Source organism: Aulostomus chinensis, chromosome 12, assembly GCF_037954235.1.
Source record: "Aulostomus chinensis isolate RoL2024-O1b breed Wild chromosome 12, RoL_Achi_v1.0, whole genome shotgun sequence".
Classification (NCBI taxonomy): domain Eukaryota; kingdom Metazoa; phylum Chordata; class Actinopteri; order Syngnathiformes; family Aulostomidae; genus Aulostomus; species Aulostomus chinensis.
In genome coordinates this window covers 11,389,150-11,511,045 of record NC_141331.1, presented here as the reverse complement: position 1 = coordinate 11,511,045, position 121,896 = coordinate 11,389,150, and the positions used below count along the sequence as shown (strand labels likewise).

The 121,896-nt window shown below is 41.2% G+C and overlaps 10 protein-coding genes across 15 annotated transcripts in view; 5 read left to right on the top strand and 5 right to left on the bottom strand.

Annotated features, from left to right (window-relative positions):
* Nucleotides 1–397: 397 nt before the first annotated feature.
* Nucleotides 398–10,733, top strand: LOC147252037 (uncharacterized). Of its 3 annotated transcripts, none has more exons than XM_086220133.1 (8): nt 398–496; nt 3,299–3,403; nt 3,936–4,058; nt 4,287–6,681; nt 6,907–6,948; nt 7,316–7,426; nt 7,584–7,694; nt 8,363–10,733. In XM_086220133.1, exons 2-8 carry the CDS (start codon nt 3,350–3,352, stop codon nt 8,575–8,577), a joined length of 3,051 nt encoding a protein of 1,016 aa, XP_086076259.1. In that variant the 5' UTR covers nt 398–496; nt 3,299–3,349; the 3' UTR covers nt 8,578–10,733. The 3 variants fall into 3 exon arrangements, with proteins under 3 accessions (XP_086076259.1, XP_086076256.1, XP_086076257.1); XM_086220130.1 differs by lacking the exon at nt 398–496 and adding an exon at nt 2,795–2,883; XM_086220131.1 differs by lacking the exon at nt 398–496 and adding an exon at nt 2,895–2,956.
* A 2,932-nt stretch (nt 10,734–13,665) lies between these two features.
* On the top strand, nt 13,666–31,599 carry rftn2 (raftlin family member 2). The gene is made up of 9 exons (XM_086220128.1): nt 13,666–14,131; nt 23,572–23,752; nt 25,157–25,265; nt 26,228–26,402; nt 26,515–26,733; nt 27,321–27,427; nt 28,677–28,780; nt 28,876–28,957; nt 29,215–31,599. The coding sequence occupies exons 1-9, from the start codon at nt 13,993–13,995 to the stop codon at nt 29,416–29,418; spliced, it is 1,320 nt and encodes a 439-aa protein (XP_086076254.1). The 5' UTR covers nt 13,666–13,992; the 3' UTR covers nt 29,419–31,599.
* Nucleotides 31,600–31,692: 93 nt separating this feature from the next.
* mob4 (MOB family member 4, phocein) lies at nt 31,693–35,853 on the bottom strand. The gene is made up of 8 exons (XM_086220129.1): nt 35,720–35,853; nt 35,006–35,068; nt 34,263–34,363; nt 34,090–34,132; nt 33,402–33,488; nt 33,197–33,276; nt 32,982–33,093; nt 31,693–32,800 (listed from the first exon to the last, which is right to left on the bottom strand). The coding sequence occupies exons 1-8, from the start codon at nt 35,777–35,779 to the stop codon at nt 32,666–32,668; spliced, it is 681 nt and encodes a 226-aa protein (XP_086076255.1). The 5' UTR covers nt 35,780–35,853; the 3' UTR covers nt 31,693–32,665.
* A 1,005-nt stretch (nt 35,854–36,858) lies between these two features.
* On the bottom strand, nt 36,859–40,041 carry hspe1 (heat shock 10 protein 1). Its single transcript, XM_086220127.1, has 4 exons — nt 39,884–40,041; nt 37,350–37,505; nt 37,159–37,248; nt 36,859–37,076 (listed from the first exon to the last, which is right to left on the bottom strand). The coding sequence occupies exons 1-4, from the start codon at nt 39,884–39,886 to the stop codon at nt 37,026–37,028; spliced, it is 300 nt and encodes a 99-aa protein (XP_086076253.1). The 5' UTR covers nt 39,887–40,041; the 3' UTR covers nt 36,859–37,025.
* Nucleotides 40,042–40,403: 362 nt separating this feature from the next.
* On the top strand, nt 40,404–46,581 carry hspd1 (heat shock 60 protein 1). The gene is made up of 11 exons (XM_086220125.1): nt 40,404–40,568; nt 41,705–41,880; nt 42,419–42,754; nt 42,833–42,928; nt 43,018–43,111; nt 43,329–43,497; nt 43,610–43,709; nt 44,105–44,350; nt 44,435–44,609; nt 44,751–44,929; nt 45,338–46,581. The coding sequence occupies exons 2-11, from the start codon at nt 41,707–41,709 to the stop codon at nt 45,497–45,499; spliced, it is 1,731 nt and encodes a 576-aa protein (XP_086076251.1). The 5' UTR covers nt 40,404–40,568; nt 41,705–41,706; the 3' UTR covers nt 45,500–46,581.
* Nucleotide 46,582: 1 nt separating this feature from the next.
* Nucleotides 46,583–55,480, bottom strand: coq10b (coenzyme Q10B). Its single transcript, XM_086220126.1, has 5 exons — nt 55,330–55,480; nt 51,740–51,895; nt 50,879–51,071; nt 49,358–49,459; nt 46,583–49,084 (listed from the first exon to the last, which is right to left on the bottom strand). The coding sequence occupies exons 1-5, from the start codon at nt 55,425–55,427 to the stop codon at nt 48,917–48,919; spliced, it is 717 nt and encodes a 238-aa protein (XP_086076252.1). The 5' UTR covers nt 55,428–55,480; the 3' UTR covers nt 46,583–48,916.
* A 1,857-nt stretch (nt 55,481–57,337) lies between these two features.
* Nucleotides 57,338–62,685, bottom strand: cd302 (CD302 molecule). Of its 2 annotated transcripts, XM_086220124.1 has the most exons (7): nt 62,610–62,685; nt 62,127–62,245; nt 61,105–61,230; nt 60,908–61,018; nt 60,129–60,311; nt 59,226–59,246; nt 57,338–59,122 (listed from the first exon to the last, which is right to left on the bottom strand). In XM_086220124.1, the coding sequence occupies exons 2-7, from the start codon at nt 62,221–62,223 to the stop codon at nt 58,920–58,922; spliced, it is 741 nt and encodes a 246-aa protein (XP_086076250.1). In that variant the 5' UTR covers nt 62,224–62,245; nt 62,610–62,685; the 3' UTR covers nt 57,338–58,919. The 2 variants fall into 2 exon arrangements, with proteins under 2 accessions (XP_086076250.1, XP_086076249.1); XM_086220123.1 differs by lacking the exon at nt 62,610–62,685 and having other exon boundaries at nt 62,127–62,341.
* A 4,533-nt stretch (nt 62,686–67,218) lies between these two features.
* On the bottom strand, nt 67,219–88,264 carry rbms1b (RNA binding motif, single stranded interacting protein 1b). Its single transcript, XM_086220122.1, has 13 exons — nt 87,983–88,264; nt 83,021–83,202; nt 80,327–80,385; nt 78,679–78,770; nt 74,550–74,707; nt 72,523–72,602; nt 71,928–72,043; nt 71,052–71,101; nt 70,864–70,951; nt 70,642–70,692; nt 68,398–68,508; nt 68,216–68,296; nt 67,219–68,081 (listed from the first exon to the last, which is right to left on the bottom strand). Exons 1-13 carry the CDS (start codon nt 88,031–88,033, stop codon nt 68,010–68,012), a joined length of 1,191 nt encoding a protein of 396 aa, XP_086076248.1. The 5' UTR covers nt 88,034–88,264; the 3' UTR covers nt 67,219–68,009.
* An 8,996-nt stretch (nt 88,265–97,260) lies between these two features.
* Nucleotides 97,261–105,179, top strand: tank (TRAF family member-associated NFKB activator). Of its 3 annotated transcripts, none has more exons than XM_086220120.1 (8): nt 97,261–97,419; nt 99,426–99,567; nt 99,902–100,010; nt 100,142–100,212; nt 102,886–102,944; nt 103,042–103,160; nt 103,600–103,997; nt 104,600–105,179. In XM_086220120.1, exons 2-8 carry the CDS (start codon nt 99,469–99,471, stop codon nt 104,750–104,752), a joined length of 1,008 nt encoding a protein of 335 aa, XP_086076246.1. In that variant the 5' UTR covers nt 97,261–97,419; nt 99,426–99,468; the 3' UTR covers nt 104,753–105,179. The 3 variants fall into 3 exon arrangements, with proteins under 3 accessions (XP_086076246.1, XP_086076245.1, XP_086076247.1); XM_086220119.1 differs by having other exon boundaries at nt 103,504–103,997; XM_086220121.1 differs by lacking the exons at nt 97,261–97,419; nt 102,886–102,944 and having other exon boundaries at nt 99,530–99,567; nt 103,504–103,997.
* Nucleotides 105,180–119,164: 13,985 nt separating this feature from the next.
* The window catches only part of tbr1b (T-box brain transcription factor 1b), a 5,625-nt gene continuing 2,893 nt past the window's right edge, over nt 119,165–121,896 (top strand). The window contains 4 exon segments of the mRNA XM_086220118.1: nt 119,165–120,877; nt 120,879–121,187; nt 121,454–121,608; nt 121,776–121,896. The exon segment at nt 121,776–121,896 is cut by the window's right edge and continues 1 nt beyond it. Coding sequence (XP_086076244.1) covers nt 120,519–120,877; nt 120,879–121,187; nt 121,454–121,608; nt 121,776–121,896 — 944 coding nt within the window. The 5' untranslated portion in view covers nt 119,165–120,518.

The following is a 121,896-nucleotide window of genomic DNA, read 5'->3' as shown; positions in this document are numbered from 1 at the left end:
TGTTAAATAGCCTGCATTGAGCTCACTGATTGAACAAAGTTGGTCGGTATGAGCTTTCGTGCAAAAATCTGGGAATATATTGCAATATCCAATCATAGTTCTGTGGCAAAAGTTGCTTTTTTCACCTCATCTACTTGGTTCGAAATAAAGATTTTAATGCCACAAAGTCAGGATGAAAGCCAGCAAGGATCCAAAAATCCAGATAAACTTTGAACCTCTTTTCATACAGAAGATTCACTTTGAAGGTAGTTGAGGTCGCGTTTAAGCTGACTGAATCCCCCAGAATTATTTTTTGAAGGTGTTCCAGACCGAGCAGACATGAAGGCGGGATGAATGTTGGACCTTGAGCCACACAGCTGTGGAATGTGGTCGGCGAGTGAGGCCTATTAGTGGGTTGAGCTCACCAGTCGCACCTCACTGTTGGGACTGAGAAAAGCAGAGTTCATTCACGTAAATGAAGGAATACGCTCGTCACACTGTGATAGAAAACTAGAAGGTGAGAACCAGCTTTTACCAGCTAACACACTGTCTTAATTGTATATCTCTGACAGAATACAATAGTTAATCCAGACATGCTGTTCACATTTTACTTTGTCATACTGCAAAATGACAAAAGACTTTGAGATGAGGTGACAGGTAAATTGAAGTAGAAAGAAAGGAAAAAAGAATGGCATCTTTATCTGAAAATCACCAAAAGAGTGACAGAGGACTGTTACTCTGTATCCAAATGTTGCTCTGCTGAAAGTCGTGGCTTCATGCTACGCTGCCACCATGGTGTGAGAAAGATGGAGCAAAGGAGTTTCTTGGATGTATGTGTGTGTGTGTGTGCGCGCGCGCGCGTGTGTGTGTGTGTGTGTGTGTGTGTGTGTGTGTGTGTGTGTGTGCAAATGTGTCAAATGTTCGGTGCGGTCAGTAGACGGGTGCATGCTGTTCGTCTGCTCGTCTCCTCTGGACCTTGAAAAACAAAACAAAGCTGAAACAGAAGAACAGGCTATTCTACAAACTTCATGTAAACATTGTGTTAAGATACATTTACTTTGCTTCAGTTTACTTTTGTGGGGCCGTATTAAACATATTAAGGACATCGTCTTTGCCGTTGTTTATTATACCATTACTCTCAGTGACAGCTATAAAAGCATACAGTTGTAAAATGGGCCGCTTTAATCCACAACTTGGGTGGCTAATCAACACTCCTCACATATTTACAGCCAAGTAAATGTTAAGCCAACAATCATTACTTTGTAGTTCTAAATCAGCGCACAGATGATTACCGACAGCTTGTGTCGCCTTCCTCTCCAGACTTCAGCAAATGTCTCTGCTAAGCATTTGCAGTTGTCTCTGGGCAGATCATCACACCCCTTCCACACACAACTTCAGAGTGTGTAAATATGCAAAAGTGTGTGTGTGTGTATGTGTGTGTGTGTGTGTGTGTGTGTGTGTGTGTGCGCGCGCGCGTGCCAGGGTTGTGCAAGAGTAGCTGTCAAGTTAACCCATTGGGAATACCAACATATATAGAAAACAGGTGTGTTGGAGTTTGATTCCTATTAGTGTTTTGTTTGTGCCCCCCTTAGTTGTGGGTCAAAGTTACAGCAGGAAGAACACAAACACACTTTAAATCTGAGGGAAGTCAGTTAGAGATCCGCCTTCCTCAGTTACTCAACAGCAGAGGGAGCCATCAGCAAACAAATCAACCCAGCCTGTCCTCTCATGCATGTGTTTTACCCTCCTACAGCTTCATTCCTGAGCTGATTTTTGGCACATCTGACGTGCTAATCTTTTTAACACTCAATTTTGTTTTTGCCTGATGAACTGTCCTCTTTGAAAACCTGAAAGATTTTCAGGTACAAGAAGTAAACATTCGATATAGGTAAAATTAATTGTATTGAACCTCTGGACCAGTCACCAGTCCATCACAGGGCCAACACATAGAGACAGACAACCATTCACACTCACAGTCACACCTACAGTCAATTTAGAGTATCAATCAGCCTCGTCCTCTCTTGATGTCTTTGGACTGTGGGAGGAAGCTGGAGTACCAGAGAGAACCCACACAGGAACAGGGAGAACATGCAGACTCACACAGAGAGATAACAAGGACAGGCCACAGCTTGTTACTTCAAACAACAAGGTAGTAGTAGTATTATCTGAATCTGTGTCCTGGAGGACCTATTTTTGGCAGTTGAGAGAAACATTTTTGAATGGGTAGAAATACAGAGATATAAATACACAATCGACACAGTAAATATGTGTGAGGATTTCCCCGTTTTCTTCCTTTCCATTACTGATGCCCCTCATCCAGCAGCTGCTTCCTTCCTCCCTTTGATTCCTTTCATCGGACAGCACACCAGCAGACAGGACGGAACACACACACACACACACACACACACACACACACACACACACACATACAAAATATTATTATTATTATTATATGATATTAATATATTGCAACACAATCATAATAAGCAACTTTTCAAGACAAAATTCAGCATTGGGATCAGATGTGCAGATGTGTTGGGAGTGTGTGTGTGTGTGTGTGTGTGTGTGTGTGTGTGTGTGTGTGTGTGTGTGTGTGTGTGTGTGTGTGTGTGTGTGTGTGTGTGTGTGTGCGTGTGTGTGTGTTTTGCTCGGTGGGGTCCAATGATATGTCCTCATCAACAATATATTTATTGCGGGTCAATAAAAAATATGGGGTCTGGAAGTTGAAGTCCCCGTCAAAGACACGCATCATCTTTGAGGAGGAAGAAGTGGCGGTGACGTAACTGTAACACTCGGGGGCAGCAAAGTACCAAGCTGTACCTGGTCTACCGGAAAAAGAAGAGGAAGAAGAAGAAGTAGTAGCGGAAGAAGAAGAGGAAAACGAACGAGTCCTTCCAGCCTCTGGTGAGTGCAGCGCGCGGAAAAAGGAAACTAAGTGCTCCAATCCGTGAACGAGTAGTGACGTTTGATGCGCGGGGTACTGCTACCTTTATTCAGCCTGCATGAAAGCTGGGGGTGAACCATCGTGGATAAACCGACACGAACGAACTGCTGTCGTTGTTACTTTATCCCGTCCTCTCTCTCTCTCTCTCTCTCTCTCTCTCTCTCTCTCTCTCTCTCTCTCTCTCCCTCTCCCCCAAAACAAATGCCCCACACCCGCTCCTTATTTCCTGGAAGTTCTGGAATCTAACGTTATGACATCAGGCCACAAAACGTTCCTTAAGCAGCGCATTAGTTTATTGTGCTCGTGTTTTGTTGTTGTTGTTTTTTTGTTTTTTTTAATGTGCGTGTTCAGTCTTGTGTTTGTTTTCTATGAAAGATGGAGGACGTTGGCTCAAAATATAGCGAGCAACAGTAAAACTCAGCGTCCATGATCTCCCGACCCGCACCCAGAAACCCCCGGAGTCGCGCTCCTGCACGAGAGGTAACGTCCACTTCCGATTCTGTCACCTAAACCACGTCATATGCAACAGAGGATCACGTCATCACACTCACCTTGCAACTAGAAGTCATAAGACTAGAATATTGCTGTATTCCATATCTAATATTCCCTTCTGTTGTCTGCTAACTCATGTTGGGACAGGGATGTGAGATACGGTAGAGATGCACTGATCCAGTTTACGCAGTCTTCAAACTGATGCAGGGAATCTTTCCATGAAGCTCACACACTCATGTGTTTCTAGTCTTGTGGGCAATGTAGGCAAATGATCCCAGACTCATTTCCCTGGTGTTGTATCCTTAGATTGCAAAGAGAATTAAATAATTATACTTGGACTAACTTTTGCTAAAATTAAAAAAAACTGGTCTAGTATGCACTCATATCATGATGTTGTCCTTCGGTTTGCTTTTGACACTTTAGAAACCAATAATTATTTGGTCGTTACCCCGTAACTTCTAATTGATTAGAAGGTGGACAAAATGGATTACGTACCTGTGCTGTAACTCCCTTTCTCCAGATGAGCAGAGAACGCCATTTAGCTAGCGCTGTCTACAGCTCCACTGATGACGACAACGAGAGCCCTTCTGCGTCAATGTCAAAAATGTCTTCAAAAACACCAAGGAGAGGCCGGCGCCGTCCTGTACGTGTATTTATTGTTGTTTTCAGTATTATGCCCTGGGTGCATCTTTTTACAATTTTCATTGATCGCATTTGGTCCGTTTGTTATTTTAGTTTGTAAATTTGCTTGGAGGTTCATCGTCCCAACATTAAAGAGACCATTAATAGTGCGGTAGTTTTGTAAAAAGAAAAAAAGATTTCGATTTAATAACATCAGGGTTCTTTTTGTATCTGTTTCGTTCTTCTAAAGGTTCAAATGAGCCTTGAAGGATCAGATGCCTCAAGTGTAGGTGGTGAAGAGGAGTACATTCAAAATTCTAAAGCGGTGGAAAGCACGGACAGCGACTGCAGCTTGGAAACATTCCTTCAAAATCAAGAGAACACATTTGCATCTACCAGTCGGAGCCAGTTTGAGCCTTCCAGTCAGAACAACTCCAGGAGTTCCGAACGGAGCAGATTCAAGTCTTCTAGTAAGAGCAGAAGCTTTGATTTAAACGGCCGTGACTCTACGAAAAGATTTACCGATGATGATGATGATGATGACGATGAAGAAGAAGAGGAAACGAATAGCAGAAGTGATGACGAAGAGGAATTGGAAGAGGAAATTGAGAGCAGAAGTGATGGTGAAGAGGAATTGAATAGTGAGGGTGATGATGGAGAGGAACTGAATAGTGAAGGTGATGATGAAGAGGAATTGAAAAATGAAGGGGATGATGACGAGGAATTGAATAGTGAAGGGGACGATGAAGAGGAATTGAATAGTGAAGGGGACGATGAAGAGGAATTGAATAGTGAAGGTGACGACCAAGAGGAATTGGATAGCAGAGGTGCCGATGAAGAGGAGTTGGAAGAGGAATTGAATAGCAAAGGTGATGATGACGAAGAGGAAATGGAGCAAACCACCAAGGATGCGAGAGGTCCAGTGCCTCCAGAAGGCAAGACTTCTGTCTATGTTAATCCAGTGGTGAAGAAGAAGGACGGATCAAGACAATATAACAAGAAACATCACTGCTTTTACTGTGGAAAAATGGTTCTGAAAATGTCGAGACACTTGTCGCATAAACACATCGATAAGGTGGATGTTGCAAAAGCCTTTAGTCTTCCAAAGAACTCAAAAGAGAGGCTGCTGCAGTTACAGTTGATCCGAAACAAGGGGAACTTTGAGCACAACACTGAAGTGTTGGGGGAAAAAAAAGGCTACCTCGTCCCAATGTGTCAACCGAAGCGAAAAACCAAAGGACGAGAATTTAAGCATTGTTTGTACTGCTACGGGTTGTACACGAGAAGATCAATGTGGCGACATTTTCAACGTTGCAAATTCAGGCCTCAGGATAAGACATCTCAGCCTGGTAAAACTAGAGTCCAAGCATTGTGTGCTTTTGCTGAACCTGCTCCTGCTGGATTTAGTGACGCATACTGGAAGTTCCTTTGTGCTATGAATCAAGACAAGATTGCAGATACTATCAAAGGAGACCACTGCATTCTCGAGTACGGTTACAGACTGTTCAAGAAGAAGAAGACGGTAGTCAGCCAACATCAGTATATTCGACAAAAGCTGAGAGATCTTGGCAGACTGGTGCTGCAAGCAAAAAAAGTTATACCGGTGAAGTCTGCTAGAGAACTCATCCAACCTGAAAACTATAATCATGTTGTCACTGCTGCACGACACCTTGCTGGATTCAGTGATGAAACAGGCAAGTTTCAACGTCTGTCTGTAGCTTACAAGGTTGGGTACAACTTGAATTCTCTAGCCGTGTTTCTTAAGTCCCAAGGATTGAAGAGGGGAGATAAAAAAACTGTCCAAGATGCTGAAGAATTCACACAGATTTACCAAGAATATTGGAAATTTGACACTGCAAGTCAAGCCCCAGCTGACCATGACCAGACCAAGTGGAGTCCTCCTAAACTCTTGCCATTCACGCGGATCATCCAAAAGCTTAATTCCCTTTTATCTGAAAAACAGCAGCGACACTTGGATGCACTGAGAGAAGAAGCTTTGCCATCAAAATGGAAAGACCTTGCCAGAGTGACCCTGGCACAAGTTGTCCTCTTGAACCAGCGCCGAAAAGGAGAGGTATCAAGAATGCCCTTGTCTGCATACTTGAAAAAGGACACATCAGAAATGCATGGAAACTTGGCCCTTACGCCACTGGAGCAGAAGCTTTGCAAACATTTTGTCCAGATAACTATTTTAGGGAAGGGGGGCAAGAGGGTCCCAGTTTTCCTGACCCCGGTCATGAGGGACTCGCTCGATACTCTGATTGAGAGGCGAGCAGAATGTGGGGTGTTGAAAGAAAATGTATTCTTGTTTGCATTGCCGTATTCGGTCCATCACATCAGAGGTAGTGACTGCATAAGGCAGTTTGTACATGAATGTGACATCAAAGATCCAAAAGCTCTGACCTCATCGAAGACCAGGAGACACATTGCTGTTCTCATGGCTGTTCTGAATCTCAGGACCGCAGGACAGATTATTCTGGCAGATATCCTTGAGAATAACATCAATGTCCATGGAAAACAGTACCGTATTCCAGATGACACCCTCCAGCTTGCTAAAATAAGCAAGGTTCTGCTGGCTCTGGAAGAAGGACGGCTAGGAGCTTACAAAGGGAAGAGTTTGGATGAAATTCACATTGATGTGTACGGTATGATTTATTTTTTGCATATTATTGTAAGAAAAATGATTCCTACTCGTGAATTATTTGACCTTAAGGAACAGACCAGTGAAGAGATAGTTTACTGTTTTAGTTCAGCTATTAATCCTATCAGTTCAGCTGTTTGCGTAGTACTTCTGTAACGCTGTTGATGGCCTAGTTGATCACAACAGTTTTGGTTCTCCTCTCATTCATACTCATCAATTTCCATTGTAGAGCCCGTTGTCACGGAGGGGAGTTCACTGAAGGACGCTGAAGGTATGTGTCGATGTCGATTTTGTGGAGCCTTTGACTGCCTTTGTTGTCTTACTAATTGACTAATACACATTTCAGCCATTCATGCATTGCAACAGCCTGGGAAGACCATTATGGCAGTGATTGTCATGCAGTAGTGTGGGCCTTAGAGTTTAATCTCAATTGTGATTGTGACTTAAAACAAGCATGATCTAGTCCGAGCGCGGCCATGACACCAACCACTACATTGTTGTAACAAAGGAAGCATTTTGAGATGACTCTCAACTGAGACTCCAATGACCTATACTCAAGCAGGCTTCATTATTCTTTATGACTGCAAATGGATTTTTTTTCACAAAGAAAATTATAATAAACCATCTTCTTCTACAAGATGCCAGTGTGTCAGAAGCACAGGTGTCAGAAGATGAGGCCAGTGTTGTGGCCCCGCAGGAATATACCCGGACACGCCTCAGGAACCGGGGGATGTCAGCAAACAAGAGTGGTGAGCTTTGAAGATTCAATCAGATAGATGGTTTCACACTCATTTTTAGGAAACACACTCCCACACAGTGTGTGGTTTTATTAAGTCCATGCTCTTTATCACTGATAGTTGATTGCTGTCACAAAGGCAAGGATAGTAAACTTTGCTCTGTGCCCAGTTGCCAGTATGCCAGAAGCACAGGGGTTGGATGATGAGGCCAGCGTCACGCCCCGAAAAGGAAATACTCCGAAACACCTCAAAACCCAGAGGATGTCCGCGAAAAAGAGCGGTGAGCTGTGAACACTGGTTATAAACCCTTTGTGAGCCTTTACTCCCACCACTTATCCAGGTCCCTCAGCGCTCCCACCAATTAGAGTAACTGCTCATGCACAACTGGGTTCGCTAGCCAGCAACAGGAGCAGGAGTGACGGACAGTGAAGAGCGCAGGCGTGACACGCACAAAAGCTGCTGACTCTATAAGTGGTTTGGGTTACACGAATGAGTTTAGTTTGTGGAGAGGTCAAAAGGGCATGCAGAAGGTCTTGCTGATAAGTTTTAGAGCGCCGTCTGCTGGATAACAAAGCAAACTATTTCAAATGGTCCGATGAGCAAACTGGTTATTAATTGGAATGTGAACGTTTCACTACACGTTTAAAAGAAAGAAGGAATGAAAGTGACAGCCATAGACAGGAATAATGAGAATGACAGTGATAATAATGGATAATGATAAAAATGAATTTCCAATTTGGATTGCAGCCGAGTGTCGTAAGCATCATAGCTGCATTTGGATGTAAAAGGAGTGTAAAACACACATTTAAAAGCCTGTAAAAATACAATAAAATCCTCACAACTGTGACTGTGGGAGCACTGTGAACCAAGTCAGTATTGTGGAGGGTCTACGTGATGAATTTCATCGTGATTCAGTTCTGATAAACATGTTCTTTTATGCCTATGTAGGTAAACAAACCGCCGTCAAAAGGAGCTGGACACCAGAGGAATGTGGTGCAGTAGAAAGGCATTTAAAGGAATTCATTGTGGGGTACCAAGTTCCAGGGAAATTGGACTGTGAGCGTTGCATAACTGCCGAACCTCAAGCCCTGGGAAGCCGAGACTGGAGAGCAGTTAAATACTTCGTCAAAAATCGAATTACTGCGCTGAGAAGGAAGATTTAGTGAAAGACTTTTACTGAACACGGGAGGAACCACTTAGCTTGAGGGAGGCCTCCCAAAAATGCTGACATATTTGAGATATCCCTGCTACTGGAGGTAGAACAATCTACAGCAATGTGTTCCCTATTCATTAAGAACTCACATTTGAAAAATAGATTCTTATATTTAACTGCAGAAATGAATGAATGTTGTGGAGGGCAGATCGTTAATTCTACCTCTGATTTTAAAATGATTGCTAAGGCAGGTGGGTCACAGCGCTGGCTGCCAGGCGGTGGGACAAGTTAGCCATTCCCCACTCGCAGCGAGTGCTAGCAGCCCCTCGCATGCCCAGAAACCTTTGAGCTAACCTTCAATCAGGCTTATTTTGTAACAAATGACTTCAAATTTGAGTTTTAAAGGGATAATTCCCCCCATAATGAAAGTACAGTCATTACCTACTTGTCCTCATGCTGACTGATGTCAGGTGAAGCTTTTTAGACCAGAATTTTTTTTGCCCCATGTTTTTAGCCTCACTAGAAACATGGCAGCATGGCTGGGAGCTCCAGGCTACAGTGAACATGGAGGCAAAGTGATGTTTTTGTAAAGGGACACTTGGATTACTTCCAGCAAGCAGCATGGAGGAATTTTATGGTTTTATCATGGAATTTTTTTTATTTTTTTTTTTGTACGTTTAAAAGTTGATCTCCATCGACTGTAATTGTTTTGGTGATTACTGCAACGCCTTTTCCCTGTGAAACTCCAGCTGGATTTTGTGGACTAAAAAAAAATTTGAATCTGACATTCCATCATCATGAGATGATGACTACGTTTTCAATTTTGGATGAACTGTCTCTTTAAACACGTGCGTTCCCCAAAAGAAATCTTAAACCGCACGCCAACAGTGTACTCTGTCTCTGGAGCTCATCGTCAGAGCTGCAACTCTACAAGAATTCAATGTGTTCACAAGTGTGTGCTGTTCTGCTGCTCCCGTGATGTAATGTCTTGTTTTTGCAGTATAAGATGAAAAAAAAAAACCTGTACAGTAGACCCATCTTTACTAATATGTTGTGTTTTAAAAAAAAAAAAAAGATACTGTTTGCAACTAACATTTTTTTATTTTGTCATGTCTACTTTAAATAGTTAGATAATCTTTGGAATGTGAGTTGCCTGGAGCATTTTTTTTTTTTTTTTTTTTTTTTTTACAGTTGCACACTAAAAAGCGTATTTGAAATGTTATTGTACTGCCATCGTCGGGACAAAATATACAATTATGGTGACTAAAACAAGTTGTCAAGAATTTATTTCATGAACTGTTCTGATGTTTTGTAAAAACATTCATGATTAGCAAGGAATATTAAAGATGGTTAATTAGAAAGGCCAATGTGGCCTCATTAGTTTAGGAACTTTTGAACTTCATTACCATGAAGTACCTGGAAAACAGGGCACTTTTTTGTATCACCGTATTTGAATTTTATGTTGTCAAATACTCCAAAGTTCAGGGATTTAGTGGAATAGAAGTGGAAACATACAAAAACAATTGAAGGGCCAGGAAAAACCCATGATGATTTTCTTTTTTTATTTCAAACTTCAATGTACAGTACTGGCCTCAGTGGGTGGACCGCATCCATCTCAGTTATGCTCTTTTAGAATGTGGTGATGGTAAAAGAGTGTGGCGAGGTGTTAAATTTCATCATAGAGGAGTAAACACTTGGACTCCATATGGTCAGATTCTTCCAAACTTGACATGGACTTTTTCCCTGGCAACTGAATGAAAACAGCTGACGTTTTCTCTGAACCGTTCACTCGCGGGGACGTCTGATCTCAGTAGAGCGTCAAGTCACTTCCCCTCTACATGGACATTGTAACCCAAAAAAGGCTCTTAGTTCTTATTTCCACCACTGCTGTCATATATTTGGTTTCAGCGGCTATTTTAAAGAAAACACCCACTTCAGTTGAGTCAGCAATGCTAACTGCTTATGAGCTGATTTACATTAATAAATTATGCATTCATGTCTTACAGATCCATCTTAAGTTCCAAGAAGTCCATTTAGCTGGAGTGTATAAGCCCCTCCAGCGGGCCTCGCTCCCAGAAATGCACTGTGTATACGAAGTATAGTTGCTCATCAGTGTCAGGATTTACTTTATTGTAAAGTGCTGCTTTGATATGTTACCATAATAAACCTGGAGTTAATGTCATGGTTTGAACTTCTCAGTGTGTTTAGATACAAAAAAAAAAATGAACAATGTCTTTTGTAACTTTGACATTAAATTTGATTTAAAAAACATTTAGTGCCGAGGTAACAATTAAAATGGTCATAAAGCAGCTTATAGTACCTAAATTTTGTAAATATGTCACTTTTTTTGGGGATAAATGCTGTGTGGTTTTCTACAATCCCGATAACCATAATAACGCTAATAGTGAAAAACAATACTGGTATCAGTCTCAGCAGATGTGTGTCGTGACGGAAGTGATGTGAATTTCGCAAACACTTTTCATTTTCTTTATTTCTGAGAACGTTTGGAACCCATAATTAGTATAATTATGCTTTATGTCATCATCTGCTGCTTATAAACAATCCGATGAGGAGAGGAGAGCAAAACTTGACTTATACAGATGGTGTGCCAACAAAAACACGCATCTCTGTGTATGAGCATAAAAAAGGTTGAAGGTGCTTTAATGGAGGAATAATTGTACGTAATGCTGCAGTTTGAGGTAAATGAAGTATGGAGCTCCTCTGTTTTAAATGGGATGAAAGCAAAATAAAGCAAGACACGTTGCGTGAGGCTGTGAGTTGAGGCCAATGACACTGCACGCCTCTTCGTGGATTCATTAAACAACATGAGAACATTAAGAGGTGGTTGTCAGAGCTCGAGTTACACGAGCATGAAAGCAAGAAGGTAAATCCTGACCCTCTGATTGAATTACTCACCGGTGATTATGTCAGTGGAGCACAGAAGGGGCAGATGGCGCACAGCATTACAGAGGAGGGGGCACAAGCTGGCTGCTTCTGGTTGATTAGGAGTGCAGAAGCCTCGCAAACTGGTGATTGTGTCTGCCAAGACTCATGGATTTATGCAGAAACCCCAATAACTACACTTAAGGACATTCACAGAATAAAGATATGAATGAATTCTTTCATTTCCCCACGTTTTAAACTGAAAATCAGTGATTTACTGTGACAGATCATCGCTCAAGTCAATTGAATGCAGTTTATGAGACCAATATTTGCCTCTGGAGGCTTTTTACAAACTGTACGGCCCATAACATCCTCTTTAGACCATTGATTCAGATAGAGAAGATGAGATTTAGAGGAGGAAACCTCAGGAAGAGCAAGAGAAAGAATCCCTCTTCCTGTACGGACAGACAGGAAAAAGATGTGTGTACAGAATCCACCAAGATTGCACAAATTGTGGGGGGGGGGGGGGGGGGGGGGGGGGGGGACGACAGGATGACAAAATTATAAATAGGTCAGTAGTAACACACATGAAGTACGTGATCATGAGCACATCCATCAAATTCCAGGTGAGCCAGCCATGCAGAGACACGAGGCATCGTCACCATGGAGACCCAGATGGAGGTGAGGGTGCCAAAGCACAATAAAATCAGAGGAGAAGAGGTAAAGAAACAATAAACCCAAGGGAGGGAGAGAGACACTTGGAAATGTCTCATCAGCCGGGGAAGCAGCTGTGAGGACAAGGAGGACACTTGTCATCTTCTTGTTCCCCAGACACAGCGGTTACCAGCAAACAGCTGTGCCTGATAAAATGCCTGATATAAAGTCATCATCATTACCAAATGATGGGGGCCGCATCTTATAAAAGCAAGAGCTCTGACATCCCCTCAACACACACACACACACACACACACACACACACACACACACACACACACACACACACACACACCACACACACACACACACACACACGACTGAAAAAGAAAAGAAATTCAAGCAACATCGACCCAGACAATTGTGATTTCAAAGTAAAAGCATGAATAGAGGAATCGTGAGTACAGGTGCAGATTATTTGCAGAACCAGATGAAAGCCATTCTTAAAATTGATTAGATTTGTATCATAGACTTATACTTTTTTATTTTGAGTATTTACTACACAGGTTTTTGAGGTATTCATTAAACAGACATGATGTCCTTGTATGAATCATTGTTAAATGGAACTTGTATCTGTATGTGAAAAAGAATGGTATTAATGGCTTGGTTTAGAGAATAGATGAATTAATCAGAACATAATTGATTAACCCTTGCACTCGTTCATCAAGGGAGATGACCTGGAATTGGCTGGTTCTGTCCCACAATGAGAGGATTTATTGCATTCAACTGTTAAATGTCAGTCAGATTTAATTTGCATGGCAGATTGCAGCTCTTACTCAAAATTGACCGTAGGCGTGGCTGTGAGTGTGAATGGTTGTTTGTCTCTATGTGTTGGCCCTACAATGGACTGGTGACCTGTCCAGGGGTGAACCCCGTCTCACCCGTGGCCGCTGGGATAGGCTCCAGCCCCCCCCCCCCCCCCCCGACCCTCAACAGGAATAAGCGGAAGACAATTGATGGATGGATGGATTACAACTCTGGTCCTTGTATTTTTTTCCCCCCAAAGGACACCTTTACATCCCGCATTGAGTTAACGGCTGCGTATGATCCTTATCATTTATTAATATCGAATATCTATCTCAAACAATCACATCCTATACTGGTAAAAAAAGATAATTGACAAACACGATTATTTCCTCATTTGGTAATTTAATTTCGTGGACATAAAAAGGTCAGAAAATGGGACACATTCTTGTCACTTCTAAACCCCAAGCTGACATATTTTAATATGTGGTGTCTGATCAACATCCCAGTCTGTTTATAATAAGAACGACAAGAAGAACGGTTGAAGCCTGATTGGCATTAAAAAAAACAAACAAACCTCAAAGTCAATCAGTGACAAATTAAGTCAGGCGTTGCCTCCCCCCCCCCCCCCCCCCCCCACACACACACACACACAGATTTCAGCCACAAATACGGTGTTGAGGGGCAAAGGCAGAGCAGCAGATTGTCTATCTTATTTTGAAAAGCTTGCAGGAAGTACATGGATCCGTGCGCGTTTAATAGTGTGGGAAAGTTTTCCTCCAGGGAACGCGCTCCTCCTCTCCACACTTCAGACCTGCAGCCCTCAGCGGGATACTTTCTCAGTAACAACCGCTTGATGTTTTAATCCTCTTCTGCACCTTTCTTCTGTAAAACCGTTCCGTTCCCGCTTGTTCCAAGTTTACAGGTCAACACCCGAGATCTCTCCGGTGGATTAACGGCGAGAGCGGAGGAGGGATGGAGCTGTCCCGTTAAACTTAAGAGCGCAAAAGAGCCTGAGTGTGTCGGCGGCTCCTCCGGTTCTTGTCACCGCGCTTAGCGAGCGGTTGTCCCCGCCTCTGAGGCCATGGGCTGCGGCTTGCGGAAACTGGAGGACCCGGAGGACAGCAGCCCCGGGAAGATCTACTCCACGTTGAAGAGGCCACAAGTGGAGACCAAAACCGAGACCGTGTACGAGTACGTGCTGCTGGACTTCAGCTTGGAAGGTAGGACGTGGAGCCTCCTGGCTGCAGCACTCGGAGCTCATTAACTCACTTGATGCTTTCATGACTTGAAGTGACTCGCAGGCCAGGTACATGTGTTTCTTTGTTGCTCAGTGGACTCAGAGATGCTTCCCATGGTGGATATATTTGCCGATAGTTTTACGACTGATTTGGCCGATGGCGGTATTTACAAATGCCAATAATATCTGTGTCAAAATACTAATTACAGATTCACATTTAATAGTACTGAGAACACGTGTTGACACTGAATTTGAAGAGGAAGAGACTTGAGCAACACTGAGCTGCTGTCAGACCGGTACCGGGATTTTTCAAAAGTCCCCCCCCCCCCCCAAAAAAACCCCCCAAAAAAACCCAAAAAAAGAACAATAACAACCACTAACATCTTCCAGTATCGTTATGTTCTGATATTATGGTGCATCCCTGTTAATAGTGAATTAGCGTGAAGGTTAATTGAGTATATTTTAGACTCCTGGCTCGATTAAAATGATCCTTTGGGAATGTGAGCATTTTCTGAGGGGGGGGGGGGAACTAACAAAAAACCCACAACAAAGACAACCATTTCAGTGTCAGCATCGGCCATCAGACAAATTATTATTTTTAACATTGGTATTGATATTGGCCCAGATTTGCGCAGACCCTGAATCCCTACTGTTTCTTGCACCAGTAATTAAAATAAACTAAGAATAATTGAAATCCCATTTCAGTCTGTTAATGAATTGTCAATAATTGTTGCTTTTCATTAAAATATCTTTAGGATTATCCTCAAACTAGCAAACATCCATGTTATGGTATTTGTAATTCAACACGTTTTCCATTGATGCTTAGAAAGTGGAAGAAATCTGGCAGTGTCCCTTGCGTGTGTCTTCAGATCTCTCTTGACTTGTGCTCATCTTGTGTGTGTGTGTGTGTGTGTGTGTGTGTGTGTGAGAGACCTTACAGCATCTTTTCCTAGCAACAGAGCTTTTCTCTCAGCCTATGGAGAAATAGGTCACTGAAGGTTTGTCCTGCCTCTGCAAGCACCCCTTCTTCCCTCAACACAGGCATCGTCACCCTCTCATCCACACACGCGCCCACACACACACACACACACACACACACTTCTCACTGTGTTGCAGGCATGCATCAGAACGCTGCAGTGATATGGGATCTAATTTGTTCCTGTGCAACGACGGTGGAAGGCCGACGGTTGTCGGGTTTCGAGGGTAATCCTCTCATCTGGTGCTGCGACTGGCTGTTTGGGCTGTGACCTATTTGGAAGGAAATGGTGATTAAGTTCTGAATGGGAGCTGAGCTTGTGAACAGCAGGTGGACATGATAATTACTCATAGAGGAAAGTTTCTGCTCTCCAAATTAGGGGGCTTAGGGAGGTAAAAATGCACATTATGGCTTCTAATGACTTTAGGAGCAATCCTGTTCTGACCCCTGGCCTGTTGAAGCCAAATACTGGGAAGTGGTTCAGACTAATGACTGTCAAACATCCTGAGAAACTTTGTGTGATATATAAAAAAGTTAAATAATTTGCTGTTGTTAGCCATCGGTATCCATTAGATTCCAGCTAAATGTACGTGGCTGGCTCTTTCTGCAGTGTGGATGGAGTCACAAATAAGTGTTGCAGTGCCATGGTGTGAACTGGGGATGGAAAGGTTACCAGTTTTAATGATAATCATGGAAAAATTCCTAGTTAGTTAGTTATAGGTTCAAATTTGAATCATCGTGAGTAACCATGTGTGAGTACCATTCTTTGAAATCACAGTGAGATACTGCCAGACTGCCCAGCATCAACCAAAGCTGGCGGCGACTGTCTCCCAGTCTGCCAGGAGACACGAGCACTGCCTGTACATGTCTGGAGACATGGATACACTCAGAATACAGCTTACAACAGGGTTTTAGAGACATTTTATGAAGGGAAGGAAAGGGAAATCCACCGCAGTAAATACCTTTTTACCAACTTTTGACATCTTTGGAACTGGAACTCATGTGGTGTGAATAATAGCTGGCACAGCTTAAGACAAACCACTCTGATTCCAGTCTCAAGTAGTCATGTGTGGATGCTCGCTGAGTGAGTCATTTCTGTTTTTATTTTTATAAAGCTGTAAATGATTCAGATCTGTGCCACTCAATCACGTCAATTAATCATTTTCACTAAGGAGCACCAGACCCTCACTGGACAGCTTACTGCAAGCCAGTTTAGCAACACTGAATTCTAGCGGTAAGGCGGGGGAGCAAACTGTCTGAATAGTCATCAAATACACTTCATTCCAAAATGTTAATCACCTGCATTAAAAGAACTAAGGGTGTGTTTAACGTTTGCTGTGAAAAAAAATGTTGAAAATGGGGGAAGTGGTTATTTTGAGCAGTGACAGAACGCCTCCTATTGCTAGCGTTTATTGCAGCTAAGCTAACTAGCACCAGTGTGTGTGCTTTATAATGCACAAAGAGGAGAACAGTGTATTTATCCGTTTGTCTGGCTCCAAGAATGATGGACAATAGGTGTATTTTCAAAAAGATGGGCTTGCCATTTAAGTTCTCACCAGCTAAATGAAATATGGATTGAATTCACACAAACAGCCAATCTGTGTAGCTAAATGTGTTTCCTTGGCTCTGAATCAGGTTTAACACAGACTGCATTTCAAACGTGTCTGGGTTGGGCTTCTCTCCAGTTTAAAACCACGACGGCGATAAATATATTTGATGTGTGCTCAGATTCTCTCCAGGTATACTCACCTTCCAGATGAAGCATTAAAAGTGGAAACCTCATCGTGACTGAACAGGAAAACTAGAAGCTGAAGATAGCACCAACCACTAGCAGCGCTCCTTTTAGGACGTGTTCAAACATCTACGTCAAGTGTGAAAAGATATTTTGGGGCATGACTGGACCAGTATGTCTTGACTAGTGCAGCAAGGTTGATACCTATTGATGTGGATGAGCGAGGAGTCAGTAGGCATCAGCTGTGAAGCGTTATCGATCTTAAATAGTTGCGGTCACATGTGACGCGCATTCCACTTGTGAGGAGTCACGTGTTCCTCTGTTCAGGCGAGTTCCTCCACCTGCATGCCTGTAAGGGATCAGATCAGAGCGAGTATCAGCTAATCGGTCCTGCTGATATGCTGGCTTGACTGTTATCTGCTCACTTGTATGAAATGGGGCCAAGCTTACTGGGAGCAGAACTTGTATTGGGCACAGCACTGGGAGATGTGTGTGTGGGGAGGTAATGGGTGGGTGGGTGGGTATTGCACATTCAAGTAGAAGGTAGATGTGACAGGCACGCTGCGTGTGTGTCCTAGAAACGCTCCATTGTTTCAAGGAAATGCCAGGCCAGATCAGGGTTGGCGATGATCCCCAGAGCAGCATCAGTAAGTGGGCTTTGCTATGGTGTTAAGGCTGTTTTAGACCGTGATAATCTGTGTTACCATGCAGTGGTGACATCATCCACACGACATTCACCCATAAACCTGAGAGGTCTAATGTGTCCTAACATGACAATATATCACAACGCCTTCGCTACTCATTCACACCCAACATCGATAAAAACAATAGAGGGGCAAATAGTGGAGTGATATTCCAGCCCAGGGTCCTATTCTGCCTCTCCCTCCCCCTTCGTGTCACCTCTTCACTGTAAACTATTGAATAAAAAGACCCAAAAGAATTATCTTTAAGAAAAAAAATCTGAATTTTCCAGAGTCGTGTAAAGGGATGGTTCAACAACCAGTCCAAGAGAACATGTGCTGGGCCCAGACTGTACCATTTGAGCCCGTTTCAGGTGTACGAAAGGGCACGAGGACCAATTGGCTGCTCCCTACTGGCTGTCCCTCAGTCCGAATGAATTTCAGACAAATCATACATTTTACAATCATACGATCGAGCCGCGGTCACACTCGAGCACAGTGGAAATAGAACCACGAGCCGTCTCCATGACTACAGAGCATTTTCTCATTGCAGTTAGTTGGCGTCATTGGAGGTAGGCCGGTCCAGCCGTGGCAAACAACACTCACAATTACCGTCTTTACTGAACAATAAATTGATTTGAACTCATTGATACGAATTATGACGTACCGGTCTGGTCCCGCCTCGAAATCTCTCACCTCTCTTAACATGCTTGAGCAGACGAGGTGAGTGCACCTTGAGAGAATTTTCTAGAACATCAGGTATGATCTCCATCATGGCAGCTGTGAGTTCAAACTGGAATGAAGCCCTGTAGGAGAGCTTTTAAGGAGTGTGAACACTGTCTTAAACTTGAATAACAGCCCAAGGAAACACATTTAGCCACGCAGATTTTTGTGAATTTGATCCGCACTAAAAAGATCTGTCTTTCTTGAAGCTAAAATTGAAATTTTAAAAAGTAGATCTTCCTGAGGTAAACAGATTGAAGCCTTGTAAACTAAAGGCAGAAATGCCTGGGAGAGCCAGACGACACATGACTACTGGAGACTGGAATGAATGTGGTTAGTCTTTAGCCGTACCAGCCATTATTCACACTTAGAGAGAGCTGTAGAGGCCCACATTCAAAGTAGGTGAGGAGGCGACAGAGAGCTGGCACATTACACCGGCGTTTTCATTAACTGGGTGGATTTTATTGACACATAACTGAGCAGCTTTCGGGCCGAACTGACAGTAGTTTGTTGATGCTTCTGCAGTTGTTCTTTTGTTGTGGGGATTTCTTGTATCCGTCAAGTATTTCTGACTCAGAAATACGACTGAGGTCGGTGGTTGGCGGCTTGTGTACTACGTGTTCTGTTTGGACCTTTTAGATCTACAAGTGAAACTCCTCTGAAGAAAATCCCATCGTGACAGACACAGTTAGGCACTCGACGCGGTGCTTTTAAAGCTACTAGCTGAATTTCGTTGGCCCAAATTATCTTAAAATTGGTAACAAAATTTTGTTGCAGGGATTGGTCTCACTTATTTGTGCTTAAAAACTGAAATATTCAAATGGGAAAATTTCTACAGCCCTTTTTTAAAGGGAGGATCATAGAGCATAAAACACAGAATTCCATGCTTGATTCATATGTAGAGCAGGTCTAAAAAAAAAGAGGGGGAAAATTGTATTTTTGTCTTATTTTCCATTTGTTGAAATCCATACATCTGTCTCAATCATCTCTGTCAATGCCAAATCATATACTAATCCCTGTATTAGTATTAATTCATAAGATACAATGCTTTTTTAGGGAAAGAAATTTGTTCCCCCCCCCCACAAAAGTTAGTTGCACACAATCCAATTATCATTTTGTGCATTAAATAAGTATGAATGGCTGGGGGGGATTTACAATACAGTAGACTGTATATCCATAATCTAGTCGTTTTGACGGAGAAATATGGCAGGTCAGGACCAGATTGCTAGACTGATGGATGCAAAGGGTTTTGAAAGTAAAGAGATAGCTTAGCCTGAACTGCCCTGTATTCAACAACGTCTGGATGAACTGATGAAGGGATGAATAGAATATTAGGGGAAGAGATTGTGGGACGAATAGCATCCTCATCAAAGTCCACCAAGAGACTTACGACTGATGTTTTCTGTCCCTCTTGTAAACAGATATCTATCTGCCTGCCAGTTCTCTTTATCATTTTTAGTGCATATTCCTGTAATCTCTGAATAATCTCTGAACCTAATGGGCTGTGCTGGATTATGTCAGATTAAAGGCAGTATTCTGATTATTAAATTTGGAGGAGATCTGAAGGGCGGTGCAGGGGACAGCAGACCTGGCTGCCCGCCTCAGTAATCAATCTCCCTTGAGCTGGTCCCTGTCCCTGACTCCAGAGTCTTGATTGACATACAGGGAGGAATATTGTGATGTCATGTAATGATCTGAAGCGGCCCCATTAGTGCCATCACTAATCAGATTAGGATTAGCGCTACCTCTGGATTCTCTTTGACCTTTTGTTTCTTTCCAGGTTTTTCTGTGAGTTTATTTTGTACCACTTTAAAGTTAATTCCAAGTTGAGTGATTGGACAACATTAGGGAAGACAGGCTGAAATAACATGCCGTACTAGGTTGCTCTGGATGAATCAAATCCTGGCATTTCCTCATGTGTCACTTTGACATTTTTGTATTGAAATGTGTCAGTTTAAATGCTTTTCCACTGAATTTGGTGCATACACGTATGCCTTCTGTCTCGCTATCATATATTATTGTTTTGCTGGAATAGTGCTTTTTTTCCAAGTTGGATTTTTTTTTTTTATAGGTGTGATTATTATCATTAACTGGGAATATGGTTACTCAGTTGTAAAGACATTCTTCATAACTCACAGTTACAACTTATTTTTCTCTTATTTAAACAATATTTGATCAATGTGAGGGGCAAAAAACACATTGAACATCAGCAGGTTAGGATCGATGTTGTGAGCCCGTTAGCTTGTTGCTGTTAGCATGTTAGCGTTTATCTCACGTCGGCGCTATGTGTCTTAAGTGTAGCCAAGCAGAGCTAATAACTGGTCTGCCTTTGTCACTTTTAGTGCTGCTCTTGTTTCCTTTACTCCTTGTTGCCGGGCAGCTTTCTCCTTTTCACACCTTCTCAAGCTCTCCCATTCACATACTGGCTCATAAAATCCATCTCGTAACCCCCCCCCCCCATCTTGCTCTAAACCCACCTCCTCCCTCTCTTACATCCCATTTTCTCAGCCCCCTCTCAGAGCCCTCACTTGTTGCTTCCCTAACCACCCCCCACCCTCTTGTTCCCACCTCTACTTCTTCCTCCCCCTTTTATACCCTCTTTGCCCCTCTTCCTCTCTTCCTCCTCCTCCCCATTTTCTCTCCCACACAGCCGTTAACAGAGGCCTCAGTGTGCTGGTTGACAGGACGAGTGGCAGCGGGGTGGGAGGGGAGTGCTGAAAATGGCAGAAGCCTGCAACAAAGGCATCAGTTAGAGGTGTGTGTGTGTGTGTGTGTGTGTGTGTGTGTGTGTGTGTGTGTGTGTGTGTGTGTGTATGATGTTGCATGGCCCTCTTGGGACGCATAAACTGCAGGGTTGTTTGTGTAGTGTGACCCTCTGGACGCTGCCACTGATCCATGTTTAACTGGACTGGCCCCGTTTTTTAATGGAAAGGGGGGTATAGACACTTCAGCACCAGTGGTGTGTGTTTTTGTAAGTCCACCAGCTGCAACATGAGTTGTTGTGTTAAATTTAAATTCACCTCAAATGTTTTGAGCGGTGTCCAGATCCACAGGAATGCTAGTCAACAGGAGTTTTGTTTGCACGGCCCCCGGCTTTACTGGTTTTGTTGGGGTTCTGGTGGTCACGAGTCTTATAATGGCGACTGTGGTGATCACAGCTGTGCACTGGTCTGCTTGATCGCTGGGGCGCTTGTTCACAACTGTTTGGGGGTGGGGGTGGGGGTGGGGGCGGTAAGAGAGTAATAGACACACATACTAACACACAAACATTCATTCTCTGTCTCCAGTTTTCCTTCTGTTTTCTGTTGCTACATCCTAAATGCACAATCTAATATGTGTCGTGTGTGTGTGTGTGTGTGTGTGTGTGCGCGCGTGCTTGTGCGTGCTTGTGCGCAAAGGGCACATAGCCAGGCTCCTCTATGAACAGCTACTTTGTGGACAGGAAGCACGGTGGCGGTCACAGGGATTTGCAGTCAGGGTTATTAGAGAAAAAAGAAACGACTCCCTCAGTGGTGTTAAGCAGCCCGTTGATATGGGAGGAAGTGCACAACATGTAAACAGAAACAGGAGATGCATGTGAAAAAAAAAAATTTCCCATCAGTTCAGATGAAAATCTGAGTGCTTGAAGTAATAGAAAACATTATGGATCAATTCAATTTGAAGTTGTGTTTTTGAGCAAAAAATACCATGATTTGAGGGCTCCATCTTCTTACATATGAAGATGTTTTTGCTGGCTTTATCCAGCTACTGGCACATGAATCAGCACAACATCCTGTTTTGACTGCCTTTTTTCTAACAGTGAAGAAGAACTGATTTCCTGTTACAATAGTTAGAGCTTAATGAGTTAACTGGGAAGGCGCAGGGTGAGTCCTCAGTTCCTGACACACTTTCAGAGGTCTTATTCAGGGATTTTTTTTTTAGGCATTTGGTTTAAGGCAGGTTTCAGACCAAACGTAGGCAGTAGTTGTGTAGAAGTGTGTATCATTCTGTTGAGAACTTTATTTCCCCAATCCAAAAGGTGGCAGTTGTATGCACCTAAAAGCAGTTGGCCAACTGCTGTTAAACAAAGTTCTTATCCTCAAATGGGGGCCCTTTCCTCCATTTCCTGTCCTTGAATTCAAAACAAATGAACACAAACCGATGGATGGGGATTGGTGTCACTGTGATGCAGCGTAAATATGTTTGCGTGTGAGATGGCGGCGATCAGTGTCTTCTGCGATCTCTGGTGTAAGGGAAACTGCAGCATACTACATGCTGCACCAATAAAATGATCATTCCTGTGGGCGTCTTCTGGCTCGATCTCAAACTCACGTGATTGGCCACCACAGTGTTTCTCTAAACGATGATGCTGGTTAAACTTTTCTATGGCGTCACCTGCAGCTAAAACGCACTTCAAGAGAATAAGAAAACCTTCATCTGTGCTGCAGTGTTGGATTTGGTGTGAATGAAGCCTGAAAGTTTGGTTGGTTAGGCACTTGACTCCTCACAACCTTAGCCGCTCCAACATGTATGTATGTGGGTGTGTGTCTCGAAGCAGTATTGGTCCAACCACATCACACACCACAGCTGGAGCAGCAGCACTAAAAATACACTTATACAACTTTACATAAGAGCTCGGTGATGTGGTGTTTCCCTCAGCATGCCTGTTTTTACAACCATCTCAACACACACGCACATACACACACACACACACACACACACCTTACATCAGCCGTGGAAACACAGTTGCACACAGGAAACTCTCGACCACGCACACACCGGGCAGCAGACATTTCCAGCTCCCAGATGAGGAGTCTGGTAGAGTTAAAGTGGCTTCGACGTTTGTCTTATTGCTGCCGACACGGTCTATGATCTATATCGACAACGCAGCACATGTGGAGGTTGTAAAAAACGGTTCCTTATGTGACACTTGAGTAAAAATAGCAGCCCCGCTGATGCTGAGATGACATTTTCCCAGATGAAATACATGACTGTATGTCCAATACATAAACAGTATGTTCCATCCCCATCGACATTCCTTTCTGGCAGCTCTGTCTATTTGTGTGTGTGTGTGTGTGTGTGTATGTGTGTTCCTTTCTCTGTTAGCAGAAGAAGGGGGATGTTAAAATCATTATGCAGGAGAGAAAAGAAGCTTTCACTGGCTGTGCTCATGATTGTACATCAATAAGCAACTTTTATTTGGACTGAAATAGTTTTCTCACCATTTTGGCCCTCCGGTCTTGATCCCACAAATAAAGAATGAACTTGTAGCGATTTGTTCTGAGTGGGATTCAGCAACTTTCCTACCCATGATCACCTCTCCGTCCTCACAGGTAGCCGTCCTACAGTGCAGTATGTGGCCTCGCTGTCCGAGCTGCCCCAGGCCCTGCAGCCCTACTACACCCAAGGCTACGTCCTGGCTGCCCTGCACCCCATCATCCTTTCTGTTGGAAGAACCCGCTCACTGCCCTTCAGTCTGCTCTACCGTGCCATCCTGACTCGTCCCAGACCAAGGTAAATAGATCCTAATCTTTTAAAATCAAAAATAGAGGATTTTTGGTTCAGTTCCTATATTTGGTATGTTTCATTTCATACCTTAAAAAACAACTGCAAACAAAGCCTTCTTTCCTTGATGTACAGTCAGCAACACAACCTTCTTCCCCCCCAACAGACCACTTCTGATGTGCTCACACTATGCCTGGTCCCCTGTCCAGCAGCCTGATCTTCTCCACAATAGCACAAATCTGCTAACATAGCAGGTGAAACTATGAAGTTCTCGGACAAACAAACAAATGAGCATTACACTATGCTACATGCTAACAGCTAACTGTAACAACATGACCTAATTGGTGATCCATATCATGGAAGTGTTTTTAGTTCAGATTTAAATGTTTAAGGCAGGATCCCACATCTCTGGGGTGGATTCTCTCATCAATATACTGGTCCTGCACACGCTCGGCGTACAATGTGCCATACAGACTGACCCAAGACGGGTCAACGCGCTTCTCTTAGCATCTCACTCCTCTGATTGGTCAAGCGGCCAGTTGTGCTTTTCAGCTTTGAAATAGAAACCCAATAACCTAGCTTGTAAACCTGAGAAGGGTGTGTGTGTGTGTGTGTGTGTGTGTGGTGGGGGGGGGGGTATCTTGACCTCTTATTTTCTCAACTTTAATTTGACACCTCAAAGCTAAAAAAAAAAAAGCACTTTCAAAATATGGGACTTTTAACCCACAAGCGGTCTTTGATTCCATGGGCTTGGGGGGAGGGGGTGCTCCCTCCCACTGTGACCACTCATTCACCACCACTGTCTAGTAAATAAATGAATGATAGATGAAGACAGCTGCATATTTAATGCAAGGCTGTGGCACGAGATGGGGGGGCCAGAAGAGGAGGGGAGGGGTTGTGTTTTGGTTTGACTCCTTTCTCATGTCTGTAACATTACAAGTTTTCTATTGGCTGGAAATCCACTCGACAGCAGCGACTCCACACCAACCAGTCGAAGCGAAGTATCTGTGAGGTTTGCATTATTGTTGTATAATAATTACAAGTGTTGAGTTATTTCGTAGTAAGTAATTCTACTTGTGTACTCCATATGAGTGTGGGTATTTTTTTCCCCAAAAATGTACACTCTTTCTACTCTCATACTTTCATGAATCATCCATTGAAACTGTAATTGTTGTTTACCCTTTGCGTAATTGTTTGTGGATGTTCACCAATGAATGATTTATGTGTTTATGTCTGAAGTTCTGTGACAATTACATGTGAACTCTGAACCCTCCAGCTGGACAGGTTCATGTGTGTGTGAGTGTGTGTGAGTGTGTGTGTGTGTGGTTGCGTGCAAGTGTCCAATCTTACTGAACCAAGGATCTAAAGTTTACTAGGTGTTCCATCTGTGTGTGTGTGTGTGTGTGTTTTCAGTAAGCAGACATCGTCCATGTGTCACAGTGTGCCAATGCTAAGGGTGGAGGAGTGGCCGTTACCAGGAGACTCGCTGACTGGTGACACAGTTCGAGCCCTCATCGACAGGGTTAGTTACACGTGGTAGCCGTGCAAATAAATTTCTCTGGTGCAGAATGTTGGCAAAGTATGCTGTGGATTAATTTAGAGCTTATAGAGCCTATAGAGCTCGGACGAGGTGTCCAGATGCAGGAAACTGATGGGAACAACATTTATTTTATAAGGCTGTCTGGAAAGTGTAAAGAACAAACTAGAAAACTTTAATTCAGTAATAAAAGCTTCATCCTCACCAACAGCATTTCCCAGAAATGTTCCAGCGTTTAGCCTGGAAGGGGTCAAATGTAATTGAGAGCCAGAATTGATTTTCTGGGAAACTGGCTTCCCACTTCAAGACCTTGTAAGATTCCAGGAAATGTGCTGGGAAGGGTGTGAAGGAAAGCAGTGAGACCCTATCGCTGCCCTCCACAGGACATTCTGCTTCATGAAAATCACTGGCGGTGGCTGGAAGGTATTTCCAGTAATTTACTGAAAACTACGTGTAAAAGAGACTATGTGCAGTATATAGCCTCTGTCCCACTGGCCAAACAATCTTACTAACTATTATCAGCAGTCATTCCTGCGTTGTTGACCCTGCTGTAGATCGAGTCTGGCTGTGATTGGCATTGATGGGAAGACAAAACCAAGGTAAACGGTCATTTGCAGCCAGCTTCCATCACTTCAGATCCCAGACACACATACAACAAGCGGTCGGATCAAGTGATGTTAAAAAGAAAGTCAACTCTTCCTCCACTGAGAACTAGAGAAAAATGTGTGTATTATTAGGAGAGTACTCAGTGTCTCTTAAGTTTAAGTAGTAGGCTTTGGGACAGAGCAGGACTGATTCAAGCAGCTTTGTAGAAAGTGGTTGATGGTAATTTGTTTACCCGTCTCAGTCAGAATGTGCAGTGAACTTATCAGGGACCCGTCAAACAACTAACGGGGGCCCTGTAGAGAGATAGTGGTTAACTCTGGTGGCTGTTTGGTTTCTGGAAGGTGAACAGCAGCGCCCGCGGGGGTGTTCGTTTCGTCGGCTCCGTCCTCCAGCAGGTGAGCGGAATCACCAACGGCAGGTTGCACAGTCCGAAAAGAGGATGTCGTTCCCCTCCCCGCACCCCTCCCGGTACCCCGCCAGGAGACAGAGAGCAGGAGGAGCACACCTACAGCCCCGGTGGGACATTCTCTCTTCTTTTCATGCTCCCAATTCAAAGTGAGAGGGATTTATATACAGTATGTACAGCGGGGGTTGGGATGTTCATCCTGTCACTCTTCACTCCTTCCAGACCTGAGGTTGCTGGTCTTCTTCCACGCCTGGGCCCCGGGCTGTGCTCCTCTAGACTCGCTGGCCTGTCAGTACCACCAGGGGGCACTCTCCATGCGTGTTTCCAGGAAGGGCCAGGTAGTCAGCGCCCTGGAGGCCGACTGGCTGGAGCTGACGGCCGCCTATTACCGCAAAGGCTGGTCGCTGGTGGACTCCTTCGTGTACTGGGACACACCGAAAGGTTAGAAAACCTAGTTTGGACTTTAAATTGGCTCAGAATTCCACCATTCTAAGTTTGCTAGATGAAGAACTCATTCTCAGACTCTCAATATTTCTCCTCCGCCTCGTTTTCTCAAACACATTTGACTTCATCCTTTATGGGCAAGTTTTATTCTCTGCCTTTCCTTTGAGGTATTCCTGTCTTTTCTCATAAAACCGTGATTCACACATTTCAAAAATAATCAGTCTCTTCCTGTTTTGGCTGTTGTCCCTCCCTTCTGTCGTCTACTGCCTCTATATTTGCAGCTGTCTTCCTGACCTTGGCGACCTCTCTTCCTGTCCCTCTCCAACATCATCTGTAGCCTTCTGAGGACTTGAATGAACACACACACACACACACACACACACACACACACACACACACACACTTAACAGCAGCAAGGACCCTCTGCTCTACATTCCCTGCTGGAGGCTAACCTATTTCTCATATCTAGGCCTGTTACCATCTCATTTGTTTGCCATCAGACATGAATTTCATGAATTCTTCTTCCCTTAAGTCGTCTTTACTACAATGATGACAACTAAATACCTTCTTCCTGTGTGTTTCAGGCGAGCCAGTGCCGCGGTCACTGGAGGGATTGTTTGTGTACGAAGAGAAGAGCACTTCTCCTCCTGCTAACGACACCATTGTCGTAGAGCAGTGGACTGTCATTGAGGTCAGCAAGAGAGCCAGTTCGGAGTGTGTGTATGTGTGTGTAACTTCATACTGAAGCAGGGTGATTGGAGCAAAAGGGAGAGGGGAGTAATTCGCTTGGATATTTCGGTTGTAGGCACCAAAAGTTGTTCTACGTGAATCTAGAAATATCACATTACGGTTGTGTGCCCCTGTATCTGAGATCCTCAGGTGAGGTGACACTCGTCTGGTCTCCATCTCATGTGAAAGTCACGTGAGTTCAGTGTTTCGCTACGTCAGAACCTTTTTGGCAAATGCGTTTCCATTTCACGCAGTCAAAAAAACAACTCAAGCGAACGTAAAAACGTATTTTGCAAGTAAGATTTGCAATACTTCAAAAAGTGCAAAAAAGCAGAGAGATGGAAGCCAGCTACTGACCTCTGACCACCAAAATCTGTCCAGTTCATCATGAAATCCTAGAGGACAAATTCCAAGTGATTCCCTCCCGAAACAAGAGTGAGACAGATGGATGGACAACCCCTGTGGACGTAGCGCCTCCAGCCCAGTGCTGTTTCTGACAACACAAATGTGTTTTTTATATTGGATAAGGAGCTTTAAGTGACTGCTCTTATACCTTTTCTACCGTAAAACAAGAATGAGTCCTTTTTCAATATTTTGAGTTCTTCGCAACTCCTTTTGTCTGATAACAATTGATACTTATTTCTTTACATTAAAGGTCAGTCCATTGAAATCACGAAAGATTCCTGCCTCGCCCTGACACTGCATCATTGTACAACCACATTCATGCAAATCATTGTTACTGTAAATAGAGTTTTCATATTTTGAAAAATTGCCGCAGAAAAGTTTGATGGAAACAGCAACATTTGGATTTTTTTCCTATACTAACGAGGTGATTTTGGGCTTTTGAAAAAAGTTCAAGCTCAGTGTGAGATGAAAAGATTTGTTGGAGTGAAAACTGGGAGCCAGCGTTTAACTGGAGATCATTGCTAATCAGCTGTTTCTGAGAGAGAGAGAGAGAGAGAGAGAGAGAAAGTTGTTTCAACTTCTGAGAGGCAAGTGGAAGAAAACGGTTCATGACAAAGAAGAAACATTTGATGTCTTCTTGTGGTTTGTAATTATGGGTGCAACGTCAGATATCAAGTTACTATCCCCTGCTTATAAATGACTGACTATAATCTACTGAAATGCCGCAGGAGGAAAAAAAAGCCGAACCTTTTTGCACTGTGTGTAGTTTCTAATGCCATTGATCACTCTTGTGTGCATAAATCCAGGGCTCAGATGTAAAGACGGACTACGGGCCCCTCCTCCACACTCTGGCTGAGTTTGGATGGCTGCTCACCTGTGTGTTGCCTACACCGATCATCCGACACGACAGGTGAAAACAACACTATGTCCAAACTAGACGTGGCTAATGCTCTTCACTGATTCACCGACAAACATTTTTGTGTGTGTGTGTGTGTGTGTGTGTAGTGAGGGGAACCTAGCCACCAAGCAGGTTGTGTTTCTTCAGAGGCCTGTCCGTCATCAGGCAGCAGTGCAAAACAGGAACCAGGTGAGGAGGAGACATCTGGGTGATGTAGTGGTGTGTTTCAGTCTGTGCTGCACCCTGGTGGTGACATTGTGCATTGTTCAAACACAAAAATCAAAATGCATTCGGGGAGCTCAGACTTCTGGAAAGTATTTTACAAATTCTTTCACGTTAAATTCAAAGCTGTTATGCCATTTAATATTTCTGGAGATTTTAGTGAGGATGCCAGAAGAAACTATGTTGGGTTGGAAAAACGCTGACTTGTCTCTCCCCGTCTACAGGCTCTGTCTGTGCACAGCGACGTGTCCAGTCGCTCTGTGACTCGATCTCTCAGTGGCCCCGTCCCTCCAGAGGAGCTCTCTCCTGCTGCCGGAGGTATCGGGGGCTTCCCGGTGTTTGGTGGGGGCTACCCCAGTGCCCTCTCCCACCTTGAGGAAGGAGGCTTTGAGCAGGAAGAGGGGAAGGCTGAGGTCACCTGTATGTGACCTGTGTTCAGGATTTCGGGATTTTGAATACTGGGTCAAGTGACCAGGGAAAAGATGGCGGTCTACCCTCCCCTGGTGGTTAGTTACTGCAGCACGACCAAGCTGTCAGCAGACTTTCATCCACCATCAAGTTCTCTCCATCTTTTGTGTTTAACAGACTTTGTAATGTAGAAGAACTCAGCACTTTGTCCCCGTTTTAATGAAGCCATAATGACAATGAGGTATAATGTACAAGTGGATCTGTGTTTTCACTTTTATATTGATGTGTTGGGGTCCAAGAGGGGCAGGCAGACATATTTAAATCCATCCTGTACAGGTGCTCAAGGGAAATTGGAACACATGCACAGACCTGCACAAAACAGTGGTGATATAAAGAGAACAAAGGAAAGGGGTCCAGTCTCTCCTTCAGGGGTCTTACAGTCACAGTATTTTTTTTTTTTTTTTTACACTAGGAAAGATCTGTACATTTGAATCCAGTGGTTGTCAACCTGGGGGATGACAAGTGATTTTAGTGAAAAACATTTTTAGACTGGGAATTGTTTTTTATATTCTATCACTTGAAACAATCATTTTTATCTACAGATTGTAGTGTGTGTGTGTGAGTGTGTGAGAGTGAGTGAGGATCAAACAATCCCTACACATGAAAAAATAAAAACTATGACAGTTTTCAAAAATTCTTTTTAAAGCAATACTTCACCCCAAAGTGTATTTTTAAGTTCAAATAGTTGCCTAGAATTTACAAAATCAGTCATCACCCCCTGCACCACATCTTCGACTCCAGGATGCAGAAAGAACCAGCCACTCGTATTTAGCTTGAAGCTAATGCCCAAAAATGTCAGTTTATAAACTCTTATGTTTTATAATCCTCATCTCCTTTTATCCAGCCGCATGCTCGGTAACCCTCAAACACCGATTTGAGCTCAAAACTAACCCCTTGAGCGGTTGGTTTAACTGAGTGCGCTAGCCGGTCATGCTCGGTGCTACCATCACAAGCATTTAACCAGAGTTTGTTTTTAGCTTCATCTGGAGGTCGTGGACTTGTTTGTATATGGTTAGACAGAGAGGGTACGAATTCTCGCGGTCAGTGAGCTTGAGCGTTAGTAAATGGACGGCGCTGGGCAGTTTTGAACCATTCGCTTCAAGCTAAATATGTGTTGCTGTTTCTTTCTGCATGGTGGAGTCAGAAAGTAGTAATGCAGCTTATTAAAAAAAACATCTTTGGGAGCTCACGATATATTTCTGAGTAGCTGAAGACCAAAATATTCTTTTCAAGTGGAGTATTGCTTTAGTGTAAGACCTGTATGACCTTAAGGCTATAATGTCATCATCTGACTTGCCAACAGGCCCAGTTACCTCAGCAATATAGTCTACAAACTTCGAGCTGTGCTGACTGTGACAGCGCACTTATTTGAATCTCTTAAGCCAAAATGAAATATATACTTCTGTCGTGGACAAAAAATGTGCATTGAGGGTCGCCACTCAAAAAAGCTTGAGAGCCACTGTTTTAATCGACCTCCACGTTACTTCTTGATTTTAATACTTATGAAGACTGACAGGATCCTGTGTACTTGGGTACTGGTAATAAGCAGGCTGGAGTCTGATGGCGTGTCAATGCCGCCGCCATCGGCCCCTCAGCAAAGTGCAGGGAGGAACGTTTAAGTGTTGTCAGCTGAGGAAGTTATTTGAGACATTTCACGGAACGATTTTATCAAAACATGGATGACACTCCCACCAAACCCCGCTGGTTTTGGTCAGATCAGTGCCATGTTGTAATCATTCTTGAGTGAGTGGCTCTTCATGTACAGGACTGTTTATATGGTACTGGTGGTCCAGCGGAGACCTGCTCTGTTAAGCACAGTTTTGAAAGTAATGCTTATTTTATTTGAGAACAAGAAACTACAGTATTTTATAATGCAAAGATGGGGACAGTTCTCTTGTTTTGAATTTTGTATTTGCAAATCTGATTCAGCCACTTCTGCATGTAAACACATTTGCTTTGGGGGAATCAAACGCACTGCACATTTCATTTTGGGGTATTCCAGTGATGTAGCCACCCGTTAATGATTTATTTAGCTCCATCAACAGGTTTTACTAAATATCAGTATTAACATTCCAGTGTTTTTGGAGAGTTGTACAATTTGCTTCCTTTTCCAATGATGTTTATGGAATTAAACACTTTATTTCCCATGTTGTGAGCCCCTTTTAATTGAATCTTCCCACATTACTCCAGCCCAAATTCACTCAGACAAAAGCACCAACACCCACACAACCGCCTGAATAATAGGTCTTTTTTTATTAACAGACATCATGAAAATGTCAACAGTAACAAAATTTTTAGTCCATTAAAAAAAAAAAGTGGGTTGGATTGAGAAGACTCCTCCCACAAAATAACTTAATGAGAGAGAGGGAGAGGTGAAAAGAAAGGAGGTTGTGCTCCGGTGAGTAAATGTAACCGATATTCCAAACAGCTGCTAATTAACCCAAGGTTTGTTCATTTTGAGGACAAAGTGGCATATCGGACACATTTTATATCAAAAGAGGGGCATGTCACAACGCAGGATCAGAGTTAGCCAACGAGCTTTCCTAAAAGAACATTTCAGACACCAGAGAGAAAGAATATCTAACTCTGAGCACACGCACAAAGCTAGGGGATTAGTTTGTCGGTTCACTACCACACAAGTCACACCTACGTTGTGTTTTAATAGCGTCATGAAGTCAGCAGGCTAATTTATTGATCCATTTCATGGGACACCCCCCAGACCGACAGGTAGGCAACACAAGCGAATAGAGAACGGAAGCAGACAAAGAAAGTAAAGCATCAGAACATGATCGTGAATAAAGAGGGGAGTGTGGGTTATTTACAGAGGGGGATGGCTGTCAGTGTGTGCCGTCGTCAACAATACAAGTCACTGTGATTACATAGGTTGGTTTTTTTTGTTTTTTTGTTTTTGCAAATCCAGCTGCTCAAGAGATAAAAGGTTCCCTAAAGGAATAGTGTGAGAGCGTGTGACAGACAGAATGGGAATAGACAGAAAATGTCATCTTGTCTGGTCAAACTACGCACCCTGTAATCTTTATTTCCTTGGAGACAGACACAGGTGACTGGGGAGGAGAGACATGGACACTGTACAGTAGTGTGTAGATGTTATGTATGTATGTCCTGTATGTGCAGGTGGGAGAGTGTGTCTCTGTAATGTGTGTTGTGTGTGTGTGTTCACATGTGTCTCCCTCATGGCGGTGTGGTATCTCAGGCCTCACTCTCCCCGGCCGACGAGGTGTTCTGCACTTCCTCCTCCAGGATGGGCACAATCAGGTTGTCCTTGGACATCAGATTGTACTTCATTACAAAGCGTGTGAAGCGGTGACACAGGAACGTTTCATTCTGTACAAACACACGTGTGAAACAATTTAAACTGACACCTCGTTTCTTCACCCTCATTTTGCTTTCAGCAGCTCACGCTTGTTGCGTAATTTAAAAGTCTAGGCTTCTTTACAACAAACAAATTTACACTCGATTAAGCCTGCATTTACTTGTAAAGCGGTTGAGGGCTTTTCATCCATACCTCATACTTATCAAATATCTGGCGATGATGGAAGTAGGCGTGAGAGAATATCCTATAGATGCGACGACAGACGGAGCCCAGTTTGGCCACTGACGACTCCTTGATGCTCACCCTGCAAGCAGAAAACACCCACTACTCATCACGTCTGCCGCGTACAAAGATCCCCACTACATCTTGAGCCACAGTTGCACTCATGGACATGCACAAGCACACACCTGCTGGGGAAGTATTTGTTGCTATTGAGAAGACAGGCAGCTCCGTCCAGCGTGTGCCTGGTATAATCGATGGCAGGGCACTGCACATGCAGCAGCAAAACCGAGAAAAAAACCCACATTAGTTTTAAAAGGTTTAATTATAGTGTAGCGGAGATTTAAATATGGTAGACAGGAGTGAGATGAGAGAGGATGATTCATGACTCACCTCTTTGGGTGTCTTGTGGGCAGCACATAAAAAGATCCACTGCTCTGTGGCTGTCATCTGGGTGCAGGTGTCTGGATGGCACTCGCTCTGGGAGAGGAGAGACAGCCGTCACTACTGGGGACCCCTGATACTTATCTGTCCTGCTAAGTTACCAGTAGATTGTGAAAAATAATACCCTTTGAACGTTAGGAAATGTAACTGTAGTCAGATGGCCCATGACCACTTTTCTGACCAGGAGCAGTGATTTCTAAGAAAGATGAGGTGGATTCACCTCCGGACAAATCAAGATCCTTATCCATTTGAAACAGAATACACAAAGAGGAACAGAGGAAGAGCGGTCGTCTAGCAACCGAAGGGTCGCTGGTTCGATCCTCACTTCCCCCCGCTGACCATGTCCAAGTATCCTTGAGCAAGATACTGAGCCCCTAATTTCTCCTGACGGCTCTGCAATGGGTGCGCCTCTCACCCAATGCCAGCTGGGAGAAGCTCCAGACCCCCCCAAGAAGTTGGTTAAATTGGATTTGAATTCTGTCATTACTCTCAGACTCCAACAGTATGTAAAGCAAAGCAACTAATAACCAGCAGGTGAAAAGACTCTTTAAGGAACAAAGAAAATCTGGTAATTCTGGTATCAAAGTACCAACACGTGGGAGAATGGGACATGTGTGGATGAGTAGAGCACATTTACCTGCAGTTTGACAGCTAGGCCGTTGAGCTCCAAGCAGAATTGCCTACAAGTGAGACCGGAGAGTCAGCAACAAAAACATAAGCTTAAGTCAGTGAATGATCTCAACAAATCCAACAAGGACTTGAACAATCGGGTAAAATTACATTGTAAGAAGCATTTATTAATTTTCATACCTGAGGTGCTCATATTTCCATACTCCTTCATCCTGACCCTCAGGTGGCTCCAGGATTTTGTCGATATTGGAGCAATCTGACCGAATATTCTGCTGTATGTACTGTAACAGAGCATACGTGACTCAATGCTAACTCTGACTCACAAACAAGATCCATCAGCCTCGTGAAACCATGTTAGCCCACTGAGCAGAGTGCAGCTACTCTTGTGTGGAGTTTCTACTGGAGCACTGAAATCAGGACTCCAGAGCAGCTCATGTTTCTTATCACAATACCATGTAGGTTCTCCTGAACGAGGGCGGCTTCTATTACAGACTGACATGCAATAGTGTGAGAGATGTAGTGTACAATCGTGTTGCATAGTTTAAATGTACTCAATGGTCCGTTGCAGTACGGTGGTACAATTTTCTAAATGTTAAAGGGTTGAATCTCCTAATACTTTTCATATTCAATCATGACATTGACAGTTCTTTCACAAAATATTAACATAAAAAAGATGTTGGATATCATGACTAAGTAGGTAAAGGCAGGGCAGTTAAAAAGAGTCAACCAGGTTCAGAAAATCCCATTGATTTGATGTAATGCAGCCTTCAAAGCAGAAAAGGTCAACACTTGTGCTAGGAAAGAGCTACATTCATACTTTATGACGATAACATATCTAATATCACCATATCGATGTTGTATCGACGTCTTGCCAAGCCACCCCCCCCCCCCCCACACACACACACACACACACACACACACACCTGTTGGACCGCCAGGGTGCTGTCCATCTCCTCAAATGATTCATCCGGCCAGTTGTAGAAATCCTACACATGGGAGTAGGACACATTTAGTCCACACTAGACGAACACTAACATAGCACAACAAATGCTTCACTGTACAGCTGTCATCTGACGCTTACTACCAAGACGAGGCAAAACCCGAAACGAAGTGTGACAAATAATCAAAACATTCCCGAACACCAACTATTAACGCAAACACTTGCTTACCTAAGTTGAATGTTATGATAGCTAGGATAACTTCAATCACAGCCGTTTACATTAAATTACCCACGACTACCAAACTAGCTAGCTAGCTAGCTATTAACGTCAGCTGGGCTTCGACTTCTTCCTGTCAGGCAAACAAATACAGGGCACTTCAATGTGCCGTTGTTATTGTTGTTTATAACTGTGTAACAACTCTACTGACCAGGCCGCCTACATAGTTCACAACTCCGGCTATACTGCCTGTCGCACCGAGATGTGAAGTTGACGTTACTCCCGAAACTAGACGGAGCAACAGCTAACGTCAGCTAGCTGGCTATATCCAGGTCGGGCCCCTGTCCTACATGTTGTCTGCGACCTTTTTTATCGGCATGAGATTGAGAAAAACAACGCGATTCGAACTAAACTGCGTCGCATAGTTGCCGGGGATCATTTCCAGTAATAATAATCTATGATAGACAGGTGAGAAGGTACCTTTGCCTTGGTTCCAGGCCGATTCCTCCTGAGAACTGCAGTACCCTCCGCCATGACCATCTCGACAGAATACCCGGATGTTCGTCAGCCGCTGGATTGTAGCGGCGGACTCGGATGTGACGAACCCACAACTCTCCTGATGCCACAGAAACGGGCCGAAATTACGAACAAAAATACGTATAAAACGTTCATTTTTAAAGTTACAGCTATCAAGGTTAAAAAGTATAAGATATTATCTTAAATTACTTTCTCTTTATATTTTCCTTCACACTGAATATTAATTTACTGAAATCACACTTCACTCAATTCAGTTGGTAAGATTAGTTTTTGACTTAATATCATCCAGGGGGAAATTTAACTTTGCCCCTGCAACTCACTTACATACCTTATGACAACAGGTAAAAAAGAAAAAACATAATAAATTGATACTTTATTTACTGTATATTGCTTGCAAAAACATCAAGAAGATACAATAGAGTACACAAAGTACGATACTAAGTATCAAGAATAAAAAGCACTTTTAAGCCAATGTGTTCAGTGCAAATTGTGAAATTTCTCTAGTGATCCACTACAAGGAGAAACTGTCAAATTAGGTTTTCCTTAAAACAAAGTATTATTAAAGTGAAAAATATATATCATTCTTCATACTGGTGGGGATACTGATTTTTTTTTGTGGAAACATTGTGTGTAATAAATAGAATAGATACAATTATTTCCAGACCTCCAATGTCCCAGCCAATTTATTAGTATACCATAGATATCAAGGCAGACTTCGTGCCTTAGATTGTCAAAATTTCATTGACTATGTCAATTTATTCTATAAGTAGCCTTTATTGCCACCAAGGGATCGAGCCCAGGGCGAAATGCCATCCAATAGGTTCCTATTGTGCACCTTTACTGCAAATAGACATCTTATTTCAAGTCCTAATTAAAGAAATTAACTGAGAACAAGAGGGTTAATCTTTGTCAAATCATTTAATCTTGTGAAATGGAGTACGTTGCTTTATCTTGTCTCAGGACAAACATACTACAGTGAAGGGAGATGTGGCTGAAATCATAATATTCTGTGAGTGCATCTTGATCTTAGGATACCTCTGACACAAAGTGAACAGCTGATTATTCTCAGAAAGTATCAGGAGTCAACCACCAATAGCTCACCTTTATTATTGTAACAAAATGTGATTAGAATTATGTACAGTTGCAATAACATAGAAAAAACAGACATGAATGAGGCAACTTAATTTCTTCTTTCGGGGGAATGGCAGGGGCTTTACATGATCTTGAACAGGACAAAACAAGACTGGACTCATTCCATGTATTTACCGAGGATGTCTCCGTCACGGAACAGGAAATAGTCCTAGAGGGCAGAAGAACAGATATTAAACCATGAGCAACATACTTGAGCAAACATACTTGATGGAGCCATTTAAGAAGTGCACCTTATCATCCAGAATGACTTTAGTTCCTCCGTATTCTGGTAGCAGCACCTTCTCTCCCACCTTCACGCTGACAGGCTGCAAGTCCCCTTTCTGAGAATAAAAATATCACATCAAGAGCAGCTCAAGTGCTCAAACCACAGTGACAAAACACTTCTTTGTTTTCAACAGCAGGCCTCGCGGTGGGTCACTACCTGGTTAACAGAGCCAGGTCCAACTGCCATGACTGTGGCCTGCAGCACCTTCCCCTGAGACTTCTCTGGCAGCATGATACCCCCCTTCGTTACCGTCTCCGCTGTCAAGCGCTCCACCAGCACCCGGTCGAACAACGGCAGGAACTTTCTGAAGGCCTGCAAGTGAGTATGAATTGGAAAATTAGCCAAAACAATCAGTAAAAGGTGTTACCCTTTAGCCACAACTGAATAAAGCGGTCGATTTAGCGGTAGTACCAAAATATACCCACTAGGGGGCAGTCTGGAGATCTTGTGTTACATGATCGGGACTCTAACCCCACTGACTTGTGCAACATGTGCACTTGCAAGTACACCAACTGATGCCTTCATAACTTGGTGCAGCTGATAGCGTTCTCTTTTCAATCTAATATTAAACTTAGAAAGCTTATTTGTCGTCAACATACAGAAATGACTTATCCACATGTGCTGGTTTGTAGAGGAATGGGAGAGGAGATTAAGCAAGGACCACAACCTGAAGAGGCTGCTCCCTGACTGTCAGCACTCAGACAACCTAATTAATAAAATTACTGTGATCAGAAACAGCTGCTCTTAATTCTGGTCAGCGTTCAGAAAATGGAGGAGGACAGCCGATTTAAAACAGCCGCTGATGGCAGCAGATGTACTGGTGACCTTGGGAGAAGGACGTGTGTGTGTGTGTGTGTGTGTGTGTGTGTGTGTGTGTGTGTGTGTGTGTGTGTGTGTGTGTGTGTGTTGGGGGCTCTCCAGTTTGTTGACTGGCCAGGAGTGAGAGTCCCTCTTTTTTTTTTAACTCCTGTTAAGTTATAGTTTCACTTATGAAGTTAGTCAGCAAAATTTCTCAAAAACTACAACAATTGAAATGTAGGAGGAAAATGCATTGTGGTCCAGGATGAACCTTCACCGTTTTAAGGCACATAGGAATAGGATTATTTATTTATTTTTATATATATATATATATATATATATATATATATATATATATATATATATATATATATATATATATATATATATATATATATATATATATATATATATATATATATATATATATATATATATATATATATATATATATATATATATATATATATATATATACCAGATCAGAAATTTTAATTCATCTCTAGTGAAATATCCCAGTAAAAAAAATATGCAGGAATATTTGTAATCATTTTGGAAATATTTCAATATTATAAATGTTTATGAACATTTTCTTGAGGATAATTAATAATAAAACTGTGCGTGTATTTGCTCTAAGATGAATAAGAGAGGAAACTAATGTGGAGCAGCCAGTTTGCCAATGTCCTCTGATAACAGTGGTAACACAAAAGGCCTGACCACAAGACAATAAATTCTGGGGATTTTTCAGCCTTGGTGGAGATTTGTGGTCTCTGACTGTTCTTGTTGTCCTTGTGACTGTTTGCCCAGAGGCAACAAAGTACAAGGACCCTTCAGCTCACAAATAAAATCCTCTGATAATTTGAAGGCAACTTGGAATTTTCTAGAATCAGTCATACCTGCAGAAAAAAAAGTTCAAACACCCTATGATGATAGCCTTGACTAGAGATAAACTATTCAGGTCTTTAAACATAACATTCAAGGACAGTTTCAGAGAAATGCAGTGTATTATTCAACATGTATTTCTTCCTAGTGAGGCAGAAATACATGTTGAATAATACACTACACTTCCTAACCATTTCACCCATGGTGGATTACTCTACGCATTTCGTAACATTTCTTAATTTTTTTTTCCTTATGCACTCTAATTTTTTAAACAAATTGTGTGAAAGGTCAATTTGAATCCAGACCAATAAGGTCTGCTACACCAAGTTTGTGTAATAAACCACCTTTGTTGGAGTCTGTAATGTTTTATTCGGGGTACTTCGGTACTTTCAAATTGTCCCCAAGGCAACGAGTCGACTTCAGAAAACTTTGCAAATCAAATGATACACACACATCTACTGGTTGTTACGTGAAGTACGATAAGAGCCTGTATTTTTACTGCTAAGTACATTTACTCACAGGTAAAAATGAGCATGATCAACCATGACTAAGGTCAAGAGGTCAGGCGACATGGAGACAGCTAGACGTGGAAATAATAAATACGTCATTAATCTTTTCATTATTAAGATCGTAAGTAAGGCAAGATATAAATGTGAGGGACAGTTTACAGACAAAGGTCCATGACCGAACTGACTTCATTCGTCCACATGCTACGACTGAGGTGATGAATGTCAGTATCAGTTAGCTTAGCTGTTAACTCTTTTATCTGCTCACCTGCTGTCTGCTAACCTAACCTGTTCGAAGTCGCTAAATAAATCCTGCGTCTCACCTTTCTTTTCGGCGACTTGACCTTGTGGCTGATTGTCACAGGAAGCTAACATTATATTAGCTGCTAATGATAACTTGGGCACAGATGCTAGCCGGCATGAAGCTTCGTATTTGAACGTTCCCCCGGCTATGCCGCATCTAGATTTTAGTCTAAACATCACAAATTCTGGAAGAATTCTCACCATTTTTATGTGTTAAGTCTGGGTGTCGGCGTGGAGCTGTAGTCCAGGTTCCTCGTGAGCGTGGATCTGACACACTGAAGGGGGTATCTCTCCACGTGAGGAAACGTCCAGAAGAGCCAAGCGCATGCGCAATGTGTGTCCTGAAGTTGCCGGGGTCACAGAAAATTCTAGTGCACCAAATACAAAGTGTTAAACCTTCATTTTTAATTTAATTAGGATTGTCATTAAGTTAATAACATGGATGTATGATTTAAAACCCACACTTTTAAGTTTTATCTCTATTCCTCATTGAGCAATATTGCACAATGTCAACTTTGACCTTTATTTTTTTCCTCCAATAGAGCACAAGAAATTTCTGGAACCCTGTACCCGGGAACGAGCACTGACATAATTACGAGCCCATATACATCTCAGAGTTGAAGATTATATATAAATTATTAGAATAAGATATTTTAGTTATAATCCCAAGTTACATTTGAGAAGTTTTTGCTGATAATGTATTATATAGGCAATTCATTTTCATGAGGTATGTAGTTATTCATAATCAGGGCGGGCCGGTAAATTACCCGGATGTGAAAGACCATGTGCAGTTTCATCTGAACGCTCCTCAACTCTACTCAGTCGTTATATCATCCCGTCTGGCAGACGTGCATCTCCCAGAATCTACAAGATCTTTATCTCACAAGTAAGTGCTTTGTTTTATAAAGTCCTTAGAGCGAGTATTACAGGCGTACATCCCTTGCTCTTTGGTTTTGTGTTCGCAAAGAGGTAAAATATATCACGACATTTTCAAGCTAGCTTTCACCGCCTCTCGCTAACAGGTTTTACTACTTACGAGCAAGGACATGGATACTTGTGTGTTTCGACAGACTTTAAATTGCTGCCTTCGAACCGAAATGCTTGGATGGACGCTGATTTTCCTTGGTCTGGACCGTGGCATGCCGTGTCTAATAAACGTGTTATTTAAGTGACCAAAAGAATGCAACTTGAATGGTGTTATCGAGAGTATGTTATCCATAATCGTCTGTTTAATTACAAATGCGTGGGGTCGTTTCTCGCTGCGAGGGAGGCTGTCTGTGGGGATGGTGGCTCATCACGACGCTCAAAGATGAGGCAGTTCCGCACACGCTTTTACAATTTGACCTTGTGACGCACGACCTGAAGAGGACACGTGGGTTTACTAAGAAGGACTGATTTGATCTTGTACTTCAATAAAATCTTGCTAGTATCATCACTGGAACAGTTTTGAGTCACAAATATTGATGTCTTTTTTAATACATGTGATGAGGGGGGGAATTGGTTATTGGAGTAAACCTCGTTATACATATCAGTTATGAGTGGCTGACTTTTTTTTCTTCTAAAACTAAAATGTGCTGACTCACTGAAGTCGTGTGTAAACCTTTGAATAGACATGAGAAGCTGTGTGTTTGTTGGCCTCTGAGGGGAGTTGTCTGAGGATTTATTGACTACAATTAATCCCATGATGAAAAACGACAGAGAAACTAACAATTTAAACTAACTGCTGACTTCTGCAACTGGTGTATATTGTCAGTTGTGGTTGTTCACATTCAATCATCTTTAATTCTCTTTTAATTCTAGAAAGAGTAAGTTCATTCATTTTCTGGTGGCATGTCATACCACCAATGACCACTAGGTGCAGAGCTGACCTTTGTAACACATCTGTCCTCCAGTGGTACTGGGGGATGGACACCTGGACAGTAATCATTTAGCTGCAGTTTGCTTCTGGTCTTGCTGGAGACATGAATGGTCTTAACATGCTGAGAGATTCCATTAACTCCCCGCTGTCTTTCCTCTCAACAGCCATGTTTCGTCTACCCACAGTCATGAGGCAGGTGAGGCCAGTCTGCAGGGCGCTGGCTCCTCACCTCACACGGGGTTACGCTAAAGATGTGAAGTTTGGCGCTGATGCTCGAGCGCTCATGCTACAGGGCGTGGACCTGCTGGCTGATACTGTGGCAGTCACCATGGGCCCGAAGGTATTCAGAGACTATGGCTGCACAAATTATTGAAATCCAGACATGGCTTTTGACAGTTTTCCAATCACAGGCTGGCACAATATTTGATGAAAACACCATTTTTTATTAAATGTAGTTACATCTGTTCAATACAGATTCCCACAAAAGATCATACATTACTATTTTAATTTCTTGTTCAGTGAAAGTGACAATGCAATGATGTAACAATTAACTACATGTGTATTGCATGTCAATCCCGCACCTTGACATGATTTGTGCATCTGCATATTAATATAAAGTTGGTCTATTTATCCACTTAACAGCTATTTATACACTTAACCAGTTTTTAAGCTGGTTGGATGCAAAACTGCTTATTGTTTCACTTGTACTGTTACAGCTTCAGCCATATATGAAGTTGTCTATACTGCCATCTTCTCGCGGTATCATGTCACCTATTAAATTTTCTTCAAAACACACAGTTCTTTGTTTGCATCGTGTTCAGTTTGCCGAATGTTCTTGATGATTAAATGGAGGTATAATAAATGTCCGTCCACTCCAGGGTCGCACTGTCATCATCGAGCAGAGCTGGGGCAGCCCTAAGGTCACCAAGGACGGTGTTACCGTGGCCAAGAGCATTGACCTGAAGGACAAGTACAAGAACATTGGCGCCAAGCTAGTGCAGGATGTGGCCAACAACACCAATGAGGAAGCTGGCGACGGCACCACCACCGCTACGGTGCTGGCTCGAGCCATCGCCAAGGAGGGCTTTGACACCATCAGCAAGGGCGCTAACCCTGTTGAGATCCGCCGTGGCGTCATGATGGCAGTAGAAACAGTGATTGGAGAGCTGAAGAAGCTCTCCAAGCCAGTCACAACACCTGAGGAGATCGCACAGGTCAGGATCAGATAAGAAGCTATGGTAACTGTGCAGTTGCATGTAAACATACTAAAGCAACACTTTTTTTTTTCTCAGGTGGCTACCATCTCTGCCAATGGAGACACAGAGATTGGTAGCATCATATCTAACGCCATGAAGAAAGTCGGTCGCAAAGGGGTCATCACTGTTAAGGTTTGTTGCAACACTGACATTTTAAAAACATACTTGGTAACACAAGGGAATAGTTGGGTGACTGACACGAGTGTGTGTGTTTTCCTCAGGATGGTAAAACTCTTCATGATGAGCTGGAGATCATTGAGGGAATGAAGTTTGACCGCGGTTACATCTCCCCGTATTTCATCAACACCGCCAAGGGTAAGGACACACCCAGTTTTGCTTTTAGTTACTATTTGCTTCACTCGGTGTTGGTCTGAGGTCATTGAATCTCCCTTGTCCATAAAAAACATCCATCCATTTTCTATACTACTTACCTGTTTAAGGGTTGCAGGGTGGAGGGGTTGGTCAGACAGCCACTTTGAGCCATGCCTCCCTGTTCCATAAAAAACCCTCTTATCACGTTCTATCCTCCCAGGGCAGAAATGTGAGTTCCAGGACGCTTACTTGCTACTCAGCGAGAAGAAGATCTCCAGTGTCCAGAGCATTGTGCCGGCCCTGGAGATCGCCAACCAGCACCGCAAACCGCTGGTCATTGTGGCTGAGGATGTAGATGGAGAGGCCCTCAGCACCTTGGTTCTCAACAGGTACGTTTCCTGACACACACAACCAAGTAAGAGTTCAAAATATATGACTAATAACTTGAAAAATGTTAACCAAATTAGAGTTTCAAGGTTTTGACTGACTATGAATGTGCAGGCTGAAGGTTGGGCTGCAGGTAGTGGCTGTCAAAGCTCCTGGCTTTGGTGACAACAGGAAGAATCAGCTGAAGGACATGGCCGTCGCCACCGGGGGCACTGTAAGTCCACTCTTGACTCTTCTAATAACTGTTGGACATAAAATAAAACGTAGCAACTGTCAGTATGGTTCGGATGTCATTGCATTGTTTGTCCAGTAGAGGGCGCCATGTTCTGCTGGTGCACTGGCCTCATTGTGGACAATAGTTCGAGTAAATGTTCTACATGTTTGGACTATATTTGAAGGATCATTGCAAAAATGTGTTATGCATACATTTCTCAGTTTTAGCAAAATATATATGATGGCTATGTAGGTAAATGAATACACATCTGGTAATTTGTCCAACCAGTAATATGATCTGAATTTTTTTTCATTCCCAAACAACGGCCTCAAATATCCTGTGTTGGTCAGGCCTTCAAAGAGATGCAGGCTAATGTCGTTCTGTGGTGTTCCCAGGTGTTTGGAGATGAGGCCCTGGGTTTGGCTCTGGAAGACATTCAGGCTCATGACTTTGGCAGGATGGGCGAGGTGCAGGTGACCAAAGATGACACTTTGCTGCTGAAGGGAGGAGGCAACCCAGCTGACATCGAGAGACGGGCAGCAGAGATTGCTGAGCAGCTGGAGAGTACGACCAGCGACTACGAGAAGGAGAAGTTGAACGAGCGACTGGCCAAGTTGTCTGATGGTGTAGCTGTGCTCAAGGTGAGTCTCCAGGCAGGAGCTGATAGAGCCAGACGTCTTAGAGGTTCCTCCCTGAAATGAGGAGTTACGCCTCTGATGTTTCAGATTGGAGGGACCAGCGATGTGGAGGTGAATGAGAAGAAGGACCGCGTGACTGATGCGCTGAATGCCACGCGGGCAGCAGTGGAGGAGGGCATTGTGCCGGGTGGAGGCTGCGCCCTGCTGCGCTGCATCCCCACCCTCGACAGTCTAAAAACCGCCAACTCTGACCAGAAGATCGGTCAGTAAAGCAAACAAACACATAGTTCTTCCCTTTTTTATATCATCTGATACTTTAGCATTTGGCTTGGTATCATTCTAGGATTTTGGAGAGTTTCAGCATCTGCTCTAAATGTTCTCTTCTCACTCTGTTGCTCTGCAGGTGTGGATATCATTAAACAGGCGCTCCGTATCCCCGCCATGACCATCGCTAAAAATGCAGGTGTGGAGGGTTCCCTAGTGGTGGAGAAGATCCTGCAGGCACCTGCTGAGGTTGGCTACGACGCCATGCAGGGAGAGTACGTCAACATGGTGGAGAAGGGCATCATTGACCCCACCAAGGTACGGTCCTCCTCAGTAGCCCGTCTGCCTCTGACTTGCTTCTGCTTGATGTTAAAACCTGAATAGACTTCAAATCCAAACAAATTTACCAAGTTATTTTTGCCAAACCCAGATTTTTCACTTTCTACAGACTTAACGATTTTCAATTGAGACAATTTGAGGAAGTATTACACAAATTTGTCAGCAGCCATGTTAATTTTTTTTTAAGGTGCATTTGTAGTTGATGTGAAGAAGCTAGTGCTTCATATTTTGATCAACCTGTGGGGGGCAGCATATGACCTTCACCAGACTCTGTAACTTCCTTAGCATAACCCAAACTGTTCCAACACTTGGCAGTGGTCACAAACTTGGGGGCTCTTAAGGGACAAACCAGATTAGATTATTCTAACCATGTGTCCCCCTCCCCAGGTGGTGAGGACGGCGCTACTGGATGCCGCTGGAGTAGCCTCCCTGCTCTCTACCGCTGAGGCTGTCGTAACAGAGATCCCCAAGGAGGAGAAGGAGATGCCGGGAGGCGGCATGGGTGGTATGGGTGGCATGGGAGGAATGGGAGGCGGCATGGGCTTCTAAGCCCCTCCTCCTCATTTGTTCAACAGACTAAATGGCAGAGAGGTGCTGGGGGACAAAAGAACCCTCTTGAGTATCTGCACCCGTCTCCACCTGAATCTGCCCGAACTGACTGACCAGCAGTGTTGGAGCTGTGATTGGTTACCTCCACTACTTCATCAGATTCTGTCTCCTGCCTCTGTTGTGGGGGAGGCAGCATCGCCGACTGTGCTTCTCAACCCAGGATGAGAGCCCATGAGCCCAGTTACACCACACCAGAACCTCCTCTGGACTCATCCACATTCATAGTCTGTTTATCATGTAAGAAAAGTGTTTATCTGGATGATGCCATTTTGACCTCTGTTAGGGGTCAAGTGATTGTAGAGGTCTATGAAGAAACTAACAAAGTAAACATTCAGATGCTCCATATTGTTGTAGAGAGCAGGGCTGAAATAAGAGGAGATACTTGCCAGAAACGTCACTGTCCTTTTTATATATGTTGTCTTTTTTCGTTAATTTGTTTTTATATCATGGGTTTTGTTCAGCTAATTAAAGAGTTCAAGCTTGTCAGTTGATATGATTAAACCAAATTCCTCTCTTGACCAAGTTTCCGATTCATCTGGTGGTTGTAAAAGAGGTTCTTGCGCGTGACTGATTGGATTTAGTGCCTAAATTTGAATATCACCAGAGGCCTGACAGAGATTTACCATTGGAATAGTTTAATGATGTATTTTGTCGGTGATGTCAGCAGCCTACTGACCCACCGTCAGCCTCTATACTGCTGGTCGTACATCAGAAGACTGACCTCCATACGTGAATGATTCTACGAAGTGGAGCTCAAAGTATAAATGTGAAAACATGATGTCCTTGTGCTGTTAAACATTGCCCAGATTTTCCTGCGAGGGCTTCCATGTCCTCCAATACACGTGTGTGTGTGTGTGTGTGTATAAACCAGAAATACAGATACTGCAAACAGAAGTTAGAAGTTTCTCTACTGATATACTCCTACGCATAATGAAAAAGGAGATCATTCGACTTGTTTTGTATAATGTAGACATTGATTAATGGTGTTTTTATTTAATAAATTCAATTGTTCTGATGAGTTATTTTCAGCATTGACAGTTTCAGTTGTGGTGAGGTCACTGATAGTGCAAAGGAACTGCATACTGCGAGTGTATGAGAGGATGTTGGACACAGCTTCATTTCTCCCACATGAAGCAGTATGGAAGTGTTGTGATAAAACATCTATTACTGCAGGTTGTGAACTTCTTTCGTGACTGCTCCGCCTGTCCTGGTTCTTAATTGTTTGTCTTGGCTTGACCCTTCACCTCTTTATGGGGCTTGAGTGTCTGCATAGTGGGTGACTGAGATCAAATAAACTGTCATTATCATGATGCTAATGAACTACTGTACCAGGGTCAACAGTCAAACGCCCAGTCTTCCTTCACTGAGGGAAGCCTGAGGAGCTGAACTGAAGGGTTGCACTTGGCCAGTGGTGACACTTGAGACCTCATGACTGCTGAAAGGCAGCCAATCGTCATACCCGTGGCACGTCTATTCTTACCTCTCACATGACCTCCCCATTTCTGTGGCTCACACGGCCATGAGCCCCTTTACAGCTCAAATGAATAAATACATCAAAACAGCATCTTTCTTTTTGTTGAAAAAATAGTTTATAAATCATGCATCTTTAAAATCATTCGACACACATCCTTTACACAAAAACTCTCCCAGTCCCAGAAACTACACGCAGACACCCAGTTCTTCAAAAGCACTGACTACATGTGTGGTAGTTGCACTTCTTAAACTATATAATAAATATGATAAAATGATGCTTAAACAGCGATAAATACGCTGCCAGTAGGCTGAGAGGCACTGTGCAAGTGACGTGGCTTTAATAGTTGGAATAGTGGCGGCGCGACACAGGTCAAGGTGGGTGACCTCTGCTATGCCAGCTGGCCCCGTTTATTGATGGTGGTTGTACTTGCATTCACAGCTGCATTGAACAATGCCAATATTCCTGATATTGCACACACAAGAAAACTGCAGTATAATGTCCCATAATAATATCCAGCACATAGAAGATGAAATCCTGAACCCTCATTGACAGATAGAGCAGAATAAAAGGTACAGCAAGGTGGGTCTACTCCTGATAATACACAGTACGTCTCTAGACAGTCATCTGTACACTTCTCTTTGTAACACACACACACACACACATCAAACCATCATTCATGCACAAGTAGGTTGGTAGGAAGACAGTGGAGGTGAATGTTGAGCCAAGTTTCTCACCGCATGATCATTTTTTGTTATTTTGTGCCCTTTATACTGATCACAGAAATGTTCTGGAACTATTTGGACCCTGGTCTTGGTGTGCAGGTCTTGATGGCTCATCCCCTCAATGTCCTGATAGACGTGTCACTGACGCACGTGTAACCTCGCAGTGGGAGCCTTCAACAAAAACCTGACAATTCTTGTTTTCATTTCAGTTGCATCATATTGCAACAAACAGGCTTCACAGCAGAACATCACGCTTCATTTCACTGTTAGGAAACCGAATGCCTGTGGTCTTTCTGGTGACCCCTCAGTGGGTAGTCGGGCTAGACAGCTTTGTTCAGCACCTTCTTATGGTTTCCCTCTTTGGAAAGGAGCCTTAAGACACGGACTTGACCTACTCCAGTCGTTACATTTCTCCCTCTTCACCCCTGAGTCCAACTCTTCTGGCCCCACTGCGGGCTAATTTGCTAGGTGGTGCACAGGTGCCAAGAATGCACAACAAAACTGGCTCAAAAACTTGTTCTCTAAACTGGCCTCAAACAGGTAATTAACTGGTTGACAAAACTCCTGTTAGCTTGAGTTCCAATACTACATCTGCATAGAAATGTCAGTTTTTTTAACACAGCAGACAATAAGATCTAGTTTTCAGTCTTTCTTGCCACGCTGCCTCATCACCTACAATACATTTTATGAGCACATCCCCTAAAAGACAATTACTTTACAAACAGGCATCAAACATTCTTTACGTCAATCAATGCACGATGAAGTAGCTTTACAGAGCTGAGATGAAAGCTGAAGTTTCTCTCTGAGGCTTTTAAAAATGTGACCATGGGGTGGGGGTGGGGGGGTGATTTAACCCTGATTAAATTAAGAACTGTTCCAGGGAGGACCATTGAAGAGCTCGCCTGAAGGTTCTGAGAACTCAGATTTAGTTTCACGTCCAGAAGAACACATTCATAACCCGTGAGCAGAGTTTCTCAATCCTGCAGGGATTCATGACGGTGTTCAGCACCAAGGTCGTGGTTGGCTGCTGGGTCTAAGCGAGAGGAATTGTGTTGGTCGCTGCAGTGAGAAAGGCACTGGATTTGTCACTTAGAACACAGGAAGTCTCTTCTGTCTTTCAACTCTTCTGCTCACTAATCTCACTCTCTGTACATGATGACGCTACGTATGGTGCACCTCGTGGAACATGAGCTCACGAGGAATGGCCGTCTCTGCACCGTATATCTTGGAGGCGCGACGTTCAAATGCTGAAACCATCTGCTTGACCACCTCGTCAAAGAAGACGTGAGCTAGCTGGGAGTGGAGGAAGGAACGGAATTCAAAGGAGATCTGAGGAGGAAACAGAGGGAGAAGAGGGGACGACGTCAGCAGCTGAAATTGATATAAGGAACCTGTCAGAGATGTGTGTTTGTTTCCGTGTGTGCGTGTGCGCTTGTCTTTGGAGTCACTCTTAGGACTTGGAACTTGCAAATGTCATGCAGAGACATGGCCAGAGAGCAAAGGTTAAATCCCACTCTCTCACTTTCTCTGCTTCACATGAGCCTGTATGAATGTTCAACTGTTATATTGGCTATGTAACGTCAGCCAGTATTTATGACTCACAGCGAAGTCCACGGTGCAGGTCCGAGGGTAGCCCGGGAGGCCTGGGCTGAAACGCCACACTGTCTCCAGGTGGTTGAACAGCTTTCCATCTGAGCAGGATGCCTGACAAGACAAATACACACATCTGTAGGCCCGTGAGGACTTTAAGGGGATAAACAAAACTGGAACCGCCTTCATGACAACACAAAGCTGCTGCTTATGACCCTGTATACAGCTCACCGGTGACCACCATCTTTTAGAGCTGCTATGGTTTCAGAAGTCAAGGCAAGAACAGTTTACATAATTACCTTAAGGAACTGCTCACCCCATAAGTCATTACAATCAATATTTCAATCAACATTTTCACCCCAATGTTGTTTAAAATGACTGCATTTAGTATCAACTGAACATTTTGGTTGTGGCTAGCTAACTTGTCACTGCTGTGTAATTAATTATATATAATATTTGATCACATTAGATCTGCAGCCAGGTATATTATAAGTACATATATTATATTTAGAATTGTATATAGTATAAATTCTACATAAACATGTTTTTTTCTTATGACGTTATGGTGAATATTATCACCTCCTTAAAATAATTGCCTACGTTATTATTTTGACAGGGCGGCACGGTGGTGCAGTGGTTAGCACTGTCACCTCACAGCCGGGTTCAAGTCCCGGCTTGAGCACGGGATCTTCCTGTGTGGAGTTTGCATGTTCTCCCTGTGTCTGCATGGGTTCTCATGGGCCCTTTACTGGATCAGTTTGACACCCCTGCTCTGAAATGACTGAGAGTGTGAATGGTTGTCTGTCTTTGTTTGCCCTGTGATGGACTTTTTTGCCTATAACAACCCCTTATAATGTTTTTTTGTGTTTTCTAAAAACTTGATAGAATGACTTTGGCGATTATTTTAAGAAGGCGATGATATTCAGCTTCTCTATGGAAAGAATGACTGGTAGTTTCATGTCTGGAAGCCCAGCGTAGAGATTTAGTGTCACATAAATATTCTAACATTATTAAAACAATAATCGAGACATCATGGAGCAATTACGGTCATATACAATGCTGTGCTATGGGAGGCCTGAGCTAATAAATCAAAATGCTGCCATGGTGAATGGATTGCTTGGCTCCAAGGACCTTTAACAACCTCAATGCTTTGTTGTGGACTCTCAGGCTCTCATCTATACAGTCCCTTCTGTCAAGATGATCTTCGTTCAGTTTAATTAATAAAACTTAAGATGATATCATATAAGGTCCAAATGCAATCACGATGTGCTGAAGTTGTTGTCTGTGACTTTTTTCCTTCCAACAGGACTGAAAAAAAATGTAACAAAAACAGCAACTTCCACTGATTCAGACCAAAGCAAACTGACCACAGTTAGCAATTACACAGTATGACATACTAATATTAACACATTTTACTATAGTTGTATTTATTTGTGTATACTTGGCTACGGAAATTTACACAAATGTTTTGGCATCTTCGTTATCGCTCAAACTCAGTCAACCAACATGAGCCTGGGGGGGCCAGTAGTGTACCTTGACCATGTGGGGGCGCACTGTGGTGACAAGAGATGTGTAGTTCTCCACAACAGGTGGAAATCCCACTGACAGTTTGGCTTTGCAGAATCCAGCTCGTTTGAACACCAAATCTGATTTCTTACACCAGGGAACAAAATGGCGGTAGTTTTCCACACCGGCAACCACTTCATATATCTCCTGCATGGAATACCTGAGGAGTCAGGGAACAACAATTAGCACTCTGTGTACAAACACGTCCATGCGGAGCTGCACGTCAGAGAACCAGATGAGGGTCACCTGTCATGACATAACCCTAAACACGGCTGCCACCGTAAATCATGAATGACCCAGTAAAGGCTGAAGTAGGTCAATGGGGCTGATAGAGGGAGAGAGGAGGGGCAGACAGAGCAGAGGTTGAGAAAAAATTAAACAGTGCAGAAAAGGGAGAGCAATAAAACAAACTAAATAATAGTAAAAGTAAATAAGCAGATGGAGTCTTTGAGTCACAATACAGTTATATAACTGCGTCGCTCCAGCTGAGGGACACAGTTGCTGCTACTTGATCTATTTATACAACCAGATTTAGAGATTGTGGCCTCTGTGGAAGGACACTTAGTGCGTCATACAGAGACGAATTTGACCGTCAGCAAGGGCGCTAGGATAAAGTTTAGTCACGAAATGCAATTATAAAGACATATTTCAGACTCCTGTTATCAATATATTCCACTTTTGTCTCTCAATATGTTTCATTATTACATTTTAAGAATTTTGAGCTAAATTTACAACTAAAAATGCGAGTATCTTGAATGAAATTCCACAGGAATGTAAGAGGAATGTAGCAAATGTCCTATGGGATCAATACTGAGACTAAATACACACCCAATGATGCGTCTCTCCGAATATTCTTTCCTTTTGGAGAATGAATCGGCGAGGTTGAAGAAGCTGCGAACCGGCAACACAATTCCACGCCCTGGCATGGCTGCACTCAACAGTGGGGGCAAACGTGTCATGAGGATCCCACATGATGCCAGGTATCTGATCACAAAACAAACATTAAGGACAGGGCAGGGTCAGAAACCATTGTCAGAATTTCAATCAAGTGAGTGAGCTCTGCTAAACCACAAAACCAGACAGGGCTGAAGCACATACTTCAGCTTTGTGGCTTTCATAAAACAACAGAGCAGTAATGGGAGAAAATATGATGTGGAATCACAAAGGCTGGTCTTGATCAACTCTTGAACCACGCCAATGGTGACTCACGATCTAATCCAGCACAAAGCCTGATGTGAAATCGAATCAGTCCTTTAATTCATGTGAATCAAGAGTGAAGTTGCAACTAAAGTCTTTGTTCCTTGGAGATGGAACATGTTACATGGAAAACTTCCTGCAACACCTGCTGTTTGCCATTCTCATCAAACTCGTTGCAAAAGGTGCAGGTGCCAGTAAATCAGAATGAAAAAAGGTCAAGGGCACCAACATGAGTGGGAGCACTGGAGACCTAAAACCACCCAGCCGTGTGCCTGCGTGCCTGCTCTATACTGGTACTCCATGTTTGGCCTGAAGTAAGTGTGTGTGTGTCTGTGTGTGTGTGTAGGATCAGGTTAATAATTAGGTTTTAACTGTATTCAAACTACCTTTTAACCAAAGTACTTTGGGGTTTCATTCTCCTTCACCCACTCACACACAAATGGCTACAAGTTCAGCTGTTAAGACTCTGACAGTGACATGCTTTGTCAAGCTGGAGGTTTAACCACGCTGCTGTGAGATATCATAATGGATGACAGCCATCATGCTCTCAAATAAAGATGCTGTCTCACAAGAGAAAACATTTGTGACCAACGCTTAAGTCAAGTATTTCCTACAATGTTTTGCTATCAAATTAATTCCTTACACAATAAATAAGCCAGTAATCAGAAAACAAAATTACAGTAGAATACAGTTTATAGTTTTTACATGAGATTACTTTGATCATGCAAAAAAGACTTAATCTAGTTCCAGCTTCTAAAATTTGAGGATTTTTTTGGTCTTCTTTGGTTTATATACTAAATTTAACATGTTTGGATTTGGAATTATGATACTCATTATCAGGGCAGCTGCAGCCTATAAAATCATTCCTAATGTATGTGTTAAAGATCCACTTCCTGTAAAGAATTTTTGCACATCATAATCCATAACATTAAACATTATCTATTATTTCCTCTTCTACAGAGAGAAAGCACTTTCACAATATCTCCATGTTTTCTGTGCAAAATTCATTTGTATTGCTCAGGATTTGATGCAGATGGTGGACAGGAATACCTTTTTATGGCCCTCAAAGTATACTGTACTCTGTTTATTTCATGTTGACAATTGTGAAGTTACCACAAAAATGCCACTATACATTTACAAATGCTCCATACTGGTATTATTGAACACAGTTTGTATGAGAACAGTGTGATATACTTGTCCATAGGAGAATCGGTCATGTGTGGCTTAGAAATAAATTACAACTCAGATGCTGCTACTGGTGGCAGAGGCAGCCTGTGGGGTTGACAGATCTGTCAGACCGCGGTTTGAGTTGTTTATGTTGTCTGGCAACGCCTGTTACTTTTCCACAATGTCCCTGGCACTGAATGGTTTGGAAGCACAACACAGCTCTCAAGGGATGTTTAGTCTAGTTGTTAAAACACCTCTTAATGGGAAGTGACAAGTATCAGTCACTGAAATCATCGGCTCAAAGCCACACGACCTATTCTGTGTTAAGTATGATGTACTGCTCAGAATTCCTCCTTCATTACACACAGCCCATTCCCTAGTACAGCTGAAATGTGGCCACATGATAACTCAAACTGACAGGTCAATGCAACCTCCAAAGGGTACAGTTGCACGACACAACCATCATATAGTAGACAAAAAGAGATTAAGTGCACAGTTAATACTGCAGACTCTCAAGTCTGGTGGGAAAAATATTGCACAATAAACCTTTTGTGAGCTTGTAACATCCATTATGGGGACTAGGCTTTTTTCACTTTTTAACAATATCCCAGGTCCCAAAACAATGTGCCAAAGGCTTTCTTTGCTTGCAGGGAACCCATCTTATGCAACACCCACTAGCTGGCAAGTTGGAAAAAAAAAAATCCTCAACAAGCCTGCAATGTAGGCTTTTGAACCACCGATAAAAAGGAATGAGCAGATATATTGCAGGTATATAGGTGCTAATAAACTGGGAAAAAAACTAAAAAGATAATTTGCCCTTCACACAAAATGCTTGAAAGACAACATTTTTAGGGGGGAAAAAGTTTCAGAATTCAAACAACCTAGTATTCTCCTGAATTTTTTTTAATGTGCCACCTTTGAGGGCCAGAGGTAGGATTCCTGCTCTAAGCTGTGCAACTTAAGAACTCTGATTCGTACACAAGTGACAAACTTTCTATAACATAGAGATAAGAGTGACATCCGTGCTTGATTTGAACACATGTTTTGTAAAAAGATATATTGAAAACATTTTTCCTCTCAGTGAGCTAACAAAAATAAAATACAGCTAAAATGTGCAGATGGAGTACTTATTGCTGCTGATAATTCTTTTAGCTAAATTTTTCAAGCAGGACTTTCCAAATTGTAAGATAAATAGATAGATAGATAAATAGAAAGATTGATAGATACCACAAGGGACATTATTATGTTCCTCAGCATATTCAAACAAAGTTGAGGGAGAAGGATAATGAAATAAATGAAAAAGCAGCATTGCAGATCAACTGACAAAAAAATGAAAACTGAAAAGAACACTTAATACAATATACATTAAACAGTAATGGTAAGAAATGTTGGCATTATAAAGCAATATAGATCAGTGTACCAATGAAATTTTTTTTTAAAGTCCAGTGGGATATAAAATTTACAATACACACGTGTTTAATAGTCATTTAGAGGCTGTAATTTGTGGTACCATTAAAGAGAAGTAAGGGTGAAAATAACTGTTGTATTATACTGTATTGGGTTTATCTAGGTCAGGGGTGCCCAGACTTTGTTCCTTGGTGGGCCAACATATATCGTGTTCAGTATATTTTTATTATTTCATATTTCTATTAATACTATTAAAATTTCACTATTTATTTTTGTACGTGGCAGGCCAAATGTGGCCCCTGGGCAGCACCTTGACCAGCACTCTAGGTGTATTTAATGATTTGGCAAACACTTCATACATTACTTCTCTCACCTCAGTAATTTAAGGTTGATTTATATTATTCAAAGCAATCCAAGTAAAAGTAGTTTCACGTAAGAGAAACGCAGTGACCTCATACGCTAAGAAACAGTTTAACCTCTTCCAAATAACTGAAGTTTCAGTTTCAGTGTCTTTTAACAAACAGGTTGAATTCGTAGATACATTTTGCTAGCAGTTAGCTTGAAACTTACTATCTTTACATTCAACAAAACAACTTGCTACATTGGTCTTGTCAGTAATATAAAGCTTTAGAAGTTCAAATGTTTACCTTACGTTGTTCTTCGAGTGAATTTCCCGGTTGGCTGTGGATGGTAACTGCTTCATGCACTCAGCCACTCTCCGTAGGCTGCCACTGCCTCTCGCCATCTTCTCTTGTTTGACAGGTTCCTTCTTCTCTCACTCGCTAAAGCCAAGTTGACAGACGAAGAAGTTGGTCCCGCCTCCTCTAGATGCCAGTTTACGATTGGTCGATAGGCGGACATTGGGAGATTTGATTGGCCAGTTATGTTATTCGTCAGCCGATACGGAATACGCAAGGAATGTCACGAGACAGGAGGATTGCACTTCATCGGTCTCCCTTGTCATCGACGTTGCCCTACTTTACAGTGTTGAAAAGTTAGAAGAAAATACTTCTCTCTACTTTTTTTTTTACGTTGAAATCTTATAAATCAAAGCAAGTCCTTTTGATGTAAAAGTTATTACAGTAGACTACAAGTGTAAATAGGTTGTGCTGGGCAAATGCTGTCAGTTGCACCATCTTTACAGAACGTAATGATGAAGTAATTATTACTCTTGACAGGTCCATGTAGTGTACAAGTGTGTACTACTGCTTTATACCGTCCATTTGTATCTCTTACAGATTAAAAAAAACCAAAATCTCGTCAACAATACAGCCACAGTAAAAACTAACTACGCAAACAGACACAACTCCATGTCGGCAGTTGTCATGGAAACGTGAAGCCACGGATGTATTGGAAAAGAACTGCCTGGTGATTTTTGCCAATGAAACACACAGCGGGGCGTCAAAAACATATACATTCTACATATATACATATATATATATATATATATATATATATATATATATATATATGTATATATGTATATGTGTATATATACACATATACATATATATGTATATGTGTATATATATACACATATATGTATATGTACATATATATATATGTATATGTGTATACATATATATATATATATATATATATATATACACACTCACACACGCATATAGAGTACATTAGACAATATTATGCTTTATTGACACTGACGTACACATTCATGGGGGGAACACTATCTGTTACAAGGCAAGTGTCTCATACAAAGCGTTACAATAAAAAAGACTAGTGTGTCAGCACAGTGATAATTGTCGTCACCGTTTTTTGGTGCCGTTTTTAGGTCCCACTTCTCAATTTCTATTGAACTTTGTCACAGTTAGACTTTTATGGAGGCTGGCAAATATGTAAGAAACATTTAGTTACTATCACCGCCCCACTCAAAACCTTGTATTATAATGTGGAGGATGACTAAAGGCTCGGTTCAGCAGTCGTCTTTCCAGGTAGCGAACACTTTGAACTCTCTCTCGTCGAAGAGCTGACTACTTCTTCTCGTGACGTCAAGTACTGATGCCACAGGTGTGCAGCGCCCTCTGGTGACTAATGCGCATAGCAATAATAACAAATGTATCCTAGTAATGTTCCCATAGTAAACAAACAAGCAAAACAAAAAAACAAAGGATAAGTGATGTAGCACTCGTATTTTTTTGGACCTTAGCAGTTTTAATGGGTAGATTGTGTACGCACCCTGAATGTTGGCTCACACCGAGAAATTATGTTTCTCCACATTCAGACCCTTTTCATCAGCAAAAGTGAGAAGACAAATAAGATGTTTTGGTGTTTTTTTTGGTGTTTTTTTTGTATTACCATATCATAGGATTTAAATTTCATCTAAAGCTGCTTGAGACCACTAGGATTTATTTTTCTCAGAGCATTTAATAGTTCAATCAGAAATCTGTAGTTTTCCAACAGCAACTACTCCCTCAAGCTGTACCGATCTAAATATTGTTCCTGATATCAGAACCCTGTGATACGTCGAGGGAGAATTCGTTTCTTTTCGGCACTGGGAGCCATGACAGAAATTTGGATTGAATCTCCCACCTGATGGCCACATGTAGTCATTACATGGAATGCTTTGAGAACTTAGTCAATCAGCCGGGAAAAAAATATTGAAATACTTGTATTGTTTCAAAGAACAATAAACACTTATAGGAAAACAAACTTTATTCAGAAAATAAGCAATGGCTCAGGTGCTAAATTAGTGTCAAACATTAAATCACAGAAGCTTTTATACAATTACAATGTGTAACAGCAATCATTCCACATAAATATACCAAAAATCTGGTCTGTGATGCCACAGGATGGTTTATTTACGATGTTTTTAAAAGTGTAACTATAATAATACTACATTTTATCTCACAAGGCAGCAAGAATACAATTAATACATCAAAAAATACACGTCTGATTATGCAACACTGATAGATCATGACAAAAGCCTCGAAAGTATCTGGAAATCACAGAAGACACTTTATCACAGCATAGTTTTCAACAAATATTGGCTTTCATTTTCAGTATTTGGTAACAGAATAAAGAGAAAGGTTTTTTTCCCCTCTAAAAACAAAATAGTTGGCAAAATCTTCCACCACTGCCGTTCAGCGCAGAATTCAGGACATCTCTGCCCGTTAGGATGCTTTCGGATGGTTTTACGTTCCAATACAGGAAATATAATCTGCTTTGTGGATGGCAAAACTCCACATCAATAGCAACATTTACATGCATGGTGTAATCTAGCTTTTCCTCACTAAGCTTTTTACATGTGTTCTTAATAACCTGTGAGCGAAAAATACTGTATCCTGCTTGGAGGGAAATTCACATATAGAAAGGCGAGTTGTTCTGACAAAACAACACATTATAAATTTGTCAGGATTACTAGAAACGTGGATTTCAGAGGCACAAATCTATCAGCAGGGACTCTGCATGAAATTTTTTTAGAGCGCCACATAAACATGTGATTGTTATACGAGAGGAAACTCCACCAACACATATGCTTTAAAGCTTGAGGCCATTGTTGGGACAAAGTGTCCTTTGTAATTTTCCTCTTCCATAGGGCAGGAACAAAAAAATTGGCAATATATTGCAATAAAAAATGAATGCGCAGGTGCCAAATATTGATATTCTTATTACAGCAGCTGGTATCAACTGATTGACCCCAAGACGTGTCTGTGGAGGCTTTAACTCTGCACTTTGGCTGACTTGAAAACTAAATTCAGTCGTCAATGTTTTTTTGTGAACAAAAGCCACAATGCCGTAGGCAAATATATAATCCCTGCTTTTTAGGTGTATTTCTTCTTCAGTTGCACAGTTATTGTGATGTAACCTAGATTGATTGTCTTTAAGTAAACAGATTATCGCAGAATCACTGTATTTACCTCGAGTTATTCCCACCTATGCTTTTATGGGAATGGAACTCCAATGAATTCCTTCCTCCTTCAATGAGCAATAGTGATTTGTGTTTAATGTGAAGAAAAAGTGAGCTCAAAAGCAATTCAAGCGACATGTTGTGCCAGATTAACAACCGGATGAGAGAATTAACAGAAGATTCTTTGTTAGTGTGTGTGCCTAGTTACAGATTTGTATTAAAGCCTGTTGCCACTTTGCCTCTCAAAATGCACTCTATTATGACATCACTGCATTAACCCAAAACTGCATGTGTTACCGTTCCAAGAGTGGACTTCACCCCACGAGGAAGGCTTCTTTTTTGATAACACGGACCAGAGAAGGCCTCTTCCTATGTCATGCTGTCAGTCTCCTCAGCCTCCACCAGGCAGGACTGGTCGTTCTGCAGGACTCGGAACGGCGGGTGGTACTCAAATGCTGTGACGATTGAGGAGCCAACATTATGTTTCTGGTGCAGGAACCAAATAACTGCAGAGACTCCCATGATCGCGACCACGCTGAGAATGACCAGGGCTGACAGCAGTCCATTTGGCTCTGAAGAGGACAAGTAACAATAGAAGGAAGGCCACTACTGTGAACACCAAGTCTCAGCAGAATTAATAAAACAGTAAATGAGGTGTGTTACACGTTCACTTACTTTGCCTGACTTCCTCCGCTTCTGAAAAGGAAAGAATATGTCATGAGGAAATGAGGGGAGAAAAATCCCACCCATGTTTTCTTTTTAAAAGTTTAAATTAAGTGTTGATTCAAGGAATATGCAAACTTCCATCCATCCATTTTCTATACCACTTATCAGTTAAGGGTCGTGGGTGGGGGGGGTGGGGGGTCATCCTCCCCTGGAGCCAGACAAGAAGATAGATGCCCTTCTCTCCAGTGTGTGAACTGAGACCCAGCTGACTGCTATTTAGTCTAGCATGCCTCTATCAAAGGTTAACAAATACACTATTCAACACACAGCTGAACGTTGTAATTTTAGAATAAGACAAGAGATAAGAAAGTCTGAACTAATTTTCTGACCAAAAATATGGGCGCAGTGAATTGATGCAGCACCTCAAATGCCCAATTTAACACAAAGGAAACATGACGACTGGAGAAGTGAACAGTGCTGCTAATCACGGCCGACATTGAGAGAGAGGATGAGGATGAATGCTTCTAGAAAATAAGATCCTGAACCTGGTCTATTCTGAACCAGAATTTACAGATGGAACCACAGGTTTTCAAATCCAAGCAGGCAAGATGCAGGTATGCTAACCTGGCGTCATTCATTGTCCTAAGCCAATTAGCATGATAAATGGTAGTGGATGGGTAAGATGCAGGTATGCTAACCTGCCCATCCACTACCATTTATCGAGCTAAGCTAACTAACAGTTAGCCGGATTCAGCTCCCTTATGCACACAGAGAAGAGAGGTGTATCTACCTTTTTGTCTGGCTCTGAGGAGGATTGAAGGTAAGCATTGGAATGTTCTTTTAAGCACCGACAGATATAAAATCAAATGCACACACACGCACACACACAGTAAGTGTTTTTATGTTTCTTACTCTGAGCAGTCTCACAGATCACTCCATTCTCCACATCATCCTGGCAGCTGACACTTTCCCACTTTCCCGTGCTGCTGTGCAGAGCCACACATGTATCCAGGGGCACCAGGTCTGATGGAGCATCACCATCTCCCCAGTTGGTGTATTTAACCGGGTCCTCGCCCAGCCACCTCATGTCATCACCTGACAAGATTGAGCAGTCAGAGGTCCAGCATCAGCTTTACATAATTCAGTCCTAGAAGCTGCACTTACCTGTTAAAAACACAAGACTATTATTGAAATGGATCAGTGATAAGAATCATTTTCTTCCTGAATATTTTATGTCATTTGATGTGTTGTCAGTGTGTTTTACTTCCCCTGCAGTGCTTTCCCAACATCGTTCAATCACAGGATTTCCTGATTTTGTACCAGAATTTACAAAAGATGTGTTGATGTCATACGAGCTTTAAAGTAGTCGTGACTGGTAGATCAGAGATATACTACTTATCTTGATTTCCTTGACAAAAATACAAGAAATACCAAAAACAGATCGAAACCCAACATGCAAAGGAACTCCTACAACTGGATTTAAAAAAAAAGTGGAACTGACTTGTTCCTGTCAAACTGGCAGAAAAAGCAATGTCTGTACAAACGATTTGAACACATTTTCATAATGTGACAAAACTCCAGAAACTCCAAAACCTCAAAAACAATTCTTGTACACTTGTGTTTTCGCCCATTTCTAATCTTGGAGGTGAGACATTATTTTTTCCACAGGCCTTCAGTCACATGATACTTACTGTCTGTATCATAATACATTCCCAGCCACACATTGACATTGCCTTTCCACACCTCTGGGCTATATTTAATGACAAAGTCATTCTCCGCAGCACTCTGGATGGTCAAAAGCTCTGTTGAGTGAAGAGGGACAGAGTCACACACACAAATAATACAGCCCATTTGTCATTTTCTCTAAAATATTTAAAACAAGATTTACCAAAGCTTTGGCAGAGTGTTTTGGCTCTGGGAAAAGTGTAACTTTTGATTTTGTCTTCTGTTCCATGGACAAAGTGATAACATCGGTCTCCAAAAGGCACCCAGGTGCGTCCGTCTGCAGGACAGTCTGGACAAAACATGGAAGTGGAACAGAATGATTTGACTCCTGAACTATGTGTGTTTAATTCTGTGTAGGACGGTTAAGCAGCTACGGGGGAACATAAACCACACACACTCTATGAAAGATGACAAAGCCAGCTTATATAACCAAATCATTGCTTTTAAATATTGCAGCAACTGTGTGTCATGTGTGGCTGTAAAAAAAAAAAAGAAAAAAGAAAAACAAGAAACAAAAAAAACCTGACAAACTGGGCTTCCTGACTGCTGAAGTTGATAAAATGTCCTCTTTATTGGTGCAACTAAAAAGTGCTTCCATGTAAATGTCTGACCATTTTATGATTAATTTGTGTTCCTCCTTTTAGAGCTTGGCATTCAGTTACAAAGTGACAGGTCTGTTAGCTGAAAAATATTCTGAAGTTTCCAGTTTATCCGAGATATCTCGGTGTCAACAAACTAACTTTAAAAGGTGATACTCTTTAAAAATAAGTAGGCCAAACTTAATGCCTGAACTTTATTGTGGTGCTATGAACATCTGGTGAATATTATTGGATATCATTTGCAATAAAAGCCACTGGTTTTTAAATAATGTGCTTCCAACAAATCTGACGACGCCAAAAGTCTAAATCAAAAGCAGCTTTTTTTAACCAATAAATAAATAATAAATAAAGACTTTAGATGGCAGGCAACTTTGCACACGTTTTGCAAAACTTTTTGCTGTATTCCAAATAACAGTGTCGACATTTAGAATATGTCCAGAAATAATATTTGAAGATCGGAAACCTTATCAAGTGAACCCCTACACTGAACAAACACAAGAGCACACACGCATTTAGACAGGCCTGCTAAAGTCAAGCACACGGTAACATTGGCACGGTAGCTGAGAGTTGTGAAGCTTTCACGTACCTCCCGTCAATCCCAAATGCAGCTGGATCAACAAGACAAAGACACCGCAAGACAGAGATGTTGATCGGGAGCGGTGGGTTTTCTGCACCGACTCCATGACAGCGAAGGCAAAAACACTCCTGTTGCACCAAAAGAAAAGCAAAAAAAATAGTTTCTGACTTCCTGCTGGAGGGTCATCGACAACGTGAGCGAAATAATCCCACCCACACACTCACAAACATGGCTTCAACGAGCTGCCTGCATGTTACGACGATTCAAGACTATGAAGTGAATACAAAAAATGTAAATAAAAAATAGGGCTAATAATTGGTTTTATTTTATATTTTTTCCAAACACCGTCATATATTCAGTGTTGTCCATGATAAATAAACAAATAAATAAACGATAAAAAAATCAATATTTTCACTCAACAGCCATTTTTACATTGTCTGAGTAAATTTAAAAGACATTTTCCCCATTCTTATATGATATATTTTACCTAACCTGCAACTTCACCCTGTTCCGAACCTCCCATCCCTGCTACACCGAACCAGAACCCGAGCCACAGCCACAGCCGAGACCCGACAGCAGGCGGCGCTGTTATCGTTGCTTCGTCTTGTCTGATGCTGCGTTCAGATATCATGCTATGTGTGGGAGATTTGACGACCATTCAACCCGCGACCTGTTCACGCATGTGGGAGCACATGTTATATTCACATAATTAATTCGTTTTTAGAGTCATTAAATATTGATCTTTATCCAGGGTTAAGGAACGGGGTTTTTATACGTATCTTCATCAAAGCTTCCAGGATTTCACCACTTGTTATTCCGATAACTCCAAGATTCATAAACGCAGCATGCGCCTACGGTCCATAAAGGTACATTTACGGGGATTTATTTGTTTCAGCCATCGATGTTTGCTTCAAATTTAACTCCGGGAAACTATTCTGGACATTTTACACTATTCATTTAATCTTGAGTGCTAAATTATTAATGTATTAGTCAAACAATAGACTTAATACTTAAAGTATTTTTGTTGTTGCACCTCTAAATACATACCATCATGTAATAGGCTAGTACCTTTATCTGAACATTTTCCTATAAGTCTGTATACTGGGAACAAAAATAGCAAACATGGCATACAGCATTCAATCCTGAATTATCTATCAATGTATTAACAAAGGGTATGGAGATTTGCCAAGGTTGTATAATAGTGTAGATAATAATGCAGATAATTAGTGGTATTGTGTCCACCCTCTGTCATTAATGTCCAATCAATAGTTCGGAGATGCTGCCTGCCTAATAACTATGAATGGTTTCTATGACGTCAAGCTATTTCCTCTTGCTTTACAAAACACATGTGTCTGAAGAGGTGAGGCAGAGAGGGGGAACAATGGTGGTTGTTCAGGGGGGAGAGGGGGTTACAACTCCATTACCCGTAGGCGCAGGTGGCACAAACACAGACAGCTGGAGCATGAGTTTTGCTCCTCGTCTGGACTTGGTGGCTTCCCGTAGGGTGGCACAACACCCGGCAGGATACCGTGGGTGCCCATCTGCCATGGCAGGGCCTGCTCACAGAATGCTACATCCAAGTTTCTGGAGTGTCCCTGTTCCATCCACCCTTTGGCTTTCCTCCTGAAACCCGCCACTCACCATGTCCAGGCCAAGAATATTGACAACAATACCATGCGACAGTGTTGGTAGTCTTTACTTGGTGCTCACCCTCTGAGGTGAAAGTTTAGTAATTCATGAATATTGTTTGTCCTTCTCAACGGAGTATTTTGCTCCGAGGATTTTGGCTGCAGAATACATTTGAGGAGAGGCTCAGTTTAATTTCAGTTATCATGACTGATAGAGTGTGTGGTTGTGTTGTTTAACAAAGAGTCCCTGCATTTTTGCAAATAATTTATGTTAACATGACAAAATGCTTCCAGCCATCTGCACGAGATCCTAATGTGTTGTTAATTTCCTGAGGGGACTTACTGACATAGTGTGTGCTAGTTACTGTCACGTTAATAGAGAAGGCTATCTGGTAGAAAACTGTCAACAAATTGACCTCTGTCATGGAGAAGAAACTAAACACGTTCATTTCTCTTCCCTTTTACTTTCATTAGACCTCATTCATGAAATGTCTCATGCACAAATTTGTTGTTCTATACTTTTTTGTACCCTTCAAATGTACGGACAGGAAGTAAAGCCTGATGGCTATTCTTAACTTTCTCCTGACATCTATTGTGTTTCTCCTCTAACTGACAATCACTCAGGCTCACCAAGAATTTCATGTTGCAAGAGCTAAAAATTAAATGGAAGGAGTTACAAAGAGAGTGTCACCTCACAGCAAGAAGGTTCCAGGTTCAGTCCCGGCTCCATCACAGGATCTTTCTGTGTGAGTCTCCATGTTCTCCCTGTTCCTGTGTGGGTTCTCTCTGGTACTCCAGCTTCCTCCCACAGTCCAAAGACATCAAGAGGGGACGAGGCTGATTGATACTCTAAATTGACCGTAGGTGTGACTGTGAGTGTGAATGGTTGTTTGTCTCTATGTGTTGGCCCTGTGATGGACTGGTGACCTGTCCAGGGTGAACCCCACCTCTCGCCCGTAGACGCTGGGATAGCCCCCCCCCCCCCCCCCCACAACCCTTAACTGGAATAAGCAGAAGACAATGGATGGATGGATGGATGGAGTTACAAAGAACCCTTAGGCTTTGTGCCCTGTCTGAGACTAAAATGATTAAAAAAGTAGAAGAGAGTAGAGAGAAAGAGAAAGAGAGAGAGAGAGAGAGAGAGAGAGAGAGAGAGAGAGAGAGAGAGATGATGCTTGGACTCCATTTGCAGCTGTATACCATATTACCATGTATCCTTAATGAACCTTGGACACAGTGATGGGAAGTAACTACATATTTTTAATCAAGTATTGTACTCATGTTCAATGTTGAGATACCTGTACTTGAGTATTCGCATTGTAAGACACTTTTTTTTGACATGGACTTCACTAAATTTTACAGGAAATAATGTACTTTTACTCCACAACGTGTACCTGCAGCCAACAGTTGCTGCTTACTTTGGCGTACAAAACCTTTCACGTGACCTGTAGAGATTTAAGGCTTGAAAACCCTCGAAGAGTAGAACACACGAGCATCATGTAAAGTTTGTCTATGCAATATATTGATACTTCAGGAAGCACAATATGAAATACTTTGCTAGTTTTACTGCAGTAGAAATTTGAATAACTTTTACCTTACTTTTTTTTTAATCAGGGTATTTTTACTTTTACTCTGTCGAGTATTGAAGAGACTCATCTCCGGTAAAAACGACGCGTACAGCAGATAAAAAGTTGAAAAATCTCAAAATTTTTATTCAAAAAAAAAAAAAAAATCGAAGAAATAAACAGAATAAACCAGGCAACAATCCACTTAAAAACAAAAGTCTTTGGCCTTAACGAACACTACTAAACATATACAAAGAGGAGAGATTCTTTGAACTGTACATACAAGTTACCACTGGCAATTATGTGGCACAAGTAAACAAAAATAAAAACAATAAACTTTTCATATAAGCTCTGTGAAAACCTCGTATTTTCCTCAAGCTGTCTGTACAAAAAAAATCTTCATAAATTAGACATTTTTCATATAACTTAATGACTGTTCAACATGATGGTTACTTATAGTTTGTTTTTGATGCACCTCTGTAACTCTTGATACTATGGCACTTGTTTCAGACGCCACTAGCAGCATAAACCTCACAACAACAGTATTAACGTCTCAGGTATTACACAGAAATCTCAAGTATAATCTCAGTGACCCCTTACATTTGCACAGCCTTGCTTCGACAGAGGAAATGCTGCTGTCAGTTTGTCTCCGCTCAAAACAAAAGCAACGAAACAGAGCGCAGATCCACCGAACGCCACGTTCTCGGCGTTCCACATCTAACATGGTTTTCTGGAATCTACTGACATAAAGACAGCAGCTCTTTTTTATTGTAAAGGTATTAAACTGAATGTGAGTAAAAAAAAAATAAAATAAAATCACCCCCAATGATTAAAATACATCAAGAAATTTAAAAACTTTTTCTGAAGAAAATTCAAAACCTGAAGGAAGCGGCTGCATGTGGGCCAGCTGTACTGAGCACGGCGTTTGGTCTGGAAGAGCTGGCTGGACTTTCTAACCAGCCTAAAACAGAGGAGAGTGAAAACTCTGAGGTAGATATCTGGTCTGACAGGAGGACAACTTAATCTAAAGCTCTGCTTCAATCCACTGTGATCAGAAATAAGAAGAGGACAACAACATTTGTTTGCGCCGTATTAGAGAAATTACGGTATCATTCTAACTCATGATTATGTTCCATTATCCAACTTAGCATCTGTGGCGCGTTGTTGTGCAGCTATATTGTACTTATACCTGTACAAACTGATCAAATTGTCAATCAAAATAAAAGAAACCAACTATTTTGATAACCAATCAATCATTTCTTTCTTTTTTTTCAAGCAAAAATGTCAAACATTTGATGCTTTCGGACTCTTGTTCGGATTTGAAGAGAAACAAAGGTTTTTTTTTAACTCTTGGCAGGACAGCAGAAGCACTTTGAACGCATCCTTTTCAGTTTCCAGGAGTATTGAAGAGCTTTTTTTCTTTTTTTTTTTTACATTTTCTTGACCTTTTATACACTGAAGAATTGTCAGGTAAGTGAAAATCCTTGGTTGCAGCACTTGAAAAAAAATAAAATAAAATAAAGAATGAATATGTACAAAAAAGGCACACAGTTCCAACTGCAATCTCCTTTGAAGAGCCACTCATGTCCTGGTTAAAGACACAGATGCTACTGTATGTCCTCAGTATGCTCGCTGACAGTCTTTGGTGAAGGGGACGACAATAGAAAGTGCCAACTTCCTATCAAAGAGTGAGGTACAATAAAATACATCTGCTCCTCTCATTGAGAACTTTTCTAAGTTCTATACAAGGCTTTGCTGAGTTTACACAATCTTAAGTCTGCGTGTTCCTGTTTTCATGTCAAATAAAAGTGAGAAAAGACACACTCCATCAAAACAAACAACAATTTACATCAGCCAAATAAACAACACACAACCAAAAAACATACAAACATTTGCCCCCCCCCCCCCCCCCATCCCACCCCTCCATGTTCAGTTTGAGCTCCTGTACAAGTCATCAAGAAGGCAAGATTAAAGGTGATCTTTCAGCGTTCCAACATCCATAAACGTGTAGGGTCTTCGTTCTAAATAAATATTACATCCGATAAAATCCGCAGATGTGGAGTCAATACATTCAAATCAATTTTCTCTAATATTCGTACTACTTTGCAATTAGTTTAGGGTTTGGGGAAAAGTAAAAATAAAATTTAAAAAACCAACAACAACAACCAAAAAACACACATTCCAAACCAACTTTTAGCTCATTTCCAACACAGCAACTTCTTTTTCTCTTGGTGATCTGAACAAACGAATGTGTAGAAATTATTAAGGCAAATTTGAATCGCAGAATCAATCGAAAGCACAAAGGGAAATCACATTACAAGACACAGAACACTTCACCATAGCAACACTCACACAGCAAGCACAAAACACAATCGAAAAAAAAAAAAACCCTCTGGAAAAAAAACAAAAGAAGACATTTATTATCATGCAATTTGAACAACTAGTAAAATGATTCTTTCTTGTATCCGGTGGCAATCTTTGGTAAAAAATAAACATTTTTCTAGTATGAAAATAAAACTTTTTTTTTTTCAAAACTGGTTCTGTATATAGTTAAAGTGAGATCATTTCTTTGCAAGTCTGGATGAATGATACTGAGAAATAGTCTCACTTAACCAGTTGCAGTGCACAAGAGTGAGAGAGCTCCAATGTCCGTTGTAGCCGTGATTGTTTTCAGCTGGAGTCCAAACATTACCTCAGCACTACTTGGTTTGCTGGTAGGAATACGGGGAATGGTTGCCAGATGTGTCCACTTGTGGCCCGACGCCATTTTCCTGGAAGAGAAAATATAACGCTTTTTAGCCCACAATATCTGCTGTTGTTAATGCAAATGAGGCAGTAGTGATGATGATGATGATGATGATGATGATGATGATGATGATGATGATGATGATGATGATGCACGTACTTCCACATTAACAGCTGCTGTCTGCATGTGTGCGTACTGAGGGATGTAAGCTCCTTGAATAGGTCCGTTGGCTGCCATGAACTGCACAGCAGGGAAAAGCAATAATATAAAGTCAGAACTGATCATTTATAGTTGAATTATTAAAATCTTGCTCTCAAATACTGTGTGAACTCATTCCTCACCGTTCCTGCACTCCCTAGAGAGAGGTGACTCATCTGCTGTGCCAGGGGGGTCATCATGGAGGCAGGCTGCAGTGACATAGACGGGTCCATAGAGGGCGATATGACTGTACCCTGCAGAAGCAGATGAGAGGAACTATGCAGACACAGCAGGTACAAAGACATGTAAAGGTAGACTTTTCTGTCGAGTTGTGTCATATCATGTCATATCATATCTTATCATATAATGTCATATCATGTCATGTCATGTCATGTCATATCATATCATATAATGTCATATCATGTCATGTCATGTCATATCATATATCATGTCATGTCTTATCATATCATATCATATCATATGTCATATCATATAATGTCATGTCATGTCATGTCATATCATATCATGTCATATCATATCATATCATGTCATATCATATCATATCATGTCATATAATGTCATGTCATGTCATATCATATCATATCATGTCATATCATATCATGTCATATCATATCATATCATGTCATATAATGTCATGTCATATCATATCATATCATATCATGTCATATCATATCATGTCATATCATATCATATCATATCATGTCATGTCATGTCATATCATATATCATGTCATGTCTTATCATATCATATCATATCATATCATGTCATATCATATCATGTCATGTCATGTCATGTCATATCATATCATATCATGTCATGTCATGTCATATCATATATCATGTCATGTCTTATCATATCATATCATATGTCATATCATATAATGTCATGTCATGTCATATCATATCATATCATGTCATGTCATATCATATCATATCATGTCATATCATGTCATATCATATATCATGTCATATCATATCATGTCATATCATATCATATCATGTCATATCATATCATATCATGTCATGTCATATCATATCATGTCATATCATATATCGTGTCATATCATATCATGTCATGTCATATCATATCATATCATGTCATATCATGTCATATCATGTCATATCATGTCATATCATGTCATACATCACTATCTAAAGATTTGTACTGTTACAATGAAAATGTATTTTTACATTCCCATGTGCTTATCCTGCATTTAGATCATGAATCCTGTGAGTTTAAATGTTTGCATTTTCAAAGGAATTTTAATTTGTCACTTAAAAACTTTTTTTCCCCCACAAACAGCTGCTAATATTTGCAGTGCTGTTTGTTTCAAAGTTCCATAAAACTAATGAACTGTTTCTCTTGAAACCTGGGAGGGTGGAGCATGGGCCAACCAAGAACCTGTTAGTTTTTCAGATCAGAATAAAAGGGCTGATCACCTAGATCACTTTTTAACTTATTTATTTAATTTTGGTGTATTAATTGGATATCTCAGAAACCAATGGATGGATTTTGATGAGTTTGGCAGAAAGATGGAGGATCTGGGGAGGATCTGGATCAAATCATTGATCCTGGATCCTGTTCTGTTGTTGACAGGAGATAAACTAGTGGTGGTATTTTTCTCCTTGCACTTTCCTACAGCCCCCTAGTTTATTTGATGATAATCAGAATAAAGTGTTACACCTCTGAATCAATTTATTTGTGTGTTAAACTGCTGATGTGACTTGTGGCCAAGTGTTATATTACTGCTTTTAACAAAAAAAATGATCATGAAATACTCGAATACAGTCTTAAATCTACACCCTCCGCCTCTATTGCTCTGCATGGTAGACTGAAACCTCAGGCGAAGATCCCCTGAAAAGGATACAGCAGGATACAAAGTCACAAGAGTTATGTGGAAAATCTGGATTAGCGGTGAAGACAGGCATCTCCTGCCCACAGCAGAAGGTGAATCGTCACAAGTTGAGCAAGTTGTCTATAAGCATCTTGGCCGGCCTGATGCATCTGTGCTGGCTCATTATCAGAGCAAGATACGACTCTTCTCTCTTTCTCTGTCTCTCTCAATTCACACCCATCTGTTAGGATCTATTTGGCGTCTGTCATCAAACACACAGCTTCACGTTGCTTCTCCAAAACAGTCTTTTTTAAAAATTTCTATACAAACACTTTAGTACTGTAAATCCTCAAGGACCGGTGTCACCTCGTGTTTAACTCTTCCATATTGTGCTTGTCTGTTTACAGAAAAATGTGTCTGTTGTAACCACAGCGGGAATGTTTGGATGAAATTGTCCAAAAAAAAAAAAAAAAGGCAAAAAGCAGTAAAGAGAGTGTGAAAAAGAAATCGAAAAGAGATTTGAAGATCTTACAGGGTGCTGCATGATGTAGGGTTGGTGAGGCATCCAGGATGGGTTCTGGACCTGTAACACACACACACACACACACACACACACACACACACACACACACACACACACACACACACACACAAACAAAATAATGATAAGTGTGATTAACAGAAATGTATCAACTACCTCCAAAGCTGCACACAACATTTGCGTATGTCAAGTCTGGGAGGGAAGGATTCTGACTTGGTACGCTGAAACTGGAGACATGTACGGAGACATGGACGTCTGAGCAATCATCCTGTTGGAAATACTGTACGCTGGTGGGAAGAATCTGTGCACACACACACAAAAAAGATGATACAGTAATTAGAAAGAGTGTAATTAAATATTGTGACCACAAGAGTGCAATCTACTCTGATGTACTGGCTTACCCGTTCTGCATAGCAGCTGCACTGGGGTCATATGTGAGGGTCATTCCAGTCTGGTGGAAAAGCAACATGAATGCAAAATCACCTCAGGCGCTCAAACCCGAAAGAGCAGGAGGCAACCATGATAACATGAGCTCTCATTTCAGCACTTTCTTGACATTTGTCATGTTCTCCATGAATCATCATACAACAGTTTATGTGCACCTGAGGGTTGTACAGGTGGGAGGTTGTATATGGTTGTAAATAATAAGAACTTACACATCAACTATACGAAGGAGTCGTGTATTTTTTGTGCAGCATCAAGGATATCGTCCAAATGTAGCTCCAACATTCACTACAGTTTTGATGTTTTCAACTATCTTTGCTTTAATGAGTTTCATCAAAGCGGATACTTGTGGAACTAACCTCATCAAGCTCTTAATGTAAAGATGTCAACCCTATAATCCAACCGATAAGAATTCACCAGTGAGCTCGTTGTTACTGTTTACATTCCTCCAAATGTAAATGAAAAAAAAAGTAGTGTGTGATTTTCTGCCGTCTGGCATGAGATATGCTGTAGGCTACAAGCAGACTGCAGAGCAGCTTCTTTTTCCTCAGACTGCGAGACTCCGTAACTCATCCTCCACGCTCCAGTATAAAGAACAGTTTGTTTTTATTTCTGTGAATTCATCTAGATTCTCTTTTTTGTGAGTAGCAAACATAATTTTGTTTTACAAGGTAAAGTGAGTGAATAAATGGGCCCAGAAATGATTAAAAAAAGCCAGTATTTTAGAAGTTGAGGAACAGCTACTACTCCCACTTCCTTGCCATCAGCCATTTCGACCTCTCACCCCTCTCACCCCTCTCACCCCTCTCACCAGGAGGGACGGACCCACTTACCAGTCTGGAGTCCCCATCTCTAGGCCATGCCCGCCCATTCTGAGCAAATTTATTCTGACTTTGTCTCTTTTTCTGCCCACCATCAGCAAACTTGCACAGCAAGGGTTCAGAGGGTGCTATAAAGAGATATGGAGGGAGGGAGGGAGGGGGAGAGAGAGAGAGAGAGAGAGAGAGAGAGAGAAGTCATGTTTCTTCTTCAGTCATTCACTGGCAGGGCTGGGAACACGGACATTTAATTTGGCAGCTGTGGAGCTGTAATCCCCTCCCCTTCCTAACGGAGGCAAGGCCAGGGGAGACTATTTCTGTCTAATAATCCAATTAAAAAGCTTAGAGTGGGAGTGGAGGCCACACAGAGCAGAGCAGAGCCTCTTAAGGCTGCGTTTATACCAGCTCTTTCCCAGCAGACTCTCTGACTCCAGCTGGAAGCAGGAATCACTCGGCTGACCACTTCATGCTGCCTAGACACTTTCACACGATAAGGTCATTATTCAGCCAATCCTGTCAATTCTCTTTCACACACTCAACAAGATCATTTTACATGTTAATTCTGCAGATGGACCCAGATAATACAAGATGAATACACAACACGTTTTACCTGGAACTCCAGCAGGCGTCTTAATAAACTTTCCATTGAAGTGAGAAATGACGGCATCGCATTTTTCTGTTGACTCCATCCTGAAGTGATAAAAAACACAGAACATGACAGCGATACATTCAGTAAGGAGGATGAGCAAATTCTCTCTGAGAACGGCTTTACTTTTGGGTGGGTGGAAGTTTCACAACACAAGAATTTTAGCAAGATTTTTAAATGTATTGCGGAATCGATAGATTTGTTACCATATTCACACACATTTGGGGGTTTAGGCCTCACTCCTACACTGCTCTATTGAGTAGTTTTCTTTGGAAAATGTCTTTGCGTAAGGGGAAAGGCCCAGTGAAGAGACAGAAGAAGAGCCTATGACTTTTTTTGGAGGAGACTGAGCCCGAGACTTCACTCTCCTAGCTGGTGCCTGATCACCTGTCTTTTGCTTTTAAAAGAGTTCAAGCCCTACTTGCCAAGCACAAAAGACCAACAAACTGCCAAGGAATGGATCTGCGACCTATTTGTCAACAAACCAAGTGAATCCAGCATGACTATGCAAGAAGAAGATCAACTGCTGGAGATTGCAAATGACGGCGGCCTTAAAGTTACGTTCCAGACATCAACTCTGCTGGTGTTCTGGATTAAAGTGACGGCAGAAAACCCTAAGATCGCCACAACAGCACCGAAAACCCTGTTGCCATTTCCAATATCCTATTTGTGTGAAGCAGGGTTTTCTGCAGTGACAGCGACCAAAACAAAATTACGGAGTAGACTGGACATAAGTAGCCATTACTCCTAGATGGGACTGTCTCGTTGCAGAGGAACAAACTCAGGGCTCCAACTGATTCAGCGTTGTAGTGAGTTAGATTTTTAAAGCCCTTCATATTTGTTTTTGTGATGCATCTTATTTTGAAGGCACGTTTAAACATTACCATAGCGACCACGGTGTTACGGGCAGAGAGGATGTTACTTACAGTATGTTATGCTTTTGTTGCCATGTTACGAGGACGCTGGTAATAAAGTTGCATATGAGTACACAGTGGATTCACATTTATTACTATATTTAGAAAAAACACAGTTTTTATGCTGGTTGTATCATTTTATTTTGTTGAATTTATCTGCAACACCTTAAAGGCCGGTCCATGAAACTATTGTCTGACATTAAACCGGTCCATGGCGCAAAAACAAGTTATGGAACCTCTGGTTTCAAAGGCAGGTTTTATTGCCCAGCTCCCCCCTGCACTAGGAGCAGTCAATCAGATCACATGTTGTGATCTCAGGCTCCAACGACCATCACAGAGCAGATATAAAAGAGTAGTTTAATTAAAATGGCTTTCTAAACACACAAGTATCAATGGCTGGGCAGGGGAAGGCCAAGCAGCCCTGAGTACACAGAACAGTACAGTTGTTTCATCAGTTAACAACTTGCCTTTCAGGTATTTCAGACAAAAGTCAAGTCATGCAAGTACAACTAGCGGAAGCCAACATTACCACTATAATTAAATCAGCCAGTCATTGTGAAACTATCTTTAAAGGAGAATCTCTCTGCCCTGTTATTAACAAAATCGATGTGTGTTTGGGATTGAAGTCTCTTCTGCAGCGACGTGCAGAAATGAACTGTTTGTAATGCAATGGAAGAAGTATTTGAGGTATTAAAATATCATCTGTAGCTGTTTTTGAACAGTAGCTTCACTTTTAATACTCTGTTGCCTGATGGTGTGAAGAGGATATCATTATTTGTCCCTTGTCCACTGCGGTTTCACTGGCTGGTTTGTTCCTTTTTTTTTAGCTGCATAAAAGACGCCTCTTTTAGTCCTGGGAATTAATTTACTTTCATGCAAAATAGCACACGCTCCAATTTGCTCCCAAAACATTTGGAAAAGGTCATAAACCATACATGTACTGAATTATTTCCTCATCATAATGATGTGCAAAGGAGAAGACATTGTATCAAGAGACAAATATCTGTTGAAACTGATGACTTGCTGAAATGATTGTGCATTCCCATTAACCCTATTAACACAAGTGTCTTATCTGACCTGGCAAATCCCACTCCTCTGCTGGCTCCGCTGGAGTCCCTCAAGATGCGTGTGGACACGACCTGGCCAAAGTGCTTCAACATGTTCTCCAGCTCCTGCTCATCCATAGAGAGAGGCAAGTTGGAGATGTACAAGTTGGTAGGGTCTTGTTCTTGTTGCTGCAGGGGGAAAGGAGAGAGATGGAGAGAGGAAGCCAGAGGAAATGTAATTATAGAACAGGAAATGTTTAAAACACAAGTGGAAAAACACAAACACATTGAAGGTGAATACAGGACATAAGACACTCAGTCTACGCCTGGAGACATTTGACTGGAAGGCTATTAGAGGGTGTAGGGAGGGGGTTAGTGTTTCTCTGCTTATCTCTTTTCTTCCTTTTTAGACATAGGTAATTAAAGGTTCCCTATGAACACTGGTAAACAGAGTTGAATGCAGCCCACGCTAGCTGAAGGCTCACGTCAGCTGATTTCTCTCTGTATTTTAATGGTGTCTGCAGAAACATGAGACCTAGCTACAAGTCCCCGGGGAGCAGGCCACTCGCCATTAATATTCATCAGTTTTATGTTGCAGTCGGAGCCAGATGCAAGGATGGACTAAGAGAAAAATCAACATCGCACAATTAGAGGATAATGAAGGAGCCACTGCGTTTGCTGCAGCACAACACAGGGATGGCGTTCGATGAGAGGAAGTGGTTCTAAGGACAGATGAGAGGAGAGGCCAGAAGAGAGGATGAGGGTGCAGGGACGTGTTTCAGCCCTTGGGCTTTATGCAGAATTAATTACACAGAAGAAAGCAAAAGACCTACAGTAACACGTTTTCCTTCTTTCCACAACGCGCACACGTGTGCTCATACATGTGCTCATACATGTGCTCAAATAGTTTCCAAAACAGGAAGAGCTTAGCTCTTATCCTGTGTCAATAAAATCCCCCCCAACTGTCAACACAAGAAGCTGTTTTTACTCATCATCAATGTGCAAGATACATTTGGACCCTATCAATTTTATATTACTCATAAATATAACTTGGGTCTTATTTATAGAGGGTTAGAGAAAAGGTGAATACTCACGTTTGTTTATGTACAGAACATTTTTTCTGGGTATGACAAGTGTACGTCGGATGAGAAACTTGATGTATAAACACGCGGTCTTGAGTTCTTTCTCTACAATCATCGTTAAGCAACTTCTTCACAATGAATTCTCAATTTCATTCACATGATAAAGAGCTTAATTTACTTCATCTTCTTTTTATCAAATAAAGTACCAGTTAGCCAAAGAACAAGTTACCAAGAGCTTGATATTTGAAAATGAAATAGTCATCATATTTGATTCATTGCATGAGAAACAGAGGGAGAAGTGTGTATTTTTTCCCTCTGAATTAGATTCAATTACGGAATATCAGCTTCCTATTTGGGTATTGTTTGTTCCCTCCTCCTAAATTGGCAGGTCAGTTGTATAAGCCGGCAGCTTTTTGACCTTCTCTTGACAAATCGCATGTTTTGTCATTTAATGGATATTTTGCATTATGCATTTCGTATGTGGAAGACAAAGAAAAGAAGTTCAACTGAAAGCTCCTCTGTCTCCTCTCAAGTCTGCCTCTATCATCCCTTGAGAGAACTAAGGGAAACTGATTGTGTGTGAGACAGCTCATTGAGTCCAGGATCAGATATACAGCAGTGACATAATGCCAGTGCCACCCGTCAGACACGTACTGTCACTGTCACATGCTGGTGGTCTAATGAGGAGATGTGCAGCTGTTCGAGGGAGAGCTCTTCGCTTTACTATGGCCTAAGAGAGTATGAAAATGCTGTACACATATTATGATTTACTGCAAAAATTCTGTTTTGCACCTATAAACTTATAAGGTTCATTGAGATTACCACAGTCACACCTCAGCCTCAGAAATGGTTTCCTCTAGAGCACTGGAATGGTGGTGATGAGGGAGGGGCAGGTGCTGCTCCGTACTTAACCCCACCAAGATAATTCTTTACCAGTACAAGAAGCAATATAAAATAATAAAAGAACTCAGACAGCACAGCCATCCTATCAACCCATCACAACTGCATGATATGCTAATCTGTCTACTTTGCCTTAAACACAAACCTAATACTGGATTCAAGTATCACAAGTCTGTAATTGCAATACCAAGGTGAAAAGAACAGAAACTCTTCCTATGGTGCCTTCCTCTGATATAATAAAGATGGAGAGCTGTCAATGGAAGCCTGCAAAGACTTTTTTTTTTAAAAAAGAGGGGAAAAGACCTTTGTCCCAAGAGTCCATTAGGCCCGAGCAATCTTCAGCAATAGCGAGAATAAAGCTGGAATGAAAGGCTGACACTTTACAATGGCAGTGACCTTCCACAATAGAAAGATTAAACTTAGCAATGTCCCTCAGAGCCGCTCTATTTTAATTAAAAAGTAAAATGGGTGCACAGAGGCATGTCAAGAAGCTCCACAGATCCCCAGACAGGGAAATGAGGCCAAGGGTTCTTGCTCAGTGCTGTATGGGAACTAATTTCCCCAACTGATTCCTGTTACCATAACAACACACAAGTATTTACTTCCTTTTCTGGAATCAGAGTCAGTGTCAGTACTGCAGCCCAACTTTGAAACTCTTCGCCTCAAAATCTGTTGAGAATACATACTGCTTTGTTTGTGGTGCAGTGAAACCACTCCTACTTGTACTGCTATTACAACATATTTGCAGCATGGAGCTTGGTTTGCTTGGTTTGCGAAAGTTAACACACCATATTCCAGAATATTGTGTGAATGACAAAACTATCTGTAACGTCACAACTGAAGCCCTTCTTACGCCTGGCTGGGAGACACGTACATATACACACTATACAAATGTGTCAGCAGAAAGGATGTGACACTAACAGGGCAGCATGAATCAGAATGACGTCCCGTGTTAACAACGTATCCGAACAAAATATGCATACGCTGATTCCCGAGCATAAACTAGTAGTTACAAAGAAAATGTGACTGATAACGTCCTTAAATGGGACACACCCTGCGACGTCCTTCTCCATATGAGCACCACATCATTCAGTGGCGATGATAATGAGATATCACTGATGGATTAAGGGTTTGTGTCATTAATTAACAATGCTGATGCTAGAAATAGGTCTGAATGCAACGACAGCTGTTTTGGCAGGAACCTTGCAGCCTGTGAAACTATACCTAGTTCCTGTCAATGTAAAAGAAATGGCAGCTTATTGATGTGACAGCGGCTGATGTGTTTACATCAGTTTGTGGCTGATTGTGCTCTAAGACATAACCAGACGGGCATATGTGACTTGCAATTTTGTAAAATGAAACCATGAGTACAGAGAGCTGTTGCAAATTTTGGCAAAGTTCAATTAAACTGCATTGCTTTTGAACATCTGGGCCCAGGTCCAGCAGCTCTGAATACTGCAGGTGGAGGGTGCAAATGGTGCTGATGCAGCAAATGTGCACCTAAATAACAGAGAAATAATATTAACTTTGTGATAAACACTTAATCCATGTTTTCACAGTTTTCTTTTCTTCTTTTTTTTAACATCATCAGTGCAGTGTAGCTGTAGATGTGTTTTGTGCACTCACTCTTGGCCATTCTCATTTCTTTACCAACTCACTATTTTTACACCTTCAGAGACAGATAGTTGGACAGGATGTACCTAAGTAAATAAAACACAATGTGTCATTAACTTGTGGTTACGTCCTCTATTATTTGTGAGCTCCTCCTTTAAATGAATGTAGAAAGAAGCACACCTTGTATTCACTTCCACAAATTGCATCTGCGTGCACAGAATATTTGTGAAATTTGTCACATTGTGAACCGAAAAAATTCTGAAATGAACCTTGGTAAACCTGCAGTGTGCAAAGAGTCCCAGACACATGCATCCACGTAAAGACAAGTGTTTAACTCTTTCTAGAGCACATGCTTCCTTCAAGATACCTGTCATTGATCTGTGTCAGTCTATAGACAATGTGTTTTGTTTTTGTTTTTGTTTTTTTTTTGGGGGGGGGGGGTTGGTGGGGGTTGGGGGGACACACCCTGCAGCTAAGGATTCCTGTCTTGCTACTTAATGGCACAAGGATTTAGGATGAGTTGTGAGGATGAGATATCAGGATTAGATTAGACTGAATCCTCACCTTTGCCATCTGAGCTTGGACACCGGCGGTCTTGAGGGCAGCCACAGCTTTCTGAGCTGCAGCAGGGCTGTCAAAGTCCACAAAGCCATACCCTGAGGAGACAAGCAGGACCGTTGAAGGAGCCACCACAGATACCATATTGATGGCCAGATACCATATGCTACTCTGAGGGTTTGTAGATATGAAGTTCTATTACAACAAAACACTGCGTACAGCTAATTATTAAGTGTTACCAGAACAACTGCAATGAAAGTCTTCTGGAGGACAGAACAATATTCTTCCCAAAAGAGTGCTGTGCCACACATCAGCCCATTATCACCTGTAGGTGATAAGTGGGGGTGGGAGTTACAGAATAACTCACTGTGCTGACATGACACTACGATAAAGTGATAATCAATATATTGTAAGACAATTCATCTACAGTACATCAAAATATATGTGTACCTGCAGAAGACCAAAACACGCAATGCAGTGAACAAAGAGATTAAATAATGTGAATAATGTGATGACTAAACATGTCACAATGGCTGCAGAGGAATCAGTTTATAACACCAGCTGTGCTTATAAAATATCAATGGTTGGCACTGGTGCACCAATATCCTATCAAGAGTATTGAGATATTTTGGAACATGGAAATATTTTTGCCCTACCCTTAGAGTTCAGTGAGGTTTGATCAAGAGTCACATGATTGTCATAATCTTCTAATCATTTAGTGACCCTTGCTTTCTCTGTTTCTACACAAATTTATTCCTACTTTTCCTTTATTTTGTCACTCGTCTACGGGTCTACAAATGTATGTATGTTTTAGTGTGCATGTGTGTGTGTGTGTGTGTGTGTGTGTGTGTGTGGGTGTGTGTGTGTATGTGTGTGTAAGAAGAGGCCAAAAAAAGCGCTGAGGATGCAGATACCAGTGTGATGTTCATGGCTCAGGTCAGCTCTTTGTTCTGAGGGGTACAAACAGGGTGAACCCATAGTCCCTGGCCCCTACTGAGGCTACTATTTTTAGCCTATTCAAGCTGAATAATGGCGAATATGTCAGAGCACTTTCAGCTGTGAGGTCAGTCTCACAGGTACTCACATTTATCATGAGAACCCGTCCCTTAATTATAATTAGTCTGAGTCAAATAAAGAAGTTTTGTGAAACAAAATGAAGTTATTGTATAAGTCATCTCAGGCTTCTATTTAAATTCATTGTCTCCCTTCACTGAGAACTTTCGATGAACTGGCATCTGTCTAATCCAGAGGAGAGTGACAAAGCATTCTCTTAATACCTATAGAGAATCACTAAGTCTTTAGTCAGCTGGGCAGTCTACTGAAACTGGACCAAAACCAATTGTCAATCAAGAGAAAGAGGAGGAGTCTACCAGTTCTTCCCAGGAACCACCCACAGCAGTGACACACCAACAGACAAGGGCTTAGCCTTAAAATAACATGAGCTGGGAGGCAGCTTTAAGCAGCCTGGCTGTCTCTTTCCTGACTTTCCTGGATCATCTGAGACATCTGAGCATAGCTGCTGAATGACATGAGTGTTCAGACACTTAGCTACTACCATTTTTGGGAGGGTGTAGAAGTGGTCTTCTCTCACATAGTGCAAGCTTTCATAAGGTTTCTTTATATTTAGAACAAGTGCAGTATCAACTTCACACACCTTTACATTTGTTTGTGGTCTTGTCCAGGATGGCCTTTGTTGATACAATTTTGCCATACCTATGGGAGAGGCAGAAAGACGAGGGGTATTGTTAGCTGGATTATATACACCAGACGGAGCTAGCTGTAACGCACACACAGAGGGAGGGTTAAGCAACAAATCTATGACATCACTGTAATGGTATGTAACACAGGAAGTGGTTTCCATGTGGTGCTGAAAATCCCCACCATATGAGTGGAAAGTTAGACAGTCCCTTGTTCTTGCACCAAATAAAAAACAGTCTCAAACAGAACTAGTCAAAAAAACCAACAAACTCATATCTCTATACGCAGAATTATATGGACACTCGGTTCTGATTTGAGTACTACTTCTTCTTTTCCTTTTCTATTCTGAAAAAAATGGTGATCAGTTGGTGAAAAATTCATTGTCAATGGCAGTCTTTTAAAACAGGATTTAAATGCAAACCTCTACCTCACTAAACGCAGAGGTTCTAACAGATGACATTCATAAATTTGTTTTGGTTTGTGACGTGTCATGGATTAAAAACTAAGGTGAACCTCGTCATGACAAGGATGCAGACTAGATAGTGGGCCTGATTTCTTATGGTCAACAGCTCATTTTGCCTCAAGACACACACAGACACACACAAACACAAACAAAAGTGTCTTCTATCACATAATGGAACTGTCTATGCAAACAGACTCACACATTCTGCTCCATGACCCTCAAAGCGAATCAAGTAACTTAAACTGCCCCGTAGACTCCAATGTTGGTAGGGTTTATGTCTCTCTTAAGTAGGTAACACAAATAGAAACATTTTACCTGGCTTTTTTACCTCATTTCTGACGCCACAATCATCACACATTCATCAAAGTCTGCAGCAGGGTTACACAAAAACTGACAGACTAACAGTTAATTCAGTGGAAGGGTGGAGCCTGAGCAATGGAAAACCCCATAAAATTGTAGAGCAGAGCAGAATCACGAGATACATGCACCAAATGATCATTTAGTTGGGGATTCAGCGAACTGTTCAACTCCTGACCTCCTCTGGACATCCTTTGGAGATGTAAAACAGGGCACACATAGTGAGATATTCTGTGAAAGACATAATCAGCAAAGACTATGGGAAGTGATTCAGCAGCAGCAAGTGCAGTTTACAGCATCCTAGAATAAAGGAAACGGACAAAGAGCACACAGTAATAATGGAAGTAGCTGCAGGTTCTGTTTAGGCAAGTGTTCTTACTGGGGGAGGTGCGGATAACCCTAAACTCTCAGTGGCGCCTGTACACATGCGGGCCAAGAAAGGGAATGTGACAGTGCACATTAATGCATTTCTTGATCCAGGAAGACACCACAGTGGGGCTTATAAAAAGTTCAATCTTCAGGGAAGAAGATCAGGAATTCTGCTGCGAACAAAAGGGAGGTTGATGAAACTAGTGTTGTTAAAGGCCTAGAGGTTACTGGACTGGATAACAGCAACTCTCGGGATCTCCCAGGCATACACATTTAGAGGATGACCATGGCTGTGCCAACAGGAACGCCCCGCAACAAAACGATATCAATCAGATGCCTCATTTAAGAAATGTTCCACTGGCTGCAATTAAACCTTAGATTAGAGTTGCTGGAGTGTGGAGGAGGGACCTATCAAAACCAGACTTGGCTGCACAATTAATGAACCATTACGAGGAAAAAATGTCAACAGGATATCAGTTGTGAAACTTGATGAGCTGTGGGAACGGTAGTTGAAGACCGACTCTGCTGAGTGTGTTGGCCATGATCCTTCAGGAGAAGACTCTCTTGGATTTAGGCCTCAGACTTGTCCAAATTGGTTGATGGCCAGTATTACTTTTCAAGGAAAAGGGACTTCATATGCCTGAAAATAGAAGTGTTGCTGAAATGCAGACACTGAGCCAAACGGACATTAAGAGATTCAATACGAAGAACAGCATCTGGACATCTGACATTATCTTTGGATGTAGTGACGAAAGAAAATGGTTTCTACCGCATCAACAAAATGCAAAACAAAAGGTTGACTGTTGTTTTATTCTGAAACAAACTGGATAGACCTGAGCAGTACCTTGATGGGAGTCTTGGCTGGATTCCAAAAAGAATCTCAACCTTCACTGCAAACACTGAAGCAATGTTCCACCAGGTAGGATGAAAAATAAAATGTTACAATACCTGTTCACTATGGTGGTAGCTAGACAACAAGGGGGAGGGGGGCCCTGCTATTGTATCATTTTGTGTGGTATGGTGTGATGTGGTTTGGTAGGGTATCATCCTCTATTCTCTCTCCTTGTGTGGCCTTCAAGATCAGCTTTCATTTTCAGTTGAAGCCTGCAATGCTGCTGTATTTTCATAATATAAAATAGAAATAGATGTTTTACCTTTCTTATGCATGGGTCCATAATTATTCATCTTTTTGTAAAAAGCAGACGATGTTAAATCCATTTCAGAGCATTTCGGACCAGAGTTAATACATTATTGACTAAATATCAATATATCCTTTTGAATTTTCACCTTTCATGACAACATACGAGTGCAATAGCAGATTTACCTCTACCTGTCAATTTTTAAAACCTTATTTGCACTTTACCAACTGTATGTCAATACTTGACTGCAACTGCAAATTGAAACTAGGCAATCAATGTCTGATCATTAGCAGATAATGATGAGAGGAAGTGTGGTACTCACGGCTGACAGAGTTTGACTAGGTCATGGTCTGTCGTTGAAGGGGACAGCCCTCGGATGTAGAGGTTTGTTTTGCTGAGCTGCTCCCAGCCTGCAGTGCTACTACTGCTGCTGCTGTTATTGGTGCTGCTGTTGATGCTTGGGCTGGGTGGAGCCATGGGGTGTGACGATAAGGTAACAGGGGGCTGGAGGAGAGAGGGAATCATGTCAAAACTAGGCCGAAACCAAGTTCAAAGTGGGTGGTAATTCGAATCAGATTTGTTCCAGTTAATCTGACAAAGAAAAACCACAGAAGTCAACCATAGAAACTGTTTGGAAAGGGACAGACACAAACAAAAAAACTTGGGAGAGTGATTGGATGAACAATCTGGGTGGCATGCCTCAGAGGTAGAGTGGATGTCTAGCAACCAAAGGGTTGCCGGTTCAATCCTCACCCCTGGTGACCATGTTGAAGGGTTCTTGAGCAAGATACCAAACCCATAATTGCTCCTGATGAGTAGGTTGGCGTCTTGCATGGCAGTCTTCACCAAAGGTGTGTGTGTATTTACTCTTTATCTGTCTATCAGAGGCAAAATTTAACCACTCAATGAAATGATCTGACATAGTAACCAAAGGTAATGTGTAGAAGATTGCAAACGCCTTTTCCACGGAGAAAAACCTTTTGTGTCATTCTAATAATATGATATAACTGTTGCTCACGTAACGACTGCTACAGCAGCATCTACACTTGTCGTTTCATGAGCCACCATTGTTGTTTTAAGTAATTAAGCAATGCTTAAATCCATGATTCGCTGATTGGTCTGAACCACAAGATTAAGTGATCATGCTACATCATCTGAAAAGAAAACAAACAGCTGTATACAGTTGTACTGTGCCAAATTTACCATGTCAGGAACATGGCTCAAGTATTGTTCTCTGTAACCTGCATCTGTAACCACACCCGACTGTGATGTCACAAATATGCCAGCACAACCTGGAGTTCACATCACTGCAGCAACATGAGGAGTGGAGGAGAGCTAAAACAAGATTTTCTAGGGTTGTTAGAACATGTGATGACTGATGTTTGAACACTTGAGGCAGTAGGAAGCACTATAATTAAGTCTTTCACACCTTCTGTCATCACAAAATGTTAAAACAGGGAATCAGATCGCAAACAGTTGTTTATTACATGTACTTCACCAGCTCCCAAGAGAAATACCTGGTTCTTCAGATTGTAAATATTTCTGTGCATCATCTTATAAGTACAGCTGCCAGACACCGACACTGATTGAAGTAGTTACAGTAAAACACAACAGTTAATGGACGAGTGACGACATAGTGCAGCGCTGAATGAAACAGCAGAATCTGATGATAATTACCTCTTCCAAGGAAGAATCATTAGCACCAGACTTGCTGGAAGGGTGTACAGAGAAGAAAAGTATGATATTCTGGTTACTATTAGTTCAACTGAGAGACCAAATATATTTTTTTACATTGGGGTTTGGCTAAGGCCCCCTTGGCAGAGGTATGTACTCTCCAAATGCCCTGTTGATCTGACACTGAGTGACCCCTTGCAAATAAGCACAGTCATTTGAACCAAAGTCTACGAACACACACACACACACACACACACACACACACACACACACACACACATATATATATATATATATATATATATATATATATATATATATATATACATATACATACACACACACACACACACACACACACACATATATATATATATATATATATACACACACACACACACACACACATACATATGTATATATATAAATAAAAAAATATATAAATCAACAGGGTGTTTTGGAGAGTGCATACCTCTGCCAACATATATAAAATCTTGTTTAGTAGCATGAACATTCTTGTCAGGAAAAAACTGCTGTTGCTGCTGCTGCAAAGAAAAACGAAGAAGAAAGGAATGAGACATAAATATCAGTTTATGTATTTATATAAATTTTACAATCAAATATAAAAGAAAGCTAAAGTGGACCAGAGACCGACCAGCCCATTTGGATTGGGAATTCTCACTGTGTTGATAAAATCCTGAATTTTCCTGCATTTTAGGGGAAAAGAGGACTGACAGGACATCCTATCATTTATATCATGTGTGCAGTGAAAGAGTCAATCTCTCTCATAGCAAGTCATCTCCATCAGAGCTTTGCAGTCAGCACAATCAAGGTCCACAGGGACCTGTAGCTCTGACACGAGTGTCAACTCATGTCACACTGCCTGTGGGTGTCCAATAAGATATTTGCAGGCCAACATAAACAATAATCTCTCGTGTAATGCCACTCACCTCAACCCTAACACCCTGTAATGAGTAGCTTGATAGCTTCAGAATGCTGCAAAGGACAGCAAATATGACTTTTTTCTTTTCCAACCAGTCAAGAAAGAACACCCTCTGGTATGATATAAAACAGCTTTAGTTTATTTTCTTGGGTTTATAGGACTTGATTTGGGTTTCATACTAGATTTCAAACACAAATGTCCCGTCTGCAGAGAGCTTTCTCCTTCAGGGATTTGTGTTTCGTATCTGACACTCATTATCCCTCACAACCCCCCTTCTCAGAGGAATCTCAAGCTGAGAGGAAGCTAAAGGAATCCCAAGCATGAAGCGCTGACATGATTGAGCAACCCAAGTCTGGACGCCAGTCTAGAGGATCTTCTCTCGTGTCTCACGTGCTTTTACTTCGAAACTAGTTTGACTTACAATGAACTGCAGCTGGCTGGTGGCAGCTTGGGCCGCCCACTTTACTGTCATAAAGTCAATATCATGAATATGCTTTCATTGGTCGGTGTGAACGAACTTGTTCCACAGATTGAAGATTATCTGAGGAGGAGTCCGTCTGTACCACACACAGACAAGAAGAAAAAACACTACATGAAAAGGTCATTGAAGTATTGGTGTTTCTTACAAAAAAAGTCATCATGAAAGTGAATAATGTCAACATCTTGATGACTAGCAGTTGAGTGTGCTTTCCTGAATCCTCTGTGGCTATTCATTGGAAACACAGATCACAGATTGGACTAGTCAGGCCAAAAATATTTAGTGCAAAGCCTGTAATTACAATCTCAGACACAGCATGGTTGTTAGCACTGTTGCCTCACATCAAGAATGTCCCAGGCCAGCTGGGGGGCCTTTCTGTGTGCAGGTGAGGTTAATTGGTGACTCTAAATTGCCCATGGGCATGAATGTGAGTGTGAATGGTTGTCTGTCTCTCAGCCCTGGGATTGACTCGCGACCTGTCCAGGGATTGACTCGAACCCTCTTAAGGATAGAGCTAAGACACAGCCAGTGGAGCACAATGGAGCAGAGTTAAGAGATTGTAAAGGGAAATTTGATCGACAGTAACAGAGCCTGTTGACAATATAAAGAGGAGAGGACCAGCCTTGTTTACTGGAGTCACCTGTGTTGTGTGTTTAAGTTTCAAGTGTGGATTTCAAGTTAAAAACCACCATTTAAACACCAATATCTTCAAAGCAATATCAACAGCATATATATATATATATATATATATATATATATATATAATATATATGAAAAAAGTGAAAAGTTCCATCATGCATTTGTAATTCACCTACGTCAGTGTTATCACTTACGTCAGTGTTATTACACACAAAAATCTGTGACGTTATGGGTGTGAAATTCCATGCCAGATTATGTCTTTAAAAAATTGGACCTGGTACAAACATTCAAGACCTGGTTATAACAACTGTTCTAACAGTGCCGGGTGGAGACAGAGGGGTGTCTAGAGTGGCACTGGCTAACCCCTATACCTGAGTTGCCACCCTGGGAGCCCACATAAAAGCAATTTTTCTGTCTGTTATTTTAATGGGCAACTCATTTGTTGCCTTTTTAAAATCCACCGGCCCTAATGTTGCCAGACTGGACAGTTTTCCACCCATTTGGGTAAGTTTTGATCACACCGGGCAGGGAAAAATACAGCATGGAAGGGTGGGGGACATCAGCAGTATAGTAACTTTTTTTAACTATAGAAAGCAAGTAAAATACTTGGATTCTGCACAGAAATTTGTTACAAGGACAGTACAATCATGCCACACAAACAGCAGGTTAAGGTTACACACTAATTTTCTTTCATGGTCCATACACTCCCATGAAATAACCTTGGCCACCCCAAAAACCCAAGGCAGTCTTTTAGAAGAACTCCTTCCACAGATCCCTAAGGTCAGGCTGCATCAGATCCGTTTTTGTGTTGACTGAAAAATGAATTTCTCTGTCATTCATCTGACCAACTACTGGGATGCAGGACTGCTTAAGTGATGGGGAGAGGACTGCATCTTATCAGCCAGCTCCAGACCAGCTGAGCCTGTCCTATAATACAGGACTCCCAGTAACAGGCGTTGCCCATAGAGCTTTAACAACCGGATAACAGCGTGAACAAGAGCAAATAAGTTGAATGAAAGCTTGTGGCTGAGCAGAGTTTTACAAGAAAAAAAAAAAATCTTTGTGGCGTCGATAGACGATGTAACCTACAGTTTATAATTGAGGGGAAAAAACAAGATGAATGCAGTGTTTCTCATTGTAAGTTGAGAAAACCTGATGAAATAAAAGCATATCAAAGTCACTGGTTCTACACAAAGCGAGAAGATTAATAAACAAACGCTGGCTTTAATGTATGTGTAACAGTGAAAATGTAATGATGGCAACACAACTACTTCATTCATTAAACAACCAGTAAGTTTGTGGAGGAATTTTAGCGCTTTTCTGATATTTGGCCCAAACACACAGACAGGTTATAGGCCTGTATTTCCCCAGCACACAGCTCGAGCAGCAGGTATGTTCATAATTCATATGAGGCTAATTTGGATCACATGTACAACACAACATTGTCATGATATAACCTTGGAGTACATTTATTTGGCAGAGACACACCAATTTGGCGACTTCCATGACTTTTGGGAACATTTAGAAGTAATAAATATAAAGACAGTTACCTGTTTGCGATACGGAGTCCTTAGTGGGTTCCCAGAATTAGCAAAAATCATCCTCTCAGTTCGAACAGGGAGAGTATAGTTTTAGGCTACAAATGTCTGACAGAATACACCAAACTCCTCGTTTAAGTAGGAAATTAGCGGACATAGATCCTTTGCTTACTCAACTAAAGAGCATAAAAATAGGATTCTGTACATATTATCTGTACACATAGCCTTGTTATCGTCGTCTATCCCGCAGCAGAAGCCCCGTCCCAACTTCGGTCTCTGCCCAGCCTCGTTTGTTTGACTGGCTTCATGATTTGCAGTCAGAGCGACGCACCACAGACGCCGCTACGGTGGGAGAAACCATTCAGAATTCAGTGTAGGGGTGGAATTTTTTTTGGGGGGGGGGGCATTGCTAGCAAAATACTCTATAGCTGTTGTGTTTTTGTCTCTGATTGAGGATTGTTTCCCGGTTATATATACGTCTACGGTCATAAAGATATAACATCCGTATTTTAATATTACGGCTCTATTTCTACCTCTGTTAGTGTATTGCAGGATACATGCCTAACATTCCACCGAGCGGCTGGTCCTCCTGGTTGTAATAAGTTTCAGTGCATGTTTTTCTTAAACTGGCACATCTAGTGAAAACACAACACTTTGACACACACGATAAAGCATATGTCTTTATTTTGGTTGCAGTTATTGTTGTTAACTGGAACCAGAAAGATTCAAATAACTATGTAGGACTTTGATCGTGATGAGACATGCTGTAATGGCATTTAAAGGCGAGTAAATGAAAATGACAGCTGTCATTTAATAGTTGCGTTTTTATTATATACTGAATTGCATCGAAAGCGTTTAACTTAAAACAATACATTAAAAACAAAATTAGCAGCATTAAAAACAATTACATGGGCAGTACTAAGATATAAAAACACAACAAAACAAAAGTTATATTGCAACAGTTCAGTTAAAAGCTGAAAGTAAAATTTCTAATTACAAAATGTAAGTTTTCCCCATACATACATACATATATATATATATATATGTATGTATATATATGTATATATATATTCTTTCTTTAAGCAATACTTATACTGTTAGAATACGACTGTCTGATTTGTTGTCCTTCCCTTTGCAGCTTGCATTCGTTCACACTCCTGGTGCAATATCATCACCCCTCAACCCCCACAGGCTAAAAAAAAACCTCACCTTCAGCAAGGTACAAACAGCATGTTAAGCATGTCTTGGTCTACATCCATCATCTCAAAGCAACTTATCCTTCACCTCTGATTGCCTGGCATCACCTCTGATCTGATATCAGCCTGAAGGTGTTTTGAGCTTCCAGTGACAGCAAAAAAACAAACAAACAAACAAACAAAAAAAACAAATATCACCCAAATTTAATATTGTATTGGTCAAAGACATCATCATATACTAATTCATCAAGCCACTCGTACTCTGGAGAATTGAGGAAACTTTGAGCTGTGACTTACATGTGGAATCAAATACTCTTCACGATGATGTCAGTGTCCTGTTTGTTAGGTCATTGGCATAGTGTGCATGCATAGGTGTGATATGTGATAGGTCTCTCCTAAATGAACCCAAAGGTCTCCAGCAGAGCGTACAGATAAGCTCACCGGGGGCCAAGAGAAGTCAAAGGGTCAGCACTGGAGGAAAAAGAGAGAGCGGTCTGATTCAGCACTCTTTTTATGGGGGCAGGGTTGAACCAGCACCTTTTATGAAACATTAAAAAGAAAGGTACAGGCTGTTTGAGATTCACTGAAGTACGGTTCTTTATTGTTTTTTAATTCCTTAATCAATATACTCTGACAAAAATGAGAGGGTTGTTTAATGGCTCCATCTGTCTGTGTTTTTGAACAAGAATCTATATACTCCAGTACAAGCTGTGTTGCTGAAAGTGGAGATGGGAGAATTTTCGTTTACTTTCAAAAGTTAATAGATTTTATTGCCCTGTACATTAGTTTGGGCAGCAGTGGTGCAGTGGTTAGCACTGCAGCAAGAAGGTTCCAGGTTTGAGCCCTGGCTCCAGCACGGGATCTTTCTGTGTGAGTCTCCATGTTCTCCCTGTTCCTGTGTGGGTTCTCTCCTGGTACTCCAGCTTCCTCCCACAGTCCAAAGACATCAAGAGGGGACGAGGCTGATTGATACTCTAAATTGACTGTAGGTGTGAATGGTTGTCTGTCTCTATGTGTTGGCCCTGTGATGGAGTGATGACCTGTCCAGGGTGAACCCCGCCTCTCGCCTGAAGGCTGCTGGGGTAGACTCCAGCCCCCCCACAACCCTTAACAGGATAAGCGGTAGAAAATGAATGGATGATAAATGCATGCACATTAGTGCTCTTCATTTTGGTCTATTGTATATTATAGACAATATTCTATAATATATATAATAAGTAATATTGAATATCAATACTTGTAGAATACCACTACTTCAGAATGTAAACAATCAGCACCCAAGTACCTCAACAGCAAAATTTACTCATAGCGATTTTATGTTTTCACTATTTCAATGCTCCTGAAATCATCTTGTATTATGATATTTCTCCTGCAAGATCCTGTATCCTTCTACATTTTCAGAAAAACTTGAGAGAATCAAACTGGGAGATGGTTTCATCCCAGCACAGTATAGCTAATCATGTAACTTATGATATCTGAAACAGTGTTTTCACTGGTCCAATCATTTCTATGTATTTTTAACCTTTAACTCAAATAAAATTGTTCATCCTCCTCTTCTTTTCATCTCACAAACTAGAATTAGAATTAATATCACACAAAACTATTCTGCAGCATTAGAGCAGTTCAAGAAGGCAGATTTGAGGTCAAAAGGAGGCTCATGCCAATGGAGGAGCAGACAGATGTTGAATGCCCTTCCTCCTTCGATTATAGGTTCAGGTTGAGTTTCTGCATAACTGTTCAAACTGGCACAAACATAACGTAACCAGGCTGTAACAGCAGATAGTAGGAGGTCTCTACGAACATGTTCAATCACAAACACACTGGGTATTTCCCAGGAAAGAGGTTATGTTAGGTCAGTCTTCTCACTGTTTGTTTCTCATTGTTTCCGAAACTAATGATAGAGTCTTTAAAATGTCTTAAGGTAGTAAAGAAAGCATTGTATCTCTGAGGTTGATCTATTACATCACAGACAAGTCTTTTCTTCCTCTCCAACACAGTTAGCCAGAGGAAGATTTTACGAACATCCTCGTGCCTTCCTGTCTGGATAGGAGGGTTGGGTTTGGGAGTGTAATCCCTCATGGCTGCAGCACATTCATTTCCCTGAAGTCTTAAAGGGAAATTTACCACAAAAGAGAGCTGTGAGAGGCTATTTGTGTGTACATGTTCGTGTGTGTGTGTGTGTGTGTGTGTGTGAGAGAGAGAGAGAGAGAGAGAGAGAGAGAGAGAGAGCGAGAGAGAGAGCCAGAGAGAGAGTGTCACCTAGAATAAGGCCAGACAACACTACTCAAAAAATGACATCAGCTGGTTCCATTAAATAATGAGTTATCTCTTCATAGTTTAAACCTTAAAAACAACATAGACGGTAAATCCAATATTCTATCAAATATTATTGGTCATTAATATATTACTGGCTGGTGATAAATGCTAAATGGACTCAATTCATAAAGCAATTTCTACCTTTAAGGCAGTCAAGTACTTTACAATGTTATCTTATTTACACACACACACACACACACACACACACACACACACTGATTGTTCAGACTTCCATGCATGCAACTCATCAGCAACTAAATCTTTATCACTAAAGCTGCTTCATTCATTTCTTCTTTCACTTTCTCTCTGGTACTCCAGCTTCTTCCCACCATCCAAAGACATGCAATTTGGGGACGAGGCTGATTGATACTCTGAATTGACCGTAGGTATGAATGTGAGTGTGAATGGTTGTTCATCTCTGTATGTTGGCCCTGCAATGGACTGGTGACCTGTACAGGGTGAACCCCGCCTCTCGCCCATAGATGCTGGGATAGGCTCCAGCCCCCCCGTGACCCTTACTAGTAAGGAATAAGCGGAAGACGACGATGGATGGATTATTATTATAATAAATGGTCCTGACACCTTATATTTCATATTTGTCAATGACATTTCTAGACTCATATCTGAAGCTTTTCTGGATTCCTTCCAGTGAATGAGAGGAAATACTTGACAGCAGCAGGAAAAGGTTGTACCGCGGAGCTCGGCCTTCATTCCACTCATGTCAAAAGTCCAGAGAATGAGAGTCATTGTGTACCCAAGCGGTTCTTTCAGGCCTGCAGCTGACATAAAGAGCAACACCACTGGGCTTTTTCATTGTGTACATTCTGCTGCTAGGCAACTCTCCAAACTTTATTGTAAACATTGTGTATTGCCATTTAGCCTCAGAATAATACCATTGTGCACATTCTCACCATGGCAGTTAATGCTTTCACCTTGACAATGATTTAAGGTTGACTTCGGTGGATGTTACCGACTATTGATAATATTTTCCCCCAAAAATGTGATGTTTGGCAAGTTAAGCGGTTATCTCAGGGAAAAACTAGTGTAATAAAAGCAACCAGGTCTATCCTCCAGGAAACAGCATTTACCATAATTACTTCCAAAATACTTAATTCTTGATATATATGTCTTCGATTTGGCGATAAGTCCACATGGGGGACAAAAGGAGCTGTCAGCTCACTTCCATTTTTGAGAGCTGTTCATTAAAAGTGTTTCAGCGTTGCCAGAATTAATCATAAAATGTGATTCCATCTCCGTTTATTGTTGATAACCGATACTGTGAAGGCATGGTCTGTGTTTCCCATTGGAATTCTGGAGCTTGTTAACATTTTTTTATGAGAGAGAATAATAAAACTATAGGGCTGTTGTGTGGAGATGCCTGCAGGTCAGTTTGGGATTTTCCTCTTCACCTCATGTGCACTTTTTATTTCTCTGGTTCGTACATCCAAAATTATGTTTTTGTGTAATTCTGCCCTGTAAAGTTATATAATCAAGTTACATAAATACATGTCGTCTGCCCTGAAGGGCCGTGTTAATGTAGTTGGTTACTCTAATATTCTCATCAGAAGATTCCCACTTATGCTTGGTGTTCTAACCAGAATTCAACATATTGCATTTGGATAGATTATAGAGATTAAAATTTTTGGCAGTAAGTCAATTGCATACATCTCTAATTCCTTAGCAAGCCCACCCAATCTCTTGAGAAGGTACAGACACACCGAGTGTGCGAGATGACATCTGATTTCAGACAGAGTTGCTCTGTGTGGTGTGTTTCCAAACACTCTTGTATCCGGTGACCCGCATCCTTTGGGAATCCTTCGATTCCACATGACTATTGATTTTGTGTGCATGTCCGAATCACCTCATCTAACGCTGACAAATTAGAAATCAATGCACGTGGTTGAGGACGCCCAGAAAAATGTAGCTGGCTAAATTTTGAGGGCGTTGCACATTTTTTCTATCAAAATAAAACATAAAAATGTGGCTGCATTGAATCAAAAAGGAAGATTTTGTGTTAACAATCATGGTTTTTAAAGCTGTAAGGGTGTCTTGTATGCGATGTTTGAGTTAGTTTCACTTGATGTTCTTTATATTTCTTATGATGTTAAGTGCATTTGTTCAGTGGGAGGTTTGTGGTTTTTGTGCTTATGTAACAAAAGAGGGAGAGTACTTCCTCTCACCATCAGTCAGGAAATTCTATGAGTGTGCAGGAAAAGTGCTCACATGCACAAACTGTTACACGCAACATGTTAGTTTGGGCTGCAAAAAATGTGAAGATGGTGCACGTGTACATAGAAATTTGAATTATAAAATATGTACAAGAGCCTCCAGGAGTCCTGGGTGGAATATTATGAGAAAGTGTCAGAGCTACTCATCCCCGCCCCATGTTTGTCAAACAGCAGGAAACCCCTAAGGCCAGAGGCTCAACGTAAACAACACTGTGTGAAGCTTTTACTTAAGATGGAAACCCAAGTATCTCCCTGGTCTGCTCTGATATCTTTAGACATATCCTGTTTTCTTACATTCCTGGAAAAAAAAAGGCAGCATCCCACTATTGTTAGATTATTTGCTTTGTTAATTCAACACATATGGAAGAAAAGCTGATGCAGAGAAGGTGTTTAAAAGAAAAGAAATCTCATGCATATTTTCCCTTTTAATTTAAAGTGTGTGGGATCTCTGCCAGCGGGGTTTTGGCCCATTCTTCTTAACCTCTCTGCAGGCTCCTGAAATCTGATCCATGTGCCCCCCCCCCCCCCATACCACCACCTCCCCTGCATTCCTCCTCATGTTCTCCTCCCCTGGCATGCCAGAATCCTCAGCTTTGCCCTCTATCTGATCTCGCATTTCTGCAGACCTACAGCAGATTGTTTCTTTTTCTACACATTGATGAAACATAGATGGACCTTTCAGTGTCTCAAGATTTACTCCTGATCTTCACCCGGGCTCCAGCGTGATGTGTGCTTAGATCTGAGCCTCCCGTGACAGGAAGTGAAGTATCCTTCGCTGACACATCGGCAGATGACAATGGCCGGCTAACACAACCATAATATGGAGCAGGAATGTACATCATTGATTCTGTGAGGTCACAGATCATTTAATGACCCCAAAACGCAAGTAAAAACCTGCATCTGACCCCACATCAGAATGATGCTGGAAAAGGACACCACATCTCAAATCCCTAGGGATCATTTCTGGTTTAATATATGAGGGCCCTCTACACCACCAATGCCCCCCCCCCCCCCCCCCTTGTGTAATTGGTGAGGTCAGGAAAAGAAAAAGAAAAAAAAGTTACTCTGCTCATTTCATGGTCGACGTAAAGTATGTCGATTTTAATTGGCCGCATAAAAGATAAACAGACTTGTGTTTCCATTCAGTGTAGGTTTTTTTTTTGTTTTTGTTTTTGGGGCACAGACATCCAGAAGTGCCAGCTCTGTAATAAAATTTCCGCCTTTGGGAGACAAAAAAAACAAAAAAAAAACAAAAACAAAGGGAAGCATGAACTGAAAGACAGCTAATACTGATAGAGGTGAATGAAGTGTCTCATATACCTCAAATGCCCTGTGATCAAATCATTTTTATAATCGAAACCCCAGTCTTCACCAGAGCTACAGGACTAGGGTCAAAGCAGATTGCCATAAAGCTTGAGTTCAAAGTGACCAAGCTGCTCCATCTTTAAAGGAATTCTTTGAGTTTTTCTCTGAATTGGGGTTGTTTGTGGTGACCTGCGTATGTAAGTCACTCTCAGTGGACGGAGAGGTCAGGGAATGTCAGGGAGGGTTAAAGATGACAGCGTTTGTGGAAGGATTCTGGAAAATGATCCTGTGATGCACGCAACCGACCGTGTGAAGGTTTACTTTTAACCTTTTGATGGAGAAGACACAGAGTGCTCATCCACACATCTTGCATCACATATTTGTAATGCATCTTCAGAAAAACTGGAGCAAAATGAACAATTTTCTCAAAATTTGTATGAAAATATATCACTGCTGAAGCAATGAATTTGCCACCAGTTCATGATATCATGTAATGTTTATATTCATGCATTTAAAATTGTAAGGTGTGGAAAAAGCCAGAGGCGGTTGGTTGGTGCAGTGGTCAGCACTGTCGCCTCACAGCAAGAAAGTTCCGGGTTCGAGTCCAGGCTCGGGCACAGGATCTTTCTGTGTGGAGTCTGCATGTTCTCCCTGTTCCTGTGAGGGTTCTCTCTGGTACTCCAGCTTCCTCCCACAGTCCAAAGACATCAAGAGGGGACGAGGCTGATTGATACTCTAAATTGACCGTAGGTGTGACTGTGAGTGTGAATGGTTGTCTGTCTCTATGTGTTGGTCCTGTGATGGCACGGTGACCTGTCCAGGGTGAACCCCGCCTCTTGCCCGTTGACGCTAGGAGAGGCTCCACCCCCCATGACCATTAATAGAATAAGTGGAAAAAAAGGATGGAAAAAAGCCATTTTTCAGCGTTATTAAGAGTTTGCACAACAGATATATGAAATTATCAAAAAAAAAGTATTATCACTAAAGAAGGAATTAAATAAAAATCTGCAGATGACCTATTGATATTCTTAGCTGCAAAACAAACAAACAAACAAACAAAAACGCAAACAAACCACGAAATGTGGCTCCCAGCATGATTCCAGAGTAATGTCAGTGAAATGAAGTGAGTCCCTCAGCTGCCATCTTCTGGTTGCTCAGTGCATTGCTAGTGGAGTCTGGAACAAGTGGTTATTTTACCGAATAATCGTGTAAAATTTGAATAAGATGAATTCTTGATGATAAAATGTCATTTTAACAGAAATTATCGAGGGCCTTTATCAGGATTGCCGAGACAAAACAATCAGTCCAGAGGAGTAAAACTGTCAGTGATGACAGGCATTTCAAATATTTGCCTCTGAACAGGTTTCAGAAGTGCACTGAAAAAAATTGCTCCATGACGGGATCTGACACTTAGCCGAGCTCAAATATGATGCCTCAGCAGCATTAATCATAGCTTCTGCAACAAATAGAAGAAAAACACAGGCTACACACACTCAAATATCATCACATTTCATTCCTTATATCTGTTTATCCTAGTCTAGTCTTCTAGTACAGTCTTCTAGTGTATATATATATATATATATATATATATATATATATATATATATATATATATGTATACTAGTGTATATATATGTATACATATATATACATATATATACATACATACACATATATACATATATATGTATATATGTATATATATACATACACACACATACATATATCTCTTTTAATGTGGATTTTTTTTGTAAATGTTGTAAGCTTTTTTTGCCTTTAGGTTGACACCCCCCCCCCCCCCATTTGTTTTCAATGGGTATTGTTTGTTTTTCTCCTCTCCACCTCTCCTGACATACTTTTTCACCACCTGATTTTTTTCTATGATGCCATTTTACGTGTATGGAAAGAACGTGCAGTGAGCTGCTGTTGCATTTGCCAAGATAAAATGCAGGTTTTTACGAGCGTCTTTTTGATGAGATTCACGTGTCTTTCTCATATTGTCTTTTTCATGCCTCTGAATGACCGCGTAAACCCAGATTCGAAGGGTTAAATCCCTCGACAGAACATGTAAATGATGCACAGACATGAAGATGAAGAATGAGGTGAACTCTGGGGAAGATTGCTGGTGAGGACAGTTTCACACTGCAGACGCCGAGGTTGGAAGAACCCTCAACCGGCCTGCGCTGCTCCGAGCGGCGCGCTGATTGGCTGCCGCGGTGTAAAGGCGGAAGTCTCCAAAGCGGGGGGATTCCCCGAGGGAAGTTCCCAACTTAACTAACTAGGCTATGTAAAACACACACACTGCCATATCCTCTGTTGGTGCTTCGTAACTTTGTGTGTGAAGAAGAGGCGACCAAGCCGTGGAAGTGCCAACACAATATATTCGAATTTTACTCGAATGAAGGTAAGAAGACTCACCGGCGGCGGAGATGTTCACCGAGTTGTTTCGAGGTCACTTTACTCACCGGTTGAATGGGCTAACTAGTCTCTTACAGTTGATAGAATACGGAACTACCTGTTTTTGAACGTGCTACAGTACTTTCCTAATTCAGGCAGCTAACTTTAATAATGTAGCTCCTCGAATCACTGTATCTATCACGAATACTGATCGATGACCGATGATCCTCCAGCTCATTGCATCTTCCATTCCAACTACAACGGCGAGTTTAAATCTTGCAGGCTACTTTAAGTTTATGAACAAAGTAGGAGATTCTATTCCAGCACCTGCAGGACAAGGAGAAATTAGGGCAGAAGTATTTCTTGATATATTCAAAAGTTAATCCGATCATTTTTTTCTTCTGAGAATCCAGAAGACACTGAACTGAATACATATATGGTAATCAATGAAGAAGAGGTTGTAAGTTTTTTGCATAATTATGCGTTTGCTTTGCTTAATTAAACCCTCTGGCACTGGTGTTTAATTATTATTTTGAGCATGTGTAGGGTTGCAGCTATGGGGCTGAATTCCCAACTTTGATTGTTTGTGTGTGTGTGTGTGTGTGTGTGTGTGTGTGTGTGTGTGTGTGTGTGTGTGTGATAAACTGAATTCAATGTATCATCTATTGAGAGAAGTCTTGTTATTTGATTGCAAATTTCAATACCAAAGAAGTAAATCTTCATGTTATTATTTATTTAAGTTGTTGAGTGCAAAAAAAGAAAAAAAGAAAGCCAGTGTGATGAAAGCAAACTGAGGATTTGAAACGTGCAAGTTAGGTTAAACCATATTTTGGTAGATTGTATTTTTTTAATACATATTCAGAGTTATGAAATTGTTTACAGGGTTCCTATGGAAAAGTCATGTAAAATCAATATAGCTATATCCAGGCCTGAAATAAGGTTTTGAAAAGCCAGAAAGTGTTGAAAGAATCATGAGAATCTGCTTAAAAAATATCTGCAGATTGGATTCAGTTAAGACATTATGCAGGTTAATGTATCAAACCAAGCTGCTTGTCATTCATTCCAGATAAATGTGCACTGTGGCTGCAGAAGTTTGAAAAAAAAATCCATTTGGGATTATTTTTGACTCATAGTCAGATCTAATTAGTTATATTAGAGGGAATGTTCATTTTTTTACATCACAATTCTCTTTTTTATGTATAAAAAAAAAACAACACGAAAATGATAATGGAAACAAAGATGTTTTCTTTACTCCGTAGTATGTCCTGTCGAGGCTGGACGTCTGTGCATCTGTACTGCAGTATTTAATTTAAGGTGGTATTTTTACACATAATTAGCGGTAAACAAATACCGTGTCTTCCTGAGATATGAACATTTCAGTGGGACTTTGATGAAAACCTGTCATATGTTGAGAGAGATGTGTGTATTTTCATGCTTAAAACAGATCTTTCGGGGAATGCATAGCCATGAGAAATGTACTTAAGTGCACAGGAAAAATCCCAGGAATCTATTGTTCATAAATGTATGTCTGAATCCTGTGTTCTGAGTGTGTGAACGTATTCTAGGAGCTGAAACTTAACCCCAGCGATTTCAGATGTAGCGCAAGTTTCATTTTGTTTAATCGGTATCTGAAAAAGGTATCGATCGGGAACTGTTGTAAAAATGATTGACTGAGGCTCAGCGTTAGTGGCTGCGACTTCACATCAGTTATCATTCTTTTGCTTATTTAAGCTGTCGGGCAAATAAAAAGCAACCAGACAGAGAATCTCAACTGCTTTGGTTCATCAGTCCGTCTCTACTCTTAGTTCCTAGTTTTATTCATGATAAAACATTTGTTCCTAACATTAAATCCTTCTGTTGTCATTCCTTTATGATTACAGTCATGTTATCCTGTGATATTTGTCAAATAACCCTCTCTGCGAGCGCAGCGTATTTCAATACAAGCTCCAATGTTATTAACTTTTGTATATGGGCCGTGTGTTTTCTCTGGATTTGTCATCCCTGTCGCTGCAGGGCTCATGTCTGCCCTGTCAGTGATGATTGCGGAGCACACGGCATGGAAAGGAACATTGGAGACCAGCTCAACAAAGCTTTTGAAGCTTATCGCCAGGTCTCCATCGAGAAGGACAATGCTAAAAAGGAGCTGCAGCAAATGGTAATAACACAAAGAGACATTTCTATCTTGAACCGAGCCAAACCTTTACAAAATAACACAAATAAAACTTCGGTTATAAATGACAGATTGTCTTAAATACCAGTTTGACAGGAAATGTCTGCTAATGTAGTTGCTGAAAGTGTGTTTACACTATTTAAATAACAGTCAAATGGCAAAAACAAAATCTGCTTCGAAGACACGATAATGACTTAAATGTTTACGAGAGAATGTGACACACACACAGATGTATAGGCACAGAGCAGATTGCAGAGATGCTCGCTAGAAAGAGAAAAAAAATAACAGGAACCTTTTTTTTTCCCTTTTTTTTTTGCAGACTGAATATTATGAACGACACACACAGAAACTTCAAAAGCAGATCGAGGACCAGCAGCAGCTGATTTCAATACTTGAAGCTCAGTTGTTGGCAACAAGGAAACCAGCAGGTTAGTGAGACGCGCAGACGTGAAAACTGTTAATGCATTTAAGTTTCTTGGTTATTATGAGAACATTACACTGAATCAGTGTCTGCTTCATGGCGCTGCATCGCTCATTTACGCTCTTTTTGCTTTCTAAGGAGAGATGAAATGTGAGCCTTGCAAGCATGTGGTTGACGGGGCCAGCGCTTATAGGAAAACACAGTACTCGGTATGTTCACTTTACTGTCTCTCCTCTTTACATCTGCACGAAGCTGAAAGATAATAGCCTGAATTATATTGATTTTTGTTTTCTTTTCATTGTCACACCTGAAATGTTAAAGCTTCCTCTCTGTCTCTCTCACACACACGCACACACACAGACACACGTACATGTTGGTTGTAGTTCTGCTTAGAGTTGCTGCAGTTGTGCCAACGAGGATGTTGCAGGAAGACTTTCTGCCAATTGCAAATGGATGCAGCAGTAATGACCAAGCTCAAAATAGGGTTCAATCAGCACGCGATGCATCCAGACTGCCTTCGTCTCCTCGACTGTGCTGATTCCAGCAGCATTTTTTTTTTTTAAAGTGGAGCCTGATCGATACAGGATTTTATTGTGTTTTAGGCATGCAGAATTCTGACAACAATAAAGGATTTTTAAAGACAGAAATAGCAGCGGAAGATGTTGAAGACCCCGAATTAGTATGTTTTATTGTCATGTATGGCAGCAATATTGAAAACTGAACACATGCGTGAAATAAATCTGCAGAAAACAGCGCAGGACATTAAGCTGGATTTACTTGTACAGGGTCTCTTACCTAAAAATAATGCCTTTATCTAAGAAATAATGTCACAAGCAGAAACAGGATGAAACAAAATGTGAAATGATGGAATAGTTGGTGGGGGGGGGGGGGCAAACAATCTCATATAAAGTTTTTCAACTATATAACCTCGGTAACAATGGGGTTTACAGCCCAGCTCGACTCTTGAAGTTCCCTGTTGTCGCTGACTGTGATTGATAAGATATGATAAAACTTAACTGATGCCACAGCGGGGAAATTCACATGTTACAGCAGCTCAGAAAGTACAGGTGATTAAAAAAAGAGTGAGGGGTAAATAAAATACAAATAAAGAAAAAAAGACCAAAGATATAGAATGTACTTTATTAAAAACTACAATCAAAGACAACGTGTACATACAGTGCAACTTTTACAGATAATGTACACACACACATGTAGATATAGATATATGTTGCAGTGTACACTTAGTGCATAAAATATTATTTGTATTAAGTGTTTGAAATATATAAAAACGATTATATTATTGTGTTGAGAAAAAAATGTGATATTATTCAACCTTGCGTGTGAAAATATTTCAGAATTAGCTGGTGAATGAAGTGATCAAGATTCAGACGTGCTACTTTACCAATGCTGCTTTTGTTATAGTTATAATCAGAAGTATTGTGCTAAAACAAAGTTTAAAAAAGCCTCTCCAGCCATTATGTTTATTCAACAGATTGGAAACACTATTTAGGGACCCGCTAAATGAAATGATGCGATTAAAGTGAGAGAATAAACGCCACCGGAGGGTCTGCTTCAGCCCTCACCGCCGTTTACTTCTTCGCTTCCGTGTGCATGATCATTTCTGCTGTTTACCAGCTGCAGACAAATGTTATGGAATGTGAATCATCAGACTCAAGCTAATGGGATTAGTGATTCTAGGCATGTGTGCCTCGCTGCTCGTGTTCTGAAGCACAAACAGGGCCGACACGACTGCTGTCAGACTGACTCAGTAAAAGTTTCCCATTGTGTTCTCAGTTATCATCCAGGTATGAGAACGTATAATCCTGCACACACGCTCAACTCTGTTGTCAGGGTGATGCTTTCAGGCAGGTTAATAAGGACAGTGTGGAGCTGCAGTGCTCTCTGGTGGACAAACTGTATAAAATAACATCAACTTCAATCAGGTTTCATGATAATTAACAGTCACACCAATTTATCCACAATCAGATCATTAAATTGCAAAGTACACCAGGCTGGTGATGCATCGGTCAGGCTCTACTTTAGCAAAGCTTATTGTAATGGATTAGTTGTGATTAAAATTCTGCAGGATGTTCCATTTGATATTAAGATACATACAAATGTACCTATTAATTACAACAAAACAACCCCAAAAAATGATGAAAGAACAAATCCCAGCATAAAAACAAAAAAAATATTTCAATTACAGGTTCGGCAGAAGCTTGACGACTTCTTCTTTCCTCTCTGCACATTTACAGCAGCCGCCAGTCTATGAATAGGAGGGTTTTTGTTAACTTTTTAAAACAAAATTTCATACTTTGCGCATAATTTCCTTGGTTAGATTCTGAGTCCTTCATATGTTTCACAACACTTCCATACATGTGAGAGATCTGTATAAGGTGTCCACTTTTGTTTCACAAGATGGAGCTAGAGGATTATATCATTGTACAGCTCAGCAGCTGGAGCCTTCCTGATATTTCAATTGATATTGTTTAAATAATACTGCAGATGCACTCAGGATACACTCATATATATATACATATATATATATTTATGTATATTTATGCATATGTTTATATATACATATATGTATACTGTATATGTATGTATATATGTATATAATGTGAATATATGTATGTATATATGTGTTTGTGTATATATGTGTATATGTATACAATGTATGTATGCATATATATACATATTTGTGTATGTGTGCGTGTGTATATATGTGTGTTTGTGTTTATATGTGTGTATATGTATATAATGTATGTATGCATTATGCATAAATATATATATATATATATATACATATATGTGTGTATATATATGTGTGTGTATGTATTTTTTTCTAATAATTGCTATGAATGTAATGTGTCTTTTTTCAGGAGAGTATGGGCACTGTTGCTGTAGCTCCTATTAAGCCAGTCAACAGCAGCGTTGACTAGTATGTCTCTTTCTTTGCACAAAGACCTTTTTGAAACATGCCCACTTCAGTCAAAGCATGCATTTTTCCCCTCACTTGTCCTTTATTTGTTTGTCAGTCACGACATGCTGGATGCATTTGAAGCAATTCAAGGGACGTTCTGGCAGATTCGGTCTCTATCTAGACGACAGAAAGATCACCTGAAACGCTTCCATGGAGGAAATGATGCTTCAAATGGTAAAACTTGACCTTTTGTTTTTGCAAAACCTGAACCAAAATAAAGTTATCGGTTCTGTAACTTCAATGCAAATGTGACTTGAAATATACTTTTAAGTGCCATGAAAACGAATAAGTTTTGCTGTTGCTTTTGTTAACTAGGAGTGCAACATTGGTGACCAGCTCTTAAGATAAACTAACAAAAAGCATGATGTTAGCTCAGTCGGCTAAAATGTATTATGTTTATTCCTGTAATCATTCATTTAATGTGTGTTTAAAAAACGTTTTGTTTGATACATATTTGAAAAGACCTGTCTAAGAATGATTTTTGAGTTATTTTCCAACATTTCTAAATCCTTGCCAGCATCAAATGTTCTTAAAACTCGCTCTGGAATGCATCAGCGTGATTGCTACCAACGAAAAACCGAGCAAAACCAAATGTCTTGCTGCCGTCTGACAGATCAGCGGTTCTCCATGCCTATCCAGTGCACAGACCGTACAGCCGACGCAGAGACGGCCTTTCCCTCCGAGCTGAGGGCAGCAGTGGATACCCCACTCCCGCCTACATCTCTGGCATCCCGCGGCGCCAGCCCCGAAGATAGGGACTTTGTAGACTCTCTCACCAAACTCAGTGTCAAATTCCCGCCCTCTGAGGACAGTGAATACGAGTTCCTGAACAGTACCCCAGAGAGACACATTGGCCTGACCATGCCCATGAGGCGGCCTCGCACCAGCGTCCCTTCAGCAGTGACAGAGGAAGAACCGGTGGAACTGCCGGTACCTTTGGTCTACCCTACATTCCCCTCCCACTCAACATCACCTTCGCTCTCTCAGGAGAGCGTACGAGGACCGCAGCAGGTGAGAATCACAGGAGAAGGTCTGAGAAAACTAGTAGCAAATTATCAGTCTCTGATTGGTCTTTACTAATGGAGGGGTGAAACAGTGTGAAGTCCAAAAAAAAAAAAAAAATCCCTTTGGCTTAACTTGAAGCACATTATGGTGTAATGAGAGCTGTTTTTTTTTTTTTTTTTTTTTTTAAACTGAAGCATGGATGCTCTGGTTATATTTGGCATATTTGCTGGAACGTGTGAGCCAGATGGAAGCACATTACAGTGTCAGAATGGGAATATGATGCTTTAGTTGGATTTTATGTGCTGATTTGTACCAATTCTTGTTCAAAAATTGTGAATGACACACAGTTAAACCTAAAAAGTCCGTCTCACAATTTGAGTCCTCTCCCTCGGATTGATGCGCAACGTAAACGGCGTAACAATTAAACACTAGCTTAAACACTAGAGAATAGCCTCAGCGGATGTTCCTGCAATTCCTGAAATCAGCAGATAATTTAAAACAAAACAAAAGAAAACTCCAGCACAAACAGTTTGCTTTAACAGAGTGTTAGGATTGTTTTTTGGAGTATGAATAATATATTGTTCTCTTTGGTTGGTCCTGCTCTGCAGCCTCTCTGGAGCCCTGAGCTGTGTGATGCAGCTGACGTGGGGACAGAGCTGGCGACGCCTCAGAGCAGCAGCCCTGATAAATGCGCTTTCTGCAACGCTGTGGTTCCCCAGGACCGAATGAACAGCCACCTCTTCTCACATTTCGACAAATGACAGAGGGAGCGGACACACTGACGAGCCAAAAGCCTCAACTACTCCAAGACTTACTGTAAAAAAAAACAAAAAAACAAACAAAAAAACCACAACAACGGTCCAGTTCTTCCTGTCTGCCATGATGCCATGATACGCCGGACTGGATTTTGACACTGCAATAAGACTTGAATCCATTTATTTAATAGTGAAGAATTTAATGGTACAGTTTCAATCCCCACGTTGAGATATGACTGGAATGCTATAATATGGGCAAATAAAGCCAACATTTACTCTTACAACCTTTTTTTTTTAATCATTTGAATCTTCTTCATCTTGGATAGAAAACTAAATCCTTCTATAAGACGGACCAAAGTGTAATCATGTTTATTTAACATTTATATAATTTTATTTTGAAATATAATCTAATAAATTGCAACAATTTCTTCCATCATTGTCATTTGAAATATGAAATACTGCCATAATTCTGAGGACACCTTTACCAGCCCCCTCTTTTTTTTCCTCTCCACTTCCATATGTTGAATCTTATACATGCCAACAATATGCATCCAGTCACTCATCTGCTAATGATTCAAGCTCCTCTAGAACGTTGGACTTGTTCATTACCGCTATTTCCAAACGAATTCCACCTCATGCTGCATGCATCGGCGCAGTAACTCCGACTAGCTGTTTGCCTCATTGTTGATGCAGCTTTTGAAATATTTCCAACTTTAAAATCAGTTGGAAAAAACAAAAAGTTCTTGCGCCATATGTTCACTGAGCCTTGAAATTGGTTTTGAACAGAAAACAACACATAACATCAGGCGCAAACACATTAGACCCAATTAGCCCAATTACCTTGATATTTGTCCACTCATGATTTTTACCTTTCTGCGTAATTAATTTTGATGTATCTGCTTATTTGAATGGTTGAGTGAAGACTCTGTGACGCGCTTCTCCTCTTCCAACAAAATGAAAAATCCAAGCCTTCTGGATCATGATAAGCACATTGATGGATTACTTTTTTCCCCCCTCATCTTTATAATTCCACTGTATTTATTCGCACCTTTGCAAAACAATTGCGGTGACTTTGATGCAGTGAAAGTCAGATGATACTGAGGAATCAGAGGCGCTGTGTGGGTTTCCTTGTGCAGAGAAGACCTTGCAGAGTAGATGAGCTGGCGTGAAGACATGCAGTCGACCTTTTCTCTCTTTCTCTCTCTCCTTTTTCTCTCCTCACAAGTGTTGGATATTATAAATTACTCCTAATAATCAAATACGGCGTAATAGACTGATTGATTTGTTATTTTAACCTAAACTGATATTTGGCACCGAGCCTTTCACTGTGTTTCATAAATAGCTTCATAAGGGTGCGCTATCAACTATTCTCAACTAATGAGCAATTAAGACACAACATATCATCTACGTGAAGGAGAAGCGTGAGCATACGGTTTGGTGCAAAGCGAATATTACGTGTTGGTGTAATTTAATGGGCCAAGCACAATACATGTTTATTTTATGACATTTTTTTATGGCAGTGACATAAACCACATAATTTTACATTTCACAGCACAACACGGACAAGGCGGGGAGAATTTATTCAGATGAGTCTGGCTAATACATATCCCTAATGATCTTCTCTGGGTAATCTGTGAAGAGTTGAACATTGTGCAGCCTACATGCTTTTCTCTCCGGGATCATGAACAGCTGCTTGCTCATAATTATTTTGTCATTCATTGTTATTTGGAAGAGGAAACTTGTTCTGACAGCTCGTATATTTGTGTGTGTGTGTGTGTGCGTTTGTTTGTGCTGGATGAAACTGGATCTACCTCTAAGGCAATGTCATTGCCATCATTTCCAGTAGCTTCAATTTTGAGAAATATGCCACCTTTTTGATTCGGGATATATTTGCTACTAGAGGGAGGAGATTTGAAATAGATTTAAGAGATATAAAGAATGAAAGAGGACCCATGCAAAAAAAAAAAAGGAGACAGATATGGATTGAGACAGAGAAGTAGCAGGCTGATTACAAGGTGTCAAAATTGCCAGGAGCAAGAAGGTGAAAGCAATCAGGGGTGAGAAGAGTGCAGCATTCGTGAGGGGCAACTAATTATCCATCTCATTTGTGGAGAGAAGCATTTGAGGCAGCTCTAGCTCACTGACTGGTGACAGATTGGTGCGGAGGAGAAGGGGAGGTGTTAGAACAATGGAGCCCAGCTCACCATCATTACTGCATGCTAATCAGCAGTGCTTCTGCACCGCCAGTCGGTGCTGCAGAGAGTTCAGGGAGACGGGGAAGTCGCCGGCTTCAGGGGACCACAGTGATTTCCAAGTAGAAAAGAGATGGAAGAAAGTCACCCATGCACACACGCGCACACACACACACACACTCACACACACTCACACACAAACAGTATATCTGTTGGCACTCATCCACTGCTTATTTCAGCTTGCAGTTTATCTTATGCAAAGATTCATATCTACAATCTGTGTTATTATATGTTTAATGCAAGACGATCTGATTGTGTTTTCGAGTGAGAAGCAAACCAAAGCTGAATAGTCATATATTCATTTAAATACGTTTTTGAGATTTTCAAACGGTAATATAAAATAGTATACTGTCATTCAGTTTCGCCACCGTATACACAAATATTCATGACTCTTACTGTTTACAAATGCGTACTGTCCTTTAGAATAACAATGAATCATGGCAAAAAGACTATGATAAAACAATAGATCAGTCATACAAGAGTCCCTTTTGATTAGGTTATGTAATATAAAATGATAAATTATCAAAAAATACCCCCACAATAGTATTTGAAAATGTACCAGTGTGAAATTTGAACTCTGCTCCTGTAAATTCAAGTATATGTTTCGATAAATTCTGATCATTTTCACTGATGAAGTTCTGCAAGGGACTTATGATCTGTAAAAATACAATACTGCAATTATGGATCGCCATGTCTCAGGATGTGATCTTTTTCCTCCATCTCCTCTGTTACTTTTTATCCAGCTGAGTCACGAGTAAATTAAATTCTGTCGTGTAGATGCAGGGCTTTGTAGATGGAGAATACAGCTGTGTGTTTGAGTTCCACACAAAAAAGGATTTTAGATCTCCACTCAATCTGAAGCACATTTTTAAATAGCCAGACTGAAGCTTTTGTTCAGCGGGCGGAGTTGTGTTCAACAGTCGAGCTGCAACAATCTACTCCATATTAATGGGAATCCCTCTCAGATTAGATACACAATCCAAATTAGCACAAGCAACCACAACATGAAAAGCCTAACAGGCCGTTTAATACAACCAGTAACTCTGCGAATCATCTTGTATGCCTCTGACTTGAGGAAGTTTTAGTGGGACTCATAATAGTTGCAGGAACATTATTAAGAAGGCAGATATTTTAAAAGTAGAGCACAGGATTCTTAATATCAATCATGTATCTATATTTAAAATGCTTAAATTATTTTTGATTTCTTTTTAAATTGAATCATCGAGCACGCATTCCTCTCCTTTGTTCTTTACACCAAAAGTTTTTGTTCAATTGAAGATATGCCATCTTGTATCTAACAGGATATGTAGAGATACTGACATTAACAAAGACAGTAAAGTTAAACACGAATATCCAGGTTACTCTTATAATACAAATCAGTAATTAATGCTAAATTGATTTGAAAAAAAACCTTAAAAAAACAAAAACATCAATTTTCTGAATTATTGATGCTACAAGTTATGTTATTTTGTCATGAGTTTGTAATGTAATATTTTTGGTTTATGAATTTATTTTAGCTGATAAGAGACAATTATTAAATTCTGAATGCATCAGCAAACTACTTTACTATTTAATTGCTGCACACGTATCGTCTTTTTTATTTCATATTAATTATTTATAACCTTTTAAGACACATCTATAAATATATATAAAAAGATGGATCGCTTTTTGATCATTTTAACAACTACAGGAACATTGTAGAAGGACAATTATAATATCACAAGTGATGATTTTGCCTCATTAAATCATCGATAATTAAAAAGTCTTCTACCATTGATTATATCGAAACTTAATACTAAATAAATGTAATACTATCTCACTAACCACCTCTATTGTGATGTTTACTGAGTAAAAATTGCTTTGTATTATGATCCTATTTTAGTGAATGAAATGGTAAAGAAAACTATGATATAAATTTGAATTTACTTTCAATTTACCGTTTACTGACACTTGCTATTATAGTGTTACCTTTCCAACAGTTATTATTCTAAATATCAAACAATGATTATCAGATTGTGCCATGTCAAAAAGACAGAAAGCAACTGAAGGAGGAAAAAACAAAGGATTTTCACAGGGTTTGATCAAATGGAGACAAAACAGAGAGATAGCAAGTGGATGAAGGTCACCTGGCTGGAATGGCCTCTTCACATCAGTGTCATTTCGATAATTAACAACTTAGGAGAGAAGCATATTCATCTGTCTGTGCACTGGTCACCGTTGCCATGAGAGACTGCCAACTCTCATGGCGATGCGAGCTGAGAGTATCACCTCACACGGTTGTCTTTGCCATGCGTTGGGCTCCTCATGCTCTCTGTGCAGGAGTGGTAGAGCTGACTTTGTGTTTCCATTAAATGTGTTGAAGCCATTGCTGCTTGTGTAAAGTCTCAGAACGGCCCCTCTCTATTGTGTGTGTTTGAATGCAATGGTCTGAGAGCCCTGATTTCTGGAGCAGAGATTTGGCAGTCGCAGCAAGTTATGACAGAGGCAGTGGTGAGATCGCACCCAGAACCCCAGAGGAGGCTCACACTTCAGACCGCTGAGGGCCTTGTTCAATACACACAATGCAAAAGAAGCACTGATCACTGGAGTTTTGATGATGCTTTTGTTCTGGAAAAAAAAAAACATTCTTCAGCTGTCATTAAAGACTAATATGTTTACTTTTGAAGTGTTGGGTATTTGTTAACTTTTTGGAGACATTTAGCTGGCAATTTGAAATAATTGTAAGACTGAATGTCTGGCTTTTGAGAAGTCGCTGTCAAATCAGTGTTGGCTGTTTTTCTTTTTGACACATGGGGGTATGATGGAGCGCGCGTGTGTGTATAAGTGTGTATGTGTGTGGGGGGTGTTTGCAGAATGGTAACTTGCAATTCAAGGGTTAAGGCAGCATGAAAGAATCCATTCTCGCTTTAATGACCTAGTCTTGCCGGGCAGGGACGACAGGGAACATGCTCTTGACTCGTACTAAATTTGCCAATTAACACCTCCAATAACAGGCTGCCTCTGAACATCACCAATGTGGAGAAAGGAGGAACAACTCTCACGCAATTTGTTTTTCAACCTCTGATCCTGTAGTGATAAGGTCTGTGATTTCTTCATACTGAAAATGATTTTTTTTTTTTTTGGGCCATATACACTGATTGGAAAATGTTCTCCTAGTTGTTCCCTTTGTGATACTTCATGAGGCGTATAAGTCGCTGACGATCAGACTGCCGTTGATGTTGGAAATATTTTTATTTTTCGCATGCGGCTTTGAATCCTAATGTACTCGCTGGGAATTCTATTTTTTGCACATACCCATATGGCCATGTGCAGCTTCAATTAGACACGTGGCTGGTACCTAAGATACATCGCGCTTGATTAGCTTTGTTCCCTCTTATTGTTACTTATGAAAATACAAAAAAACAGCCCCTCGATAGATATGTCTCTGATAAGAGCTGTCCTTTCCAGTGAGGTCTCCATTCCAATCAACCCTCTGGTTTCACACATGCTTATCAGACTCCCAAACAACACCTTGTACAGGTGTGAATATCAAAATCCCCAGTGCAAATCACAGTGGGTACTCCTGTGTTGTCCTCAGAGTCCCCTTACGTGAAGCGGCAGCTTTGCATTTGGGGCTAAGAAGCTGCATGACTAACAGCACCTGCAAAAACACCTTTGGCTAAGTGTAAGGTGGACATCCTTCAACCAAATGTGCTTAATGACTGAAAAAAAATACAAGGACTAATTGAAAAAAGGCATCTAAGTGTACAAAATTTGGTTGTTGCCTGGTAAAATCACACTATAACACAGCAGTTTCACAATTCATTAGCAGGTACTTTAACAATATACAATAATTGATAGCAGTTGTAACCAGAGGGGAAGTGCAGTGATCCGTCTAATTATAATAATAAAGTGTAGTGAGTTAGTACACAGAAGATAACACTTGAGGTGTGAGCTGTGTACAGTTGAGACGACAAAGGCTCTCTCATAACACTTTGTCATCATAACAGATGCAAACACTGCCAGGATGTTAGTCACGTTCATGAAGCAGATCCTCACAATGGACCTCCGCTGGGTTCACGTATCCCTCATCCTCACGCTGACCACCTTTGTGCGTCATGTGTTGTCGACTATGAACCCTGTTAGACATGCTACGTACATTGGATTGAGATATTCAGTGTTAAGAAACCATCTGGCTTGATTAGAGCAGAAAGTGATCCTGGCAGGCCAGTTTCCTGACTGACACCTCATAGAATTAGTGGGAGGACGGCTTCATTTAGTGCTCACATCAGACGACATCATCCAAGCTCAAATATATGAATTGTAAAAAGTCTTTTGTCACAGATTGAAGCAGACTCAACATATCTGGGTTGTTGTTTATTAGTCTTAGATAGTGAGATATATCACGTTTTGTGTTCTCTTTGTGGAAGCTGTGAAAATGGCACGCCATATGTAATACACTTGCTTGCTGTTGGTCTTGCCAATTCCCCCAAGATTAGTAATTCCTGTGCCAACGCTCACACTCTCTCTTTGTCCTTGTGATATGATTGAGCTCTGGTGCTTTCTTTTTTGATGCTGATTTGATGTCACAGTTTGATGTACCTCCAAGTACTTTTTTATGATCAGAAATGGTAAAAAAAACAACAAAACAAAACAAAAAAATTGACGTAGTCAGTGTAAAGCGAAGGAGTGAAAGATGGAGGAGGACCGGAGCGTTTTCTCTCCTGCACAAAACAAATTGGCTGCATAGTTTGTTCACACCTTGTGTAACCTGGGGATAGCGAGCACAATTCTCCCTTGTCATACCTGTGACAACAACCTGCAAAGTGCTCCCTGTGCCCTAATCTGCAAGGTAGAGGCCTGCTGCTGCCGCCGCCACTGCCACCGCCGCATGTACACGTTGTTTTCTTCCTCCTTAGCTGCTTGTCCCTGTGGTGTTTCCATTTACACACCCACCAGAATCACACAAGGTAAAAAAGAATATGCATCAAAGCGAGCATTTTTTTTACCCTCCTCCTCCTTCTCCTCCTCCTCCTCAAAAAACATGTCCAGCAGAAAGCATTAAAGGCATACGGATGGTGTTTGATTTAGAAAAGGCAGTCAGATTGTGATTTTAGCATCAACAGATGGCCAGTAGATTGGTTTAAATGAGTAACACCACTGCCTGCTTTAGAGTTGGCTCAAGTGGTGGAGTAGTATACTACTGTCTTCTCATATCTCCTTGTGTGAATGATGATGTCACAATGATAGATGCTACTCAAGTGGGATCAGACCTGCTCAGTGATGCCTGCAGAGACCAGCTCTGGGAGATCCCCAGTCTGGCTGCATTATTCAACAATACTCCTTACCTCTCCAAAGCTAACGGGACTGTTGAATATTTGAAAGATATATTTGATTTCTTATTTACGTGCGTATAGATGAAGATGAGTGGGGAGAGGGAAGAAAATAGAGATAGTGCCAGTCGGTGCAGCCTGGATGGTCACCAAGGCAACTTGCCGAGTTTTTCTAACTGATCCACGGGACTTCTTGGCTGTCTCACTGGAAGACGTTTTGGAAAAGCAGTCGTCTTCGAGCGCCTTTTGACTGCGACTACGAATTGATGGATCATTGATCATCTTAGTCTTTTTGAGTTAAGAATTTATTAAAGACACGCACAGAGCTTTCCAGTCAGCAGATAGCAAACTAGAGTTTCGGAGCGGCACCAGGTCTTTGTAGAGATTGCATCGTCCTGCTATAAGTGTTAAACTAGAATTTCTTGCAGAAAATACAACGGGAAGTTGAAGCTCCGAGCTGCTGAGATGCCGTGAAAGTTGTGCAGTAGTGAATACTTTGAAAAGTAGAACAGGCAGAAGCCGCCTCAGAATAAGATGGTGGTCAATGGAACTTTTGGTCTGCACACTCTGGATTCTGAGGCTGTTAAGATAAGACAACACGAACTGACAGAAAACGAATATCTCTATATTCATACATAGAATGTGTCTTTGACTGAAAGGAAGTTATTAGAGATTTTTTGGTTTACATTTTAATGTGAGATGAAAGAGCTAAAAATTCCCAAAATGGGGGAGGGGGGGAGAATACATATCTGGAAAAAGCTGAGTGTTTTTTTAATAATATAAATAGTAGAGTAGTAGTAGAATAGTTTCATATTTGAATTGTTTCTGTTGCTGAAAGTCTGAAGGATTTGACAATCATTGAGAAAAGGAAAGACTAAAAATAAAGTTTTAATCTGAACACTCATATTATTTAAGATTACAATCATCCTCTAAACTCCTGGGCTGCTTTTGGTTAACTGATCGCCTCAATATTGCGTTGCAATAGAAGAAATGAAATCTGCTAACTGCTAACATACCAGACATTGTGCCAGACGGTGATCACTTATTTCTAAACACTAATATATAACAACCATGGCTGCAGAACCGCTGCCCAGATCCTGACAAGCCAGCCTGAGTATCGATCCATCTGGCTCCGAAGACACTGTCATGTCACCTTTGTATTTAAGTGTTATCTTGTCATCTTCAAATGATCTAGCTGTCAGATCTGGAAGACGCCGGCACGTGTGATGTTGCTTTTGTCTCTGTTATGTCCAGCTGTTAGCACAACAAGCTGAAGCAGCAGGACATGTTGACTATATGACAGGGTTTTCGTCTGCCTGAATCTGTGCGATATAAATTGCTCATGTGATTTCTGTGTCTTTGAACCTGTGTCAGCAAATATACAATACTTATGAGCGTATGTGCAATGTTATTAACACATTTATGTTTGACAGTTGATTCTTAAGTCCAGCCACTTCTCTACGTGTTCCTTCCTTTGTCACCCACTCCCTCAGGTAATTAAAAAGACAGCTTACAATGGATGTTACCAGAAGCTTAATAGAAGCACAAACCAAGTGCAAATTGCTTCAAAATGGATTCGGTCTTTTATAGCTGATGTAACTGATAGCTTAAGGGTGGGAATCCAGGCTTGCGCTGAAAGGGCACAAACTCTTTCAGCCAAGGTGTGTTAACAGGGTGAAAAATTTGATAGCAAATTCACCCCCTGCTAATCTAGCCTAGACCGGCCTTAATGATAACACACCCACTGTTCACTCACAGCACTCACTTTCATGTTTTCACTCACTGCAAATATTGTTCTGCGATGCATTTTCTTTCAGTTTTCTCTTTGATTTCTCACAAAGGAGCCAGTGTTTAATTTAGGATACAGTTTCCTGGTTCCCTGGTCATTTTAGGAGATGCTGCACGCTGTTTCAAAGGCAGCAGTAGGACGCTAGCTGCTAGTTCACACTTGTTGGAGCCCACTGGTGAGGCTGTGAAGACAGACCATCTCGTGAATACACGGTACTGTCTGTGTTTTTAATCTCTCCGGTCTCATCAGTGTGTAACGTGTGATGTTTGAATCCTTTCTTTGTGTAGTTTCTGTCATGTAGGACTCCTACAGCTGCATGAATAAAACAGTAATGCTGTGGAAAAAAAAGAGAGAGACTCACAGAGAGAGAGAGAAAGAGAGAGAGTTGTAGGGCTTGACCCATCCAGGATTTTTTTGGGGGCAGATATTGGTTTTCACTCATATGTAAATGCTGATATCAATATACTGGAAAAAATATTTTTGAAATGATCCCTCAAATATTAAGCTGGTCAAGGTTTGTAATGGAGGCGGGATGTTTTACGGTTTGAAAAGAAACTCAACCGTCCAAAATTACATCAGTGCACTGAAATGATAAACTTCAATGGGAATCAATGGATTTTAAATTTCCCATTTTTTCATGTTCTGCAAGAGTTCGCTAAGATTAGATCCAAGATCAAGAATCTTAGCAACAAATTCTATAAGTTGCCAGAGAAAATGTTTGAACCTCACATTTAAAGAACCAGTATTTCTATCCGATGAAGGGTGGACTGAGAGGAAATATTTCAAACGCACTACTCTTGAGAACGTTGTGGATGTTCTCCGATAATCTCTTGTCTCAAGAAACATGATGTTTTTCGAGAATGTTCATCCTACCTCTGGACGATCATTCTTGGAACCAAATCTGGGAACTTCCTCGCTGAAAGCATTACCTTACCAGTGCATCGCAAATATCATCCTCCTAATTTTCAAAACAAAAACTTTCCAGCTGGGACATCAGCGTATGGCGATACCGATACATCTGCCGATATCGGTCCGACCCTACAAGCTTTTGGGACGGTCAGAGTTTGTCAGACTGATTTACACGTGTTTGTTTGTGACAGCGTGGATGTGAGTAGTGGAGGCATAAATCGTGTCACATTTATTTCTCCTTTCAACTTGGAACATGGTTCTCTTCCCTGAAGAATTCAGAGCTGATCATTAACCTTTCCTTTAGTTTCTTCCCTTGCCTGGTCACATTTCCTCTCTATTTGGTTCCTGGCCCCATATGCCACTTTCCTATTTCCTGCCTGCAGACAGCAGGGAGTAGCTCTATTATCACCTTCCCAGAGCTGTCTTTGAATGTGAGAGGCAATTCCATTTCACTCAGCCATGGGGAGGAGGAGGAGGAGGAGGAGGAGGAGGAGGAGGAGGAGGGGAAAAAAACACAACATAGAGCACACAGAAATTGGTGTAGGGTTACTTCTTATATTTGAATGTAAGCCAATTTTTTTTTTAAATTTCCTTTGTATTAGATTTACCATAGCAAAGATAAAATACTTCACAATCAGAGAGGTTAAGTGCTGTGTATCAAGCCCGCTTGCTCTATGTATCGTCAGCTCCATTTAGAAGTCATCCTCTGAAATATTAACAATGCTAAAGCAGCTATATTACACTGCTGTGAAGCTGTGCTAAACATGCTGAAGATCTCTCTCATGCTTTCGCTCTCAAGTGTGTTCCCTCCATTTTGCGGCGTTTTACTCCAAGCTTGTGTTATTTTTGGGTTTCCCTAAGTCTTATTCCAGCTTTTATCAGCGTCTTGTTCTTTGGAATGGTAGGGCTCTTGACAATATTGCTGCGGGATAAATTAAACATGAGTTACGTAGAGTGATAATCTGTGGGCCTCTCTTTTCACACTGCATTCCCAATGAGCTGTGTGTTGGCCTGGTGTTGTTGCCTGTGATTTTAATGAAGATTATTCTTGTAACACGACAGTCGCCTGTTTGCTCCTATTCTCCTTGATATATATATATATACATACACATATTTTTGCAAGGGATCTGCACAGCATCTGTGTTTTATTACAGAGGAATATTCTGTTGCATTTAAAAGAACATATTTTAGAATTTTTTCAAAACTTGACAGTTGGTTCATTGGATATGTTTATTAGCTTCTTTTAGATCAAACAATCATTGTCCAGCGATTGATCGGCAATCCTCTGGCAGGCAACGCTTTGTTTTCATCCTGTGAGAGCAGAAGCCGCGGTGCTTCCTATTGTTCAGATTGAGTCGGATCTAGAAATCTCCGAGGATTTTCAGAGGAGTGAGTGCACACTTCATGGCATGGCTACTCTTAAAATGGAACTGATGTTTTATAAATAATTCCCAAGTTACAAACATCAACCTCACAATCACGGCAGTCCAATGATATTCATTTGGCATAAGTCAGTTTCATTTCTGTGTGCTTTTCATCAGAAATGGCTTAAAAAGTAGAGTTAGTTTGAATTTTTTATGCCCGTGAGCTTACTGGGGACAGTGGCCATGTTCTTCACTTGCAGACGTCTGACAGTGCATGGCAGCAGAAATAACAAAATGGTCACAAACCCCAACTGCACTCCGCGGGTCACATAGGCCCTTTAAATATTTAAAGAGACGAGCAACAATCCAAACAGTTGATAACAGATCAGTCGAAGGCGATAAAAGTAGTTATTGGAGGCGCATTTATCCTCACCACCAACTTTGTCATCCCTGAGATGATATCACCTCTGTTTGTTCGTCTAAATTACATCAACAGTTTGGGTTTTACGTCATCTTTATTCACATGATTCTGTTCATTTGAAGAGAGCAGCGACTTCTCCTATGATGGGTCCATGAGAGTAATTATCATGTCTTTGTTATCTTGTGACAGAAAGATCTTTGCCTAATTCATAAAATGAATACATATAGTACAGAGCTGTACTAAATACGAAATGGCAAACTGACATACAGTTTCATTTTTCAGCATCAGTAGCAGATAGAAACATTATTTAGAATAAAACGTAGTCGCATGGCTTTTATGTAAAATTACTTGCCTTTGTCCTACTTTTCCTGTCTAGAATGTTCTTGTAAATAAATTGAAAACTGTAGTGCAAAACTGCAACAAACTACAAACTAATGTTGATGTATTATTGCTCCATTAATATTGCTAAAAAAAAAAACATAGTTTTTCAGGATAAACTGAATTAAAAATATAACTTTAAAAGCAAATAAGTGATGTATTCCATAAAGGTTAAGAGGACAAAAAATAGTTCTTCTCTTTTGTCCTTCTTTGCTCTGCATAACCCAGACCTTCCTTTAAAGCCGCTCGTGTTTCCTCTGAACGTCGTCATGATCACCTGTCCTGAGGTTAATTTACTGTGAGCTTTGTGGTAAAGAATCTTCGTTTGGGTCTGGTCCTGCTGCCCTTAAAGGACATCAATAATGAGCAGGTGTAGGAGTGCACTTCTGCGTAGACGCGTGTCTCGGTGTGTCCAGGGAGGACGACTAATAAGGGTTTAAAAGCCACAACTGTCCACTCCGCCCCTTAGTAGGCCTCCAGCTGTCATTTCTGTCGGGGAGCATCCTGATTCCCTGTGACAGAGCAGATCACCGATGGCAGCAAACCACAGGGGGCTATAGTTATGTTAGCATAGCACGAAGCACCGCTTGATCAGATTAGTCATACAAGTTAATTAACCACTTCCGACAAGATAGATGCAGATAGTCCTTATTTTTAATAAAGCACCAAGAAAAAAACAGGAAAGAAATCCTTCACTTTGATTTATTGATGGAAATTGCAATGTGACATCTGGCAAACAACATATAAATAACTTAAGGGCCATCTTAAATGCATTCCCATGAAATTTTTAGTGACGCTGTAATATAAGCCACTACCTGTCATGAATTCCAAATAACCTTGGCTCTATCCTCTTAGTTCAGCCCAGTGTGCCTCATTCCTTATTACTGGGCTGACAAGGAAATGTTTACCCATCCGACAAGAGACAAGCCATTTCATAGTCGGAAAAAGCAATTTCACCTGACTAGAGTAGCACACTATGTCCCCATATCCTTGCTGGCTATAATTTTGTTGTCATTTTGTGTGCTGTGATCATATCATTGAAGTGACAGTACTGGGCATTAGGTAAAGTCCCTTAGCTGGTGCTCACTTTCAGGCTTTTTCTCTCCTTGTCATTCACATTGATTAGATTAGACCCAGGTGGCGAGCAGATTCCTTTGGCACAACAATAAAAAAAAAAAAAAAAAAAGGTGATGCAGGTCTTTGGAAAAAAACCATCTTGTTTTATGCTTCGGTGAACATTGTGAAGTGCCCTTGTTTTTTGTTTTGTTTTAATTTATAAGAAAACTTACCTCCTTTTTTTCTTCGGCTCTTCTAATGATGCTTGTTCAAATGATAATCAATTTTTTTTTTTTTTTAATATTTTCATCAAGTATTTTTTTGGAATATAATGAATCCACTTCCTAGGGAGCCAGCGCATTCAGCTCAGCTGGTCAGAAGAGGGTTTAAACAAGACAACAGACAGAGACCCTAACCTGCACTAGCGTCTCCCGGGGGGACGGGGTTGGCCGCGGGCATAACAAATCAGCCCCTCCTCTTTGGTTATGTCCACTTACTGTCTGAGCCGGGGAGGTCTGGGAGTAGAGCACCCATGGGGAGACCAAGTCAGTTGCAGCTGAGGGTGATTCAACAATTGGTTTGTTCAGAGGAAGAAAAAAAAAAACCCCAACAACAACAACCCCATCAAGCCCATTTTCCTGATTAAAGATCAGAGATGGAAGTGAAGCATAATCCTGTAATGAGGAGGGCAGGGTGGCCTCTGCTGCTCCGCTACAGGCAAGTCTGTGCTTGCATGTTTCACAGCAATAGATTGCTGGACCCTGCAGCCCAACTGTAATGACCCTCTAGCTTCAGATATTCATGGCTGTTCATTAGAGGTAGTTGAGCGTGTGTGCGTGCGTGTGTGTGTGTGTGTGTGCGTGTGTGTGTGTGTGTGTGTGTGCTGGGGGGGTGAGGCTGGGGGAGTCTCTGTTACGAGTCAGAGAGTGCAAAGTACATTTGGGGGGTAATGAAGTTGCAGTTTTACTGAAGCAGGAGTTATTCAGTGAGGTGGAAGTGATCAGTTTAGTGATCAGGTTCTCCAGGTCTGCTGTCTCCTCATGTTTGCACTCCTCCTGGTATTGATAAAAAAAAGACATGCATGCTGTAATCTTTCTGTATAGAAAAGCCTCTTAAATTCACACGATTTAATCTCAACAAACTACCAAAAAAGTATAATAAATACACTTCTGGTTCGTGATGGCTCAGATTGACCTAATCGACAGAACTTTGCAATAAATACACCACTAAAAAGCCATGACAACCAAGGGTACATATGAACACTGTCCACCCCTGCATGTCATAAGAAGCTCTTCTCTCCTCAATCATTTTTTTAATCATACTGCAGAAATGAAAGTAGAACCTAGGAACAATGTGATTAAGTGACATTTACATAAATAGGGACACACTTTTATGTTACAGATGTTTAAACAGAGCTGTGCTGCAATAGATGTCATGTCAAATTTGAGCTTCATCAGTATCATTTTTTGGGAAAATAACCTCCTCCATTTTTTTTTTGCGTTAAACCAATCAAGTCTTCTTCTCTCTCTTTTTTTAAAAGACAAATACATTTTATTAACTTTATTTAAAATGATTGTCAACTTAACAGACCCATCTTTTTTTTTTCTTCCCTGGGTGTGTTTGCCCCCAGCAGCAGCAGCAGCAGCAGCAGCAGCCCTGTTATCAGTCGACCGGCTCACAACTTTAAGACATCAAATATTAAGCAGCGCTGGGACTCATAAACACATCTTCAGTGGGACGCCATGATTTCACGCTATCACAAACATTTTAAAGCATCAGATGCACTGCCTGTCATGGACTGTCAATTTTTTTATTTTTTTATTTTGTGTGTGTTAATAATATATCTTCTTGGGTAGACATACTTTGGCACTCATAGCGCATGAATAGATAAATAACGCGGATAAATAGGTAAATAACACACCTGATGTTGCAGCTGAAAAACACACCCTGAATACATTTCTTGTCTTGATATTATTAGAAGAAATAGTCCATATGTTTTAATCAAATATAGCCTTAAGTGACAATACAAACAAATCATTTTGCTCTCGGCGCTCGTCTAATTAAGAGCTGTCTAATTAAATTACACCCGAGCGTTAACCAATGGCGATACTTGTTTCATTAGCAAAGCAGAGTGATGGAAAGAAAATGCGTTCTGATTGCAGGATGGTGTCAATTGGTTAATTTGCTGCATTCGGTGCTTGAAGCTAGGCGTTTTCCTCGCGTTAGATTGGGAAAGACGTGTGCAAAAGCTTGAGATATAGGTTGAGCTAATAGTGGCTTCTTCTTGAGCTATGCAAGTCGAGAATTGCATCTCGCCTGCGAGTGATCTCTCCAAGAAATTTATGAATGTGGGCAGTGGATTTTCGAGCTCCGATGGATCAGAGCTTTCGTTGCAGGACCATCCTATTATATCTGCAAGTGACAACCTAGAGAGAAGTTCACCCCTGAACTCTGGGGAGATGACGAATCAGTCAGAGGCAGACAATTTTCCCGACTCCAAGGACGCATCAGGGGACGTACAGAGGGGCAAACTCTCTCCTGATCTTCACGGAGTCTCTGACATCCGTCATAATTTCGATGGATCTGCAGGAGAAAGGTGCATCTTTTCTTCATCTACCCAACCGCAGTCAGTCTCAGCAGCGCCCAGTGCGCCAGCACGGACCAACGCACCCGGCTTTTTCTATTGGAAGTCCCAGTCGTTACATGGCCCATCACCCGGTCATAACTAATGGAGCTTACAACAGCCTTCTGACCAACACTTCTCCTCAAGGCTATCCGGCAGCCGGCTACCCGTACGCGCAACAGTATGGACACACGTACCAAGGAGGGGCTTTTTACCAGTTCTCCTCAGCGCAGGCAGGGCTGGTTCCGGGGAAAGCACAGGTGTATCTGTGCAACAGGGCCCTGTGGCTGAAGTTCCACAGGCACCAAACTGAGATGATCATCACCAAACAGGGGCGGTAAGTGTGCGCGCACGCTCTCGTCTGCCTGTTGAACTGATAGAGTTTTGTCTTTGATTTCGTTCAAAATGCATTATCATCAAATTCTCCTTCACTAAATAAAACACACACCATCGCAACAAGCTGCATGACGGAAATCTGAAAGATTTTGTTGTTGCGGTTTTTTTTTGTGCCTTTACTACTATCCTGTTTTTTCTTCTTCTTTTTCTGCATGAATCCCCATTGATTTACGTTTTCTAAATACGTGTTCCCTTATTTTATTACAGACGAATGTTCCCATTTTTAAGCTTCAACATTTCAGGCCTCGATCCAACAGCTCACTACAATATATTTGTGGACGTTATACTCGCGGATCCAAATCACTGGCGGTTCCAAGGAGGAAAGTGGGTGCCATGCGGAAAAGCTGACACAAATGTAATAGGTATTAGAATTTATTAATACATGCATTCAAAAACGTAAATGCTTCACACGAAAAAAAAGGGTTTCGGTTGGATAAGATGCCGTCAAAAAAACAACAACTAGTGACAAGCATTTATTTAAAGGCAAATCGGTCGTATTGTTTGTTGAATGTCTCTGTTTTCTCCGTAGGAAATAGAGTTTACATGCACCCGGACTCTCCAAATACCGGTGCGCACTGGATGCGTCAGGAGATTTCATTTGGAAAGCTAAAGCTTACAAACAATAAAGGAGCCTCCAACAACACGGGGCA

Coding starts and splice junctions, on each gene's coding strand:
- tank (XM_086220119.1), top strand. CDS start 99,469: ATGGAAAGGAACATTGGAGACCAGCTCAACAAAGCTTTTGAAGCTTAT. Junction 100,011..100,141: donor GGCAACAAGGAAACCAGCAG/GTTAGTGAGACG, acceptor TTGCTTTCTAAG/GAGAGATGAAATGTGAGCCT. Junction 103,161..103,503: donor AGGAAATGATGCTTCAAATG/GTAAAACTTGAC, acceptor AATCCTTGCCAG/CATCAAATGTTCTTAAAACT.
- LOC147252037 (XM_086220133.1), top strand. CDS start 3,350: ATGATCTCCCGACCCGCACCCAGAAACCCCCGGAGTCGCGCTCCTGCA. Junction 6,682..6,906: donor AATTCACATTGATGTGTACG/GTATGATTTATT, acceptor TTTCCATTGTAG/AGCCCGTTGTCACGGAGGGG. Junction 6,949..7,315: donor TTCACTGAAGGACGCTGAAG/GTATGTGTCGAT, acceptor TTCTTCTACAAG/ATGCCAGTGTGTCAGAAGCA.
- coq10b (XM_086220126.1), bottom strand. CDS start 55,427: ATGGCGAGAGGCAGTGGCAGCCTACGGAGAGTGGCTGAGTGCATGAAG. Junction 51,896..55,329: donor CACTCGAAGAACAACGTAAG/GTAAACATTTGA, acceptor TTTTGTGATCAG/ATACCTGGCATCATGTGGGA. Junction 49,460..50,878: donor TGCGCCCCCACATGGTCAAG/GTACACTACTGG, acceptor TTGTCTTGTCAG/GCATCCTGCTCAGATGGAAA.
- hspd1 (XM_086220125.1), top strand. CDS start 41,707: ATGTTTCGTCTACCCACAGTCATGAGGCAGGTGAGGCCAGTCTGCAGG. Junction 42,755..42,832: donor CACCTGAGGAGATCGCACAG/GTCAGGATCAGA, acceptor TTTTTTTCTCAG/GTGGCTACCATCTCTGCCAA. Junction 43,710..44,104: donor CCGTCGCCACCGGGGGCACT/GTAAGTCCACTC, acceptor TGGTGTTCCCAG/GTGTTTGGAGATGAGGCCCT.
- cd302 (XM_086220124.1), bottom strand. CDS start 62,223: ATGGAGTCGGTGCAGAAAACCCACCGCTCCCGATCAACATCTCTGTCT. Junction 61,231..62,126: donor GCATTTGGGATTGACGGGAG/GTACGTGAAAGC, acceptor TGTTTTGTCCAG/ACTGTCCTGCAGACGGACGC. Junction 61,019..61,104: donor AACACTCTGCCAAAGCTTTG/GTAAATCTTGTT, acceptor TTCACTCAACAG/AGCTTTTGACCATCCAGAGT.
- hspe1 (XM_086220127.1), bottom strand. Junction 37,249..37,349: donor GACCTGGCTCTGTTAACCAG/GTAGTGACCCAC, acceptor TTTTATTCTCAG/AAAGGGGACTTGCAGCCTGT. Junction 37,077..37,158: donor AAGTCATTCTGGATGATAAG/GTGCACTTCTTA, acceptor TCTGCCCTCTAG/GACTATTTCCTGTTCCGTGA.
- rbms1b (XM_086220122.1), bottom strand. CDS start 88,033: ATGATTTTTGCTAATTCTGGGAACCCACTAAGGACTCCGTATCGCAAA. Junction 83,203..87,982: donor GGACTCCGTATCGCAAACAG/GTAACTGTCTTT, acceptor TCTCTCCTCCAG/CCCCCTGTTACCTTATCGTC. Junction 80,386..83,020: donor CTAGTCAAACTCTGTCAGCC/GTGAGTACCACA, acceptor CCTCTCCCATAG/GTATGGCAAAATTGTATCAA.
- rftn2 (XM_086220128.1), top strand. CDS start 13,993: ATGGGCTGCGGCTTGCGGAAACTGGAGGACCCGGAGGACAGCAGCCCC. Junction 23,753..25,156: donor CTGACTCGTCCCAGACCAAG/GTAAATAGATCC, acceptor GTGTGTTTTCAG/TAAGCAGACATCGTCCATGT. Junction 27,428..28,676: donor AGCAGTGGACTGTCATTGAG/GTCAGCAAGAGA, acceptor GCATAAATCCAG/GGCTCAGATGTAAAGACGGA.
- mob4 (XM_086220129.1), bottom strand. CDS start 35,779: ATGGTCATGGCGGAGGGTACTGCAGTTCTCAGGAGGAATCGGCCTGGA. Junction 35,069..35,719: donor GGCCTGGAACCAAGGCAAAG/GTACCTTCTCAC, acceptor TCCCATGTGTAG/GATTTCTACAACTGGCCGGA. Junction 34,364..35,005: donor GCACCCTGGCGGTCCAACAG/GTGTGTGTGTGT, acceptor GCTCTGTTACAG/TACATACAGCAGAATATTCG.